Source organism: Neovison vison, chromosome 12 (genome assembly GCF_020171115.1).
Source record: "Neovison vison isolate M4711 chromosome 12, ASM_NN_V1, whole genome shotgun sequence".
NCBI lineage: Eukaryota > Metazoa > Chordata > Mammalia > Carnivora > Mustelidae > Neogale > Neogale vison.
This window is the reverse complement of record NC_058102.1, coordinates 4,806,722-4,928,617: the sequence shown is the minus strand read 5'-3', so window position 1 is coordinate 4,928,617 and position 121,896 is coordinate 4,806,722. Positions and strand designations below refer to the sequence as shown.

General features: G+C 57.2%; 1 protein-coding gene across 2 annotated transcripts; it reads right to left on the bottom strand.

Moving 5' to 3' along the window:
- Positions 1-957: 957 nt before the first annotated feature.
- SHISAL1 (shisa like 1) lies at positions 958-74,832 on the bottom strand. Of its 2 annotated transcripts, none has more exons than XM_044228108.1 (5): positions 74,794-74,832; positions 48,168-48,263; positions 44,658-44,871; positions 34,695-35,012; positions 958-6,565 (listed from the first exon to the last, which is right to left on the bottom strand). In XM_044228108.1, coding segments are annotated over exons 2-5 (600 nt in total). In that variant the 5' UTR covers positions 48,235-48,263; positions 74,794-74,832; the 3' UTR covers positions 958-6,564. The 2 variants fall into 2 exon arrangements, with proteins under 2 accessions (XP_044084043.1, XP_044084044.1); XM_044228109.1 differs by lacking the exon at positions 958-6,565 and adding an exon at positions 29,192-29,249.
- Positions 74,833-121,896: the final 47,064 nt, after the last annotated feature.

Below are 121,896 nucleotides of genomic sequence, written 5' to 3'. Positions count from 1 at the left end.
TGTGCACAGATGGCTACCTCCTGGCCTGGTCCGCCTTGCCTGGGAATAGGGGCATGGGGAGACCCCACATGGTTCTCCCAAGGAAGCCTCCGTGTGCCCCAAGGACAAGTCTGTAGAACTTGCCTACGGCAGCAAGAACAGCGGCACCAAACCAGCTCCTTCCTCCTGCCTTTCCTGGCCCTTTCCTCTGCTCCAGCCCAGATGCTGGCTGCCCCAGGGATGGGAAGGGTGCGCTGAGTCCTGCTCTGCCCCCTGGACCCTGGGATGGGACTCCAGTCTGGAGGGGTGGTGTGGGAGGCAGAGCTCAGAATGGTGTTTGAGACTGGAGCTTTGAATGGAACTGGATGCGGTCCCAGCCCTTGTGGGGCGACACTGCTGTGGCCAAATTGTTCATGGGCCTGAGACTTGGGAGGAAAGAGGGTCCAACGTGGCCCGCACGGGTGGCAGGTAGAGGAGGCGCAAAACCCCCGTTTGTCCAACAAGCGTGTCTGTCCCTCCTGGAGAGCAGAAGTCTGGTCCTCCTCTGAGAACCCACGGGATGGGGCTCAGTCATTTAGGGCCACCATCTGAGCCAGGGATGGGAATCCACCCATCCGGGAAGAGTGGCCCCCGCCTCACCAGCCCGGCGCAGTGTTTAAGGAGATGACAATGTGCAGCAACTGTCCCCAGCCCGCCCGCCTGCCCGCTCACAGCTCTTGCCATCCCCACAGTGGACCACACGACTCTGTCCCCTTTCCCACCTGCTCTTGTCCCTGGGGAGGTGGTCCCCGTCTGGTCTCTCCATCTGCCCTTGGGGCTGAAGTCAGCCTGGACCCCTAGTGCCACACTGGACAAGACCTCAGCTGAGACCTCGGGCCCTCCTCTCCCAGCCTCCGTGGCCAAAAGTGACACATCGTGAGGGCAGGATGCGGCCAGTGTGTTTGGAAACGTGAAAGTAAGTTTTAACGCTGGGAAGAGTTGACATGACACTCCTTTATTAAAACCTAAGGACATCTTTATAAAAACTACTGTATATAAAGACAAAAGCAGCGTAGAGCAGTGTAAAATACATTATTATTATTATTATTATTACATTATTATTATCAGGAATATTGTTGGTTTTTGGTTTTCCCGGTTATCAGCTCTCAGGGAGACACTGTGCCTGCTCATGGGAAGTCAGGGTGCACAGAAGAGGGGGACCACCCTAGCCCACCCTCACCTGTGTGCCCTAGCCTGGCGGACCCTGGGGTGGACGCACCAGTCGGGGGGGGTGATCCTGCCTTGTTGGGGCGACTGAGCCCTTCCCCTTCGGCACCCCACTAAGTTATTGCACCAGAACCCAGACTGACGGCTTGCCGATCTGCATCCCACCACCTTGAACATACAGAAGGGGAGAAACAGAAAGAACACACACGAGAACCCAGGAGGGGCTCCAAGAAGACATTCGCTCAGGTCACCAGTTTGGTCCCACTGGACGCCCGTGGTGGCGGCGCCATCTGCGACTTGCAACCATGTGCCCCGGTGATCCGCGTCCCCCGCCCCACCCCCCGGCCTGTTTATCAACTTCCATCGGCTCCTGCACATTTTGAAGAGCGGTGTAGGGCAATCCACGGGACCTCACTGCACCAGCCCGGGGGTGGCTGTTCCAATGTGGTCCATAGGAACGCTGTTCCTGGGGACCCAGGAACATTTTGGTGACAGCATTGTGAATGGTACCACTGGGGGGTGGGCCCTGCTGCAGTCCTGAATGTCACTCTGTCAAGGGCAAACGCATCAGGGTTTTGATGTAAACAAAGGAGTTTTAGGGACAGTGTGATGAAGGGTCAGAGCAGCTCACTCACCCAGCCTCTCTCGAGCACCAACTATCTGGCAGGGTCTGGTACTGAGAACTTGAGGGGTAAAGGACAATGCCACCTCCAGGGTCACTATCACAGAGGGGTAAGCTGTTTGCTTTGTGGATCTGGGCGCTCCTAAATGTTGGGGACAACCAATCACTTCTCGGGGGATCCCAGCCTCTCCCACGGACATGCACATGTCCCCCAACATCTCCATGTTCGGCAGGAACTGCTCCCAGGTGCGCGCTGGGTTCAGAGATGGACACATATTTGTTGAACAGATGAAGGAATGCATGCATGAGCGAATGGATTTTCTAGAATCTTCTATCTCTCGCGACTGACTGCTCAACGTCAACATCTGTTTTTCAGGCCACGGACCCCACGGTTGTATCCGTCCCCTTGACAGCCATGTGCGGCTGGGTGTGTTGCAAGGCAGGCTGGGAGCCTCGGGGGCGTCGGTCGCACGGCGGGTGTCCGTGTGCTGCAGGGTGAATGGCATCGCCCCAGCCTGGGCTGGTGATGGGCTCCGGGGCTGCAGGTGGCAGTGAGCCCGGTTTCACCACTCCCCGGGGGGGACTGGCTGCCCCCCCCGACCTTGAGTCGGTTTATGGGGAGCACCGAGACCCCATCTGATACTCACCAGGTAAGCGGCAAGGTCAAGAACGGAAAGTCCCTTCTAGGACTCCAACCTCAAGTTCCCACAGCAGACGACAGGGGTGGGGAGGCATAGCGGCGCCCTGCGATGACAAGGCTGCCCCTCGCCACGGACAGGAAGTGCCGCCAATGACATCACTGGGGGCTATCACGCGGATTTGGGTTGTTGAAGGATTGAGGAGACTCTAGTAAACACAGTGGACGGGGGCGGTCAGCTGAGCCAGTGGGCAGGGCCTGGGCTGGAGGAAAGGCAGAGGGTCAGGACACCGACCTGGAGCAGACGAGGGTCTGGGGGTCCGCGCGGGGGACGGTGCCAGGCACGGCCACTCCTACAGTGTTGCTGAAGCTGAAATGACCTAGAGAGAGCTTCGGATGTGACGGTGAGCCTGGAAGTGTCTCTTGGCAGAAGGCTGTTATCCCACATTCCTCACCGTGTTGTGCCTGATCCCATCCCCCACCCCCTTCCCAAGTCCTTTCCAGCCCTGGGGCCACATGTCCCTGATTGCTGTTCTGCACAATGAAGGGAAGGACCGCCCACCCTTGCTAGCCGCTGGCCTGTTTTTCTTAGGTATCAGAGACCACAAGGGGGCCTGGATGCCCCCCGCATGTGTGCGCGTGTGTAGGGGTGTGTGTGTGCGCATGCGTGTGCCTGTACGTGTGTTTTCGACGAAGGCTGCTTCCTACCAGTCCGGGTCAGTGTCAGACGTGCCCCTGGCACAGGCACCTCCGGGCCTGTCGGCAGGGGCGAGCCCCTCCCCGACTGAGGCTCAGTGTGACTTCAGAGGTTAAGGTGAGGGTCGAGGGCCTGGGTGTTGGTTCTGAATCGGTTCCAAAACACACAGATCACACCATACACAAGCGAGAGGAAAAGCAGACGCCGCGTGTCTACGACACACCGTTCCCAGCGGGAAGAGGCCTTGCGAGCAGGAGTCACGACACAGACCGGCGTCGGGCACAGATTCCCCGGGAAGGTATGTTGTCTTCTTCTTTCTCTGCTTTTTATTTCTCTTTTTGTACTAGGATTATTGTTACGGTTACAGATGACGTGGGGATAGCCAGAAGCTCACAGTAGAAAGTAAACAGAGGCAGCTTGAAAGACTGGGTGTGGAAGTCACTAAGAACACTAACTCTGAACATCTCTACTTGAACTTATCACTACCCTGTGTCTTATTCTCGGGGACACTACCGATTGGCACAGTGGCCTGCTGCAGTAGGGGGCGGGGGGGTGGGGTTTTGCTGGGACGACCCGGGCTCCTGTGGGATTTTGAGGAGCCCTGGACATTGTGGGGGGACAGCCCTGTTCTCACGTGCCTTCCCGGCAGCCGTGCCCTTCACTCGGGGCGCTCAGGCCCTGTGCCCCATCTCACCCCTCAGCCACTCAGAGAGGCGGTGACTGTTGTTTCCTCTCTCCCACGTCCCCAGCTGTGATGTGTGCCGAGCTACACGTGGGAAGCCTCCATTCCAAAAGAATGTTCCATCCCAAGCCCTAAAGGGTTACCGGTCACTCCCGAAAAGACTACGGGAGGGGGCCAGAAGCCAGCTGTAATTCTCGGGGCTGCGGACCAGGTGGGTCCTAGCCCCGGCTGGTCTAGGTGAGAGCAGCCCCTGGCTCAGGCCCCCAGGCAGGGGAGGCAGCCAGCTCTTTCCCAACCCAAGGAAGGAACTCTGTGTAAGCAGCTGCGTGAGAGTCGCCCAGGACCACAGGAGGCCAGAGATGCCAGCCCCCGAAGACCTGGTCTGACTCCTTCCTCTTACCGAGGGGAAAACTGAGGGCGGAGAAGGCACAGGCCTGGCCCGAGGTCACACTGCTCTGAGTGCAGAGCTGACTGACATCAGAATCGGGGTCTTGTACCCCCCCACCCGAACCTCGGTTTCCCCTGATTCCCGAGGCTCTGCACATCTGATGCAAGTGAGGGTTGATCCCCCTGGGCCGGAGGGAGCTGAGCCCCTCTCCAGGGCTGCCCATAGCGTCCAGGGAAAGGAAGATGTGCCCATCCCTACTGAACACCTCAAATGAAGTTTTCCCTCTGCTGCTGCCAAACCATACACTTGGGCCCCCGTGTCTGGGGAGATGTGGGGAAACCACGGGTTTGCTCTGCCCCAGCCTGCCTTGTGAACTTTGGGCAGGTCACGGACCTACCTGAGTCTCAGATTCCTAGTTCACGAAATGGGGAGAATCCTTTCCTTATGGAGCTAGAAAATGCTTTATCAAAGGATGGGGTGTTGTGTCTGTACGCCTTGCAGAGAGCCTGGACTCCCTCCCCCTCAACCTCTCTGCCCTCCTGCCGGTTCCGGCCATCCTGGATTTCTTTGGATCTTTTTGAAAGCATCAAGCACGCTGCTGCCTGAGGGCCTTTGTGCTGGGATGCTCTCCCCCCACCCCCCAACCCCGTCTTTAATGCCCGTGGCTGGCTCTCGAACAGACTGTTCCGACTCAATTGTCGGCCCAGCGCTCAGCGTCCTTATTCACGATTCCCTTCTCGCCGGCCCTCTCTCCCCAGCTCACCGACCAGCACCACGAGCATCACCGGCTCACCGGTGTGTCTGGAGGGCAGACAGCACGCGTGCAAGAGTCCGGCTGAGTGTGAACACGCCATCAGAGGGACACACGTTTGCTGAGCAGGGTCCACTGAGCTAAGAGCCTGGGGGAGATCTGGAAACTCCCCCAGTGGAATAGGTGTGTCTACACTGGCCTTGTGGTCCTTGGGGATTTATGTGAAGGTTTCCCGGGCAGTGCCCTTCCGTGTGTGTGCCCTCAGCCAGTGGGGTGGGTGGTGGTGGGGACCTCTGGGGATGGATGTTATAGGCATCCGGGTTTATGCAGAAATCTAAAGTGGAATGGTTTCTAGAAACTTCCCTTGGGGCTTCCACAGCCCTCGTCACTGTGTTCAGCTCAGATCTGTGTATCTATCCCACCAGATGGTGGCCTCCCTCCAGGGCAGGGACCCGGCCTGCCTGACTCATGGCCAGTTCCCATCACTGCCCAGCCTGGGGTCCGACACACAGCAGGTGCTTAACAGAATGTGCTGCGTGGATGAAGGTTTCAGGGCAGTGATGGTGGAGATCTTGGGGCAACAGTCAGTCCACTGAGAGGCAAGTGGGGAGATGTCCCAGGGATTGTGCTGGGGGTCCCCTGGGCTGGGGAGTGTGGACTTTTGGTTCCTACACCCCTAAGATCAAACAGAGTGGCTGGTCTCCTCTTGGCTGTGTGACCCTGGGCCTTCCCTGCTCAGAGCCATTTCTGCAGGGGGCTCACCACACCCCCCCTCCCGAGCAGTGAGAGAGGGAGTGCATGGAGACACGCGGCCCCGTGCCTGTCCCGTGGATGGCCCAAGATGCCTCATCACCTATTATTACATTGTTAGGGGAGTAAATTCCATAAGAACAAACCCTCACTAGCATGTTCAAATCCCCATGTCCTCTGAGACATAGCGGGACCATGCCTCATGCTTGGTGACTCCAGGGGGTTCACGGCTGCCCGCTACAGCAAGAAGCTTGAACGGGGACGCTGACCAGGGCCCCCACCACTGGTGACCTGTGCCCATTAGAGGACTCACGGGGATTCCAATAGAAACCAACACGCAACCAAACAAAAAGAACACCCCAAATCACACCTCCAAACACACACTTCTGCACACGCACACACACACACACACACACACACACACTCACATTCAGTATTCTGACACAGGCCCACAGGCCACAACTGGAGGGACTGGAGGTAAGGGGCCCACAGGTACGGTGCACAGGCCTAATCCCTGCAGCTTGAATTAGCCGCAGCAGCTTTGTGCTGGTCATCCTGAGTCCACAATGGCGTCCCCTCTCAGAAGCCACCAGCCCAGAATGGGACTATTGCTTGCAGACGGGTGGCTCAAGACCCCCCTCCCTTAGAACCCCTGGCCCCCACCCCTGAGTTTGCTCCTAGTCTTAGAAGTCCACGGAAGGGGGTTGTGGGCACAGGTGGCATTTCTTCCTCTGCCACCGCCGCAGCCACCTCGGCTCTCCCTGGGGTCTCTGTTGACGTTGGTCTCCTTGGAGGCTGTGCCGGGTGCTTCGGGTCTCACCTCCCCCATCCTGAGGCACGGCAAAAGGGTTTTCTGAGGAAGCAGAAGGAAACAAAATATCATGCAGTGTCTCCTCCATGGGGAATCACTGAGGACACTTCTCTCGGGACTCATGGCCCAGAGAAGTTGGGTTTTCTCTGACTGCATGACTTCTGGATACAGAGAACTATTTGATGTTAAGACTGGAAGCAAGACAAGCAAGCCTGCCTCTACTATGGCTTCATTCAGCACTGGTACTCGTGGCCCATGTAATAAGACAAGAAAAAAAAGCATAGCATCTTAGGAGTGGAATAAAAGAACTTGAGTTACAATTAATGGCAGATAATATGCACAGAAAATCCAAGAGAATCAACAGGCTAATTCCTAGAACACAGTGCAGATACAGTGATATGGTCTTCAATCCATGAGATTAGCAGTTTAATGTATAAAACCAACAATATTCATCTGTCTCAACAGTTACCAGAGTGATTATGTGTCTTAGCTTGGGTCATTCCAGTTAACACCTGTTGTTCTGATATAATTTTTAATATTGTTCCTCTTTCATGCCAATAAGTGTTTTGATTTGGATGATAAACTGTATGGTCACCCTTGGTATTAAAAACTAGAAAATATTGGGGCACCTGGGTGGCTCAGTTGGTTAAGCATCAAACTTCAGTTCAGGTCATGATCTCACAGTGCTGGGACTGAGCCCCACTACAGGCTGTGCTCAGCAGGGAGTCTGCTTGCCCCTTTCCCTCTGCCCCTTCCCTTTGCTCATGTGTGCCCACTCTCTCTGTCTCAAATAAATAAAATCTTTAAAAAAAACCTCTCAAAAATATTAAGAACAGATACAGATACCATTCATAATTATAATAAAAACCATTACAAATCTTGGAAACACATCACTGGATGTGACTGTATCCTACAAAGCCATGGAGAAGAAACCAGGATGCTCCTGGCACAGGAATAGACCAGGAGACCAATGGGCAGGGTCAGGAGGGTAAACACTGGCCCATGGGGCATGTACAGCTTTGACTGGCAGAGTCAAGATGACGCTATGAATTCCCCGTCTCCTATCCAATTATCAGGGCAACTGTCCAGTCACAAACACTTATCTTTCTAGGCATCCTTGCAGATGGGTGGTCTCATGACCTGTCCTGTGTAAGTGGAAGTCCTCAGGGAAAGGGACCTGAATCCAGATAAGAGTACAAGAAGGAGGGACACTCACTAATGCAGGTAAAGTGGAAAGCAGGAAGACGCTTGGTTCTGGTGGGGGCCCCTGATGCTCCCCTCCATATCAGTGCAGCTGGACTTCTGATTATAGCTCTTAACCAATAAACCATCTTCAACCAAGCTCCAGTGGATGTTGGGAGGGGGTGGGGGCAGGGGAGAGTTGAGGGAGTGGCTCTGACAAAGCCCGCACAGCCCTTCTTTCCAGAGTAGCCGAGAGTCCAAGAAGCAGAGCCAGTCTCCCGGCTCTCCATCAGCAGAAACGTGTGATGGGGTCAGGGTTGGGATGCCATAGAGCCTTCCCCGCGGCTTCCATGACAAAGCCAGGTCCAGGGATCCCCCACTACCTGCTTTATCTTCCTCCACAGCATCCAACCTATTCAGCACACCACAGATTTCACTGACTGTTCTAATTTATTTTTTGTCCCCCCCACCCAGAAAGTAAGCTACAGGAGGGCCACCGTGTCAGTGTGTCGTGTTCACATCTGTATTGCCAGGGTCTGGAACAGTAACACAGGCAGGTTCTGGAACATAGTTTCATGAATATTTGTTGAATGAATGAATGAACCAAGAATCTAAAACCCAGATGGACTATCTTTCAAGTTTAACATCCACAGAAACACTTTTTGAACCTATTTTTGGAATACAGTTTCTGGGAGTCCTTCTTACATAAATTACTAGAGGACACACTTGGGATAACCAAGGCCAAATGGGGTGAGTCTGGCAATGGTACCAACAGTGAGAATCCACTGAACTGTAGGACTGTCCGAAACAGATCCACGGATTAGGACTATTACAGGCAAGAATGAAAGAGAAAACAGAGAACTGGGGTAAATAACAAGAGATAGGAGGGTAGAGGTGAGAAGGGGGAGGGAATTTATGTAAACGATGTCTTCATCACTTACATTAGGCATCTCAAGAATCATTCAAAGGTTTAAGTAAAATTAGAGGTACAAGAGTAAACAGGGAAGAAAATCATAAAATATAATCAACTAAAGTCATTTGGTGGAAGTGAGAGAAGGGGAAGGAAAATAGAAATATTCTAATTTGGACATTCCTCATATGTAAGGAGAAAATAAACACTGTCTGAAGAAATAGAGAATTAAGGGTATCATATCACAGTAGAATTATAAAGATAACCACAGGATCAAAAACACAGCTTTGCAAATTGTCAGAAGACACATACACAAAAAATAAAACAAAGAAAACAGAGACCATATGGTAGAAATTGACAACCCCCACAAAAGCTATAAAAGCAAAAAGCATATCACAAACCATGACAAAAGTAACACCAAATGAATCTGCCGTGTCAGTAAATGTTAATGAACCACACACACTGGCTTTAAAAAAAAAAAAAAGATGCTCAGACCAGATTACAAATGAGATCTACTGAAGGTACAATGAGTCACACAGGTTTCCCATAAAAGGATGGATGGATGATGAAAAGGCACGGGAGATGGTTTTTCAACAACATCAGTGTACTTAATGTCACAATTAAAAAAAAAAAAAGGGTGGGCAGAAACATAACAAACAAACAAATAAAAACCAAGAGAAACCAGGGGTCTTGATCTGAATATTAGATAAAGCTGAAGTCAGGGCAAGAAATACTAAATGTGGAAAAGAAGGGTACCATGCAGGGATCAGGATGAAAGTCACCACGAGGGTCTCAAAGTAATGAACGTCTATGCACCAAAGAACATAGCCTTTACATTGCAGAGCAAGAACGGCTGGAAATGTGGAAAGAAAAAGACAGAGTGTCCTAGTATGCGTGCATTTTAATTAACCTCTCCGTCCATTACAGATTAAGTTGACAAAAACATAAATAAAAAGATAGGGGGCCAAATACCTAATTAGTAAGATAGTATGCGTGTGTGTGTTCACATGTGTGTATGCCTGTGTGCATGTACATGTACACGTGTGTTGTACACACATGTTGTGCATGTGTGTATGCATTAAACAGAATCTACCGTCTATTCAAAAGATCTTGAAAAAGGACACACAGAAAGTGACTATCACACCACAAAGAAAATACATTCCAAAACTGAAAAATCAGATAACATTCTCTGATCCTAATACACGAGAATCTGAAAATATTTATAATGAAAACCACAAAACAAAATGAACGCTACAACCAAGAAGTTTAAAAACTCTAAAAGAACTTGTGTGTCAAAGAGAGAGCCAAGAAATTAAAATTTTGGAATATAGAGATAATAAAAATAAAAATACCATATCTCAGAACTTCTGGGATGCTCAGGCAATGCTCAGGGGAAAATTTATAGCTTTAAATATTGATATTAATAAACAGAACATGAATTAATGATCCAACTCAAAAAGTTAGAAAAGGCCAAATAAGCTTAAGGAAGGCATAGGACAGTAACTGATAAATTAAAACTGAAATGAAGTTGAAAACAAAGCAAGGAAGGAATAAATAAACTGAATTTCTGGTTCTTTGAAAAACACTGAAATGTTAGCTGTTGGTAATCTAGAGGCGGAAGGAGGGAGGAACAGGCTTTTGCCCCCGGTATTCTGCAGAATTTGTCCTGGTCAAGGTCACCAAAGACTTCTGCGTTGCTAAATCCAGTGGTCAATTCTCAGACCTTTTCTTACTTGCCCCCTGGGCAGCGTTAACCTAAGGGATCACTCCTCCTGCTTCTGGGACACTCTGGACCCTCTCCTGCTTCTCCTCCTGCTTCTCTGGAATCTTCTCAGATTCCTCCCTGGGTCCCTCCCCACCTTCCAGTCTCCTCTCCTCCCCATCTCCGATCACTCCTAAGGAGCTCGTCTCCTTGAAGGGACTCCAACACTCAATACACTGATGGCTCTCTGGCCGCAAGCTCTCGAATTGTCTCCATAATGTCCACTTGATATCAACAGCTGGAGATTAGCATCTCAAACTTAACGTTTTCGGAGCTAAAATCCAGATCTAGTCAATTTTCCCACAGTTGTCCTGACCTCATTAAATAAAATTCTATCCTTCCAGTTGCTTGCACCAGAACCCCAGGGCTATCTCTGGCCCCGCCTTCCTCTCAAAGTCCCCTCTAATCCGTTAGCTGCTTCCTGCACCCCCTTTTCCCATCACAGGTCCAGCCCACTGGGTTCCTGCAGTGACTTCCTTGGCAGCCAGAGGGATCCTGTGAAAACCTGAGTCCGATCATGTCACCGCTCAGCTCAAAACTCTCAATGGCCTTCGTCCCACCAGAGTGGAAACCAAAACCTTCCTTTCCATCTTCTCTGACCAAGTCTCTATCTTCTCTTTTATTCACTCCACTCCATCCCTGATGGCTCCTTTTATGGGTCAGCTTGACTGGGCCCATAGGGTGGGGCCAGATACCCCGGTCAAATATGATTCTGAGTGTGTTCGGGAAAGTGTTTCTGGGAGAGACTCACATTTGAGTCAGCTGACTGTGTACGCCGACAGCCCTTCCCAGTCCACTGACAGCCCGAAGAGAAGGCACTGACTGACTGGGGAGAATTCCGTCTTCGCCTGGCTGTCTTCCGACTGGGACGTCGGTCTTCTCCTGCCTTCAGACTTGGACCCATACTGGCGCTCACACCAGCAGCTCTCCTGGGTCCCCAGCCTGCCAGCTACAGATTGTGGGACTGCTCAGCCTCCAAGATGGCACGAGCCAATTCCTTGTAGTAAATCTCCTTATACATTTATGCCTATATCTACAGGATGTCAATAGTTACATGGCGTATCTATATGGACAGGTGTCTATTTTGACAGTATCTATAGCATGCCTCCATTTATAGCATGTCAATATCTATGGTGCATCTATATCTAGAGCACGTCTGTAGCTATATCTACAGCCTTTCTATATATCTACAGTGTGTCTATATCTAAGGTGTGTCTATCTTTGTCTATATCTTCAGGGTATCTATTTCTATAGCAGGTCTGTATCTACGCGTCTCTCTATCTATGTATGTCTCTATCTATAACGACAATGTAGCTATATCTATGCGTGTTTCTATCTATAACTACAATGTATCTATGTCTATAGCAAGTCTGTGTCAATATCTACCTCCGGTCTATATCTATAGTGTGTCTATATCGGTATCTACAGTGTATCAGTATCTACTTCTACATCTGTCCATTGGTTCTGTGACTAACATACCCCCTGCACCCATCTCTTCTCCCAGATAAACACAAGATTCTTCCCTCATGGCCCTCAAGGCCCCTGTGCCTGAATCCCTCTGTGACTACCCGTCCAAGTTGCACTTTCTCAGACTCCTTCTCTGCTCTCAGACTGTTCTTCTCTAGCACTTACTACATTCTAACAGTCTGCGTATTTTACATAACTACTTTTTAAAAAAAAATCTGTACATCAAAGTAGTGCTTTTCATTGGTTTTCCTGCACAATCATGTCCCCAAGGCCAATAATGATGCTGGACGTGGAGCAGGTGCTCGGTAAAATGAGGCGACCAGACAAATATCGAGAGAACCGCCAGGGAGCCTACCCACTCAACTCTGTCCAACTAAACCAGAAAACCTTGACAAAATGAGTGAATTTCCAACAAAACAGAAATTACCCAAAGGATCCAGGAGGAGAGAATCTAAACAGACCAATTGCCAAGAAGAAAAACTGTCAGATCGCAAATCCAAAGTCTAAAATAAGAGCAATGCAAATTAAAGCCATAATGAGACAGCGTACTGGAGCACAAATGACAGGACACTGCCACGTCCTTGACTCGTCACACTGGCAATGATCAAGAAGGTTGAGACCTCCCTGTGTCTGCTGGATTATGGCGGGGTGGGGGGGTGGGCAGGGCGGACAGCCTCTGCTTCACCGCTGGTAGGAGGAACACCAAGGTCATTTCTGGAAAGCAGTTGATGTGCCGCAAAGATTACAGATGCACATGCCCCATGTCCCAGCAATTCCACTTAAAAGTTATCCTCCAAACATGTGCACAAGGGCAAAGTATGCATCAACTCGTGCATACCCAATAGCCCCAACAGCGGAGTTTAGGATCAATGAAATGCCCATCCGTAGGGCACTGGGTTCAAAGGGATGGCTCGCCATTTGTGAAGGACACAGATATCAGAAAGGCCCAAGCAGCTGTCCGGGAGGGCAGTCTGTCAGCTGATTCTAGCTCATCATGCTCACATGCCTCCCATTCTCCGGTCTCTGTCCCAGGTGTCATTGGGGTTTGTGACTTTCATGCCGTCTATGTGTGGAGGACTCTTTCCTGAACTGTAGTCTCGGACATCAACCACCTCCTGGATATCCCCCGCCCATGCCCAGCAGGTGTCATTCTGGACTTCTCGGTCCCGCACTCCGCTGACAGCTGCTCCATTCTTCCAGCAGCTCAGGTCCAAAGAATGGGAGCTGTCCTTGACTCCTTCTTTCTCATGCCCAGGTCCAACCCATCAACCAGTCTCATCAATTCAAAATACACGTAGAATCTCACCACTTCCACTGTTGCTGCCATGGTCCAAGCCACAGTCCTCAAGGATTTCAATAGTCTTAGCTGATTTCTCTGCCCTCACCTCCCTACAGTGTACTCTCAACACAGAAGCCAGAGTTTCCTGTGCTTTTGATATACACACACACACACACACACACACAATCTTTTCTGCTTCAAACTGTCTAATGGTTTCTTATTACCAAAGCTCGGGAGACTCTCTATGCTGTATGCTGTCTCCTTGTACTTTTCTAATGCGGCCTCCTATTCATGCCCTTTTGTCATCCTCTCCAGCCACAGGGATCTCTTTGTGGCTCCTCCAAGATTTCTGGGTGCTCCTGCCTCAGGGCCTTTGCACTTGCTGTTTCCTCTGCCTAGACTTCTGGGCAGAGCTCATTTTCTCAGCAACCTCAGGCCTTGGTGCACACGGCTCTTCAGGGAGGACTTCCTGACCCCCCTGCACCCCCAAGGCTCTGCTTACTGCTCACTGCCATGCTCTTCAAGGACTGATGTGCGGTTTCCTTCATTTGAGAACAGTCTTCCCCCCACCCCATCTGTTCCATGTGAGCAGGTCTTATCTGATGCTATGTTTTCTGCTCTATCTCAGCTGCAGGACCTCAGGGGGAGAAGCATGGAACAGATGATTCAGACTCTGGCCTTGGGGACCTCACCTGGAGGGGCAGATGGTGACATCAAGTAGGAAAATGCTGAGACAGAGGAAGTCCCAGGGGCCAAAGGAAGAGGTAAGTCACAGGAAGCTTGCTGAGGAAGTCCAGGTGGTGGTCTAGACATTGCTTGGCTTCCCCCAGGGACAGGGAGCTCACTACCTCACAACCCATTGTCCTCAGCCTGGTCCTCGCTGCCTCTAGTGGCCCTTCTGAGACACGGCGCCAGCAGCAATGTCCCTCCTCCTTCGTCTTTGCTCCTCCAGGCTGAGGTGGAAATGAGGCTCTCCTTTCTCTGAGGGGAGGCTGCCTCACTCCTGACCTTGGCCAAAGCCTCCATGAGGTTGTCCCTGCTTCTGGGCCCCACGGCCAGGCCAGCCTCTGTATTTCCCCAGAGTCCTTTCTCTGGAGAGCAAAATCTGCTCCAGTCACTGTCTAGAGGAAGATATGTGGGGATGGCAGGCACGAAATTCAGGCTGGTGGAACCATGCGTGCGTGCGTGATTGTGTGTTTGTATGTGTAGGTGGGGCGGGGTATGCCGAGGGTTTCTCGATATTGCTCTGTTTCACAGTGGGAACGTGGTATTGACTTTACTCTTTTTTATGCCTCATATATGAATTTTACATATATTCTTTTATATAGAATGAAATACTTCGAAATCAATAATGTTAAAAAAATCGGTCATGGTTTCTTCAAAGGGAAAGTTTTGATGCCTTAGCTGGGCACCTAAAGCCTCTTTCCGTGTGGTCTCCACTTCAAGGACTCCGCAGAAGGTCCCAGTGTGCCTACATGCTGGGAGCACCTCCCCTTTCTCCACTTGGCAAACTCCTACTCATCCTTCAAGATCCTGCTCACAGGGCATCCCTTCCACACAGCGTGACTCTGTAACAGTCAGGACCACGTGGCTCTGGCATCCCCTCCCATCGAGGGGCTGGGGGGCGGTAATGGCCACGGGTCTTGGGGCAGGCCTGGGTTTGAGTCTCTGCTCTACCCCTTGCCAACTGTGTGACTGTGGGCAATTCACTTCACCACTCTGGGCCTCAGAACCCACCTGATGTTGCTCCAGGCCTGTGGGGCCATCCTCCTCGCTGGCCAAGGGTGACTTTCACTGCTGTGGACACTTCCTGCCTGGCTGGCTCTCGGGCTTGGCCCATCAGCCCCTGCCCTAGGGGATACCATGCCTCAGAGCAAAACTTCAGCAAAGGTCAAGTTCAGTTCTGCTTTTGTGGCTACCATGCCTCGACCATGCAAGGAGTTCAGGGAGCACATGTCCCTGTCCCTGGGTCTGTCGGTTCTCCTGGGCACTTTGCAGGTGGATTGGCCCCTCATTGCCAAAGCCCGACAGAACCTGGGGACAAGTGGCTGCTGCTCCCCTCACTCAGTACCCAGGCCAATGCCTCCTACCAGGTCCTTCTGGAAGCCCTCATCGGTGGCATCTTCTGCCAGGCTTGCATTGGGTGCTGCGGGCGCAGACCTGAGTCAGGTGTGGGCTCTCCCCTTGAGGTTTCTGAGCTGGTGGGAGAGCCACACAGGGGCCCCCAAACAAGAGTGGGAGGTCCATGTGGCATCAGGGGTGAGGTCCTGGGGGCCCTGGGGCAGGCAGGGGGAAACCTCAGGGAAACCTCTCGGGGAGCCAGCGCCTGAGCAGGTCAGGAAGAGGAGGAAGGTGTGCAGGAGGAGGGGCACAGCCTCAGTCAAGGCCATTCAGAGGCTCAAAGTGGGCGGCCAGATGCTCCTGGCAGGGGTGCGTCTGGAGATGCAGCAGTCACCGAGCACTTCCCCTGCCAGGAGAAGGCATTTGGACATGATCCTGGGGCTCTAAGAGCAGGCACAGACACTGCTCCTTCCTGATTCTAACAAGGGCAGGAGTCCGGGCAGATGGGTGTTGGGTATTTCTTCTGTGCAAGCACTTTCCATGCACAGTCTCCCTCAGCTCTCCCTGCAAGGCAGCCACATCATTTCCCCCATGCACAGAGGGGGACTAAGGCTCAGGAAGGAAATGGAACTTGCCCAGGGTCAGGTGTCTAGTTGGCACAGTCTGGGCCGCTTGCCCCTGTGCACGGCCATCGCTCTGGTGCAGAGCAGTGGGCTGGCGGGCTGGGGGCAGGTCCCTGGCAGGGCCGTGGGCCACTGCTGGCCCCCTGGAGGGGAGAGGTGCAGAGCCTGGGCCCAGCGGTGTCAGGCCCACAGGAGGGAAGGGAGGAGGAGTGTCCCAGCTGGTGTCTGCCGCCTAACTGGGAAGATAAGACAGAGCACCTGGCAATTTGAATAACAATGAACGTTTCCAGAAGGCTGGGAGAGTCGGTGACAATAACCGTTAGCTGACAAAAGCAGAGGAGTCACGAGGCCCAACAGACTAATTGCCAGGTGAGCAGCAGACAATGTGGTCCTCTGAGCGATGATAGCTGGGTTTGCGCGGCCTGACTCTGTGCCAGGTGCAGGGCTAGGAGCTCCCGCAGCCTTCCACCGCAATCCCATGGCAACCCCAGCAGGTGGAGGTCTAGTGTCCCCATCTTACAGGGGGCCAATGGGGCAGGCATGCTGACGGCAGAGCTCTTGGCCACGAAAGAGGTGGTCTTGGGAGGCTGCCTGGAGGAGGTGTGTTTGCCTAAAATAAGCGTTGGGAAGATACAACATAAAGCCACCATGAGTCATCCCTCACAATTCAGGCCCCCAAAGAGGTCCCCGTCCCGGTCCCTAGAAGTCATGCATGTGGCTTCACACAGTGAAAAGGAGTCTGCCAGTGGGAGTACGTTAGGGACCCCTCAATGGGCAGTTCGTCCTGGGTTATGTAGGGGGGGCCCGGTGTCAAGAAAAGGGTCCTTCAAAGAGGGGTCCAGGGGGCCAGAGTCAGAGAAAGCAAGGTGAGGACAGAAACAGGTCAGAGCAGAGCCAAGATTGAAGGCACGAGCCACGGAACGTGGATGCCTCTGGGAGCTGGAGACGCAAGAGAGCAGAGTCTCCCCTAGAAAGAGGGGCCAGCTCGGCCGACAGCTGGACAGCAGGCGTTCCTAAGACTCATCTTGAACTTCTGGATCAGGGCTTCATGTCCTCCTTTCTCGCGTTCGGCGAGAGCTAGGAGGTGAGCCTGGATGGGCGCAGGTCCCAGCTCGGAGCACTCAGCGTGGACGCGGTTCATAGGAGGTGGGACAGCGGGCAGCCCTCCTCTCTGAAGTGCCCCGGGTACCCAATTCTTGCCTGCTCCCTGGGTCACCAGGAAAGATGAGAAGCTAACCCAACAAAGATCTTATTTGTGGACAAACTGGAATTACTTTGCATTTTATAGGACACTGTGTCATTTGAAAGACTCAAATGTGAAACCTCACTTTCTTTCCCTGAGAAAGAAGATGGCTGTCATCCCGGGGAACGGGAAGGCCAGACTGTCGGGGGAGGGAAGGGCGATGCTCTGGTGTCAGCTACTCCCCGCACATTCCACAGACAAGATGTTGTGTCTGTGTTTCTAGGAGCACACCCATTGCTCTGGGGGGTGGGGACAGGGACGACGCATCATGGGAGCAATGGGCAAAGGGCAGGGCATCTGGTCCTGGCATCTGAGGCCAGGGGGCCACATCCCTTAGGCTGACCCTGCTCCTCTGAGGACACGCCCCTTTAAGACTCTGGACACCATGCCTCCTGGTTTCCTCCTGCCTCACGGGCTGCTCCCCCATAACTGACTGCTTTCCCATTCCTCCCTCCACCCCAAGAGCTCCTAAACACTTCATCCTCCCCCCAGGCGACCTCCAGACCCTCGGATTCCACGCCAAGTCCCCTTGGCCAAGTTCAAGCTGGCTGCAGCCTAGATCTTGCTCTGAGATCCGGCTAGTCTGTGGCCCTAACATGACCCCCTGAGGCTCACAAGCATCTCAAACTTCAGACATCCCAAGTCGCTGGTACCCAAAGCCACACGCATCCCTGGGGTCCCATCTCAGAAAATGCCATCAGTGTATCCTCAGTGGCTCAGTCCAGGGTCCCAGCTACCCCCTTTGGAGCCCCCCCTTCCTTACCATTCCCCCTGTCCCCCAGCCAGCCTTGCAGGTGCTGCCCCCCGACTTTCCTTCCGAGGCACGAATGCACCAGTGTTCTCTGCCTCAGTACCAAGGACCTGGCTCATCGGGCAGGCTGCAGGGAGCCTGGAAGGACTGACCAGGTCGGCGCCCCGCAGACACGGGGCCCATGGGGAGCTGTGCCTGGCTCGGGGAGCTTCATTATCCGAGCCCTGTGCGCAGCCTTCCTCCCAGCCCTTCACCCTCCTGACTTCTGGATGTTTCTTGGGGGAGCTTGGGGGGTCTTTAAACATCTACATCCTGAAGGTTAATTTTTAATGCCACTTTGGTAAATATTTGATGCTACGGCTTTTGCAAGACAGCCGCGTTGCACATTCAATGCCACAAAGGGATGGAGACGGAGACGCTGTCCTCTTTGACCGCGGCCCCTGTCACCGCCCCCCCTCCTCCTGCTCTACAAAAATAAAAGACTCTCCCTTTGCTTCCTGTTATGAATTTTTCAAGGGCTTTCCACATCCATTCTGGTCCCCAATCGGCGTCTCCATTAGCCAGAGAGAAGGTCAGAGGGGTTTTAAGTTGAAAGACGCCGTGGAAGCATGCCGTCACATGGGGAAAGCGAAGCCTGGGGAGGGACGAGGCTGTCCAAGGTCAGACAGCGAGCCGGCGGCAGAAAGAGACCGACAAGCAGCCATGACTCCCAGCCCAGGGCTCTGCTCCAGGCACTGGGAACTGCAGGAGGACCCAGACTGTCCGTGGCCTCCCCCCTCCAGTGGGCACAGATGTGATAACAGAGTGCATGGGCCTGGCTGTGATGAGAGTGGGGAGCAGGGAGGGAAGACCTCGGTGCGAGGATGGGGGCCTCGGGGAGAAGAGCAGTCTGAGCAAGGTTTTGAGGGATGAGTAGGAGCTCGGTGCAGGGGAGCTGGCGTGGGGAACCCAGTGAGGTGACCAGGCTGGGAGGTGGGTCTCATGGGCAGAGACAGGGTCTGACATATTCTGTGTACCCAGCGCTGGACGGGAGGGGAGCCCGGGCTTTGGTCCCTATTTTGCAAATCTTTGTGCAATGAACGTGCCTCCCAGCTCCAGAGCTGTCTGTACTTCACCCTTGACCACGGCTCCTGGCGCCCTGGTCCTGGCTCTGTCCCAATCTCTGTGCTCCCTCACCGCTGACCTGAGGCTGTTTTTATGTTACTGCTCCCCTGGGCTGCCTCAAATACCCAGCCCATGCCCTCAGCCCTTTCTCTGTCCTCGGGTTGGGCCAGAGGTCGCGGGAGGGGCCGAGGCTGGAGCCAGGGGCATACCCAAGCATGAGAGGGTGCACACAACACACACACTTCTGCACACACACACACAGAATGCAGACATCCCACTACACACACACTAAGGCCAAACCACACACACATACACACACACACAACACACACACCCAGTCTCTGGCCTTCCTGGCTGGCCTCAGAACCAGAGAGAAGGCCGTATCTCCTGGGCAATATGTCCCAAGCCCACCGTCCCTCCTGGGGCCTCCGGCTGCCCGCATGGCACACACTTGTCTTTCCTGCCCACCTGGGACCCGCCCCTGGCCTCAGGATGCCCACTCAAGCCCCGCGCGTTGGCGCCGGTGGGGCACAGCTCAGGGCTCCGGCCGCAGCCAGCAACAGGCCCCATCACGCCCTGCCTGGGTGCCTGGCTCCATCCCTTCTCCAGCGGGGTCCTTCCTCACTGGTGACAGCACCGCATGCCCCTCGGGTCGGACGCTACAGCCGTCCGGGGTGCCCTCCTTCCTTGCGCCCAGGCTCCATCCCTCCGTCACCCTGCCTGCACCACCTCTGAAACATTTCCAAAGCAGCTCACCGGCCCCCAAAGTCTCCTCCCAGGGGCACACCAATGACCTCCCCACGGCCTCCTTGGCTCCACTCCTGCCTCCTTCCGCCGACCGCGCACATGGCGGGGGGGGGGGGGGGCTCTTGCCAAAGCTCCCATCTGACCACGTCACTCGCGGCTTGAAGTGCATGGCTGCCCCGTGGTTTCCTGAAACCAGCGGGCACGATCTCTGCCATCGAGACAGCCGCCTCACGGCGTCCTGCCTTTCCTCCCTCTGCTGATGCTGCCAACCACGACAGGCTCCATCCCCTGAGACGGATTTTCAGGGGAGAAGGAAGCAGCGGCGCTTCACTACTTGGAAACCTTGGCTGGGGACACATCTAGACGCCGAAGTGGATGAAGACGTACCCCATAGGGTCATGTGAGTGAAGGCATCAGGGCCCAGGCGGGGCCACAGCCGCTGGGCTGGCATGGAATAAGGCATTTATCGTAGGAGATCCTGTTGCCACACTCTGGGGCAGCGAAGGTCGAGAACGGGGAGTCAAAGGCTCAGAGAAGTGTCCCTCAGCGGCACTCCGCAGGGGACTGGGAGCTGAGAGGCAGCCAAGGGACCTGGGGTGCATGGGTGCATGGGCCCATGGAAGGGTCTTGCCTTCCGTGAGCTCTCTGGGGCATGTCTGTGGGATGTGCGGGCGAGGGTCAGCAGTCAGGAAGAGGAGCCGGCTGCAGATGGAAAATCTGTGACACACGGGGGCCTGGGGCACCTTTGTAGCTGTGTCTCTCTAGCTTTGAGACCTCTAGGGCCCAGTGATGCCGTCTGGGGCTTCCAGAAACTCAGACAACTCTGGCCGGCCTGGCCAGGGAGGTGGATTCCGGGATACGAAAAGCCCAGGCTAAACAATCTAGCGCAATCTATCCCTTTTTCTTGTCTGGCTGATGAGCTATGACATAAACTCTCAGCAACCTCACACTGGGGGAAGGGGTGGAGGCAGCTTTGGACAGGGACCCCTTTCCCTGCAGCAAAGTAGACAGAGACCAGGAAGGGGGGAGATTTTGGAGGTCCCAGCGCATCCGCAGATGGCTTCCCCATGACTGCCCTGCCAGGCACGGATTATTGGCTTCCCCACCAATGTCTCAGAGAGGTGAAGCAGTTTGCCCAAGGACACACAGCTGGGCAACACAGAGCTGGGTGCCAGCCCAGCCCAGGGGATCTCAGGAGACAACGGGGTCCCTGTGGCCACTCGGGGGGCTGCCCCACCCGGAGATTCCTGAAGCCACAGGTCCCAGGACTTGAGGCAGGTTGGAACCACACCCAGAGCCTGCAGCCCAAGCCATCGGGCAAGGAGCTCTCCCTGGAACCCTCCAGGGCGCCTCAGAAATAACAAGAAGACTATTCCAGAAGGCGTGGATGAGGAGCCGGCGTCCTCTCGGCCCGCAGGCGAGCGTTGGTTTCCATCATTCTGTCGGCAGCCGGATGCCCACGTGGGAGAGTCTCACTGCGCAACAAGCATTTATTCCTGGAAGCAAATATTTTCACAGCTAAGGCCAGAGTTTGAATGATGGATGGAATGAAGAAGGGAAGGTTCCCCAGTCTTCCCTGGTCTACACCGATGGAGATAAGTTCCTGCTTCTCTTGCCCTGGGTTGCCCGATCTCAGAGCCGGGCCCATCAAGAGCCCCTGAACTAAACGGTTCGGGGCACATTATGGCTGTGGGCCCAGCCTCGTGGCAATCTCGCAGCCTCCCCATTACCCTGCTGCAGCCCAGGGGGCAATCAGACGGAATTCCTGTCTAATTGATGTGAAGGAACGTGCTCTCTTCTTGCAGGCAGTGATCCCCCAGATTTGTCCAGGCCTCCGTGGAAACATCTCTTGATTAATTGCTCGCTCAAACTGGCATGTTTGTTTACGTAGGAGCCGGCCACAGTGACCGGGTTAGGGAATCTTAATTGATTTCAGACCGGTGTGCTGGTTGGGCAGCGTGGGTTCGCCCTGGGGCCGTGTTGCCGGGAGTCGGGACAAGGAGGAGGCATGTCTGACCACGTGGGTCACGTGGCAGTGTGCCGCTAGGAATGGGGCGCCCCTGCTCTGTGCCAGGTTCCTCGTGGGCTCCACCACTGTCCTCCTGATTTTCATATCCAGGCAAAGGGGCTTGGGAGGAACCAGTGACGAGCCCAAGGTCACAGGACGTATGGATCTGGTCGGCTGGACTCGTGGTCCTAACTCATCCCCTCGGCCCAGAGACAGTGAACCTATCTGGAGCTTAAGTCAGAAGAGGGCTTTGCAGACAGTCAAGCCTGGTTTAGTTCATTTTGGGCTTTTCCAGAACCTTCTGTAAGGTATACTCACCCTGTGACTGAGTACATTGATTTTCCAGATAAAATAAGTGGCCAGGATTGATTTTCCGCCCATCATTGGTTGGGGTTCCTTGCGGGAGGGGCTGTGGCTCTCCTATCTTTTAGTCCCTGCACTTGGCCCAGGCACCGCCAGCCCTCAGCCAGCACAGGTTGAAGGAGTGAACTAATGGCATCCGGCCGCATGCTCACCACAGTGTACTTTGGTGCTGAGAAGCTGAAGTGGACAGGGCTGGCAAGTTTGCAAAGGGGAGCGCAGGATGTTCCCTCCAGGGACCAAGAGCCAGATGGGTGACTGGAAGTTCTGACTGGTCCTCCTGCCTTCTCATCTCCCTTATTTTCTTTGCTCCAGGAAGGAGCAGCCGCTAGAAAGTGTGCACGAATCCCCTTTGCTTCTTGCCCCGGCTACAACCACCCGGGATTCCTGCCTAGGGGTGGTCCCGGAAGCACTGGGATCCAGTTTCACAAGCAAGGAAGGACACGCACACTGCTCCATACTAAGATTCACAGACACGGTCGGAGGTGCTGAACACGAGAGCCTTTGAAACACCAAGTGCAGTGGCATGCCGGCGGACACTTAAAGATTAGATCTCGAGAGGAAAAAGCCCTGATTTGTAACATTTGCTGCCCCTTGCCATGATGTAGATACCGGCAGTGGGATGTCAGAGCTGGGAAAAGATGCGATAACCAACATCACGTAAGTTGCACTACACACACGCAAGAGATATAAAAGCTCAAGAGCGTAGATGGTAGGAAATGTAGTAAAATCACGAGGAAGTGACAAGTATCGAATGTGTATTACTTTTGTGTTTCATATAATTTATTTAATTGTCGGCTTTTATCATTTCATTTTTATAGCAGCTGTATTCAACAACGGGCTCACAAAATTCCTAAAAAATTAACCACTCACGCTTGCGAGCCAGGGCAAGGAAGTTCCATCTGGGGCTATGTTTATACATTTGTTTTAACATTTTTTAAAAAGATTTTATTCATGTGTTTGTCATCAAGAGAGCCCAAGCAGGGGGAGTGGCAGGCAGAGGGAGAAGCAGCCTCCCCACTGAGCAGAGAGCCCAGGGCAGGACTCTATCCCAGGACCTGGGGATCGTGACCTGAGCCAAAGGCAGCGGCTTGACCAACTGCACCACCCAGCTGCCCTATACATTTGCTTTAATCTGTATTAGGAAAAATATAACTCTTAAACCAAAGATATGATTGCTTAGAGCAATTCCGAGTTTTTGTGTTTTTTTTTTTTTCAAAAAGCAACTTGAATTAAAGCCGATTGGAACTGTATTAAGTAAACAGTACAGGGGAAGGAGATACACAGACAAGAGCAACACCCAGGAGCAAGTTTGGAAAACAAAAGTTGCTTTATGGAAATGCCTTCAATTACCACCTGTCTTGGGGGCAGTAACATAGATGGGCAACCCACGAGAGAGGTAATATAGTTAATTAACAAGTGAAAAGAAAGGTGTTCAGTCTAGGCTAACAATGAAAGAAATGCAAACCACATAAAAAATGAGGGGGCCCCACCCTCATAAGCTGCTGCTGGTGACAGTCCCCATGGGGAGGAGCTCGGCACTGGTACAAAGAGCCATACAGCAGTCATGCCCCTCGACTCCATCATTTCCCTGCCTGAAATGTATCCAGAATATATACATCATAAAAGGGAAAACCATAAACACTTAAAGGTGTTTATTGTTGCCCCTAATCTTCTGGAGTGTGTTTGCCCCCCTGCAACATTATTTGTCGTAATAAAAACAATTGTAAGCGGTACAAAGGCCGTGTCACAGGGGAAAAGCACAGTAACGCTAGCACGTGGGTACTACTCCTGGGTAGCTACTAAAATGGTATTTAGAAAAATTAAGTAAAACCACAAGGTAATGGCTAATTTAATGCTAAGTGAATGTAATTAAAAAGCAAAACGCAAACATCATTATTAGGAAAGTATTAACCGACGTGCATAAGAAAGCAGAAAATGCAAAATACCCAGAGTCATATAGGGGGGTACTGTATGGCCTTCCTTCTCTATTCTACTCATCTCCAATAACCACAACAATAATTATAATTAGTGTGTCTTGAGGCACCTGTCACTTGTTGGGCCCCGTGATAACCCTCGCGATCATCCCACAAGGCAAATCTACCTGTGTCCATTTTACTGACAGGGAAAGTGAGGCCAGGAGAAGTTAGATAATTTCCACAGGCAGGAGGCAAATAGGGAGCTGCCAGGTAATGGACAAGGACACCTAGGTGGACAGACGGGGATGTATGGCTGCCTCAGCATCTCCTCGGGGCTCCAGAGAGATTCTGAGGGCCGGAAAAGACCTTCACAGATCTTCACAGCCAGAGGGAAGATGAAGCTGCTGCCTCCAGACCAAGCCAGACCAACCACATGCCCCCCGGAGGATGCTACAAAGCCAGTTCCAGGTCAGCACCCGCACCAAATTCCCAGTTGCTGCCGGGCCCCGGCCAGAGAGGGTTTGGTGTGCCAGTGCCTGGAGCTCCAGGCCTAATGTGCTTCAGGGGATCCTCGGGCTCTCGCCCCAAGGGAGGGACCAGACCAGCGTGGTCATGCCCAGCATGAGGCCACGTGCTTCGTGAGCGCCACTACACTGCTTCCCACTCAAAAAATGTGGGCTTTGGAGTCAGCTGGGCTTGGGTGTGAATCCCACCTGACTCCGCTGCTGTGCAGCTCAGGACAAGTTGGTAACCCTCTCTGAGCCTCATCTCCTGCATACATGGAGCTCAGGTGCCAAGCTGCTGTGTGGTTGGGGACATGCCATGACGCTGCTTGTGGCTGTTGCTCAGCTCAAAAGACCCTTGGGAAGTGGGAGGTACTGTAATTAACAACAATAATGAGATTCATTCATTGATCTGAGGCTTAATGAGTGCCTATTGCATGCTGGGCGCTGGACAGATTAGGACACATTCATTCAACACTTAGCATGGAGCACTAACTAATGGGAGTTGAGGTTACGGCTGAGCACAAGACAGATGAATCCCAACTCTCTTGGGGTCTCCTTACAGCAGAGGAGACAGAGACCAGATAAGAAAACCAACACACAAAAGGCGGTGAGCACCAGGAGAAGATGAAAGAGGATGAGGGGGTACAGAGGGATGGCAGTGGTGGGGGGCTGTGCTAATTCGTAGATCTTGGCCAGGGAAGGCCTCTCTGATCAGGTAACATCTGGGCACGTGCCTGGTGGAAGGGAGAGACTGAATGGAGCAGGAATCTGGAAAGGGAGAGTTTCAGGTGGAGGGAGTGGCAGGTGCAAAGGCCCTGCGGTGAGATTGAGCTTGGCAAGCTCCAGGAATGGCAGGGAGGCCAGTGTGGTTGGAGCCAATGGGGGAGATGAGGACAGAGGGACTGGGGAAGGGTATCAGGTCAGATGTTGACCACTAAAAGGATCTTGGATTTATCTTCTAGAGAGAGGGGAAACATCCACCGGCTTTGATTTATATATTAAAAAGGATTACTCTGCTGCTGTAGGGGACAAAGAAAGGAAGCAGGAGGAGATTCAGAAGGTACCACCTTGGTCCGGGCAAGAGGGTGGACCGGATGGTTGGTTTTGGTAGATGGGTACTGAGGGCAGATTCGGGGTCCATTTTCCTGGTGTCCCTGACCAGATGTGTGAAGCAGCAAAGAATCGGGATTGTGTTCTGAGGAGATGGCGGGAGGGCAGAGGACACTGGGTGTGATAGTTTGCGATGTCTACTGAACACCTGAAGGGGGCGCCTGTGAACACTCAGGGTTTGCATAGCTGAGTCTGGAATCGGGGTGAGGTAGGGGAGTGGGGACACGGCAGCGGAGACAGACCAGGAAGTCAGGGGCAGAGGGACAAGTCTGGAGCTGGCATGTCAGTGGAGGTCCCATGGGTGGGTAGAGATGGACAGCAGGGGTTCAAGGAAGGAGACCTGGGCCCTCTGTTGTCTAAGGCTGTGTTGATGAGGAGGGAGCAGTGAAGGGGACCAGTGAGGGGCTGGGAACCACAGGGGTACGAGGACCTGGACCTCCCTAGGGCTCTCCACTTCTTATTGGCCTTTCCCATCCTCTGGGACTTAGCTTGAGCAGCATTCTGCCTAGATGTCCATATTTCCACCTCCAGAAAACTCCTACTCATCCACTGAAACCCTTTCTGGGAGTTGGCTGCTCTCTGGCCAGCTAGTGCTCAGACCCATAGAGCTGTGGACCCTGGGACAGCTGACTACTGTCCTCAGCATTGCAGAAAGCCTGCCACACCCTGCCGTGGTGCCAGGGGGGCAGGAGGAACACTAGCCGAGCGGTTTCTGCCTGCCATGATCTTCTGCATCTCCTCTTGCTGAGCTGGACAGCACTGATTCTAGCAACCTGCTTCCAGGGGATGGGGGTGTGGCTATGTCACTGGCTGGAGATATGCCAGGAATCAAAAAATGGGGGAGCTAGAGATGAGCCCAGGTCTGTTTGCCTCTAACAGGTATTGCATCTAAATGCTCTGTTTCCTGCCCATAAAAAAAATATACATCTTTGTAGTAGGTCGGTCATTCCCTTGAGGCCGGTGCTGCTGGAGGGAGGCAACGCTCCACCACTGTCCGTGCTTGCCTGGGCAGGATGCCCGATGCCCGCATCTGGAAACCCGGGGCCCAGCATGAGATGGAGCAAAGCCCCAGGAGGTGGAAAGAGACCCACTGTGGGGGAGGGGGGCAGGGAGTCAGAAGCCCCCCATGGCCTGAGTCAGGGAAGTGGGTCACCGACCTACGGCCCATCATTTCTCAACGGACAATTAAGGCAGCCATTAAAACCGTGTTATGAAGACTTTTCGATAACGCGGGAAGCTCGCTGAGACAGAATGTTGAATTAAAAACCCAAGACACACAACCTGAGGTACAGACGGTGACAGCTAGAAGGTGGGGAGAGAGCTGCAGGGGACAATGGGCGGCGCAGGGGTGGGCGAGAGGGCACTGGTGTCTGTGCACCCCCGGTGCTGTCCCGCGAGCAGGGGCACTTTGATAACAGAAAATTAGGCGTAAAAGGGAAGGACACCGTGACCACTCCTCGGTGGAGGAAGTAGCCGAGCAGGGGAGTAACAACGAGGGCTGGCCATCAGGCCCCTGTGGTCGGGCTCGGGGCTGCTGGGATCCTCATCACCCTCTCCTAATGACCCCTGAGCTTCTGGGGGTCCGGAAGGGGTGAGAGGTTGCAGGATCTGTCCAGGTCCCACCGCTCAGGAGGTTAGACGGGTAGACAGGGGATTCGAACTCTGGGTTACCTGTGGCGTTCCCTCCAAACCGTTTCCCCCAGCCCCTCCCCGCTTCTCCAATAGCATAGCTTACTCGTTGTCACGAGGGAGAAAACCTACCAGCATAGACCCTAGTCACCGGGATGTGGTCTGGTCCTTTCTTCTGGACTCTGGGGCCCAGTCTGTCCTAAGCACCCTGACTGATCCCTTCTGGTTGATCTGGGGGTCTCCGTCTGCGTCTGCCGTGGTGCTTGGGGCAGGGACAGAGCAGAACTAGAGAAGGCAGTGAGGCCCAGAAGACTTTCAGGGGGCCTTTAGGGCCTCTTGTGGAATATATCAATAAAGAGAAATTATCAATTTTCTGAATATTATCAGAAAAAAAGAATCTGATTATTCCAACAGAGAAAAGAACCTTGAGATGATCTGTTTCAGGGTAGCTGTTCCCGGCGGAGACCACAAGGGTCCGGACTTCCCCAGACCTTTGCACCTGCTCTGCCTCCCACCGGCAACACCCTGTTCCCCCACTTTTTTTTTTTTTTGGTCTAATTATTACTCGTCCTTGAAGATCATTCCAGCTGTCACCTCCTCCTGGAAGCTCTCCCTGATGCCCCATCGGGGCAGTGTACCCTCTGGGCTCCCTCCTATCCCAGCTGATAGCTCATCGCCACTGTCTGCCCTGAGTCAGCCAGTCTGAATGTCCAGGCGCCCGGCTCAGTGCCTGGCCCAGGATGGGGGTGGGAAGATCAGCTCATGTCCCTGTTCTTCTCCGGATGGGAATCGGACCCCACACCCTGTCTTCCTCGCAGCGCCTGAACCTTCCCCCTGCCCCGGGGCCTGTCTGGCTGGTACCTGCAGCGGAGAGCCAGCTCCTGCCCAAGGCTTCCTGGGGCATCTGCAGCCCTCGAGCTCTGTCTCCTGCCTCCCTTGTCCTGTCTGGCTCCCTGGCCGAGGGGACGAGGCTAGAGATGTGGCCCTGACAGCCGAGTGGCCCTCTAGGCTGGCCCGAGCAGACTGCCTGTGCTCAGACGCTGGATCTGTCCGTAACCAGCTGGGCGACCCCAGACCAGGTACCTCACCTCTCTGTGCTTCGCGTTCCTCACCTGCAAAATGGGGACCCGTCAAATAGGAGCTTGAGAGCTGGGCACGCCGAGGCAGCAAGCCAAGCAGACGAAACCCTCCTTCTTACACCCGAGCGGGGTGGGCCAGGAATGGAGATCGCCCTGTTTGAGTGCTCTGCGCGACCCCTGCTTGCCTGTGATTTTAAATTTGCCCCCTAGCACCAAACCCAAGCATTTGTCCTTGGGCCAAGCCTCCCAGGGGGTCAGGAAGGACAGACTGACTGGTTGCTGGTGGAGGGTTGAGAACGTGGTTCTCAGAAAGGAATCAATGTTCCCTGCAGCCCTACTGTGTGCTCAGCTCTGGGCGAGGTCCCCTCCTTCACCTGCTGTCACCACTGTCCTGGAGAAGTGCTGCAACACAGAGAGGGCCAGCAACTTGTCTGAGGACACACAGCAGATGAGGCCTCTGGTGCGGAGCCTGGCACCCCACCCTCCCTGTCCTCCTGGATCGTGGAGCAGCGCTACTGAGCACACACCTTCCTGCATTTTCCCCAAAGCCATGAGCACATGGTGGACACAGGAGGTGCGGACGTGGGAGTGTGCCTTCCAGGGGCACAGGCTGGGGTGGGAGGAAGTTAGGGCCCCAGCCGGCAAAGACAGGGGTTCTGAGGGACAGGCCCAGGGTTTCCTCGCCCAGCTGAGAGCCCCAGGGTTTGAAACCACCCACTCGCAGACTTCCCGGTCTTCTGACTTCCAATCACCAACGCCTCCTTGGTATTTGATATGATGCCAAGGAAAGAAGATACTTGGTCTCCCTTTTTGTCTTCCGGCTTTCTGGAATTTCTTGCTGTTGGCTGGGGGCCTCCTGCAGAAACCACACATCAAGGATCTGGCCGCAGAGCCGGGAAGAAAGCGATGCCCGAGCTTTATCGGGAGGAAGGTTCCGGGGTCGGGTGAACTCCAGGGACCCTCCGTGGGGGGCCTATGAATGAGTTCTGTAAAGAGCCAGAGGGTGTTCTGGGTTAGGGAGGAAGGAGGTGAGAGCGGCTGCTGCTGCTGTGGGGGCTTTGCTGGCAGGCGGAGGCCTGTGGGCCGAGAGGGGCCGGGCACATCGCAGCCCAGAGTCTCATTCTGCCTGAGGCCATGTGACAGCTGTAAGCCTCTTGCAATTTCCAGGGTCACCGTGGTCTTGATTTGTGCTGTTTCCTCATCTCAAGTGGCTTTTCCATTTTGTTCTAACCTAGTGAACTCCCCCTCACTCCCTGGGACCTGCCTCCACCTTGCCTCCTCCTCCTCCAGGAAGCCCACCCTGACTCCTCCTTCCCCTGCAGTTCACCGTGGCCTTGCCCAGCTTCTCTGGACATTTTGTGTTAACGTGGTGGTCCTCTGCCCTGCCCCATCGACCCGGAGCCTCCCCTCGACCACTAAAGGCACCTCCAGGGCAGGTCAGAGTCTGATGTGATTTGGTCCAGCCTAACACCTCCCTTCCCCCCATGATATGCCACTTCCTGTGCACACCCGAGCCCCGCCCTGCCCTGGCCCAGCTTTCGGAGCTGCTCCTCTCCTGCCTGGGGGCCAGGTTAGTCAGGGTCCCCCACAGACTCCTGAGATAGCGCCCCAGGCTCCCAGGGCTCCTTCCTTCAATCTGGGCCCTGGAGTCTCAGAGACCACCGTGCGGAACCCCCAGGACCCCCAGCATGGCTCTCTCCCGACTCCTCAAGAGGCGGCCCCCAGACTTCTAGCCTCAGTGCCATCATCCCCAGGGAGATGTGAACTGGCAAGGGCCAGAGGGGGGCCAGGCCAACAGAGAAGGACTGAGGCGGGGACGAGGCGGGAAGAAGCTCGGACGTGGGCAGCGGCCCGTGGCCATCAGCTCAGAGTCCTGCCGGGTCCTGGGAGACCTGGGAGTGGGGAGATCTGGCCCATGGACTTACTGTGCAGCCTCGGCAAGCCACTTCCCCTCTCTGGGCCTGGGTTTGTTCGTCTGTGAAAGGGGATGATAACCTCACTGTGCCCGGTTCCCACTGCAGGAGCAGAAACGGTCCTGGCAGGCGGCGTCTTTGCGATGCGTGCCGCCCTGTCTCCCGGCGCTGCGCTGGCCCCGGCCAGGTCAGAGGGAGGTGAGCAGCAGCCTGAGCTTCAGGGAGAGCAGTGGAGTGGGGAGGACCTTGGGGACCAGGCTAGGGACTGAGGCTTGAGGGGGCAGGGAGGTAGAGAGGAGTGGGAGGGAGGCTAGGGCCCCAGGTGCGCAGCTGATGTGCACCATGGCAACTAGGGGGTCAGGCTGCGATTGTCCCCATTTTACAGCTGAGAAAATCAAGGCTCGAGGGGCCGAGCTGGGATTCGAGGCAGGTGTGTGTGTGTACATGCTGCTGCTGGTCCCCCCGGACCGGCCGCCGCAGCCAGGAGGGCACCGGTCCGGGACAGCCAGGAAGACAGCGCCACACGTCAGAGTCCTCCTGGCGGACGCAGGCTGACGGCGCGAGGTAGCGGCTAGCAGGCTGGACGAGGAGCCCCTAGCGGTGCTGGGCGGTGCCCTGGCCCTCACTCTTCTTCCTTTTAGGCCACAAGAGCCCTGAGTGGGCAGTGGCACAGGAAGCAGGCCTGAGGGCTGGCGTGAGGGGACGAAGGGACCGGAGACCCTCCAGCTCAATCAAGTAGCACCAGCCGTGCACCTGTGCCCTGAGCACCAGACCCAGAGCTCCCTGTGGTGGCCGGGCTGGGTTCTGGCTGAGGGAGAGCGCGGCCTAGCGTCAGTGATGGGATTCGTCAGCAGGTGCGGGGGGCAGGCCGAGGACAAACCTGGTAGGGGCCATGGGCTGTGGCTAGAAGGCAGCATTTCTGGACTGGAGCTGGGTGGAGTGTGTCTGGGGCCACAGAGCAGGGCTGGGTGGATGTGCGCCTCCTCCTTGAAGCCTCTAGGGTTGCTTTCCCTGGGGTCCCTGGGGGGCTGCTTCAGTCCTACACCTCGGCCCGGGTTCTGACAGGAGGCTCCCCCCGCCCCCTGCCATGGGCGAGACTGTGGCAGAGAGGACACGGCTGTAGGCTGCCCTGGGGTGGGGCCCCGCCTCCGTCTCCCCTTTGCTGGGTCACCCAGGCAGGACAGTGACCTCCTCCGAGCCCCCCAGTTCCCACATCTGAAGATGGGGTACAACATCCTTACCCCACTGGGCAGGTGGGAGATGACCCTGTGGAACGTGGCCGGCCTGTGCAGGGCGCCGGGTGACTGCCACATGCATTTCCCCGTCAATCCTGGGGGCAGGACCCCCACCACGTTTACCTGCCCACCTGAGAAATGACTGCAAAGATGACCAACATGGGGCCAGGCAGCGGGCCAAGCCTCTCCCTAAGAATCCTCCCTTGAAATTCTCAAGATGGTCATGACCCTTGGTATCTCATGGGGAAACTGAGGCACAGGTGGTAGAATGACTTGCTCAAGGTCGCAGGACCCCCTACAGGTGGCTCTTGGACCCAGGAGGTCAACTCCAGCCCCAAACAGATGTGCTGCTCACGCTCACACCCACTCCAGCCGTGCCAATGGTACCCAAACGACCCGCGTGCAGCCGCGTCACATGGGACTGGGGGGTCCAGTCACATCACAGAACAGGACAGGCAGCCTGGCCGGACTCGGACGGCTGCTCATGGTCTCGGCTGCGGGCAGGGGCAGGAAGGGCCAGAGCGGGCCACCAACCAGGGAGTTATGAACCAAAGGGCAAGGTGGCAAATGTCCCCAGGGAAGTCACCTCAGGCTGTGGGTGAGGAAGGGGAGAAGCAGGGCCGCTGGGTGGGCGGGTGGGTAGGAGAGAGAGCTGAGTGGTAGGGGTTCCTGGCTGGAAGGGGGCACAGGACCAGGGGAAGAGCAGGAGGGCAGCTGGAGGGGTCCGTGTCCGAGGCGGACACTGTTTGGATGACTCTGGGTGACAGTTTGGATATGAAGCAGCCCAGACTCTTGTTCTGGGGTAAGCACTGAGCACACCCCGCCCCTGCCCCAGCCTCAGCCCCGTGCTACCTGCTGACACACTGCTGGCCACACTTAGCCCACGGTGGGCCGCAGCCCTGGCTCTCTGCCCAGGACACCTGCTTGGATGTGCCCTGGCCGTGCCCCACACCCCATGCCACTGGCACCGCCCCTAGGCTGTGTCACAGCCTCCTGTGCTCCCATGAAGGTTCTCACACGTCTTCTGTATCACCTGTCCCCAATGCCCAGCACCTGGCACAGGGCCAGCAAGGGGTGGGGGCCGGTGGGGAAACGAGCCCCCGGGGACAGTGCCAAGGAAGACTCAGAGATGGCAAACATGGGGCCGAGGGGCCGAGGGGCACAGCGAGTGGTCCACAGATGTGGCTGGAACCATGGCCTCCATCAGGAGGCCAGCAGGTGACAGGCTCGCCAAGCCCACCCCTTCCCCCACGGTAGGTACAGTGGGAAGCCCAAGCAGGAAGCCCCTCGCCCAAGGTCACACCAGGGGTTGAGAGCAGACAGGAGCAGGAAGTCACCAAGCGAACCCGTATCCTGCGCCACATCCTTGCAGGCTTCTGATGATCTCTTTCACAAACGCTCATACGGTTGTGGGAGCCCCATCCTAAGTCCACAATATGGGAACCCGAGGGGGACGTGAAAGGCCTCTGAGCTCCGAAATTAAATGCCTCCCACTTAAACAGCAGGGCTCGGGGACTGCGAGCTTGGGCTCTGGTTTGGACCTGAAGCCCAGCGGCTGGGCAGGCCCGTTGCTCAGGGAGGCACGGCAGGGGGAGAGAGAAAACCATTGTGCGCGTGGGAGCCGCCCAGCCCTCAAACTGGGATTTGGCCTAATGGAACAACGTTTTCTGGGGGTTCTCAGACTCCGGTATCTCAGGCGCTACCTCCAGAGTTTCCTGGCCAGGGGACTCTGGAGGAGACCCAGGAATTTATTTCAATGAATGCCCCAGGTGTGTCTGCCACCGGAGACCCACGTTTCAGAAAGTCCCACGGCCGGAGCGGGTCTGTTTCATGCTCCGCAGCTTTGCGTGGGTTTGTGTCTCTCCTTCCCATGCCTCAAGGTTCTCTGCGCATCCCCTTGACATCACCAGGAGCCCCGCACAGGGGAAGGACCCAGGGGACCAGCTCCGTGGGCATTTGTCAAGCTGAGCTGAGCAGGGCTGTGTTTTTGTCTTCTGCGTGATAGATGGGGCAATTACTTGATCAATAAGCTGATTTAAGTGTATCCTGTGAATTATGTAAGTCATTCATTATTGAAAAGGTCGCTACCCGCTAGCTACTGAATGGTCATTAACTAGCTTGGTTGCATCTCCAGCAAGGAGGCACCAATCCTTAACCGGGCACCTACTAGGGGCCAGATAGTCCATTTAACCCTTCGAGGACCCTGGCAGGGGACCGTGCCTACTCTCCGCTGCTTCCTGAGGATGGGAGGGTCAGCAGGGCTGAGGTAACTCGCCTGCACGCAGAGCTGGAAAACGGCAGAGCTGGGATGCGAACCCAGGTCGGGTTTCCTGCAAAGGTCACAGACTCAGCAGTAATCCTGTGCTGAAAACTTGGGCACCTGCCGGCAGGTGGGCTCTGGGATGGCTCTCGCAGGCTGCGCTCAGTCTTAGGATGCTCCGGGATGATGTGCCCCATGTCCCACATGCCCGCGGCTGCAGCTCAGCCTCCATAGAGTGTCTGAACCCCACACCCGACCTCTTGCCTGGGGCATGTGCCTTCTGCCAGGCTCCTGTCTTCTGTGGGGGCCTCCCTCACAGCAGGCTCCTGCTTCAAAATGTATAGCCCTCCTCTGTCTGTCCGACTCTGCACTGCCTGGGGACGGTCGGTCCTCTGCTACCTCCCACTGGCCTGGGACTGGGCAGAAGTGAGAGTCACAGCAGGGAAAGTCGGGTTTGAACATGCAGCCAGGCTGCCAGGCTGACTCCCTGATCTCCCATCTCCCCGGCCACCTCTCTTCCCTTCCCCTGAGCCATCACGAAGCAGCCCGCCTGCATTGCCACCCACGTTCTTAATAGACCCCATGCATGTGAACACAAGGAACCAACCCAGTAATGTGCTTACTTCCAAACCCCAGGCTGACAAGCTTATCTCCCAGCCTCCAAAACCCATTTGCTTCATTTGACCATGAAAACATGGAAAGCCATCCGCTTTCCCTTTTTGCCTCGGCCTCCAGGAAACTCACAACTCCATGAATGGCTCAGTGGCAATCACTCCCGCACCAGTCTCTAAGTGCAATAACCTGGCAGGCTGGGCTCCCAAGCTCCGTTTCTGCCTCGCGTTTGACTCTCGCCTGGGCACACGTTATCCTGGGCAACTTCAAATCCTCTTGTCAAATGAGATAAGCAAACAATCAGGTAATCAAGGAGCCAGACACAGCAGCAATAATGACCCAATATTTTCCAAGCTTGGCAAAGACAAGTGATCCACCTCGGCGGCCAGGGCCTTGATCGCAACCACTCACCAGGCAGACGAACTCTGGAAGGTCATCAGTGGTGGGCTGTGGGCCTCTCCCTGAAGCGTGTGCACGGCCTGGGGGGCTTGCGGCAGCAGGCCTGGGGGAGGCTGGGGCTGCGGGGCGGGCTGCCCTGGCCGGGGGGGCCGGGCAGGATTGCCCCACCGCCGGGGGTCCTGTTTCATCCATCGTCCGTGGATGCCCCACCGTGCCAGGTAAACCTTGCAAATGTCGTAGTTCATTGCCGAGTAATACAAAAGATCCAGGACCAGCAGCATCAGCACGAAAAAGCCGTAGATCCACACCCCCAGCAAGGCGGTGTAATTGCTGGGGAAAAAGAGAGACAGATGCTGAGGGATCCCACTGACGGAGTTAACCCATGGGGCTACTTTGGGGTCCCAGAGAGGAGGGGTCACAACCCCCACTCCGGGGGGACAGGGAGTCCAGGCTTCCTCTCTTCACACTCACCCTCCAGTTCCTTCCCTCCACCTGCCTGATGGCCCCCGTGCCGGGGAGTAGATCCTTGGACTCTACTCCCTGGCACCCTTTCCGCCCCAGAGCATCTCCCCCAGGATCCTAGTATGGGCAGGGATCCCACTGGGACCCTCTCTGTTAGGGCTCTGGAAGGACCTTCACCCTCCTGTCTCTCCCAACATGCGAGCTGCTCCTGGAGCCAGCTGGCTCCTGCAGGTGCCCTCACCTGCCTGCCCCCTGGTTCCCTGCTTATGATGTTCTCCCATCCTGGGATGCTCTCTTCCATCCCTCACGGCCTCCTTTGCCCCTGGTCCCCCCGCGGCTCCTCCCTACCTTACCAGACCCAGGGCAAAGGCAGGACGTCTGTTGTCCTAGGACAAACCCACCCAACCTCCTGAGCCATCAACCTCTGGCCCCCAACATCCACTCAGGGCCATCTCACACTGCCACGTGCCATGGGAACTCAGCTGGTCGCAGAAGTCCAGGAAGCAGAGGTGGGCTCGGCCTCCCTCCCCACCCCCCACAGGGCAGTCATGGGTCCTGGCTGTTCCTCCAGCCTCTGCCTCCACTGTCCCCTCCTCCTGCTCACCCCTGGCGTGTTTGCAGCTCTCAGGGTCCCCTGGCATGGTTTCTCTTGATCATTTGCCCAGTGTGGCCCCGCTGAAGACTGCTCCACCCTCCAAAAGTGGAAGAGAGGGTGAGCTGTAGGCTGCTGGGGCTCACGGCTCCTTAGTGAAGCCTGGCTCCCTGTCCCTTCATGGAGTACGGCCCACTCGCTTTGACACCGGGCCTTTGCACAGGCTGTGCCTGTTACCTGGGCAGTTTTTTTCATTTCCCTGCCTCCTGCCTGATTCCCACGTGCCCCTCTCGGACACTGCTTCCCCCAGGAAGGCTTCCTGACACGCTGTCCCTCCAGTGCAGGCTGGGCCAGGCCCGTGCTCCAGGCTGAAGTCCAGAGTGCCTGTCCCATGGAGCTCCCACCTCCTGGGACTGGGCTGTCTGGGTCCATCCGTCCCCTTCCCAGGCCAGGGTCTGAGTGTCCCCTGGGTGCCCAGGGAGGCCTGTTTCCTGGGCTGGCCAGGGCAGCTGGGGCTTCTGTGCCCCAAACAGCACTCACCAGGGACAGTGGCTGTTTAAAGGGACTGATTTATTAATCGCTCAGATGCAGCCTCTCTCTGCACCCTGCGGCGGGCATCTGCGCAGGTGGGTATGTGCTGGCGGGGGCAGAGAGGAGGCACACTGCAGACAGGGAGAGCCAGTGTCCAGCCTCACTGGTCCTGCTCACGAGGAGGGATACCCCCCAACTCCTGCCCAGACAGGGCCCCCTCCTGGGTTCCCCACGGTGGATCCCTCTAGACCCTGAGGCTAGAGAGCACAGGTCTGGAGTCAGGGGGCTGGTCCAGGTGCCTCCTTGGCCCAGCTTTGCTGTGTGGCATGGGGAACTCCTATGTGTCTCTGGGCCTATAGGAGGTGACTGAGGCCCAGCTTCAGCCTCAGCAGTGAGGCAGGGGCCATTGCCCTCTGACTCCCAGGCCTGGGGGTCACTTTTGCTCACATGCTTTCTTTGCCTGGAACATCATCCCTCTCCTTACTTAGCCATATATGCCCCTCTCCGAAGACTTGGCTTGGGTGCACTAGTAAAGGCCTCAGTATCTGCTTGAGAAGCGAGACACAATTCTGTATCTAGGCCACCCCCTTTCCCTGGTGGGGTCCCCGCTCCAGCCGCCACCTTCATGTAGCCTGCCGCAGTCTCAGGGGCTTGTTCATGCTAAGGTGTGAATGACTACCAGCCACACCCCAAGCTGCCTTTCTTCCAGGGGGCACTGGCTTTGCCGGGCTACATTTGGGAGGGGAATTTCCGTCAGGGACAGAGGCTGGCAGCCCGGCCTGGCTTGCAGAGGCAGGGGTCCTGGGGTGGACGCCCATGTGGCTTGAAGAGGCAGGCTTGGATCTAGTCTCCACCCTCCTGCTTCCTCCAGCACCCGCTCTCCCAGGTCCCTGGAGCCCCCACGGCATGGCTGCCAGCAACAGGCCTCTTCCTGGTGGTTCCCATGGCAGCAGCCTCAGGGCTGAGGGAGGGGAGCAGGAGAGGGGAGGCAGAGCAGCGGTGTGCAGATGCTACCCCACAGAGAGGGAGACTGTGACGCCAGTCGGGGGTGGCGGCTGGGCCGCAGCTGGGCCTGGAGCCAGCAGGACTGAGAGATGATCAGAGTAAGGAAAGTGGCAGGCAACGCGCGCCCAGTACGTAGCCCACTTGACATCCAGAGCAAACAAAGAAGGCCCTGTCCCTGCTGTCACCACCAGTCCCGCTTGATAGATGGGAAACTGAGGCTCGGAGGAATTAAGAGACTCATCTAAGATCTCATAGCCATTTGGTGAAGAGCCAGGATTTGAACTCGGAAGCCTCGTTCCAGAGCTCACCTTCTTAACCACGGGGCCACGCTGTCCTGGGCAGCTGCACCCAGCCTCTCAGGACAGACAGGTCACCTCCGGACCTTGGTCCTCTGCCTGGAACTCACTCCCTACTATCTGGGCATCTAGCTCAGCTCTCACCTCCTCCAGGAAGCCTTCCTGGATGTCCTCTGTTAGATCCAACTCCTTCTTCGAGGTCCCAAAGTCACTAGGTTTCCTATAACACACAGTGTTTTCTCGGGTGCTTTGTAGGACTGTTGGCTCCTGGAGCCCAGAGCTCCCTGAGGCTAGGGCCAAGGTCCCACTTACCTTGGCGTGCCCGGCACTCAGCACTGGGCGGCTGCTGACATTCCCAAAACTGACACACACCGGGGGCCATGGTGAGCTAGTGATGATGTCAGCCTTGATAGAATTAGCTTCTTCACTAGATTTTACCTCCTCTCTACGCATTTCTAATAGTTAATAACCCTACTAGCAATGAGAACACGCCGGCACCCGGTGTTCCTTGGTCCTGCAGCAATACCGGGAGGGAGTAAATGGACCAGCCTGCCCCAAGCTCAGATGAGGAAATGAGGTCCAGAGAGGCCAAGTCACTGGCCGGGTGGGAAGGGGCCGCCCTGGGGTTCGGCCCCAGATCACCTAACCACAGAGTGTGTTGAATCTTGGGAAAACCTCAAGGTCATGTCTGGATGTCCAGGGAGAGATTTTGCACTGTTAAGCTGCGTGCCCACTTGTCCTGGGTCCCCCCGTCCCCGGACCTGAGGACCCCGCCCCCCAGATCATCCCACGTCTCGGCATGTCGCTGACTTTGCATGCGTGCGTGGGCGCTGCTGGGCCTGTGGGCCTCTGCCGCCGGCTGCTCCCACTGGCTTTCAGGGGGAGGCAGAGTGGTGGGCTGCCCTCCCTGCCCTCCCTGCCCTCCCCGCTCAGAGAAAGGAGGGGTGCACCTGCAGAAGACGCTGAGGGGAGCCCACACAGGAAGTGCAGCTGGCCGGAGAGCCCAGGCCGCCGACACCACGCCCAGGCAGCGCTCCTGTCTTTCTTGGCCTGTCCGCTGCATCGCTGGCCGGCTGGAAGCATTCCGGGTGTTTTAATTTAATTTTAAAAATGTGATCTGGAAATTAATTCCATCCAGATGCAGGGGTCTCTGTTGCGTGTAAGCATATATTTTGTAAAGGGCAGAAGATAAAACGGACGCTGCTTTATGGAGCAAGATGGGAAGCCAGCCAAAGCCACAGACAGCCAATTTTTGGTGTGTTTTGGGACATTTACGGATTCTAATTCTTTCTGTGTCCCCCAAGCGATAGACCAAAACCTCTGCTGGAGGAATCTTCCAGAATACCTACTGGTAGAGGACCAGGTACACCACCAGGAGGGGGCACCGTGGCCGGGAGGAAGTCCCCCCCCCTGCTCCTGGTGGATGGAGGTGAGCCGCTGAGGCCATCAGGCCAGAGGGGAACACGGCTGCGGGGCTCACGGCCAGGCCAGTGCTGGCTGGGAGGTGGCCACGGCCCCTTGGCCGACCTCACCTATGCTATCTGGGCCCTGAGCCTGCTCACGGGGTGGCCTGTGGGTCAGTGTAACAAACTGGTGACCCCGGTGGTGACATTCTGGGCCTGAGACATCAGGACTGCGTGAATTCAAAGCCCAGCTCGGCGCCTTTCTCTTCCCTGAGCTTTACTGTCCTCATCCGTGAGACAGAGGGAATACTCGTTCCACTTGATGGCGTCATTTGTGGGGCTTGATGAGCCAAGCATGGGGTAGGGGGCCGAGGGGGGAAAGGACGCGGGGAATGCCGGATCCTGAGACCCAGGGGCACAGGAATGCTCAGTCGATCCGGGTCCAGAGAGGGCAGGCCACATGCCTAAGATCACATAGCAGGATGTGTGTGATCCCCAGGCAGTGGAGGAGCACGGGCTCTGGGCCAGGGAAGCGGGGCACGACTAACAAGGCAGCTGCTGTCCCTCCCTGCATCGGGCCCGGCGCCCCTCCCCTCCCGGCTGGTAATAGCCTCGGCCAAACCATGAGCTTTGGCCCATGGAGTGTGACGAGAAGTACCGTAGCTGCTTCTGAGCAGAAATCAAGGGCCGCCTCATGGTTTCACCTGTGTTCTCTACCCTCTGCCGCGGGGACACCCAGCCCCAGGTGGGATGTGCTTCTCGGGCCTCAGTCCCAGAAGGCTCCACGCACAGAGCCACAGGTGACCCAGAAGGACACAGCATGGGAGCCCCAAATCAGCCTTCGGGTCTGGAGCGGCGGGGACAGGCGCGCTTGTCCCCAGCCCGGCTCTGTCCCAGGTGCTCGCGTGTGACGTCAGGCAACTCCTCACCGTCTCTGAGCCTCAGCCCTGGTGTACGGGGGCCGGGGCCCTTCTCCACAGATCACACCTCCACGTGGGTCAAAGGAGCTGGTGAGGCCCCTCGCGCTACAACAAGGGCTCACACGCGTTCCTATGTCTCCCTCCCCGTGGTCTGGCTCAGATGAGGAAACATCGTGATTCTAGAACCTCTTCAGTCTTCAGAAGGCTGCCGGTGTGTATGCAGGCTTTGGGCCTAACAGGGCTTGATGGGGTCGAACAATGGACAAGAACATCCAGAAGCTTCTGACCACACTCAGGGGCTCTATTCAGAGCCTGAAGCCTCCGGACGGGGCTATAGATCCTGCAGGACAGATCCCCGAGCGCTCGGTGCTCAGGCGCTGGGGAAAGGAAAGCTTTTGGGGGACAGAGCTTTCACGTGCAGCCAAGGGAAGAACGAGAATTCATCCACTCCATCCTCGAGGATGCTTCTGCCTTCCTAGAACATCTCCCACTCTCCGCCTCTTGCTGCCCACCTGCCCCTCACCGCGCAAGACCCTGCCCCGTGCTACCTTGGTCCCCAGGGAGAGCCGACCGGGGCCCCTGCTGGTTCCGGGCTCTGGCTCTGGGTCCGCCTGGCAAGGGACGGTGTGCAGCACCCTCTCCCAAACACCCAGGGCCTTGGCCCGCGTGGCAGGACGTGGCACCTTGCCGTGGCAGTGGGCCTGGCGAGGCTGCTTCCTTCGCTCTGCCTGCCTTTCTGCCAGGCAGCGAGAACCAAAACAAACCATTCTGTTCCTCCAGAAAAACACAAATAAATAAGTCATCAGAAGCGCGTTCCTTTTCCCTGTCACCAGCTCTGCCCCCTCACTGATTCATGGACTGGGTGGGGGAGGTGGGCGGGCGTCAGGCGCCCTGGCTGCCTGCGGACCCCGCCCATCTTGGAAGCCCAGGAAGGGTCGTGGTGGCCCTGGGCCCCCTAGGCGGGCAGGGCACACATGGGTCCCCTGCCCCTGCCTCTCCCCATGCATCTCCTTGTACTTCACACTCAGGCTGCAGGGACCCCGCCTGGAAACGCTCATTCCTCTGGACCACATGGCTCCCTGCGTCTTAACAAGTTCTGGATGCAGGGGAATCCGGCACCAGGCCTCCCTGCAGGAAACGCAAAGACAACAGGTGTGGTACAGCCTGGGTGAGGAGTGGAGCCCAGCTACCCCGGGGTAGGCGCAGCCCCTCTCTGGGCCTCCGTCCACCTCTGCGGGAAGGGAGGGGGCGGGGAGGCTCGGTGGGGAATCACAAGAAGGAATCCCTCCAGAGCAGCGACTCCCAACGGGGCGATCCTGACCCCACACTGGGCAACCCCGGGAGACGAGGCTGGTTGTCACAGCCACCTGGAGGGGAGGGGCGGCCCCCCTAGACTCGTGGGTGGCAACAAGGGAGGCCGCCACAACCAGCGCATGGGGCAGCCCTCCTCCCACCCCCTCCCCCGAGAACAAGCCAGCCCCTGGTGTCAGTGGTGCCGTGGGGGGGATCCCCACTCCAGGGCCTCCCCACTCAGATCTGCCTCCATTGGTGGAGGCCCCAGATTGATTAAAGCAGCCTCCAGACGCAGCTGTGCTCCTGGGACGGGCTGCCCCGATCCAGTGAGTCGCACAAGCTCCCCGGGCCCCACCTTCCCTGTGTGTGATGTGGGCTCAGGTTGGGCCACCAGGTGCCCTCCGGGACACGGCAAGGATGGAGCCCAGCTTCGAGCCGGCCCTGTGCCGCACGCTCTGTAAGCGCTTTCGGAGGTTAAAGAAGCAGAGCTAAGCTACCTTTCTTCAATATCTCCATTCCTCCCCAGGGGAATGGCTTTATTGTATGGCTGAACTCTTCCTCACAGCAGCCAGGCCCTGTGGTGCTGACATGATGGGAGTACTCTGTGTGAGATCCTGTGGAAATGTGCAGATTATAGAAACATGTGGGCTTCAAAACGAGGATCCCAGACACCAGTCGCCGGAGCCCTGGAGAAGTCGGCTCGCCTTGCCAAGCCTCTGTCTCCCGTCTGGCTTTCGGCCGGCAACGACAACGCTCCGGGGTCCTGACCCCAGGGCTGGCACCGCTCTCCAGCCTCAGGGAGTCCGTCTGTGGTCTTATAAAAGCCTTGGGTCAGATTCCAGGCCCGATTCCAGCCCCTGTGATGGACAGGACTTGCTGAACGACTTCACACACAGAATTATTCTAAGGCCTGAGCAGATGGCAAGATATTCAGGGGAAGCACCCATGCATTTGAGGAAGGAAGGCTGGGGATCGGCCTTGGTGGGGGGGCAGGGAGATTTGGATGATAGTCAAGGAGTCTGCATCTCCTGCCTGACCAAAAGGAAGGGAGATTTCCCCCGAGTGAGCACGGCACAGTGGCGAAGCATTCCAGCCCCGACATCGGACAGATGGAAGGGGGCCCTGACCTCCCAGTGGTGCCACCACCCCCTTCCACAGGCACTCAACAAACCCTCCTTCCAAGAGGACTTTTCCTTGCTATGAAAAAAATACAGCCACCCAAGAGCCAGCCTCAGGCTTACTGGGAAAATATCTGAGTTCTATCAGGACGAAGAGACGAATGCTTGATAATTCCAAAGATGGTTCTAGAGGTACTAGCCAACAAGACTGGACAAGAAAAAGAAATGAGGCATAAAAAGTGGAAAGCAGGTAAAATTACCATGGTTTGCCAGTTGCGGAATGGGAAATGTAAGAGATTATCAACTGAAAAAGTATAACAAAGATAAAAATTTCAGTAAGGTGGCTGGGTATAAAACTCACGTATAGAAGCTGTTAGATTTCGTCGTTCAAATGAGAGTGGGTTAGAAGACGCAGTGGGAGAAAGAAAAGACCCTATTTATAACAGCAATGTATAAAGAAATAAGTATGAACAGTGCAGAAGACGTGCCAACAAAATTCATGAAATTAATCCCAAAACACTATGAAAGAAAATTTGAATAATTGGAAAGACAAACAAATCTCCCTCAACTTACGATGCAGCTATGTCCCAGTAAGCCAATTGTAAGTTGAGAATACCGTAAGCACTTACTACACCCAACCCGCCAAATATCACAACGTAGCCCAGCTCACCTTAAATGTGCTCAGATCACCCACATTAGCCTACTGCAGGGGCAAAACCATCTACCACAAAGCCCATTTGATTATCCAGTGTGGACCATGCCATGTCATTTACTGAATACTGTACCGAAAGTGAAAACCGAAATGGTTGTCTGGGGACAGAATGCTTGCCACTGTGTCAGATGTCAAGCCTCACGATTGCCTGGTTGACGAGGAGCTTCAGCTCACAGCCCCCGCTGAGCATTACGAACGAGGGCTGTACTGTATTCTGCCAGCCTGGGATGAGATCAAAATTCAGTATGGATCCTACTGAATGCATGCCCGTTTCGTACTATTGTAAAGTTGGAAAGTCTTAAGTCAAAGCCTCATAAATCAGGGATTGTCTGTACTGTGTTCTTGGATTCAGTATCATGAAAAGTCCATTCTCTTTGAATTAATCTATGAATTCAATGTAATCTCAGTAAAAAAAATACTAAGTGGATTCTTGGAGGAGCAAGACTACACAAGCTGCTTCTAAAGTTCATGTAACAAAAGAGCTGGGGGAATAGATTAAGAAGGCATTAAAACATATCAAAAGCCACAGGAGTTAATCCAGTGGGATACTATTGTATGGGAAGACCAATGAAAGCCATGAAAACGTATCACGATCTATCCAGATCCTCAGATCTAGTATATTATAGTATGTAAGTTTGCAGTTTACATCAGTGGGGGAGAGAGGGATGATTCAGTGAATGGTATTGGGACAACTGGCTACCCATTTGGGAAAAACAATGATACAGTTGGATTCCTACCTCAAAACTTTCATCCAAATAAATTCCTAACAGATCAAAGAGTTGAAGGCAAAAAATTAACACATTAAAAAAAAAGTGAAGGAAAACATGAGGAGGATTTTTCATGATCTCTGAATAGGGAAAAACTTTCTCAATCTGATACAAAACCCAGAAGATATAAAAGAAAAGAAATGGATCCAATTTGGTAATATAACAACTAAAAATTAAGCATGAGATAAAAGCACCACAAATTTAAAGACACACTGAGAAAAGATTTGCAACTCATTGGATTTCCTTCATATATAAAGAGTCCCTGTGAATAAATAAGAAAAAAAGCCAACAATTCAATGGGAAAATGGCAAAGGACATAAACAGCTAGCTCACAGTAAAAGCAAGTGACTCCAAAGATGTGGAAAGGGGCTTAGTTTCTTTCACTCATGGTAAGAGAAATGCATGCTGTTTCAATCCTGCACGGCTTTCCTTAGCATATCCCCACTGCTTTTCTGCAGGGTAAATTTCTCTTTCTTTACACCCTTCCATCAGGGCTGTGATCTCTCCTGTTTTAATCACCTTAAGGAAAGAGGCTGCGTGGGATTGATCTCTGAGTCAGAACGACCAATCAAATAAATCCCGAAGGAAAGAACGTGGGTTCCTGGCCCCTGCACCTGCCGTGCTTCTAAGCCTTCCATTCCACATCCTCGACTTCACTCAACTTCTGCAGCAGCCCCGGGAGGTGGGTACTGTGCCCATTTCTCAGAAGAGAAGGCTAACATCAGAGGACAGACGGCCTGGAAAACCTGTCACCTGAAGATGTTCCCAGAATCCGTGCAGGCCCACCTGTCCTTTTCCGGTTACTCGGCAGCCACCCCAGGGGAGGGGGTGATGGAGCGGCCCCCGCCGCGGCAGGGGCCCCAGCCCGGTACTCACTTGTGCGCGTAGCCCTCGGAGCCGGCCGTGAGGTTCGCCTGCGTCACCGCCTGAAACTCCGTCTCGTTGCAGCAGTATTTGAAAACTGTGTTGTTATGGTGACAGCAGAGAATGAAGGTTTTGTTGTCCGAGAGCCGGGGGCAGTGGAAGCCAAAGTGATAGCGGCCTTTGTGGTCCGTGTATGGCTCACAGACCCGGAAATGCGCGGACAAGACTGGAAAACAGAGTCCCCAGGCTCAGCGGGGGGCTCCCCCAAGCCCACGGCCCCGGGAGTCCATGAATGCTGGGACGAGGAGCCTGGTCCGTCTGTCCTGGGGTGCTGCTAGCCTCTTCCCTCCCCAGGAAAGCTTTGTGGGCCAGTGCGTAGTCCAGGAAGCCAGCTCTGCGCGGCTGTCCCATCCCAGACCTCCCTTGACGCCAGCCCTGCTTACACTGGGTCCCCCGGATGCACGGCTGCCTCTTAAGCTTCCAGGGATCCCCTCTAGCGGCTCTGCACTTAGCAGGCACTCGACTGGGACACAATATTAACTGCGCTTCTACTGTGCTCGTCACACGCTACTTCCCATTTAACCCACTTGGCCAGCTTAGCCGGTAGGTCTGGGATCCCACTGTACAGATGGAAAACTGAGGCTCCGTGATCTGTCTGAGCGGGTCAGAGGTGACAGGGGGACTCCAACTCAAGCCTGCCTGGGTCTGAAATCTAGCCCTCTCTGCTCCTGTCACCAGCTTTAATTTCCGCGGCTACCGTGTGGACTGGGGATGGGCCCGACCACAAGCCCGGGACGCCTGGCTGGAGCAGCAATGGGACAGGAACCGGGTCCCGCTCTCAAAGGGAGCAGCAGCTCCTTGGTTCCAGGGCTTCTCCTACACTAGTGCTCTAGCCCCTGAAGTCCCCAAGGGCCGGCCTTGGCTATCTCCAACTCACGGCCACGGAGCTGGCCTGGCTTGGGGCCCTCCCTCCCCGGGCTCGAGGAGGGAGCCCGCTATTCAGCCACAGAGGCTGCTGCAAACCCAGGACAGTATTTACCAGGCGTGCGGATGGTGATAAATAGGAGGCAGAGCCTAAGCAAATATAACAATGGAAAAAACCTGGAGCCCACGGTCTCCGGCTTAATTAGTATCTTCATAAAAGGGATCGCTGTATCTAATTTGTATCGCTGAAAAGGGGCTTCGGTGGCTGAATACATTTCTCTAACCACAAAGGCTCTGGTTTTGCAAAAGCTCCTCTGCTCCCTCGTTGAAAGCTCTGTCTCTGCGGAGAGGTAATCAGACAGCAGCCCACACGGCTCCCTGTGCGCCCGGGGCTGCTGGAGGGGAGTCCCAGCTGGGCTGCGCTGGCCGGTGGGCGGACGGGCCTCACGAGTTAGAGTGCCGAGCCCGGCTTGGGTAGTCTCATGAAGTCCTGTGCCCAAAGTACAGCGCCCTCGTTCGTGGGGATAGACGTGACCAATTACAGGGTCTCAGAGTTTCAGGGGTCAGGGGAGCCCTGCAGGCCCCCGCGCTTGGCCTTGACCTTGGGAAACAGCAGATCCTTCTGCAGGGAGAAGGGAGACGGGTCACTAAGGACGCCCTATCCTCAGTGGGGCATAACCCATCTCCCTTAATCTCATGTATTCCCATTGTACAGAGGCGATAACTGAGGCTCAGAGCAGTGGTCCACAGTGTGGACCTGACCTGCCTCGTCCGATCTTCCCGGGACGGGCACCAATGCGGCTTCGTAGGCCCCTCAGCGCAGACCTCCCGAATGAGCCACGCTGACCTGGGAGGCCAAGCCCTGCAGGGGAGGTGGACAGGCTGGGCTTTGGGACCTGCCGGCCCAGAGGAAGGACGCACGGCGGGACTGGATGTGACTGACGATTGGAGGCAGGAAGCCCGGTGTGTGTTGGGACAGGTGAGGACGCCCTGCTGTGGGCTGGCTCACGGGGAGCTGGATGTCTCCGCCACAGGCAAGCAGCTAGTCAGAAAGACCGGCTCAGGCCCTGGGGCTGGACGGAGAGGACAGGGCCGGAGGCAGGAACCCGGGAGGGAAGGGACGGGGTAGGGAGGTGGCCTTTGAGCTGGGCATCAGGGAAGCCCACTGTGCAGGGCTGGGCTGGAGAGGGAGGCTGAGTAAGGCAGGGGACAGAAGTCCCACCGAGGGTCAGGCAATGGTGGCCACTGCCACTCCCGAGGGAGAACAAGTCGAAGTTGCCCAGAGCTAGGAGCTGCGACAGCGGGGTCCGAATCCTGGAGCACGCGGGTCACCTGCGCCATCACGACCTCTCTCGGCCTCTTTCCCCCCACAAATGGGAGACCCCTGGCAGCCTGGATGGCTGGGGCTCTGAGGAGAGTTTTGTAAACAGCAAAGCTTCGGCCTCGCTTTGAGCAGGGAGGGACAGGGCCGTTCCTGCCGGCTTCCGGGCTCAGTGTGGTTCTCAGCCTGCGCCTGGGGCCCCGAGGGCAGAGGGATGCTGTTAGGAAGCCAGTACTTATGAACCAGGAGAACCGGTCCAAGTGGAGAGGGGACACCAAGGAGAGGGCCTCTCACTTGGGTTCCAAGGGACGAACACAGTGTGTCAACATCTAACAGCCAGGTGACCGTGTGGCCTTGGGCAGCTCACAGCCCTCCTTTGAGCCCTGTTTCCTTATTTGTAAAAGGGGTGAGGACCTCCTCCTCTCTTCCAGGAGGCAGGGAGGACCAGATGCACTAATGTACAGAAACAGAGTCAGGGAGGAGTTTGGTAAACAGCACCCCCCCAGACCCCTGGCCTGGCTTTGGCTGTGCTGTCCTGGACACGGCCGTCCCCAGGGACCTTCATGGCCTCCCTCAGAGTCAGGACCTCAACAAAGGGGCAAGAGGGCATGAGGAGGTCTTGTGCACAGATGCATGAGCAAGAGATATAGAGATAAAGAGAGATAGAGACAGAGGCAGACACAGAACAGGTGCCTTGCTTAGCCTGGGGCTCAGACAGCCACTGCTGGTACCGGGAGGTAGGGCGGGCTTCTCCAGGCACCTACTTTCGTTTGGAACCATGGAAGGACTTGCTTCATGTCCACCTTTGTTAACAAGAGTGTGAGAACCCACCTGCTGTCTCAGGGGGATCCTAGGAGGTGGTCGGGTGCCGGCAGGCAGATTAGAACCCGGCACTAGCTGTGTTGCTTCCTGCTAGCAGGCTCGGCTCTAAGACTCAGTTTCCTCATCCATACAGTGGGATGACTGTGACGTTTTGGACCTGACTTTTAGGCGTAGGTGGAGAATTTGTGCAAAGTCTTCTCACAGGGCTGGCAGCCACCATTAACCCCACCGAGCCAGGGACGACACTCAGCGCGGCTCCCGCAGCACGCACGTGGGGCACGGCACACAGTAGGTTCTCCCCAAACGGCAGCAAATATTAACTCCTCACCAGCGGGAATGCCAGGGTCTAGGGGCACCCCCCGCCAGTACCCAGAACCCCAACTGGGCTCGTGCTGACCCTGGGAAGGGACCCACCCGTGTGCCCCCCTCCCCACCCAGACGGGCACCCATTCTACCTGCAGAAATCAGCAACGAGAGGACGGTGAGCACGTTCAAGCACTGCTGGCCACAACTGGTCATCATTTGGCTGGCATCGATCCGTGGGGAGCTGCCTGTTTAACGAGATCCGGCAGAGGCTGGGTGTGGGCTGCCTTGCCTGCGGGTGCAGACACGGGCTTTGCTGCCCACAGCGGGGGACGGGCAGGGAAGCGTGTTTGCTGGGAGCAGGGGCTGGGCCGCGGATGATGGAAACGCTGCCATCCAATTTCCTTTCTGGAATGAATGACATCCCCCACCAGTCAACTGTCACCTCCTTTTCTTTTCATGGCAAGATGAGACTTAATCAAAGGAGGACCGATGGCTCAGGAGGTGGAAACAACAACGGGTAGGCTGGGGCCAGTGGGCCGGCGTCCCGAGGGCAGGGGGCCAGAGCGCCTGCCACTCGCAGGGACCCGGGCTGGGGTGACTGGAGAGGAGCTCGCGCACCCCCCGGGGAGACTTGCAGGACCCACATCTCCATGCAGTGCCACTCACAGTGACCTCCATTAACCCCTCCACCACCCGCACGGAGCCGGGCACCTTCCGTGCATTACGGACACAGCAGTGGACAGAACAGACGGCAGGCAGCACGAAGAGGAGTGTGTCCCTGCCCAGCTCGCGCTCCAGGGAGCAAGGCCGACAGCGCACAGACAAGCAGAGGAATATTTAAGACGCTACGAGGCTCCCGGGGATACGCCCTGAAGAACTGAAAGCAGGAGCGCAGACAGATGCAGGCACACCCGTGTTCACAGCAGCGCAAGGCACAGCGGCAAGAAGTGCAAACAGCCCTGGGGTCTGAGGACGGGTACACGTGGGAGCAAAAGGGGCCGATTTGCACCGCGGAATAGGATACAGCCTCAAAAGGGAAAGCGGTGCTGACATGGGCCACGACACGGATGTCCCCTGAGGACGTGGTGTTTGGGTGATGTGAGCCTGACACAAAAGGACAAACCCTGTGTGACTCCACGCCCATGAGCTTCCCGGGGTCGTCACGTTCTAGGGACAGCGAGTAGGATGGTGGGTGCCGGGGGCTGGGGAGGGATGGGAGTTCGTGTTTCACGGGGACGGAGGATGGAGGCAATCCTGGAGACGGACGGTGGTGACGGCTGGGTGGATGGATGCCACTGAACTGTATGCTAAAATGGTTAAAACGTCAAATTTTATGTTATGTGTGTTTTACCACAATATGCAAAGCTATGAGGGGGAATAAAGCCAGGTCCGTGGGGGGGGTACAGAGAGTGGTCCTGGGGCGTCCTTCAGACAGGATGACTGGGGGGGGCCGCGGGTGGAGGTGACAGCGGGCAGACCTGAGTGAGGCAGGGGTGAGAAGCGTGGCTATCGGGAGGAGCAGTGCTGTGGACTAGAGAGCAGCAGGTGCAAAGGCCCTGTGGCAGGAGCAGCCTGGAGGCCAGTGGGGGGCACTAGAGGGTGCGGGTAGCAGGAGGCCACCCGACCAACCCAGGACAAACCTGAGAGCAGCTCGCCATTACCACCCCCTCCTTGCAGGGATGCAGGAATGGGGGCTGGGGAGAGGAGAAGGCCTATGTATGCTCTGTGTAAACTCAGAGGCCCAGCCTGAGTCTCTGGGCTGCAAGCTGCCAGCGGCTGCAGAGAAGTATAGACACTCAGGACGGGGATTAGTTTGTTGAGCACCTACTATGCACCAGGCTCGGGTCCTGCACACCATCCCGTCGCCTTGTGGCCCCCCATGATGGCATATAAATTGTGTCCACCCAAATCCTTATGTTGCAATCCTAACTCCCTTGTACCTCAGAATGGGACCTTATTTTGAAATAGGGTCACTGGAGATGTAGTTACGATGAGGTCACCGTGGAGTCCACTGGGCCCCAAGTCACCACAACTGGCGACCTTATAAGAAGAGGAAATTTGGACACAGAGACACGCGCAGAGAGGAGACCACGTGAAGACGGAAGCAGAGGCTGGGGTGATGCCGCAACAAGCCCGTGAACCCCAAAGATCTCCAGCAAACCTCCAGAAACTGGGGGAGAGCCTGGGCAGACCCCCTGGGAGCGCCCAGAAGGATCCATCCCTGCCCACCCCTTGATCCTGGACTCTGGCCTGCAGACAGGCAAAACACACACTTGTGTTGTGGGGAGCTTTGCTCCGGTGGCCCCAGGACACCGTCACACACTCTCCCATGGGATTGTCCCAGGACGGGTTGGGAGGGACACTGAGCTGTGGTGGGTGCTCACATGGGAGCAGAGCCTGGACAACCCCCTCACCACCACCCCGCCCCTGGTGGAAACCTGTGCACCCTCCCAGCCAGGCTGTACCCCCATCTACAGAGCAGATTTTTGGGGGTCCCTTGACCCCTCCAGTCCTGTCCCTTTTGGTGAAGGCCTCCGCCTCTCAGGGGAAGGCCTGAGAGCAGAACACACCCTGCAGGCCAGAGAGCACAGTTCTGGAAAAGCGCACTGGGAAGGGCGTGCCACAGTCCGCAGGAACCTCCCTCTGACCGCGCAGGCTGTCCCGGGGCACATGCTTCACCCTCAGGAGCTCGCACAGGGGTGACAGCTGGGGTCTGACGAGGCCCGGAGTCCTCCTGAGTGGGGGCAGGCAGGGCAGGGAGTCACCCTGGGTAACCCGGAGGCTCGAAACTTCTGAGGGAGGAGACAGGACTGAACCAGGCCAAACGCAGGGGGCGCCCCAAGGGTGACCCAGACCTCACTCTCCCCTGCAGCGCGGCCCGCGGGGTGGACCCAGGAGGCAGGTGCTGCTGGTCCCGGTCCCGTGTGTGAACCAGGAGAGGAGGGGGGAGCGGAGAGAGGGTCCGATGGAGCTGAGCGCCGTCATCCGGAGGTTATGCAAGTGGGGGAAGAGCCCTCCTATCTCTCGGGTAGGCCTCCCTGCACCCATCGGAGCCGACTGGCTGTAAGCTCCTTAATTGTTCTGAGCCTGGGCCTCCTTCCGGCCTCCTTCAGGGCCCTCCTGGGAGGATGGAGGAGATTAAAGCATTTCAAAGTGCTTAGCCAGGATTTGCACTGAGGAAACCCAAGGATCCGCCCTGGAAAACACGAGGGGTGGGGGGCAGAGTGGCAGGTGCTCTGAGAGGGAGGGGGCGCCCTCCGTGGTGGCTCCGCGGGGCAGGCAAAGGCCCGCTGAGGCTGACACGGGGCAGAGCAGGTGCCCCATGTCTGGAGCCAGGGCTCAAGTCCAAGGGCCGGTGGGTTTGTTGAATGAATACAGGGTAGGGGGCTGCTCCTCTGCCTTGTACCCAGGCCCCCCTCCTGCTGCTCTGGCCTCTCACCCCTGCGGGTCCTCCTCTTACTCCTGTGAGTCCGAATCCTGCAGCACCTGAGAAGGGGCTACAGGAGGCCCCCTGGATCCCGTCTGCTGGGAGAAGTCTGTCCCCCCATGAGATACTTCCCGTCCCTTCTCCTTCCATTCATGCTCTCACCCACCTCTTCTCCCGACATCCCCTCGTTAACCCCCACTCTGAACAGGGTCTGGGCTGGGTTCTAGGGACCGGAAGGAGGCGGTGTGCCGTGCCAGGACGCCCACCAAGCTCTCCCCTCCATGACTGGTCCCCAGGCTCTCCAGGAGGCCAGGAGGGTGCTGGGCCAGGGCCTGGCCAGCCGGGGGTCATGGCCACGGAGCACGGGTGCCAGAGTCCCACAGACTGGGAGGGGATCCCAGCCTGGCCAACTCTGGCCTCCGGCCTCCAGGCCTGTCTGGGGGGGACTGGAGACAGTGGCCTCAGGGGCCAGCCTCCGGCAGGTGTGTGAGAGCAAGACACACTACGGCCGCATCTGTCCCCGTCCAGTACCAGTCTGCTCAGACTCCACAGCTCGGCCGTGCTCCCCACCCGGACCTGGGGCTGCCTGGGCAGGACTCCATAGTGGGGGTGGAGGCCACAGAAGCCACAGCCCTGTTTGCTGGACAAAGGTCGGGGTACAGGGACTCTGGGTGGGGGGCACGGGGCCTGTGGAGGGGGGCAGCCCAGGCACCAGAACCGAATTCTGACTTTACAGTGGAAAAAAGCCCACCACGTGTCACAAGGGAAGTTCCGTAAAAATTCCATTTCTCATGAGACAGCAAAACTCGGAAGCCAGCCACTCCAGCCGGCAGGGTCAGAATGGCTTTTGGAAACTCAGTGGCAGCCATGATCCTTGGTCCGTCCTCAGGGGTCACACACCTGTAGCACCAACATGCACAAGGCCAAAGCCATGCCCTCCTGCCCTCTTGCAGAGGGGGACGTGGGCTCAGGGGCTACGAGCTCAGGCGTAAAGGGCAAGTCATGCTGTCGGGTATGGCCACCTGGGACCCCCACAGGTGACACCTGCAGGAAAGGGGGAGCCCCTTCCTCCCACCGGGCCCCAGCCGTCCCCCCCACCCGGAGTCCCACACTCTGACTTCGCTGCGTGGTCAGGGAATCTCGTCACCCAGCCCAGGCAGGTCATCAAATCCCAGCTCATGAAGAAGAAAACTGAGGCTCGAGGTCACACGGCTCCTCAGGGCTCAGTCGGGAGGCCAAGCCAGCCCAGATCCTGTCCTCCGCCTTGGCGCGGCAGGACTTTCCGGGGCCTCCCCGGCCCCCCGCCCCGAGCAAGCACATTTACGACAGACAGATCAGATTTATGGTCTTGGGTTCTAGCTCTTTGGAAATTGGTAAATGGCCCACGAGGGTAGCTCAGGGCCGACAATAAAACTCCAATAACTGGAAGAACATTCTGGACGAGTAGGACTCCCTGTGGGCTCCGTCCGCATCCAGAATCATGAGTCGGGCACGCATCTCTGCGGTCCACCCCTCGGGTCAGCCGGGGACTGCTGTTCCCAGATTTCAGGAGTATTTTTAAACACCGAATTTGGCGAGGCTGGAAAGGAGAGGGAGGGCATATGGAGACACAGAGCTGATGAATTACACCCCACCGGGAACAACAACAGATCTGTTTTCCCGTCAGTCCGGCCGGCCACAGGGCAGGGCCCCGGGGCCGGGCGGGGGGCTGCGAAAGATGGCCCGGCCCCGCACTAGCGATCCCGCACCCTCTCTGGGCTTCCGCCCCTTCTCTGGCCACCTGCACTTTCCCCCGGCCGGAGGCCCAGCACCCCCTCCAGCCCCAATCGGGTCAAGGACAACCATGGCCTGGAGGTTGGGTCCTTGAGCTTGGACTGCACTGTCTGGACTGCACTGTCACACACCCTGTGTGGCCTGGGACAAGTCTCCCCAGTCTCCTTGGACCTAGAATGGGGATAAAAATAGTATCGAATTCACAGGATCCTTGTGACCATTGAGTAAGGTGACGCGTCAAAGAGCCCGGAACAGAGCTGGCGGGCGGTGGGCGCTTGGAACGGGTCCGCGCCGATGCTCTGCAGGCTGCCTCTGCCCCGGCCCTCGCCCACCCATCCAGGTCCTCGTGGGCCCAGGGCCAGCTTGCTGAAGCGCCTGTGTGACCGGCCGCCCACTTTCTCAGGAGTCTCGGCAGCTCCGGGTTCAAGTCTCCACCCGGTCCTGAGGCCCTGTGTGGTCTGGCCCTGGCTCCCACCCGCTTACTCTCTCTGCTCCTCAAGGGTCAGCCCTCTCTCCTCTGGGCCTTGGCACATTCTGTTCCCGCACACCTGGGACACCCTTTCCCTATCCTGTAGCTGGGCAGCTTCAACCCAGATTTCAAGGCTCAGCTGGGGTGTCCATCTCTCAGGAGGCTTTTCTCCCCCTGACTTTCTCACTCCCCTGAAACTCTGGGCCAGCCTCTGTCCCCTGGTTGTCCTGGGCTGCTTGGGACTCACCTGCTGCCAGTGTGGGCAGGAGCATGGCAGGGCACTAAGCCTCGAGGGCAGAGGGGGGGGAGCGGCACTGAGTGGCAGACTTTCACACCTGGCCATGCACACCCTGGATTTCCTAGCATTGAGAACAAAGACAGACACGTGACTAGCGCCATGCCTGTCACCCCAACATGTTCCACCTTGCCCCTCCCCTACAGGGGTGCACGAGGGGCAGGAGAGGGGGCAGGCGCAGTTCCGTGACCAGCCCCACGGCAGAGCGAGGACAGGTCCTGCCCCAGCCTCCTGGGGGCCTGGTGGCCGAGAGCATAACACGAGAGTCAGGACTTGGGCTCAAGCTGGCCCTTCTGTGGGTCCGGCTTTCCCCAACTCCTACGTCCAAATCAGACCAATCTGCAAAGCCCCACTCCAAGGCCACCTGGTCGCCGTCCCCACCGCACTGTCCAGGGAGTGGACAGGGAGAGTCACTCAGTGACTCTCTAATGGGGCTATCCTAGGGGCTGAACCCAGTGCAGGGCAGGGCGGGGGGCGTTCAGACCCAAGCAAGAGGGACGCAGACCGGCCACCACCGTGGGCCTACGGTCTGGAGTCACGAAGCTACTGATTCCATGACGATTTAGTCACGAAGCTGGGATGCTCTTCTTCCCACTGCTAGGAGTAGTAGGAGCACTGGGAATTAGTAATGGAACAGGGGCGGGGCCCTCTGCGGGCAGCAGGTGCGCAGGAGACAGGTGTTGGCACGGATGGGAGGCAGCAGCTAACAGCTGTTGGGGACCCTCCCCAGGCCCTGGCGCTTTCCTCAGGAGCTCTCCGGCTGCTCGCCACCCCTGAGGCTGCTTTCTGTCCTCCCCAGGATGCAGGTGGGTGGGGAGTGGGGGGCAGAGCCGGGATTCAAAGTTCCCAGACCCCCCACCCCCCGAACGAGTGGCGCAGACCGAACCCGGAGTTCTCGAACTTTTGTTTTCAGGACAACACCCACTTCAAGGTTATGAAATCTCACTCTGAAATGTGAAGTCTGGGAATAAACACAGGAGTTGAGATGCCTGTGAGAGCCAAGATCAAAGTGGGTCCTTCTGACCCTGCAGGATGTGAGGGAGGGAGCCGGGAGGGAGGCAAGAGGGATGTGTTTCCTCTCCACACCGGCCTGGGGCCAGCAGCCAGCAGCGAAGGCTTGGAGGACAGACATGGGCCAGAGACCCACACGTGCACAGTCCCCCCGCACCAGCCCCCTCACCAATGCTTCCCACTGAACCTCGCGCTGCCCCCGGTTTCCCTATGGTTCCCACCTCCATGCCCACCTACGAGCCCATGGGGCAGCCCGGCCCCCTCCGGCTTCCACCACTTCCGCTCCCTTGCATCTGTCAAGCCCCATGAGGTTACCCCCCACCCCCGCGCCGCATGGCTGCTGTACCCCCAACCCATCCTCACCTCGAAGTCAGCTGGTTTTCAAATTGTAAGCCCCATCGCCCCAGGGTCCTGGCTCCTCCCTGGCCTGTGGGGCCCCCCTACAGCCACACAGGCCATCTCCATCCCTGCGCTGTGCCCCAGCCCTCTGTCCCTTCCCTGTACCTGGCAGTTCCAGACCATTCCCCCAGGACCTAGGGCCCCCAAGAGGCCTCCCCTGACCCCTGCCGCTGTGCTCACGGCCCGTCCCCCTTGCCTTCCAACGCAGATGGCGGTTCCAGTTACGCACTCAGCGCGGTGGCTCTGGGCACATCCGTCTCTTCAACTGGACTGTAGGATGGAGGAGTGCTGGGACCCAGGACCGGTGACATAATTTGCATGGCCCAGCGCAAAATGCAAAAATGCAGGCGTTTGCTTAAAAATGATTAGGCATTTCTAGACAGCAACGGCAGAGCATCAAGCCAAGCTTCGGGCTCTCCTGAGTGCCGGGCTCTGTGTGACTTCGCGGGTCACATGCCCGAGAAGCTGGCCCTGCGGAGACCGCATGGTGGCTGCTTGTCACCGTAAGCAGAATGGGGCCTGGCACGTAGTGGGCACTTTTTAAACACTTGATGCGTTGGTGAATGACTGTAGGCATCATGAGCTCCGTTTTTCAGATAAATAGCAACTAAGTGGTTTGCCTCGACCTGCAGGGTGTCAGGGCCATGACCGGAACTCAGGTCTGTCTGACCACAAACAGGTTCACAGTGGGTTGGGAGGAATGACAGCACCGAGCCCAGGATCCGCGCTCTGCCACTCATTAGCTGGGAATTCCAGGCAACTTGCTCCCCTGGCCTCAGGTTCCTCATCTGTAAGATGGGAACCGCGCCCCCACCTTGCTGGGGTACAAAGAGACAGAAAGGACCAGAAGCGCTAGCAGAGCCCCCAGCACACAGACCAAGGACTCCACAAATGGCTGCTATCTGGTGTTGCCCACGCTGTTTCCAAAGCCAATGGTTTAGGTACCGGAGAGTTTCCTGGGTGCCCATTAGCAAATGACAGTGTGTTTGAACACCGTGCCTACAGGTGACTTCCTCTTCCTGCTGTGTCTGTGCTGTACTTGGCCCTAATATCCTTCCACCCCTGCCTGCGGGCTAACTGCTTCCCTGCCGGGTGCAGGGCTAACTGCTTCCCTGCCGGGTGCAAGCTTCCAGGGCAGAGGAGACCTCTGTGCCTCTTATCTGCCCTACCTTGCTTTGCATACAGTAGGTGCTGAATGGATGTTTGCTGCCCAGAGAGTAGAAACTCCAACCACACTCACTGGCCTGGATGCCAGGTCTGCCTTCCTGCAAGGAGCAAGCTTTCAGAGGAAGCGGGTAGACCTAGACAGAGACCTTCCTGCAACATGCTCACTCCTCCCGCAGAGACTGGGCTGGACTCCTGCTGTCCCTGACAGTGACCGTGGGCCTCAGCCTCACTGTGGAGCCACTGGCCATCGCTGAGAAGCCCCAAACCCCAGCTCTGCGGCCAGGAAACCCAGGTGGGACAGCGCAGAGCCTTCGATCTATGCTCCCTGCCCCCCCCGCCGACCTCCGGTCACCCATATTAGGCAGCTCCCGCTCCATGGCGCCCCTGCAGGGCCAAAGGGATCTCTGCAAACTGTAGTGTGGGGTGTGGGACAGAGTCATAACGGGGACGGAGGGCAGGTTACCACTAACAGAAACCACTGCTGCCCCTCCCCGCTTCGAGAACACACTGCAATCTCACCTTATAGAGCTCTCTCCCCTCTCTGACCCCCTCCACCCAACCAGCTGGGCTTGGGGTTCAAGTTCTAACCTCGGCTTGCTTCCCTGACCCCCTTCCTTGACCTTCGCCCTGGGCCCGTTCTGCACATACCGAGTCCTTCCTGTATGTCCCGTTCTCGAATACTGGAGGTGGGCACTGCCGCTCTCCCTACGTCTCAGGAGAGGAGACTGAGGCCCAAGGAAGGTCACATGGCTGGCCATCCCCATCCCCGGAGGTTCTGCCCACCCCCATGGGGCCACGCTGTATCATAGGCCAAGTGGCTCCCTCGAATCCCCCTCGGTTTCCTCCCCAGGGAAGGGGAGGGCTCAGCTGAAGCCATCGAGGGACACTCCACGACCGACATCGCTCTGCCTCTGTCTGTTCCCCTGAATTATTTGGCGGCACCATGGAGATAAAACAACCCTTGGAAATCCCAGCGGCATTTTTTTTTTCCCCCACTGGAGCAACACAAAAATATCCCATGAAGAATGAATCACTGAAAGTGTCAGGGCAGGAAGAGGAAAGGCAGGCCCACAGAACGCCTGCGGGAGGGCGGCCTCGATTTCTTTCCCGACGCCCAGGCCTCCAGTCCAGCCTCCCTCGGGGTGGGGGGCCCTGGGCCCGGGAACCCTCCTCCTTGGGGAGAACAGAAGCCAGAGCCACGCCTCAGTTTCCCATCTGCAAATGGGGATCTCACACCCACCTTGAAGGGGTGCTGGGAGGGACCCAGGAGGCACGTGTGAATGTATTCATTCGTTCCTTCATACATTCATTCGTTCCCTACAAGGGGTCAGCTGGGCACTGGGCTGGGGACAGCAGATGGCACAGCAGGCAGAACCGACCCGTCCCAACCCTCACGAAGCCAATCAAATGCTTACACAGGGGCCAGCTCTGATCCTGTGGTGGGCCCCTACATCTGTCCACTAGGTCGTCTGTCTGGCCAGCTAGGTGTGCCCACAGGCCACCTGGGGAGCTGGGTGGGGAGGGGGCATGTTGAAAGGATTTAGACGTGGCCCAAAAAGAGGCCGGCTCCCTCACCCTCCACTCTGTCCCTGGAATCCTGCCTGCCCTGAGCTGGGCCAGACATAAACCGCCTTCCTCATCCTCTGAAGAACCCAGTGCTGCATTTATCCCCAACTTCAGACTGACATGGGTTTCCCTTATCCAGCCACGGCCCAGGGGGACAGGGACCCCCAGGGTGACCGTGCAGTCAAGGGGAAAAGGCGGCTGTGAGGCCCAGAGGAAGGGCCGACCCAGTCTGGTGGAGTATTTATTTAATCCTTGGGATTAGGAGAGGGGGAGATTACCTGTGATATACAAGTAAGGAAATAGGCACTTTCTCATCTCCTCGACTCCACGAGCTTCCTCACTCACCCTGGGCCACCAGCTCATCGGTGGCAGAGCTGGGACTCCATGAGGACCCGAGGGTCTCACAGTGGCATCTTGGGTCGGAGGAGGGGTGTTCAAGGAGCAAGAATTATAAACGGGAGGAGAAAGTGAGGGCTGCTTCAGTGTGATAAACACACACATGGGCTGGGGGCCCAGCTTGGCTTCAGCTCTGAGACCCTGGATGAACCCTTGCACCTCTCTGAGTCTGGGCCACCTCGATGATCTTCAGCTGCAATTCAAAGCGAACCTCCCGTGTGTCCGATCCTGAGAACCCATCACGTAGAAACATGTAGCTCTATCGTTACGTTACTCTTCGTGATTACCCGATGTTGCAGTTCCTGTATTTGCTTTTGCAAGGGCTGGTTCACAGCACAGACTAGCTGGCCTAGCGGGGGTACGAGCCCTCCACAAGTTCGGGGGGCCCAGGAGAAGCTCACTTCACTATATCCTCTTAGGCACGGTGGGTGTCCAGCCACTGCATGGTAAGTGCCTCCAACACCCCTCCCGGGCTCAGGGTTTTGGGCCCCCAGGCACCGGGTGCAAGAATGTTCCCAGCAGCACGGTTTAGAAGAGCCAAACCCTGGAGGCGACCCAGATGGAAAGATGGGAAAATGCACTGTGGTATGCCCAAACACTAGAACGCTCCCCGGCTGCCAAGGGAAACGCAGCCACACCAAACGTCTCGGGGCATTTTAGCCACACAGGACCAAGGGAGAGATTCAGGTCCCCAGATCAAACACAACATGGTCCGCTTGCTGAGACTAGAAGGAGCAGGAGAAACACGGGCTCTCGTAAGAGGCGTATGGCCATGACCTGGGCACGGAGGGAAGCCAACATGATGCCTGGGTCCAGCTGGGCGGAGGTGAGGGAGGGCACTCGGGGCCGATGTTCTAGCCCTCGCATTGGGGGGCGTGCTCGAGAAGCTCTATCATGTTATTAATAGACAAACTGGTAAGTAAGGCGGCTTTGCCAGGAACCGTGGCAGGAGAACACCAGGAGAGGGACTAACCTCATTCCCTCACTGGGAGTCCAGGCGGTAATGTACAAAATGCTTAAAAATATGGACAAAAATAAAGATAACTCCCCGTCCCCCTTTGACTGTCAAAAGTCCCAGTCCCCAGACTCTGGGGGGCTGAGGAGGGGCCTGGTGCGGGGTCTCAGGGAGCCAGCTTGGCCGAGTTCTCTGGAAACGCTGCCTGTGCTCAGCTATGCCTCCTGGCCCCCTGGCCCCGTGCTGGGATCGCCCCGCTCCAGTAAGGGTCTGTCTCCGCGTGGATCCCTGGCCTCGCGGTGACCACCTCACCCCTTCGAGTGCTTCCTGGTCATCAACTCTCCGGGCCGTAGGCTTCCGCGCCTATAAACAAGGGACGTGAACCATCCTCCTGCGCAGCCCTGCCGTGTGCCTGACCGGGTGGGCCCACATGACCTAACCCAGGCCCAGAAGCCCAGGGCTGCCTCCCACCTGCCCGGGCAGGTCACCTGCCTCCGGAAGGTGCGGTTTCTTCCTCTGCATGTCGTGGGTGCCTCGCCTCTCCCCTCTCTGGGTTTTGGGAAGATTAGGGAGCAAGCTGATCATTCACAGTGATGCCAAGGAACCCGGAGATGGCAGGACAGGCAGTCACTGCTGAGGGGAAAAATGACGCCAAACGGATGTTGGTAACGGAACACACCGCCAACCACCAGCCGCCCTGCAGATGTTGGCAGAGGACAAACCGAAAAGCCCCCACTGGGCACCAGGTGTGGTGGCTGTGCCCTCGATACCCTGACCTTGCACGATCACGCTTCCTAACCCGTGGAGGCTGACGGCGCTCTGTGCCCGGCTCAGGTGTTGCTGTTACTAATGGTAAAGCCCCAGTGTAGAACCAGATTTGAAACAGACCAAGCTAAGTAACCGGGGTGTGTGCACCCTGGGGAGAGGCACCTGTGTCAAGGGTGCAGTATGCGGTAGCAAAGAGTCAGCGCTTATCAGTTCAGGACCTTGGAGAGTCAAGGGACCTCTCTGACCCTCAGTTTCTTCTTCTAATGGGGGTGGAGTTCAGGGTAGGACAAGATGTGTACAGACCATTGGAGAGGTAGCTGGACCAGGGTGCCTGGAGTGTGGCCCTGCACTCGGGAGCTGACTAGAAATGCAGGATCTCAGAATCTGCGTCTTCATCCCGGCTTTTCCCGACAGATGCTTGAGTACGAGAACCACTGGGCTAGTCAGAGGTCAGGAGACGTTTTCTAGAAAGGGCCAGACGTACATGTCATTGGCTTTTGAGCCACTGGGCCTTGTGGGAACAACTTAACTATGCCATCGTAGCAAGAAAGTGGCCACATGTGATACTAAGCACATGGGTGAGGCTGTGTTCCGGTAGAACTTTATTAACAGAAAAAGGGCACCCCAGCTTGCGAACCCCTGCATTAGAGCCTTGATACCCACAGTGCAGTCCACAGACAGCATCCAGGGCATCTCCTTGGAGTTGGCCGGAGACACGGGCTCTCGGGCTGCCCCCCTCCGAACGCCGAGGATTCAGGGACGGCGCCTACTAAGCAGTCCTGGAGCCCGCTAACTGGTCCCAGCACCTGCGAACAGGTCCCACCATCTGCTAACCAGTGCCTGCTAACCAGTCCCGGACCCTGCTAACCAGTACCTGCTAACCAGTCCCGGACCCTGCTAACCAGTGCCTGCTAACCACTCCCGGACCCTGCTAACCAGTGCCTGCTAACCAGTCCCGGACCCTGCTAACCAGTGCCTGCTAACCAGTCCCGGACCCTGCTAACCAGTGCCTGCTAACCAGTCCCGGACCCTGCTAACCAGTGCCTGCTAACCAGTCCCGGACCCTGCTAGCCAGTACCTGCTAACGAGTCCCACCATCTGCTAACCAGTGCCGGCACCTGCTAACCAACGCCTGCGGACGCGTCCTGGCGCCTGCCCGTTTGAGAAGCCCCAGCTGCGGCGCACACCAGGGAGCGGGCAGCAGGACCCTGCCGGTTCCCTCGGGGTCTGATGCACAGGGGCCGGGAGGGGGGCGCAGGGGTAGGGGCTGCCAAGCGGAGGTTTAACAAACCGTGGCACCAACGCGGCTAATTGGCAGCAGCTGCTGCTGCAACCAGAGACTTGTCAGCTGTGATTAAGCGAAGTTGCCTTTAGGCCAACCAACTTCAAAATTATGCAAATAGGGCCATAAAGGAGACCACAGGGATGGTGCGTAGGAGCAGGCTCTCCCACCCCCCACCCCCGGACCGAGCACTCTTAACCCCCCTCTGCTGGCCTGGGGGGGCCACGTCCACCTAGAGCACCCCTGGACTCGCTGCACTTCTGGGGGTTAACGAGCCTCCCGCCCACACTCCCCATAATTGGCACGAAAGCTGCTGAGCGGGAGGCGAGCCAGAGGCTGCCAAAAGCCAAGCCAGGCCCCGCCGCCCCTCTCAAAAGCATCTGCCGCCCCCGGGTAGCTGGCCCGGTTCCCTATCCCACTCCGAACCCCGATGATCCAGGCCTGGCCTCCCTGGGACCCTCCACACCCAAGAGGGCTCCCTGGCGGCAATGGCCAGGCAGCCAGGGGGCACAGGACACTTTCAAAAGTGGCAGGAAGTGGCTCCTGGCCATCTTCCCCGAGGGCTGACGAGCCCTCACTCAGCCCTGAGGCCCAGACTTTTACAGACAGCAGCCCTCCTCTGGCTCACCCCCACTCCTGGGGCCACTGGTACCCCAACCTAATCTCCCCAGCCGACCCCAGCCCTGTGGTCCCCACCCTGGGCTTTGCGGCCCCCTATGCCAGCCGCTCTCATGACGGATCTCCCGAGAAAGACGGGGAGGGGTCGGCCACCAGATTGGTGTGAGAAGAGGAGGGCACAGGGGTTCCGGGACAGAGGGAAGACCCCCGTGTCACACACACTCCCCACGTCCCCATCCCGTCAAGAGAACGGCAGTATGACGTGGGTCGTAGGAGATCTGGAGGGAAGCCAGCTCTCGGGCCCGAGGTCCCCATGGCAGCCACTGGCAGGCATCTGGGGAGGAGCTGGGCTCTGGAATGGCAGGGAGCTGCTCTGAGCCCCTGGGGCATTTCTCAGGCCTCCTTCCCAGCCCAGTCGCACCAGCCAGCACTTCCTCCCTGAACCGGAGAGCCGTTCTCTAAGGAATCGCTAAGAAGCCCGTCTGCCTGCGTCCACCGAGCAGAGCCCCTGACCATCCCCCAGGTGGGCTCTGAGAGGGAGCGGGGAGCCAGGGCAGAGCACAGGCCCCCGCTGGAGGGGGAAGGCCCGGCCAATCAGACCTACACGCCCGCCCGCCGGGAGCCCGTCCCAGTCCACCCTGGTGACCGGGCAGAGCCTGGCCCTGGGAGGGCGGGCCTTCCTCACACGGGCTCCGTGGGCTGGAGAAGCCATCCCGGCCCACCACAGCAGGCTTCCTGCTTTTCAAAACGGAACGTGGCTCAGGGCGGGGAGAAAACTGCTCAATTTTTAGAGCATGGGTTGACATCCAGGTGAATGCTGGAGGTCTAATTAGTGTACTGCTACGGGAGAATGTGGGCCCCCAAATTTCTGGGGAATGGAGAGGTAACATCAAAAAGCATTTATGAAAGAGCTCGGTCAGCAAGAAAGCCGGTCAGAACTGGGGTGCGGAGGGCGGGAGTCCACCAGGAGGTGGGCTCCGGGCCGAGCCTGGCAGAGGGGGGGCCGCAGAGAGGACAGGGGCGCAGGCTGGCCCAGGGGAGGGGCCACGGTGGTCCTGTGGCCCCAGACACGTGGCCCAGCCTGTCTGGGCCTCCCTCTTGCCTACGAAGTGGGGTGCTGACCCAACCTCATGGGGGGACCTGCGGGATGACATGAGGTGCATCCGGGAGTCCAGGACCGAGCCGGGAGGTCAGCGGGTGGTCAGGAAACAGGGTTTCCCTTCTTGGCCTCTCCTTTGCTGGGTTCAGGGTTTGCTTCCGGCTGCTCCACGTTCTTTAAAGTGAGCCGCACGTGACCTGAGACGCGGTCCAGGGGAGATCATTAGCTCAGATGTGGACACGGAGGAACGGAAGACCGGAGAGGTTGTCATTCTGCAGGGATGGGGGTGTCACATAGGTCCTATGAAGCCGACCTGGGACCAGCACCCAGATTTCCAGATTCTCGGCACGGGGCTCCCTCCTCAGTGCCACACTGGCCCCAGCTGGCACAATCCACACATCCCCGGTATGGCTCGGCGGGAGGGCGCTGAGACATTTAGGGGTGCACAGGGCTCTCCACACTGCGGCATGCCCCTCCTCCCCGCCAGCCGGGCTGCGGGGCAGGGGGCACAGACCTTGGACCACAGCCTACAGGCTCCAGGCTATAGAGGAAGAAGCCCCACAAAAGTTAGCCTGTAGAGAAGACCTGGCCTTCTGTACAGTGGAAACAGCAGAAAGAGACTGTTTCTTGAGCACCGACCATGTGTCCAGCCCCGGGATGGGCATCTGACAAATATTGTCTCCTTTAACTCTCAAAAAAGGGGGCTACTGCTGCCCGTGTGCAGATAAGAAAAGTAACGGGGCCAAGGTCACAGAGCAGCTGCACTCCGCGCACTTGACCCCAAGCTGACCCCGTTTCCAAGTCAAGGTCCTTTCTGGACCTCCAGCTCTTGGCCTTGGGCAATCGGGGAGGAAGTGGGGGGGGGGCTGCTATTCTCCTGAAATGAAACCACCGAGAATTTCCCCCTCTCCCGAGGCCTGGGGGAAAGCAGAAGAGAGACCATTTTTGGAATAATCTGGTCCCATTTCCCACCGGCGCTGGAGGCCTGGCCCTCCGCCTACACGCAGGACTTCCCAGCAGACCTGGGCCCTGATTGAACTCCTCCAACCACAGCCCCCAGGGGCCCGTCCTCCTGGGGGACAGTCTTTCGGGGAAGCTGGGGAGGAGGACTCCGCTCTCCTACCCCTCCCCTCTACACTAGTCTGGCCTCACACTGAACAGGCTTATTTTAAAACAATCAGCATTTGGCTCAAGCTGTGAAAACGAAGCCTACATTTGGTTGTGTCAGGAAGAGAGGGACAGGCCATGCCTGGGAGAGAAGAGGTCGTTGGTGCCAGTTCTCCCCGAGTATCTCAGACCTAGCTCCCAGCCTCACGGACGGAGAGGGGGGATTGGGGACATGCAGGTACGAGGGTGACCGATCTAGTTCTAATGCCATCACCGCCGCTAACCAACATGGGACCGTGAGCAGGTCGCTTCATTCAAAACCTCGGTTTTCTTCTTGCTTGCCTCCTTCCCATCTATCATTCAGCCAGGAAATGTTCACTGAGCCCCTGCTGGGTACACTCCTGACTCATAGCCCTGAGGACGCAGGAGTGAACAAGACAGACACCTGCCCTCGCCATGTAGAGACTCCGGTCTGGGGCTGGGAGTGGCGCTTTCCATCCCTCTCCAGCTGGTGTCTGCCCAGGAGGCATCTAGCTCAGGGGGCCCTTCTTGGCTGAACCCATGCCGGAGGCCCCTGCGACTGCTGGCTCCCAGTGGAGGCTGGATCTATGTCTGATGTCCCTTGGAGACCCTGGGTGCCCAGCCCTGCCCTGGGCACAGAGGTGGGGAGTAGGAGAGCGGGAGACCGGGGCAGTCATGGAGGGGCAGCACCGAGCTAAGAGGCCCCGGCCAGGGCCTTGGACAGTCCACAAATAAACTGCTCATCCCTCTTCCCAACTGAGAGAGAGAGAAAATAGCTTTCACACTATATTTTCTGATTTTTTTCCCACTTCACTGCTTCTAAATCGATCCAGAACAGACTGTCCAATTGTTTGAATTTCAGGAGGAAAGTCTCCTAATCTCTCCCTCGCCCTGCCCAGAATTCTGCCAGGCCCTCGTTCTCTCCCGGACGTGCCCACCTGCTGGCCTGTGGCCCTGCAGGAAGACGGATGGGAGCCGGAGTCCCAGGGGTGATCCTGTCTGGACCCACCGGAAATATCCTGTCCCTGGAAGAGAAGGCTTTGCTTCCCCAGGTAGGACTGAACTCGGGGGTGCGGGCGGTGCTCTGCAGGCAGTGGGACCCCCCGGGAGCCTGGCACCTGGGTGGAGCTGAAGGCTGCCACATGCCTTCAGGTCTCCTCTCCCTTCAGGAAAGTACGCTGGGTGCTTCACGCGAGCAACCGGGAAGGGCTGTCACCATCCCCGCTGATCCGGATGGCGGAACAAACACTCCTTAACTTGCCAGCGTCCTTGGAGGTCAGGCCACTGCCGAATGCCAGAGCCTCACCTGCCCGGCCTCCAGCAACAGCGCGGGACAGCCATGGCCAAGCGCTGAACGTGCACCGACTCCTTTCCCTGGGCTCCGCGTGCCTTGTTCCTTTTCCCGTGATGTCCCTCCGCCCCTGGCTCGTTGACCACCTCATCTCATACTCTACCTCCTGGGGTGCCACCTCCCCTGGGAAGGCCTCCATGCTGCTCCAACCCCTTTCTCCAGGCAGAATTGCTCCTCTGACCTCCATCATCACCCACACTTGCTCAGTCCCTTACATGGGACCCAGACCCGTAGGATCCAGACATCCTGCAGACCACAAGCCCCGAGGGTAACTTCTGGAGTGAGTAAGCATGTCACAGGGGCCCAAGCGGATGGCTTACACACTCCTGACCCCCGGCCCCTTCGGAGGAGGCAACAGGTGGCAGCGGAATCCAAGGGTCAAATATTAAAGACCTCGCTGCCCTTGACTTCCAGGCCCATATGAGGCCGGGACAGCTCCAGAGCAACCCTACCCCCAACCCCATTCCTTCCCCAGGGTCTCGCTACGCTGCGTCCCCCTCCCCAGAGAGAAGGAGCTCCATGATGGTGACAGACCAGTGGAAGCGTGAGAAGGGCTTGCTTCTGGAGCATTCTGTCTGCCTCTCAGGTACACAGGCCCCCGGGGGTCCTGCTGGGGACCCCAGTTTACAGAGGATACTGAGACAGAGAGGAGGTGGCTTGGCAAGGCCACACACCAGTGAGGGGCAGGCGCAGGGCTCTGGTGCCCCCGGGCCAATGCCTCTCTGGGCCACGAAGCGTATCCGGCCTCCCACCGTGGAAAGAGTTGAAGCTGCCAGATCCAAATCCTTAGCAGCCGTGTGGTCACAGGGAGGTCACGACATGGGAGCAGTGGTCACCTGTCCTTGTGCACGGCATGGTTTCAGGATTCATGCTTACGAAGTGCCTGGGATGGGGGCTCCGTGGCGACTCAGGGGTCTCCCTAGCAGGTCGGGGCGCCCATGGGCCTGGGAGCAAGTGCTCCCACGCTGGGGGCTGGCAGGCCGAATTCTGCCATGGCTTGGCAGTGACCTCGTTTCTTGCCCCTCCCCTGACCCCGCGCTTTGGGCCCCTCTGGCAGAAATCAGATGGCTCGCAGGCCGCTGTTCCGTAGTCTGTGCGGGCAACGCGCCACCCCTGCTCCAAAGCCTCCCGTGCAACCTGTCCCCCACCGTATGGAGCCCAAACACCTCCCCCGACTTCCAGCGCAGCTTCACAGATTACAAACTACGCTCAGACACCTTATCTGTGCGCGTCACCATCCCCCAAAGGCAGGGACGCCTGGCCCGTACCATGGAGGAGGGAACGGAAGTTTGGAGCAGCACTGGGACTTCCCTATGTGAAAGGGGAGGAAGCCACAGCATGAACCAGCTCTGTCCAGCTCACAACCACACTGGCAGGGACACCGGTGGTCTGGGCCCCTGGACTCGGGCCACCATGCCCGGTCCCATGGAACGGGGACAACAGACGTCCGCACAGGGAGAGAGACGGCTACGCAGCCCATCAGACGTCCGCACAGGGAGAGAGACGGCTACGCAGCCCATCCGACCTCATCGCTCATGGACCTCAGAAGGAATCCCCTCCCTCGCTGCCCCGGTCCTGGCCTTGTGACGTTCCCTGACAGCTGTCCATCCGTCTGTCCTTCCTTCTCCCGTCCATTGCCTCACTCGCTCATTCATCCATCCGCCCATCCGCCCGCCCACCTGCCCATCTGCCCATCCTGCCCAGGCACCCTGGGCCAGGCTCCAGCCACAGAGCTAAAGCAGGAACAAAGCGGTGTCTACCCTTCGAGCACAGAGAGAAGCCCACTGCCTCCGGGCCTCCTGAGTGTTTCTGTTAGTAACCGGACCCCTGGCGGTAAGGACCGTAACGTATACTGAGCATTGAACTGCACATCAGGCTCTGCACCCGCACGGTCCTTGGATTGACTCATTTAATTCTTCAAAGAACCTTGTGAGGTGGGTGCTATCCCCATTTTTAGACGAGGACACTGAGGCTCAGAGAGGTCATGTAACTCGCCCAAGGTCACACAGCTAGCAAGGATGGAGACCGGGGTGTGAGCCGGGATGGTCCCTCCAGAGTTCTGGGATAATAAAATCACGGTTATCGTTGTGACGGACCCAGGGGCCTGGAATATTGCGATTCTCACCCGTAGCCCTCAAAACTGCCCTTGTAACGTGTTAGTGTCATTACCAATGTTACCAGCCTTATCTTGCAAACGGGCACATTGAGGCTCGGAGCGAGCCAAACAGCCGGCACTGGAGCTGGGGTGGGAACCCAGGAGGGCGCACGCTGGGCAGGCTCCCCCTGGCCTCAGGGCCCCCTTGGCTCTTCATCATTCAGTCGACAACTGACGCCACGGAGGCTCAGGGATGATCAGGTGCGGCTCCTGCCTGGCCGCTGCAGGAAGGGCTGAGGCCGTGTGAGCCACGCCACGGTAACACACCAGCTCGTCGAAATAGTCGTCAACGCACACTCTGGGCTCACTAATCTTCTCCGCAAACCTAATCTGGCTCTCACAATAAGCCCTTCGGCAGATGAGGAAACAGAGGCCCAGAGGCTACATAACCCACCCAGGGTCGCAGAGTTTGGAACAAGCAGAGGGAACACTTGTCCCGGCAGGAGCCCCGGGCACGGGCTCTCTAGCCATCTGTGCCTCTGGGCCAGGAGCCTCCCTCTGGCTCTGCCCGTTGCCCTGACGATGGGCCTCAGCTCAGAGGCTTGGTTCATTCCCCAAAGGCCTCAGGGCCCCGGGGATCAGATTCCAGGCAGTCACACCCAGAGGATGCCACACTGCCCACCTGCTTCCTGAAACACGGAAACGGCAGAGGCCTTGCAAACCAGCCCACGGCAGGGGCATGCTGGACTCGCGCAGAGAGGTCGGGCCTCTGGGGCTCAGTGGTGTGGCCAGGCTTCTTGCAAACGGGCACAGAGGCTCCCTGCCCCATTTCCTGGATGTAGACACTGAGGCTCAGGGCTAGCAGGCCTAGCACGGACACCCCAGGCCCCACGTCCTGAAGCCCAGCCTGGCGGGAGCCAAGGAGGTGGAGAGAGCTCAGACGGAAGAAGACAGGGGACTTTCTAGACTTTGGTATTAGTGTCTGTGGTTCCAGGCTTAATTTTTAGAATTTCCATTTTTAGTGTCTTATGCTTGTTCCCCCATCCCAAAGAGCCCGCAGGATCCAGAACCTGGGGTTTCAGAGCCCTGTCTGGCCATGACCCAGCGCCCGCTTCCTCTCTCTGGGCTCTGTTCTCCTTAGCAAAAGGGATACTCACAGGTTGGCCCTGGGGTTTCCCGAGGATGCTGGAAGGTAACGCATATGAAGGGGCTTGGTAACAAGGGAAACTGCCAGCGTGAAAATCACAAGATGCCACCGGGAGCCCAAGCCTCTGCCAGACTGCTTCAAGATTTTCTCAGGCTACTCCTCTTCCCGAAGTGCCCTCTGCCCTCTTCTGGGCCGGGCACCCTCCGACTCAGTCTTTACAACCCAAGCCAAAAGTCACCTCTTCCAGGGAGCCCTCCCTGCCCCCTCAGGCAGGGTGGGACCTTGCAGATGCCTGTTTTATTCTATTCTGCCCCCAACAGACACACAGCAAAACCCACCAGGTCCTATCTTCGTCGTCTCTGGTCTCCGGCTGGCACCGTGTCCTGGCACAGGGTAGGTGTGCCGGAAACGTGTAATGAATGCAAGCTAAATGCATTGGCCGTTAGTCTAGAAATCCAGCTGTGCATGGAAGAAAAGGAGCCCAAAGTGAAAGCAAATCACCATCCTTTCCGTAACCAGCTCGGGGAGCTGCGGAGGGAATTCTCGCACTGGATTATGGAAGGAATTTGTCTTTATTTTTAATTTGTGCCAATATCTAAGAAAGCAGCACTTTATTCTGAGCCCATCAAGTGCCGAAGAGCTTTGAATCTGGTGCAGGAGGCAAACTTTCCCGGCCCAATTTCCCCATGCAAATCTCTCGGCGACGGCCGGCTGAGCCATCTCCGCCCTCCGCCGGGCATCTCTGACGCTTGCCAGTGAGGAATAATCAGATTATGTAGCTGGGTTTTAAAAGATCACGGTTTGTCTCATTTTCCAGGGAAGTGTGAACAAAAATTTTTTTTTCCTCCCAGGGCTCTGTTAAGAGCTTCCAGAACTTAATTCAGTGTTAAATGGGTGTAATTTGGGAAACTCATGCATTATTTCTTAATTTCTCAAGGCGAGCCTGCACGCATCTGCTGAGGGACGTGTGCGTGCGGACAGACGGGCGGTAATCGGAGGGTGCACCCTAGTGCGGGGGGAGAGGGAAGAGGGCAGGCTGTCTAGAACACGCAAAGTAGACGCTCCATTCATCGCTGATGTCCGGAAATCTGGGATGGGAGGCATTTGCATTTCATCTGGCTTCTGCTTTTCCGCTTTGATGGCCAAGGGCCTGGAGGTGGTGGGGGTGACGGTGGGGGTGTCTGAAGCCTTTTCCAGAAGGGAGTGCCGTTCGACCGTCCGGCCCCCTGCCAATGCCCCATCCCCGGCAGCCTCGAGGGCCTCTGAAAAACACCTACCAAGTCTGCATCATAACCCTGAACACCCTTGGAGGTCCAGGATGTCCATTCACCGTGACCTTGAGCACAACCAGAACTGGCTCTGGACTCAGCATCCTCATCTGTATCTGGGTACGTGGACAAGTTTCCAGCTCTCTCTCAGGACCCACAGCAGAGGCTCCTGGGGCTTCCCTCTCTGGCTTAGCATGCACAGAGGCCCCAGACGTGCTGGAGTCCCCATCTCTGTCTGACTCCCCAACTTTAGGCTATGAAGAGTGGAACTCCCACACCCAAGACCCTACCAGGACCCCTTACCCCACAACCTTCATGTCCTGCACTGCTGAGTGGGAAAAGGGGCTCAGGGGGCCAGTGACTCGCCAGTGAGGGGCCAGGTCAGGATGCCCAGTGAAGATTCTCCAGAGAACTTCCTACCTGGTCACAGTCGAGGGGAAGAGGAAGGAGGAGCTTGTCACGAGGGGACCTAGCTGACCCAAGGGGGAGTAAGTACAGTAACAGGGTCAGTGGTCCCAAGACAGCCACTGTCCCAGCCAGAGAATTATCTATTCATTTACTCAGTCATGCACCAAGTTGAGCCCTGGTCATCTCTAGGCAGGGCTCCACGGGGACAGGTCTGAGAGGGCCTTGGGGTCTTCTCTATGTCCCCAGGTCACACACAGAGATGGGGTCAAGCAATGTGCTGGCTGCAGGAAGGAGGTCAGGAAGGACAAAAAGAGAGATGGAGAGACAAGGAGAAGGAACTTGCTTCCTGCCAGGCTTTGTGCAGAATGAGGCCCAAACCAACAGAGTGGGCGGCACCTGCCGTCTCCAGGAGGCCATGGCCCAGGCCTCTGGTCACCCTCCTTGCTTTTGCTGGCTCCGGATGTTCAGGACCCCACCTTACAGAGGAGTGTTTAGGACACAAGTTCCTCCTGTTCTTGGAGGTTGACTATTATTTCAGTAGCTTCTAGAAAGAGCAGCTGGGCTAGGAGAAGTCACTTTATTGAGGGAGCTGGGGCTGGGGTTTCTCTGTTCATCCTAGGACTGATGTGAATCTGTTGTGTGACTCGGCTGGGGAGAAGCAAACCAGCAGAGGCTGAGTTAATAGAGGCAGAGTGTCCCCAAGAAGGGAGGTGATACCCATCACCCCAACCGTAAGAAGGGACAGGCTCTGGCTCAGAACAGAGGTTCAGAACAGAGGAAACAGAACGAGGGCTCGGAAGTGAGACTCCAAGCAGCCTGACGGAGGGCAGCAGTGTGCGGAGCTACGGGGCTGCCTTGGGGCTAGGGCTGGGCTCCGGGCGGAGTCCTGAAGCAGTTAGGAGCCGCTGGGTTATTCGGAACCCCTCTGAGGCCGTTTTAGTGGCACCACAGCATCTATCTGTAAGGACAAGTTCACGCAGATGGCCTGCAGATTAAGGAGGTGTTGGGGCTCGGGGCTCGCTCCATACAACACCTGGCACGTAGTAGGCCTTCTGGCCTCTGCCATCAGATGCTAACCTAGTGCCACGGAGGCCCCATGCTGCATGCGTGTCCGCCAAGTCGCATGTCATTTGCAGACAGTGGTCGTGGCCCAATCTGGTGTCCGCTTCCTCCCTCCCTCTCTTAGAAGCCAAGGGCCTGGCTGTGAGACACCCGTCTACAGCAGTGTGGCCGGAAGCAGGGAGGGCTGGCAAGGGCTTGGCTGATTGTCCTAGAGGGTTGGAAACCAGACCCCTCTCCTTGTCTTCCAAATACCCCTCCCTCTGCCCACCCAACCATGGGCTCCCACTGGCAGGCCACGTAAGTGTCCAAGCTCCAAACCTACCCATCCTCCCCTCCTCGCCACCCCACCCCTGCTTCTGAACCCTCCCCCAGGCCGGGGGCGGAGGGGGGGGTTGTCCAGTTCCTGGCACCCGCCCGGGCTGCGTGGCGGTACCATCTGCTGCCTGTCTCCCTCGTCCTGCGGCCCCCCGCCCCCCCCAGCCAATCTGCATCACCATCCATCGAGGGGCTCTGCCCAGAACACCTTCTGCTCCTCCCTTCTGGCTGCTTCGGGCCTGCCTTCTGGACCAGGCCCCCCTGGCACCCCTCCTCGGGCTCTCAGGGGCAGACGTTCCCCCGTGCGCCCCCCCACCTCGGCTTCCCCCAGGCAGGCCTCCAACCCTGGCTGGCCCGATCAGGGGCTGTTTCCTCAAGAGCAGCCAAGGGCAGAGTGGACGCCCTTCGGCGGCAGCAGCCATGGGGGCTTGCTGGGCGGTGTGCCCAGAGGAAGGAATGGACGGGTGGCTAACAGGACCAGGGAGTGGCTCTCAGCTGCGGCTCCCTGGGGCAGGCCTCCCTCCCCCCTTTCTCTCCCCCACAGAAGTCTGAGCAGCGCTGGCCCTGCCCCCACCCCTCCCCACCCCTCCCCTCCCCTCCAGCGGGACAGGCTTCGGGGTGGGTGGGACACCCGCACAGACACGTTTACACACACATGCACACATTCGCACCCCACACACATTTACACGCACACCACGGCGGCTGCAAACTCACACCACACACTTGCATGTTCCCATACTCACACACGTACACACGCAGCTCCAAGCTGATCTGTTTCTCCTCCCAGACGCCTGAGACAGAGCCAGGAACTCCGTGGGTTGCTGACACGAAAGAAACGGCAGAACCCCCTGCCTGGGGCTTTTACCTTGAGCCCCGAGGTGCGAGGTGCGGGGGGCCATCTGGCTCCAGGGAACTTTCTGGACGCTAGCTCCACACTCAACCCCTGTCAGGGCTGGCACACGGCAAACAGCATCTCTGGAGAGATGGATGGCTGGCAGGCAGGGGTCCTGCCCGGAGCAGTCACAGAAGCAGGGGTTGGGGGACACCTCAATTCTGGACAACCCTGGCCAGCGTAGGGATTGTCCTCAGCTGGCACCAGGGACCCACGATTTATTCTGATTCTGCGTTGAAAGCCATTTCCAACCGTTCCCTGAAGACGCCTGTCAGTGAAAGGTCCCGCTGGGCCACATGCTTTTTGGTCACACTGAGACCATCTTACAGGCGAAGAAACCACGGAGGGTAGACAGACCCCCGCCCCTTATTCTGACTCTGAATGGGGCCTAACTTGCTAGCTAAAGGGCATTTCAATCACAGCCTGGTGCGGGATTCACAGGACATCAGTGACTGAAGACGGCTTAGACCCACAGGGGTCAAGGCCCTCATTCTATGACGAGGTAACTAAGGCCCAGAGAAGGACAGAAAGCTGCCTGGGGTCACACAGCCAAGAGCGCGCCATCAGACACCGGCAGGGCCTTCCCAGTGCAAACTCTATCAACCTTCAGAGGTGGCAAGGGTTCCGGGGCCACTTTACAGATGGGGAAACAAAGGCTCTGAGAGGTCAAGCACCTTGCTCAAGGTCACCCAGCCAGGAGAGAGAGGGCTAGAGGCCACCCACTGTGATTCCTGGTGCAAGGCACTTTCTGCTCCTGTCATCCAGCTCTGGGATTCCTTGGGCCGGAGCCGACACTAAGCGCAGGGATCACAGAGGCCGAGAGAGGCCGGGTAGACACAAAGAGGCATACAGACATACTCCCACGGAGTATTATGTAACTCCCCTTCCTTGGCCCCATCGCCCCGGGGGTGCCGCCGGCCACCAGCCGGGAACCCCGACCCACCGGGCCTGGCCCCACGGGCCCCTCACTGGCTCTCTCCAAAGAGAGAACAGTTGGAGGCGCCAGGACGCGCTGGCGTTTCTTCCTCCTTTCTTTTTTCCTCTGGCTGAGTAACAAATACTAATACTAATAATGATAATAATAATTAGAATAAATATAACCTGAAGACGCTTGGGGTCTCGTTGCCATGGCAACCGCTTGCGCTAATGAGCTTCGGAGGCCGCCGCCGGGCCACCGGGCTCCGGGCGCGAGATCAATATTGATTCGGCCCGGGGAAGCGGCGGCGGCTCCACTGGGGCCACGCGGCAGGCGGGGAGCCAGGGGCGCGCTCTTGGAGGGGGTCGTCCTGGTGGCCCGCGCCGCCCAGCCGGGGCCCCCGGAACCGGCTGGGTCCCCAGCGTGCCTCCGGAACTCTGTCCGGCGCGCACGGGGCTCCCCGCTTGCTGCGCTCCGGGACTCGGTCCTCGGACGCCGGTCCCCACCTCGGACGCGCATTCCGGTCCCAACTGCCGCGTACCGGCACGACGCGCTCCGGATTGCTCCTCGGTCCCCTCCCCTCCAAGGTTCAGCGACCCCGACCTTGATTAGTTCCGGCGCGGACCCCAACGCCAGAGCACGGGCTAACCACCACCCGGCTCCCGCCCCCAGACTCTCCGCCCGGCGTCCCCGACCCCTTTCCAAGGCACGCCGGACCCTCCGAAGCACCCACCGCGGCTCTCCCAGCGCGCCCACCCCTCCCAGCCCCGGGCGCCAGCACCCCTTTCTCCCGAGACCCGGCGCCGAAGACCCCGCCCCCCCCCGCCGGGACCCTCCCCCGCCAGGAGCCCCGCCCCCGGCCCTCTCTTCCCGGGGCGCTCCGACCACCCCCTCCGCCCCCCGCCTCCCGTCCGGGCGCGCCCCTCCCCCGCGCGGCCCCAGCCCGGCCCGCCCGGGGCGCCGCTCACCTCGTGCCCGCCGCCCGCTCGCTCCTCGCTCCGCCGCCGGGAGCCTGCGCCCGCGGGGCTGAGCCGCCTGCTGGGGCGCGGGGCCGCCCACGCCCCCGCGGTGCCCCCGCCGCTGCCGCCGCCGCCGCCGCAACAGTTGTCCCGGCCCCGGGGGCTGCGGGGGCTGGGGGGCGCCCGCGGGGCTCGGGGGCTGCTAGGCGCGCGGTGGGGGTGGGGGGTGGGGGGCGCGGCGCGGCGCTGGGGCTTCGGCTGGGACTCGGGTTCGCGCTCCGGCCGCCCGCCGCCCGCCCCGCCGGCGCCCCGCGCCGCCCGCCCGCGGCTACTGGGCGGCCCGCGCCTCCCGCCCGCCCGCCGGCCCCGCGCCCCGCGCCGCGCCCGCCGCCGCCGCCGCCGCCGCCGCGCTCATGCTCGCCGGCCCCGCGCCCGCCGCCGCCACTTCACTCTTTGGCGCTCGCCGCTCGCTCCGCGCCCTCTGCTGCCCCCTCGCCGTCCTCGCGGCTCCCCGCCGTCCTGCCCTCGCCGCCGCGCCGCGCTCCCCCTCTCCCAGCGCCGGCGTCCGCCGCTCCCGCCCGCCCTCCTCCTCCCTCGCGCTCTCCCTTTCTCGCGCTCGCCCGGCCGCTCTCCCTCTTTCTTTCTCTCTCCCTCCCTCTCTCCCCACCCTCCCTCCGTCCCTTCCTCCCGCTCGCGCGCTCTCCCTCTCGCTCGCGCTCTCCTCCTCCTCTGGCTTTTCCTCTCGCAGTCTTTCTCCTTCCTTCCTTTTGTGGCTCCGTCTTTCGGCTCACTATCGCCTTTTCTTCCCTCCCTCCTTCTGTCCTTCGTCCTTCCTTCCCACTTCTCCTTCCCCTTCTCTCCTCCCTTCTGTCCTTTCTCTCTGCCCCCCCGCCCACCCTGTCTCCGACTCCAGGCTCCCCCGGCGCCCAGCACTCACCTGCGTCCTGCCAGGTGGTGCTCGGGGCCCCGCCTAGGGGAGAACACACCGCCTTCTGCCAGGCAGACCCTGTCGTGGCAGATGTCCCGCCTCCTGCGCCGGGAGGCTCCCCGGGTCAGGTTTTCTCCCCAGGCCATTCTTGTCAAGGGAGGCATTCCTTCTTTCCAGACCAGGCCCTGGGTGCTGGGTGGCTGGGTCGGGGTACAGGATCCATCACATCCGAAAGGAGGCTGTGTTCGGTTTCCCACAGACAGAGCCCAACTTCCCTGACCACCGTGACCGCTGCTTGGGCTCCCCTCTCCCATTCCAGTTGGCATCTCTACCTGTGCTCCCCAGCAGCCCGTGTTTCCCGCGGGTCCTCCCGTCTGGGTGTGCTGGGTGCTCTGCATGGCCCTGAGTGCGAGAGCGAACCTCAGTAAGCCCCTCTTGTCACTTTCCTCTGTCGCAGGCCCCCTGACCTCCAGTGGTAGGGACTGTGGGGGGACATTGCAGGGACCCCACGGGGGGGTGGTGATGAGAGTGGCTGTCCCTTGGTCATTTGGGAGCGAGAGTGCGTTTGAGTGCCCTGGAACGCAGGTCGATTCCCTGAGGGCAACTCTCCCATCCTTGGATCTGGTTTCATGGTTAGGGACATGGATCGAACCTCACGAGAAACCGGGCTGGGCCCTTTATACATGGCATCTTATTTATACTTCTCCAAAGCACTGGGTGGTGTCCTCCCTTTTTTACAGACAAAGCAGGCACTGGGGCTCAGAGAGGTTAGGACACCTCCTGTGAGCCACACAGCCAGCAAGAGGCAGAAGTGGGGCTGCAGCCCAGCCTTTCCTCCTGGGGCAGTGCTCTTCTCTAAAAAGATCACAGCGTCACTTCCCTCCTGGGATCTTGTGAGGATTAAATGAGGCAGGACACGTGATGCACTTCCCTGGCTCCTGCCAACCCTCCCGAGAGGGGGTCTGTGGTCACCCCATGTTATGGTGGAAACCAAGGACAAGTAAGGTGAAGAAACAGGCTTAAGAGCTCATGGGGATGGTATTGAGGTTGAGAGGTGTCTGTCCTCTGTCACCAGAGGCTGTGTCCTGGGGGTCATCGAGGCTATATAGCATGGGCTGTGTGTGTGTTGGGGTGTGTGTGTGTATGCCTAGTGTGTGTGGTTTTTGTGTGTATGTGTGCACTTGTGTGTATGTACCTGGGTATGGCATGTTCAGGGTATATTGGAAAGCTTGTTATTCAGGACAGTCCCTTCCCCCGACCTTCATGTCACTGAGCAGGGCTCTGGGCCTGTCTCTTGTCTGATGCAAGTCACGCAGAGATGAGATGCGCTCACTGTGCCCAAGAGGTTCACAGCCCAGTTGGGTGATGACTTGGGGTGTTAGACCTCCATCCACCCTGATTATCTACCCCCTCAAACACAATCACCCCTTCCTGGCCCTGGGGTCCCAGCCTGCCTTCCCAGCCTGCTCTGCAGCCAGGTGCCCCATGCGGGGTGGGGGGGGTGGGGGGAGTTGCCGTAGTCAGCCTCAAACTGCCACTCTCCACCTGTTGTGTGCCATCGAGGCTGCCCTCCCTGTGCTCCTGCGCCTGCACCTTCTCCTTCCCCACAGTTGGCTTCCCTACCTTGGACAGAGCTAGGTTGGCTCCCTGAGCCTCAGTTTCCTCATCTGCAAAATGGGGATGCTTTTATCCCTCTCAAAGGGTCAACATAGGGATTAAAGGAGAGACTGTGTCATAGAGGAAAGGAGCTCCTGCCACTTAGTTGGTACTGGATCTGCCGGGTGTCCCTTCTGTTCTTCCGTTCGCAGGGTGGGGGGGGGGGTCCCAAGTGTGCAGGGAACAGCATGGGCCAGGGGACTGGTTAGACGGGGACCTGGAATCTCAGCGTGGCTCTTCCCCAGCGGAGTGACAGAGGGCAAACTCATTTACTTCTCCCAACTCCTTTGCGCTGTTTTCCGATGGCTGCTGTAACCAATGACCCCGAACTTGGTGACTTAAAACAACATATATTTATTCCCTTATAGGGTTGGAGGCCAGAAAACCAAAAATCAGCATCACTGGGCAGAAGTCAGGTGTCTGGGGGGCTGCCTCCCTCTGGGACTGAAAGCGAGGACCGCTCCAGCTCCGGGTGGCTGCCAACATCCTTGTCATATAGCCGTGTCACTGCAGCCTCCAAGGCCAACATCTGTCTGGCTCTCTGTGTGGCCTGCTCCTCTGTGTGCGTGTGCATCGGACCCCCCCTACCTGCTCCCTCCCAGAAGGTCCCCTGTGACTGCATTTGGGGTCCTCTGACAATCCAGGATCATTCCCCATCTCAAAGCCCTTAAGGTCTGCAAAGCTCATTTTTTTTTCTCTTTCTTGCCATATAAGGTAACATCCCCAGGTTTAGGGGCTAGGGGGCAAGGGACGGGAGCATTTTCAGGCTTTAGAGCTCCGGCCAGCAGACTGTGCATCTGCGGAAGCCGGAGGAGTGGGCTCTGAGGCCGCACGGACAGGGGCATCTGGGCATCACAGCCCACAAATCTCTGTGTCCCCTCTTGGGGGCCGGGCTGGGGGAGGGAGACGTGAAGCGGTGTGTGGGGGTAATTACACAGATGCCCCATTTCTGAGCCTACTGTGTGTCAAGCTCCACAGGCATGGTCGCCTTGAATACCATCCCTATTTACTATTTCTCTGCCTTCGGGAGGCCTGCTCCCCCGCAAAACGCCGCTGCTCACCAGGGCGGGAGGGAGGCCTGGCGATGACTCACGCTCTCTCTGCTCTCTCCGTGGAGAGCAGCCTTTTCAAAGGGCTGGCTGGGGAGGGAGCTAAATTTAAAGCCAGGCCTCCCGAGAAGATCACCTGCCCCGTCAAAATCACTGCCGTTTAATTAGAAGTTAGGGACGTGAGGCGCTGGCAGAGGTCTGTACAGGGAGCCCCCTTTGGGAGGGAGCGAGGTCCTTGGAAGCTGAGCCCCTGTGGTGGGCAGGGGGAGGGGCGCCAGGGTGAGCACCAGCAGCCGGCCCCCAGGCTCCACACGGACTCCCCTTACTACCCACCTTCCTCGGGGAGCAGCCTCTGCCCTCCCCAAGGCCCCTCAAGTCCCTCCTTCGTCTTCAAGATCTTAGGGTTCTAATCACAAGCTCCTATTTCCCGAATTCAAAACAAGGAACCAGGGCTCAGGCTTTGGAACCTCCGCCCCAGAGTCACCCATGGAGCATGTGGCCAAGCCAGGATTTGAACTGCGGGCCTGGCCTGGGGCTTAGGTTCCTGACCATCTGGCCACTCGGTCCCTGCTATGGAGCAGAGAGGGGGTGATGGTCAGGTTCACTCGCTTTCTGCAGCCTGTGACCTTCTCCATCTGGGGGTGCTGAAACACTCAGGGTGCCTCCACCTCTGGACAAAGCACTGTTCCGGGGGGTGGGGGGGCATCAAGTTCCTCCCCCCTTGTCTTCAGAGGATGCAAGGCCCTGGAGCGGGGCGAGCAGCCGGCCAGCAGCCAGGCCTCTGCCTCGCAGCCCTGACCACCTGGAGGCGGGAGGCCAGGCAGGTCCCATGCCGTCCTGGGAGCTCGGGGCTTATCCTCTCCCAATCGGCCAGGGCAGTTCCTTGTGGCAGAAAAGCCGCAGCCTCCCTGTGGTTCCAGGGACGGCCGGCAGGGGGCAGCGCAGGGACCAGGGACGTGACTCCGTGGGGAGCCTCCGCACAGCCTCCCGCTCCTCCCTCTCGGCCCGCAGGGGTGAGCCCGGTTTCTCTCCCCGCCCTGGCAGGGAGCCTGGCGGGACCCCTCGGGCTCCGGTCGGCTTCGGAAGCGCGCCCCCAGCAAGCCCGGTTCTACACCGGTCCCGCCGCCTCTCACCCCGGGTTACTCTGAGATTGCAGCAAGTGGCAAAAGGGGTTTTACAGCTGTAATGGAGGTTACTAATCAGCGACCTTAGATGCTGGAGATTATCCCGCGCCTAAGCTGATCACAGCAGCCCTTTACAGAAACGTGAGGGTCCCCCCTCCTGGTGTTAGAAGAGGAGGTCCAAGCCAAGTCAGGATGAAGAGAATCCCGGGGAGGGAGGCTCCTGCTGAGCTGGGGGCTCTCAGGGGGCAGCAGCCCCCCCCCAAAAACCATAGCCAGTGAGAAGCTGGACCTCAGTCCTGCAGCCACCTGCCAGCGTCCTGATGGGGCCCCCCAAAGACTCCCAGAGTCTCCCCACAAGGACCCAGCTTGGCCGATGCCTTGATTTCTACCTTGTGAGACCCCGAGCATTGCACTCGCTGAGCCCACCGGGCTTCCAACCTGCGGAGCTGTGGGATAATGAATGGTGCTGTTCTAAGCTAGGGCATTAATTAAGTGCTAATAGAAAAACCTGTCTGTCTATATATATGTAAAGAAAAACCAATGTACTCAGCCATCACTCATGTCATTACTTACTTAATTTTTACGGGGGGAAGACGCTTACAGCCCATCCCTCCCGCTGCAGACCCCCGGCGCCGTCTTTGCACAACATGACCGTGACCTCGCCGTGTCTCTGCCTGGGGCCCTGCTGTGGGTACACCTTTGGGATGAAGTTTGGGTCCCTAGCTTGGCACCCAAAGCCCTCTGTGTTCTGATTCCCGTCTTCCCACACCCCTGTCAGCGGCCCTGCTCCGCAGGTGCTGTGGGCCACAGTGTGTGTGCCAAGGGCAGCCTCGGTCCCTCGTGCGACCCAAGCCATGGTTCATGACAGCTCCCCGTTCTCGGGTATGGCACCGAGATGTTCCCGAGGGTTTCCCTTTCGTTCAGTCGACCCCCTGACAGCCGATTATGTGGCTATCAGGGAGAAGGAAGCAATAATGTCAGCACGAGTTGCAAATTCCACAATTCAGAAAATTCAACACAGGGATGAAAAGACATAGTCTCCGTCCGTCTGGAGAGAGCCGGCAGTGAAGCCCTGCCAGGCTCGTGGCCGCTGACTCCAGCGACGGCCTCGCTCCCAGGGCAACGGCAAGACTGGAGACGGTGGCCCTTGCAGACCGGCCTGCCCCGGATGCTAAGGCTTGGAGCCTGCGAGTGCCCAGCCATCAGGAGCTGCTGCAGGGGTGGGGGTGGGGGGCAGGAGCATGTGTGCTGCAAGGGGGCAGAGGGAGCCAGGCAGGGTTGGTGGGCGATCGCCAGCGGCGCCTTCCAAGCTGCAAAACAGGTCCCTGGAGACTCAGTTTACTCATCTGTCTACGTCACTGATAGTCTTCCTTCAGGTCACACGAGGCAGTGCTGGGCCACGGCGTGTATTAAGTCACGACAAGCCTGTGGCTTCAGAGCCCGTGTCCTCTGTCACTGTGACAGTCTCTCAGGTGGGGAACTTAGAATGGCAGGGACACGTGCCCTGGGACTGAATCCCGGCTGCCCTAGTGCCCGCTGGTGGCCTTGGGCAAGTTGGTTCACCTCCTGCAGGGGGACGCGGGGAGCTGAGGCCAGGCCTTGCCCCCAGAAGTCACGGCCCAGGCCCCCCAAGGAAGGCAGAGAGGCTGCGTTGGGGACAGTGAGGGATCTCCAGCTGGGCCTCAGACCCCCCGTGGGCCTGCCCCCAGCACGCACCTGGCTGATGGACAGGACGCCCGTGCGCGCGTCTGGCCTGGTTCCGGCTGTGCTGCAGCTGGTGGCCTCGGGCTCCCGTGTCTCATCGGCACCTCCACCCCGGAGCGCAGATGATGAAGATTAATATGTTGCAAATTGGTAGGTTGAGCCAAGCACCCCGAGCGGAGGCCTAATTTCCACGCCGCCCAGCCCTCCCCGTGGGCAGGCCCCCGAGTCCTCACAACAACAGTGATGATCCGGATAATTGGCGTGTGCGGGGCGGCCTGAGCTCCGGGCCCTCTGTGTGCCTTCGCACCTACACAAAACGCGGGGCGTGGGGGCAGGAGGCCACCGCTGTCTCAGGGCTGCGGGAGGGGGCCCGGCGAGGTCACACCGCATGTGAGGGGAGACTGGGGCAGAACCCTGAGGGCCTCACTGTCCCCCCCCCGGCCCCTTCTCAGAAGCTCTGTCTTGGGGAAGTGGGGTGAGGGCTTTGCTCCGTAGAGCTGTCGTTTGAAGGAGAGTCCACTGGGCAGCTGCTTGGCCCTGGTCAGGTCACCTGAGCTCTGGGAGCTGAAGAGCCACCTCTGCTCTTGAATTAAGTTGACAGCTGCTTGGGGCAGGAAGTGTGGCTTCTCTCCCCCCATTCCCAAGGGGGCCCAGGTATCAGCCCGGTACACATACACCGGACTGAAACAAGGCAGGGTTTCCATTTCCTGGGTGCTCCGTGCCCCCCGGTGTCATTTTGATGGCCTCCCTGCCTCCGTATTACCCTCCTAGGAGTTGCTTCTTTGCATGTCTATTTACAGTTGACAAAACAGCCCAGAGAGGTTAAGCGACAAGCACAGAATCACACAGCTAAGAAGTGGTCAAACTGGGATTTGAACGTGGCTCTGTCCTTTCCCAGAGAAGGGTAGGATTGGGGCCATGGACAGAGAGGCCAATCTGTGTAGGAACTCTCCCCTTGACAAGGCTCACGCCCTCACCAGTCCGTCCCCAGGGCGTTGGGTTCATCAGGCAGAGCCCTTTGGGTGCCTGACTTCAGCCTCTCGGCCATTCCTGCTGGTGCCCCCGGTGCCACCCAGTTCACACCTCACTCTCTCATGCCTGGACTCATGCAGTAGCCAGCAGCCTCCCTGACTCCATTCTCTGGCCCCCTGGGAGCCAAATAAATCTGTGTGAAACCAAATCTGACAGCTTCACTCTCCTGCTCAGGAGCCTTCTATGGCTCCCCGGTGCCTTCAGGACACACTGCCAAGCTCCGTCTCCTGCCACACAGTCATGCTAAGCTTGCTCTGTCTCTCATCGTTCCTGAACTGACTTCATAGCACCAGCCTCCAGCTCTTTGTTTTTTCTTCCTGGACTGTTGCCTCTTATTCTTTCCTATCCTTGATGAGCCGGTCACTTGTTTCCTCCTTCTGGCTTCTGGAAGCCTTCCCTGAGCCCAGGCTAGTTCCTCTGGCCTTTCTGACCATCACAACCCGGGTCACACTAAGTGACACTGCCCATCGGTGCTTCTGTCCCCACCAGGAGCTTCTGGAGGGCTGGCCTGGGTCTGACCTGACTCGATGTCCCCATCCATGGTCAACCAGCACAGGGCCCCAGCCCCGAGCAGGCCTCAGTTCAAGAAGTTGCACCCGTGCTTCTAGCCGGCCTGGAAGGCAGAGCGGGGTGGACGGCCCTCGCAGCTCCCCCGGGGCCCCCAGCCCATGGCCTGGCCGTGTCTGATATTTTATTAATAAGCACATTTGGCACTTGCCTTGCCCCTTTCATTCGCAGCTCTCCGAGGCGTCCCCAACCTTAATTAATTCTGCACGCACCCCAAACAAGCTGCTCATTCCGCTGCAGATAATGATGTGAGAAGTCCTTCCCGTAAAGGTGCTGTGATTAATCCCACCGTGTAATTAGGTTCCTCTCTCTCTGCCTCCCTCCCTCCAGTGTCCTCCTCCCTCTCCCAGCTGTCAGCGCGACCTGAGGCCATCTCCAGCCCTGTCATCAGACCCCACCCACCCGCTCTTGCTGGGCCAGGCCTGAGCAACCCTTAGCTGTCCTAGTCCCCCATACCCCCGTGCCCCCTCCCCAGGGCAGCCAAGGGGCTCTTGACAAAGTGTAGTCCTAATCCTGCTTCCTGCCTGCCCTGAGCCTCTGACACAGGGCCCCCAACACCCCCGGACACCCAGCCTTCCTGGCGCACCCAGCATCCCATAGGCAGCCACTGTGGACACACCAAAGGTCCCGGTTTTCTCCGCAACAGGTTCCCGGGTCGCTGTTTATGTACGCTGCCTCTTCTAGAACGCCAGTCCCCAGCCGTCCATCTCAGGGCATAGTGAGCTGGCCTTTCCCTCTGGAGCTCCCGTCCCAGTGTGCCGGCTGCAGGATGGTTTCCAGCCTGGGGTCCGGAGTCATGCCCAAGGACCCTTGGCTTCCCCACGCCAGCTCCTGCAGTGTAACGTGAGCATAAGAAAGACTCCTGATCTGTGTGGTTGTTGCAAGGACTGAGGAGGTCTGGCTGTCCTTCCTGTGGCCCATGACGTGTAGATGGCATTTTGTAGACGGTTGGCTACGATGACCCTTATGGAAACCACTGCCTTCCCCCACCAGGCAGTATGGTTCTCAAACAGGAGACGAGGCTTCTTTGTGGATTAATCCACCAAAACATTCCATGAGTACTGAGGGAGCCTCTGCTAGGTGCCAGGCGCTGTCCTGGGTGCCCCAGAACACATCAGTGAGCATAGGCGCCCCTGGGCTTGGGCCTTTGGCACCCACAGGCAAAAATCGCTGGGTGGAGGGGCGTGTCTGCCTCTGGGCTGGGTTTCCACCTGGCTGCCCACCCTGGCCCAGTCCCTGAACCAGGAGTGGCCCTGGCCTTCCAGAGCAGGGCAGCCCGGGGACCGGGCACTCTGCCAACTTGTCCAAATCTGAGTTGCTTCTCTCCCGGGACGGTAGGGTGACCTTGCTATGGGCCCCAGAGAGCTAAGAATAACTGGCAGCTGCCCCTTCCAGCCCCGTGAGCAGCAGGAGAGAAAGGACCCGGCTGCCCGCGGAGGGGACAGCTGCTCCGGGCATCTCTGGGCACAGGGCTGAGCCCTGCCAGCTGTTTAGAAGAGGAGAGGAGCCAGAGGAAGGGGGGACGTTTCAATTTTTGAGAAAGTGCCAAGGCCATGCTTGGCTGCTGTGCTGAGGTACTGCCAGGAGGATGGGGAGGTATTTGAACCCTGGCTCTGCCACTTCCTGTGGGTGACCTTCAGCAAGCCACCAGTCCCCCAGGCTAGGATCCTCAGGTGAGGAAATGGCCACACCCTCTCAAGGGCAGGTGGAGCTGGTCCACAACCCCTACCTTGACTCTGTCCCCCCTTGCGGGGAGGGCGGAGACCTTCCTTCCAGGCCACGCCTCCCACCTCCAGCCCCCTCCAAGGGCACACCCTTACTGGCTCTGTATCAGGGCCTAACAGCCCAGAACCTTGCTCTGGGACCTGACAACCCACGGCCAGACCCCAGATCAGCCACCCACAGGCTTTGTGATCTCAGACCCGTGGCTTTACCTCTCCCAGCCCATTTCCCCCTTTATAAAATGGGGATTGTGGCCCAACATGGGAACACGGTGCTGTGCTGTGCGGTATGCACAAAACATGGCGCACAGTAGGCACCTCTGATGCCCACAGTAGGTAACTCTGAAGCACACAGTGGGTGCTTGTGTTGGTATCATGCCTCCTCGGGTCATGGGCACAACGGATGACTTCCGCAGGGCCCAGCCCGCGAGGAGAGAAGTTGGCCATGCTCCGTGTCTCTGAGGGGCGGGGCTGGGACCTGCGGGGAGACCCCGTGGGAAGACTGGGAGAAATCGCCCCACTAGCGTCCTCTCGGGTAGAGAACTCCGCATTCCTAGGGGCTACCAAGTATAATTTTGTCCTCTACTTTTGGGGATAGCAAAACAGTGATTCACACATCCATGGGCCAGGGGCCCATCAGATATGAGCCTGGTAGGCTGCTGCCAGGGCCCCTTCCAGGTTTCCATTGTCCCGACAGGCCTGGGAGCGGAGGAGGCAAGATGACCGTGGCCCTGCGCCTTCCCGGTCCCTGCCTCCTGGAGCTGGGTGGGCGGATGGACTTAAAGTCAATGCTGCCGGCTGGGTGAACGTGGATGGGGTTTCCCGAGGGCTGGGGACTGATCTCAGAGGCCAGAGAGGACAAGGCAGAGGCCATGACTGGAGCAGACAAACGCATCCTATCCTGCACGGAGTTCTAGTCATGCAAGTCACTTGCCAAAGTTGCTGGGATCTCCCGGGACCCCGTCTCACAGCGGAGGAGCCTGGGGCTCAGAGCCGGTGGGTGGCTCCTACAGTCTCCCCAGCAGCGCTCAGCTAATCAGTGAGCACACAGATGTGCCCATCGGGGTGTGGGGGGCGGGGTGGGGGGCTTCTTTCTGCCTGGGCCTGCGTCCTGGGTCTTGGGGACCCAGAGGCACCTGTGTCGATGTGCAGCGTGGAGGCTTCAGATCAGAGCAGAGCCTGGCAGGGTCCTTTCCCAGCCCCAAGTCTGGCCTTGGGGGCCTAATGACGGACCCATTGTTTGCAGCTCAGTCCCTGTTTGTGGAGAACTCAAGCGGCCCCACCCCTCACCTCCACTCCCTGTGCCTCCAGACAGGAGCATAGCAGGTGCTTTTGGGTGTGGGACCATCCCATCCCCTTCCGAGGACTTGCCTGGGCCAGTCAGCGATGGCAGGACAGGGAGGGGTGCTTCTCGGAGTACAGAGAGCACCTATGTTTGACCTAGCACTGGGTCACCCACTCCCTCACCTACACTCACGGCAGCCAACGGGCCACGCAGTGATTACAGACAGAAGCCATCCACAGGCGGACAGACTTGTCCAAGAACGCCCAGCTGCAGAGCTGTTGGGAGAACCCCACTTTGTAAACCTCCGTGCACTGTTGTCTCCCTGACCCCGGGCCCGAGCCCCACGAAGCTTTCAGTTCGTTTGAGAACCACAGAATTACAGAGTTGAGATATTTGGAGCAGAGCTGTAACTCAAATACCCCTCGGGTCCCCAGTCTGCTCTCAGTCAGCAGCCCCAGAGACCCCTTGGTTCCCTCCAGGGTCCTATCCTGCCCAGAGCCAAGGCCGGCTCATGGCCTCCCTTCTCCACAACGCTCTTGCCCTAAGAGGCCCCCATAGCTAAGTGGCTCACTCCGTGGAAGCTTTTCCAGGACATCAGCTCACTCAGTGAGGCCTCTGCAGTTCCCGCTGCTCCTTCCCAGTAAGAGTCCCCTTCCGGTTCTGTCTATGCCGAAGCATCTCCTGCCCATGGGGACATTCTGCTCCTTTGTCATGTTGTTACAAATACTCCATTGATTTGGCTATTCTCCCCCACACGGCAAGGAAGAGGGAGGGTCTCCCGTATCTGCTTGCTCTCTGCTGTGCCCCTGGGGGCCTGGCACACAGTAGGCCCTCAGCAAAGATTTGCTGAGTGAGCAGAGACGTCTTGCAGAAATGTTAGGCAGAACACGGGCAGGGAGCGCGTCTGCTCCCAACGGTGCCAGTGTTCTTAATATTTTTGTTTCATTTATCAGAAATCGAGCCTGTGTCAAGCACGGTAATACATGTAAATTGGTTGATTAAAGCATCAGGAAGAAAGTGGTGCTCGGCGGCAATTAAGGCAAAGCCATGGGAAGATTTGGAAATATTGTGATCCCTTCTGTGGTTTTTGCAAATGGGGTGTCTATTCATAGCGCGTCCGTTGTCTTTATTTCATTATTTCTGGGGGTTTTCTTCCCGGCTCCTCCCCAGGGTTTCATGATATTGTTATATAAAGTGAATTCCATCATGAAAACCACGCACGGTTTGCTTTTGCTGATTTGGGAGCTGGGCTCGTGCCGGCAGGACAGGCCTGGGGGCCTGGGTGGGACTCGGGGCGGGGCGTTTGGACATTCTGGCTCCTCTCAGCCTCAGGTGTGGAGGTCGTGGGGAACCAGCCTGGGTCAGGGCCTGCGTCCTGGGCCAGGAGCACACGAGGTAACCCACCCACCTCCCAGACCTCCTTTCCTGCATCTTGCCCACCTGCTCCTTTCCTCTACTCCACCGTCCTCCTTGCTGCTCCCAGAACCTGCCTCAGGGCCTTTGTACTGGCTGGTCCTGCTCACCAGCTAGTTCTGCTGTCCTCTAATAATCCACCCCCACCCCGGCCTTCTCCTTCCTGCCTGCTTCGGCCAACGCACATGCCTCTCTGAAGCCCCTTCCCCTCCTGACACTTCCTACCCCTCTTCTCGGCCTTCCCCCCTTCGGGTGTTCACTGCCATCTGCTACAGCATGTAAGTACTTGCTTATTTGTGAGAAGTGAACAGGTTCAAGAGTTCTTGAGGCAATGGGGTCCAAATCTGAGGGCTGAGGGAGGGGCAAGGGCCCGCTCCTGGGTTTATGGTTTGACGATGGGGGCTGGGAGGTTGTGGAACCATTTGCTCTGATGGGGAACACTCCCCTGACCAGCTGCCAGTCTCCCCAGGCACACTGGTATTCCCAGTGTCCCCATCGTCCCCTCTTCCCGCTGGCCTGTCCCCAGTGCCCACCTGGCACTCATCCTGACCTCGCTGATTCCATGGTTGACCCTGTTTCCCGGAGCCCCGCCCAGAGTCACTGTTACGGGTTGAATTTGACTTCCAGCACTCATAGGTTGAAGTTCTAACACCCCGTACCTCAGAATGTGACACTTCACCTGGAAATAGGATGGATGCAGATATAATGAATCACGTTAAGATGAGGTCACCTGGAGTGTGCCCTAATTGATATGACCGATGTCCTTATAAAAAGGGGACACTTGGACACAGGCACGTGCACAGGGAGAAGTCCACGTGAAGGCAAGAGGCAGGGACCCCAGGATGCTTCTGCAAACCAGGAAACACCACGCGCTGCCAGCAAACCCCCAGAAAAGGGGAGAAGCCTGGGCAGGTTCTCCCTCACAGCCTCTGTAGGGACCAGCCTGCCAGCACCTTGATCTCAGACTTCCAGCTTCTAGAACTATGAGAGCATAAACTCTTGTTGTCTGAAGCCCCTTCCCCTTGCCCCCTCCGCGGTCCTCTCAGCAGCAGCCCTGGGGCCCTAACCACATGACCCAACACCCCCCCCCGCCCGCCCCCAAGCGCCCCTTCCTGCCCCACCCTGCCCACAGTCAGCTCCAGGGCCGCCCTCGCTTGCTCATCAAGGGAGTCAGCTCTCTGAGTCTCTGGTTCCTCATTTGAGAAATTAGGATAATAATATCCACCTCCCACGGCTGTCACCGTCACGAGCCTTCAGTAACACACACTGGGAAATGCACCTGGTTCGTAGTAGGGCTCGTCATAGGTGGTGGCATTAGCGTGGAGGTTATTTCTACTGTTGTTACATTAATAGTATTATTGTAATTCGCGGTCAGTTGCTGGGTCCGAGCTGGCCCTTATGGGGGATAAAAGCCCCTCGCGACTGCGTCTCTGCGTACCCCCGTGTGCAGGCAGACGACGCCCGATGGAGAGGGGAAAGCCTTCCACGCCTTCGCGCTCCCATTTATTCAGATGTACTGTTGCCACCTCTGTGCTCAGACACATCTGCCCCCAGAGAGGGAGCTGCACTGAATGCAACTGGGCATGATTTGGGCTCTAGTGAGGGACCCTGAGCCAGCCTGGGGTTGGGGGCGGATGCAAGGAAGGCTTCCCGGAGCAGGGGACTTTTGAAGTCAGCGTGAAAGCAAGGAAATCCATGCCTCTGGTCCCAGCTCCTGCACCGAGTCACCCTACGACCCAAGCTTGCTAGTGCCCTGGGAGAGCTCTGGTGTCACATGTGCTAAGACTGCTCTCAGGACCCCCCCACCCCAAGCCAATCAAGGTGAAGACACAGGTTGCCTGCAAGGCCCTCCTGTGGGTCCGATTCCAGCCAGTTCCAAGAGAGCTGTCTGCCTGGAATAAGAGAAAGAAAACTCTGGACGAACACCTAGAACATTTCATTGACTCCCCACCCTGCTCTTCTGGTGGAGGGGGAAACGAAATGCCAGGCCAATCTTGCTGAAGACCCGCACCCCACCGGGGCTAAGCCTGGACTGTCCAATACCTTCCCAGTTCTTTTATTCAATTTCGGCTCTGCAGCTGGCCACCTGCCTGTCCTTTTGAGCACCGAAATAGAGAGATAAATAGGGAAGCAGAGCTGGGCAGATGTCACCATTTCTGAGAGTCGCCGCTCCCTCGCCACCTGGGATTTTGTTCCCTCCTTCGGAAGACAGAATATCCCGGCAGCGTGGAGTCTCTCTTCAATGGCAGATTTAAGGCATCTTATAAACAGGAGCCCGAGAAGGACAAAGAAACACATGTTCGCTGAGCACCTGTTCTGCTCAGAGTCTGCTGTCTGTGCTGTGTGTGGTTTCTTCTCTCTTCTTTACCCATTTTATAGTCATGGATGAAGGTGTAGGAGCGCCGTCCCGGGAGGGGAGCCGGGAGGTGAAGTCGGGGCTCTGAACACCACGCTTGCCATAGACCAAGATACAGAGTAAGATTTCAGGGGTGAGCGGCTTTGGGGGAGGACAACTAAGCTGGCAGAGGCTAAGGGGGGGGTTGTTAAAGAGAAGAATTGCAACAGATGCTTGCTAAAAATGGCAAGGAAGACTTTGTTCAAGACTATTGCTATAAGGGTCAGGACTATTGCAACGAGATCAAGTTTTTGAAGTCAATTCCAAATACAGCAAAGACAGCTGGGGCTTTACAGCCATGAGCAGTGCGAGGGGTCAGTGGATGGAAAATTACTAAGAGGGGCTTGATTAGTCCTTGGGGTTTGGGGGATTCCTGCTAAACAGGCCTGTAGAATTCTTCCCAAGGGCAAGGACTTAGACATCAAGGATAGGGATGAGGAATTGGGGATCTTTGATAAAGCGGCTTAGCAGGATTCTCTGTGGGAGCTGGGCTCAGGTCAAGCCCTGGTCAAGGAGGAGAATGCTCAGAGGGTCCTCAGGAAAGTTTGGTCAAGACAGCACTCTGCCACGCGGAGGGGGAGGGGAGGGGGAGGTCAAAGGCCATAGTGTCTCTAGGGACTTGGTCAGGCTCAGAGGTGTCCCGGGATGTGGAGACTAGGAGGCCAGGAGGAATGTGGTGCCTTGCCGAGGTCACACTGAGGACCTAGCAGATGCCAGGGCCCAGAGTTTCAGGCGGGTCCAGTGTTCCTTGAAGGAGCCAAGATTTTTAGCCACAGTTTGGGTGGGCAGAGCAAGAGCCGCAAAAGCCTCATGGTGGGTATTGACAGGTTACCCATCCCGAACCCTCAGCCTCCAGAAACCGCAGGTTTTGATGGGGTGGCCTAGGACCCAGCCCCAGGGGAATCAGCCAGGGCAAGTGATCTTGGAGAGGGTGGCCCCAAGCTGCTGGGCAGGGCCAAGAATAAGGCACTCACGTGGCCTGGGGCAGCACCTGCTCCCCGGTGGGCCACACAGTGGTTGATGGCAACACTGTTGCCGCTACAGAGTGGAATCCCAGCTCAACTGCTTCCTGGCCTTGCCTAACTCAGCGTCCTCATCCCCCTGACAGGTAACCAGAACACACACTCCACTAGGAGGGCTACATGGGCTAAGCCTGACCCATCATGTGAATGACCATGATGGTGATGATGATGAAGAAGAAGGAGGAAGAGGAGAAGAGAAGGAGGAGAAAAACAATAATAAGAATTAGGTATCCCTACCCCAACCTACAGCTCTGGCTGTCCTGGCCACTGGGCTCTGCAAGGCTGGCTGAAGGGGAGAAACCCTCATCACCCTCCCATGGGCTGCAAAGGAGTATATGCAAAGGTCCTGGGGCAGACTGGTGATGACACCCTTGAAAGCTTTTTCCATTTTGAAAAGGCTTTTCTCGTCTACCTCTCACTGACCCTCTCACAGCTCTTAGAAGGATTCAAATCTATTCCCATTCTACGGACGCAGAAACTGAGGCAGGGAGGCTCAGAGAGGTGAAGGGGCCCACAGAGGTCTCAAGGGAGAGGCAAGCCTGGGCCTGGGGACCTTGTGCCCAGCTTCCTGGCGCTGAGTCCTCCCCTGGGGCTACAGTAGGGTGGGCCTGGGAAGGCATTTCAGGGAGTAGGGCCAACATAGGCCAAGGCGGGGAAGCAGAAGGGACCTGAACATGCGGGGGAGGGGGGGTAGCCGTGAATGTTGGGGGAGCACAGAGTAGAACGGGGAAAAACATCCCTAAGGGTGCAGCTGGGGCGACCCAGCCACGCAGGCATCAGAGCCCTAGGTGGAGTGGAAATTCCTGCCCTGCCCCTCCTGGCCGACGCTCCACAGTTTGGCCCTGACTCCGTTTTCCAGCCTGTGGACCGCTGGTTCTGATGACCCGAGTGCCTCCAGGGAGCGGCGACAGCACAGAGAAAGGCGCAAGTTCGCGGAGCCTGGGCCTGGCTGAGCACCACCCTGCAGCCTGGGGTGAAGGTCCTGGAGCTTCCAGCCACCACCTCCTCCCCTGTGATTTGGCGACACCACCCCCACCGGGACACAGACACCTGTTCTCTGCTGCTGCCGCTCCCTGCCCTGCAGGGCTGTGCGCTCCTGCGGCTTCCGGCCAGAATTCAGAGCTGGGGCTGGCAGCGGGGACGTGTGTCCACGGGCAACTTCGGGGTGTTGAGAGGGACGGGCTGGAGCCGCTGGCACGGAGGGAGGCAGGCGAGAACATGTGGGGGCCAGATGTGCCCCCGCCCCCCTTCCTGAGAAGCCTCCCAACCTCTGTCACGACTCACTTCCAGGACGGCTAGGGCTTGGGACATGGGAAAGGCCAGCCCCCCCCCGACCAGGCCCAAACCGGAGGGCAGGGGCCCGTCCGCAGCCCAGCTCTTGGCTGCGTGTCCTGCGTGTACAGACGTGTGGTGAGCTGCCTCGGTGTGTGGCGACCGTGTGGCTCCTGAGCCGCGACCCTGCTGTACGTCACCTGCAATTCATCCCATGGGTCCCAGACAATGGCGGTGGGCCCGGTGGGGGCCGGACACTGTGGGTGCCGGATATATCAGTCTCGAGCTCTGTGTCCTGGGGCAGGCTCCGGGGCTGGCTGGCTGGCCAGCATCTACAACCTGATGGAAAGCCATGGACCGTGTCATGCCCCTGCAGGCGGCTTCTGGGGAATCCAGAACTTTCCCAGACAATTTCAGGAAGCCGCTGTAGCAGGGCGGAAGGCCAGCGGGCTCTAGAATGAGCCAAGCCGGGGTCCAAGAGCTGCTTCAGCCCCTGGCTGGCCTTGCGACGGGTAAAGTCATGGTCTCTCCCAGCCTCAGTTTCCCCGGAGGAGGCAGAGCTCTCAGCGGCGCTGAGGGAGGCATTCTAACCGGGGTTCCCGGGGTCACGATCCTGAGGCTCCGGCCGATCCGTGCCCCTCAAATTCCAGATTTGGGAGAGTCGCCCCCATGCGGTGGGGTTCGCTGTGCACCCACCGTTCCTAGGTTGAGGTCCTCACCCCTCGCACCTCAGAATGTGACTGTATTTGGATACAGGGTCTTTAAAGAAATCATGACATTAAAGGAGGGCATTAAGGTGAGCCTTAATCCAATATGCCTTATATCCTTATGAAGAGTCGAGGACACAGACCCACGCAAGGGCAGGACGGCGGTCTGCCAGCCGAGGAGAAAGGGCCAGAAGGAGCCAGCGCTGCAGACACCTCGACCTTGGACTTCTGGCTTCACGACAGTGAGACGGCCGATGCCTGTTGGGAGTTCTTTCTCAAACGTTCCCTCCACCCCCTTTCCTCCCCACAGTAGAGAGAAAAAGGGTGCATCCCGTCTCAGGGCAAGGCTGGGTTCAGTGTCCCCGCCCGTGGAGGTCCCTCCTCTGGATGCCTGCTGGACGTGGCCTCGGGGCAGCCGTGGGTTATGCCTCGGGCATCTTGAAGGCAGGCATGTTCCCGCCCAGCTCCTCTACAGGGCTCAGCACAGAAGGTGACTATCACAGTGAACGTCAGCATCGTTGGCCATATGCCAGCCTGCACCACATGCCTTGTGCCCAGTACCAGCAGCAAATGCTGGGATTAGACCCATTGCACAGATGGGGAGACTGAGACTGAGGAGCAGAGAGGCTGAGCGCCCATCCACCGTGGCCCTGTGGCCCACGGATGTGGGGTGGTGACCGCAGGGCCCCCTGTCTTGCTGTGCGTGTTTGAGCAGCAATGTGGTGAGGGGTGTGGGCCCGCTGCCTCACCGGGCTTGTTTCCTCTGCTGATAGACGGGTGCCCTCCCCGCCATGTGCCCCCGGTGCCGTGGAGAGGCAGGGGGAGGGTCAGCCTGAGCTGGCCAGGCCCAGACACTCGGCTTCCTGTGGTGCGGAGCCCTCCGAGACGGAGCAGGCCTGTGTCCAGCGTGTCATACTCTCTGCCCGGGACAGCCCCAGCCCTCTGGAAGGGCCGGTCACTGGGTCAGGGACACTGGCCCGCTGGTAACGAGGGTTCCCTGCGCAGCGGGGTTGGCGGCGGCGCCTGGACGGCACCCAGCATTCTTCCAGGCTCTCCGGAATCCCAGTCTAGCTCCTGGAGTCTGACGCTGAGTCAGCGCTCACGCCAACTGCCGGCTCGGGGCTGGCCAAGAGGCAGCGACTGCAGGTGTCACAGGAGGGACGGAGTATCTGGGGATGCCCGGAGCCTCCGCATCCAGTAGGCGCTTCAGTTAGACCTGCTTCCCTGGACCCATTTCACAGATGCGGACACTGAGGCCCGGAAGAGGAGACCCGCCTCAGTCCCGCCCTCAATGCTATCTGTCAATCATCAGGGTAGATGAGCTCCTGCGGGGGCCCCGCCCCCACCCAGGCATCTCCCAGACCCTCCCCCAACCAGCAGCCGCCCACCTTGTCCTGCCCTCATTCAAGACCCCCCTCCTGCTGGGGGACTGACCCTGGCCTAAGGCAGGAGGGATGGGGCTGACCCTGCAGCCTTAGGCCTGGGGAATCGGGCCCTGTGCCCCCTCCCAGGTAGCAGGAGAGGTAGTAAGGGGACACTTCCTGCAGGGGAACGCGTCCATGGAGATCACACGCTGCCACCGTCCCCCTAGGTCGTGGTGGGCCCTGCCCCATTTCACAGGGAGCCTTGGCTCCTCCACAGCTCACTACTGTGCCGAGGGTTAGGGAGCGCCAGTGCGAGTGGGCTCCGAGCAAGGAAGCTTGTCTGTCTTCAGGACACTGTGCAGGGCGGTGGTCTCCAGGCTGGGGGCTGGGTGCTGAGATGGGGGCAGCACAAGGTGACGAGGGAGCTCGGGGTGGAGGTGTTGAGGGGCTCCCCCCCAAGCCAGCCTGGCCCTGGTCACATGGGGTACAAATGGGATTGGATTCCAGCCAAGCCTCTAAGCCAAGCTAAGCCAGGGGGTCAGCCTGGAGGAAGGCGTCTGACTGTAATTTGCACCAACCAGCTAGTCCTTGCTTGAGGAGGATGGGATGTGGGTACCAAACAAACCACTCCAAGAGCTTGACAAGTGTCCCCTGGCACCTCTCAGGGATGTAGGTGTGGGAACAAGGTGTGGGCCATGCAAAGGAGAAACCAAGGAAGCCCCTGGCCCCCAAACCAGCTCAGGGAGCTGGGGCAGGCAAGAGCTTAACTCCACGAGGCTCTCCTGGAAGGGTCCAGACGACCCAGACCTGTCTGGAAAAACCAGAGAAGTACCCGCTGTGCTCTTGCACACGTGGGAAGAGGGAGTCTGCCAGCGGGAGCAAGGGGCCAGAAGCCAGGATGAAGGAAGGTGGCCCTTCCCCCACGCCCCCAGCCCATGCTGGACCCACAGCGGGGGGCTCCAGGGAAGAGCAGCAGTGCGTGTGGGGAGCAGGGAAAGCCCCGCGGAGGGGGCAGGCTCCCCTGGGAGCGGCTGTGCTGCAGGGTGGCACAGGGGGCACGCGGGGCCGTGCGCTGACCTGGCTGAAAAGTCACATCACCAAAGAACCCAGTCCCTCCACAGGGAGATTCAGGACAGACTCTAACCGCGCCCTTGTTAGAAGCATCCTTCCCGATGTCAGCGAGGTCACCAGCCTGCTCCCGTCCTGTCGCAGGGGCACCTGCTTCCCTGTCCCCTCTCAGGGCGCTAAGTCCCCTGAAGCTGTGCCGTTATAACCTGAGTCACTGGTGTTGGAAAGGGCTCTTTTGTCTTCAGAAAGCTTCAGACTGTTGTTGATATGAAGTCTTTTTGTGGCATAAAGATGCTGGAAGAAGGTGGGGTTGGTTTTCTGCCTGTACTTTTGTACCTCAGTCTGTTGTCCGGTCACCAGCCACTGACGGAGACACACGTGCTCGCACACGCACTCACACTGACATGTGTGCACGCACACACGCGCCAACAATCACACGTGTGCACGCACGCACATACACAGACTCAGGTTTGCACATGTGCAGACTCGTGTTCACGGATGTGCACGCTCACATTCACACACGTACGCTCACACACTCACATTCACATGTGCACTCACACTCACAAACACATTCACATGCGTGCACACACACTCGCATTCATGCATGTGCACTCACTCATATTCACATGTGTGCTCACAGTCACATATGTGCACACACACACTCGCATTCGCACATGTGCATGCACACTCACATTCATATACTCACACACACTCATATTCATGGATGTGACACATTCACACACGTGCACACACACACTTATACTCACATACGTGCACACACATGCACACTCACACGTGCACACGCACACACAGACCCTCCCCAGATCGCCGTGGCCTGCTCTCTGCAGAGCCTCCTGCCTGGGCTCCATCGGCACCCGCGTGCCCCTACAGTCCCGTGGCTTTTAGAGAAGTTTAGCAGTTTGGCGCCAGGGGGGTCGTAAGCAGGACGGTCTCTGAAGATGGATCAAAGCCAGAGAGAAGTGCTCCTGTCTCAAGACTTTGCTCCTGCAGATGGCATGCGAGGGGTGCCCTCCCCAGCCCAGAGGCAGCCGGGCGTCTACACAGCTCCCAGCAGGTGTAGACTGAGCCTTCCCTGTGGTGCATACAGATGCGCAGGAAGGGACCTTGGAGTCTTGCTCTCATGTCTCCAGACTCGGCTCAAGGGTCTGAGCTTGCCCCATCCACCCCTGCAGGCTCTTCACGCTTCTGCTCCAGATCCCCGCCACGCACCCCACCCCTTGGCACGAGGTGCGAGCATCAGATAGAGGGACGCGGGAGTCCTACCTGTGGCATAGAAGGGAAACTGAGCCTCAGGAGAAGAAGCCACCCACACACGGTCACACATGGAGCTGACTCGTCTGGGCCCCTTCCTGCCCTGGGGTCCCCACGTCTTAGCCCTGGCATGGGGGCCCTGGGGACTCTCCGGGAACAGATGCTGGTCCACATGGGCTGCTGACCCTGTCATTTGGAAAACTCGCTCCTAACTGAATGAGGGCATGAAGGAAGCAACGGATGGTTTTTGAAGAGCAGTGATAATGATAAAAGGATAAAACGACTCCTTCCAGCATCCACCATGGGTTTTAAGGAGCAACCTGTGGGTCCTCATGGGAACTTCGAGTGGAGCCTATTCTCAGGCCCACTGTCCAGAGGCCACTGAAGCACCGAGAGGCTAAAGGACGCCCCAAGCGGAGCTGGGACGGGCCCCCATGTGGACGACACCCCCCTCTCCGTCACAACGACGCCAGCATCTAACGGGGACATGCTGGGAACCGCAGCATTCCGTGCCCCCGGTGTCAGCACACGGAAAGCCCGATGACGGGAATTTTCCCTGCCGCAGCCTCAACGCCGAGACTGCACCCCCAAGAGAGGCAGATGCGAGAGAGATTTTCCGAGAAAAGTCCCCGGGCCTGAAGCTGGGTGCCGCCGGGAGCGGTCCCCACAGCCACAGCCACAGCCACGGAAGCAGCTCGGGGCTGGGAGGTGGGAGGCTTGGGTTCGAGCACGGACAGCGACAGAGGAAGGGACAGAGAAGATGCGGGCTATCTACACAATGGAATATCACTCTGCCGTCCAAGAAATTGAGTCTTGCCATCGGCAGCCACGTGGATGGATCTGGAGGTCTTGGGCTGGGTGAAATGAGTCAGTCGGGGAAAGACCATTATTGTATGTGGGTGTAAGAGGATCCTGGGGGAAGGGAGGGCAGGGGAGGGAGGGAAAAATAAAGCAAGATGAAATCAGAGAGGGAGACAGCCCATAAGAGGCTCAATCACAGGAACTGAGGGTGGCTGGCGGGGAGGGGGAGTGGGGGGGTTACTGGGGGATGGGCATGGAGGAGGCACACGTCGGAATGAGCGCTGGGTGTTACAGAAGACCGGTGAACCACATGCCTGTGCCTCTGAAGCCAATAATACATGATATGTTACTTAATTGAATTTTTTTTTTTAAAGATTTTATTTATTTATTTGACAGAGAGAGATCACAAGTAGGCAGAGAGGCAGGCAGAGAGAGAGGAGGAAGCAGGCTCCCTGCTGAGCAGAGAGCCCGATGCGGGACTCGATCCCAGGACCCTGAGATCATGACCTGAGCCGAAGGCAGCGGCTTAACCCACTGAGCCACCCAGGCGCCCACTTAATTGAATTTAAAAGAAAAAAAAAAACACAAATGAAAAAAGGAACCGGTGTGCCCCCATATACGCTCTGCACGCCAGGCACGGTTGTTTCAGTGTTTTACACTAAATATCTCACAAATTATAAATCCCTCCCTCAACCCTGGAACGGAAGGACAGCGAACGGACCCACCTTACCGACGGATGCTCAGCCCCAGGAGGTCAAGGGCCCCACCCAAGGTCACAGAGAGTGAGGCCTCCAGAAGACGGCAGAGCCCACCCTCCTTCCCTCCCCTGGCTGTCCTGGGCCTCCGTGACTCAGTTTCCCCATTGTGAAGGGCCTGGAGGTCACACCGGGCCTCTGGGGTCTCAGGCATTCCGTGAGCCTGCCCCCAGCTCCTTCCTCCCTCCGAGTCATTGTCTGCTCACTGCTCACTTCCGACTGCCCGGCGGGGCCTCGTCACCTCACATCCGACGCCCTCTCAGAGTGCCACTGGCTGGGGTTTTGTTTTTTTGAAGAGACGTTAGTTTTTAGAGCATTTTGGGTTCACAGCGAATTAAGCAGAAGGTACAGAGATGTCCCGTATACCCTCAGCCCCCACGCAGGCATGGCCTCCCCCATGATGAAAACCCGGCACCTAGAGGGATGTTTGTTACGATAAAGCCACATCGACGCGTCACCCAAAGCCCATTAAATTAGGGTTCGTTCTTGGTGTTGCTCCTGCTGTGGAGACAAGACTACAACGACACACATCTGCCGGGGTAGTATCACAGTATCACATGGAGCAGTCTCACTGCCCTAAAAGTCCCCCTCGCTCTCCCAATTCACCCCCCCATGGGCAACCACTGGTCTTTTCAGTGTCTCCATAGGTTTGCCTTTTCCAGAATGTCCTAGAGCTGAACTCATACAGTACGCGGCCTTTTCACACTGCCCTTCACTTAGTAACATCGGCTGGGACGTTGCTAGCATGTGTCCCCCCCGACCCCCAACACCACCAATCGGTGACAGGATGCCCGTGGCCACTGGAGAAGATGGCCCATCTCCCACGTCCCCTACCTCCTCTCCTGACTCCTGCCTTCATTATAGAAATAACGACGGTCTTAGACGGCGAAAACAGCACCTGTCCCTCCCCTCCCTCTTCCCTTGGTCTGTATCGTCGCTGCCTCCCCAAGGCTGGGCTTGTCCACGGGGCTTGCTTTGGCCGAGGGGACGCTAGCCCGTGGGATGCAAGCAGGGGCTCGGAGAACACAAGCCCGCTGGGGCTGGTCGTGTTGCACCTGGAACGCTGTGAGCACCGAGCGAATTAGCCCCAGGTGGCCTCCCAGAGAGGCCATGCCAAGGGACTCGGGTGCCCCAGCCAGCCGCCCGCCGACCACCAGTCATGTGAGTGAGGACACTGGGTCGTTCTGTCACCAGCCAAGCTGCCCGCTGACCACGGCTGCACCAGAGCGCCCAGCAGCAGCGAGCTGAGCTGACCCAGACCCAGAACGTCGCAGGCCGCCTGCAGAGTCGTGAGCTAAGGAAATGGTGGTTATTTTAAGCCGCGAAGATTTGAGATGGTTTGTCGCACAGCAGGAACTAAGAGTTTGCCGTCGGTAACTCTCTGGCTGAGAATCGGGTTTTGGGTCCCGGCGTTCAAAACTTCTGTGCGTTGGGGAGTGGCTTTCAGTACGGACTTGCCTGGAAGCGGCCCCTCACACCCAAGGCTCCTGCGGCAAAGTGCCCGGTGCCCGGGTCATTCCTGATGACTTAGACGGGGCGGCCGGCGTCCTGCAGGCTCCGAGCCGTGCGGCGGGTGGACACCACGTGGCAGCCCAGGCTGACCGAGGGCCTGGACATCCTCTGCTGTGAAGAGTCAGGATCCTGACGGAGGACGCCACTGTTCCAGCGGGGAGGAGCTCCGGACGCAGAATAGCGTGGCCGCCCTTTTGACCTTCAAGTCACTGTCTTCGCCAAGGGGTTTCCCCAATGCCTAAGTGGGGAGGGAATACCGAAGCTGGAGATTTGTTCTTCCGTTTATTGTATGTATCTGTGCATAACTACAACCGGAGACAGGATGTGTTTACACAGATATTATAGTTAATGGCCTAATAAGCCATATCCATCGTTCTTGCTCGAGAGCAGACGTCTTCAACCCACTTTTCCTTTCCTTCGTAAAGTCCTAATGTGAGAGACACCCTCAGCCGCTGCTCCAGACCGGTCCCTGCTCCTGAAGTGACAGCTCAGGGCAAGGTCAGGAGTCGCTTCTCCAGATGAAGCCAGGAGATCCCCCTGGACTCTCAGACCATGCAGCCACGAAAGGCGGAGCCCATTGTACGGATGAGAACACTGAGGCTCAGGAAGAGGAGGCGGGCGGTTCAAGTCCTCGCTGGTACATGTCGGGGCCGGGATGACAATCAAGTCGGCACCTCGGACCGCACACGCCAGTGAGCCTTTCCCAGCGTCCCGTGTACCAGAACTGATGTCACTGCTCCGCGTGCTGCCGAGGGACAGACCCGCGCTCCAACCCCGGGCCCCACACCCAGCCCCGGGCTCTGGCTCTCTGAGCCAGGAGCCCTCTCAGGCAGGGTCCGCACCAAGCCAGCTGTGGCTACTTGTCAATAAGCACCTGACCTCGAATCGTTCCTCGGGCTGACGGCAGGGAGATGATGGGGTGCTGGCTGGGCCACGCCTTGGGAGTGACACGGGGTGGGAACGGCCCAATTCTCGAGGCCTGTGTCCCCGAGGTGTCCACGGGGTGGTGAGCTGGGTCGGTGTACACCGTGGGGCTGGGGCTGGGCCTTTCCAGGCCGTGCTTACATCGGGCTGCTGCTTCCAAACTGATGAATGCCCCTGGGTCTTGGAGGGACCCAGAGGCCCAGGCAGCAGCTGGGCCTTCCTTGTTTCTGAGCTGTGAGATGGGGAGACGGCCGGAAAGTGTGCGGGCGTGTGCGGGCACGCTGGGGGTCTGGAACAAGCTCCTTCCTCCTCCGCACGAGGAGGTCTGGGGGGCCGGGGACTGGGGTGGAGGTCTCCCGTGGGTCGCGTGGCACAGAGCTGCTCGCCGAGTCCGGCTGGACAAAGTCTCGGGGCTCGCCTCAGGGGGCCCAGCAGCCAGCAGGGCGTTTGGGCTTCTCTTCCCGCCGCAGCCGAGAGCATGGCCCAGCCTTGTGCCGCCACGCGAAGCTGCCTGCTATGGCGGTGGGAGGGGGGTTGCCTCAGTTAGCTTTAGGGTCCGTCCCAGGACAGCCGGCACCCGGCCGGGCACCCCTGCAGGTGCACAGCAGGTGACGCCAGCCCTTCTGCTCCCCCGCCGCCTGCGCACCTGTTAGCAGGTCTCCAGCCCTTCCCGTCACCTGTTCTCTGGTGACATTGTTAGCCTCGCCCCTGCCAGGCTATTAACTCCACAAGGACAAGGATTTTTGTCTATTTTGTTTCAGTGCTGGGTCTGCACGGCTTGGAAGAGTGCCTGGCCCTCCGTAGGGCTTCCGTAACTCTTGGGGAAGCGAATGAGTACAGTAAGATGGTTTTGAGCCTCACGCCACCTTCCAGAAAGGCAGACAGGCCAGGATTAATACCCCATTCTGCCAGTAGAAGAAACGGTGGCTTAAAGGGCGGGGGCGGTTTGTCTGAAGCCACAGACAAGGACGGGGCAGAGGCCAGCTGGCCAAGGTCAGGGACCCCTCCCCCAGCTGTTCAGCAAATGTTCCTGGAACTCCAGTGATGTGGCGGGCGCGGCGCTGGGCAGGGGGTGCAGGGGTAAACCAGCTCTCTGAGGAGACTGTAGTCCCACGGCGGATTGGGGACACCTAAAGGTCGTCACCAATAATGTATGATTGCGAGCTGAAGAGTGAGGAGCCGGCCCTGAGCTGAGGATGTTCAAGCTGAGACCCAGAGGAGAGTGGGGAGGGTCCACTGGCCACTCGGATGGGGCGAGGAAGAACATTCTCAGGCTGGGGAACAGCTCGGTGTAGAGCCACCGAGGCAGGACCTCAGGCAGTATTGGGGACAGTGAGAGACTTTCAGGGTGGCCTGAGCTGAGGGGAGGGGTGCTGGGTGTCCATGCACTGGACAAGGACCCATGGCGCCTTAGTGGCCAGGCTGAGACATTTGGTTTTTACTGAGTGCACCTGGGGCCCTTGAAAGTTTTACCTGCAGTGATGTCACCAGGCCTGGGGACCTCAAGATTGGACATTGGGGTCTCTGTCTGGCCACTAGCTCTGGTCCCCTGGCGGCCCAGGCCCCATCGGTATAGAAGCCCTTAGGGCACTTCTTAAGCATCGTCCAAACCTGACACTGTGGGCTTGCGCCGTGTTTGTGACCCGTCGGTGCCTCTGACATTGGGAATCGGTCTGCATAGCTCTGCGGCTGGAAACTGGCTGTGGGTGCCCTGAGTGAGGGCAGCACACACACAGTGTCTCGAAGGATGGCCTCGGGGGAAGTGACGGGCTCGGGGACACATTGCAGGTTCTCAGGGGGCAGCAGAAGGCTGGGACGCCCACCCCGTGCAGGGCCCTGAGAGGAAGGCACCGCAGCACGTTTCCTTTGGGTCAATCACAAATATTCACGAAGCTCTGGGGGAGACTCCTGTCTTCCCCAAATTCATGTCTACTTGGAACCTCAGAACGGGACCTTCTTTGAATGCAGGATCTTTGCAGATGGCCTTGGTTAAGATGAGGTCATATTGGAATAGAGTGGGCCCTAATCCAGTGACCAATGTCCTTATAAGAAGGCCCCATGAAAAAGACAGACAGACAGATGGGCAAGAAGCAGAGCCTGGAGGAATGTGGCCACTGGCCAAGGAACAAGGATGGCTGGTCGCCCACAAGCAGAGGCAGGACAAGGTGAGGCAGGACCCTCCTCTAGAGCCTTCACTGGGAGTGTGGCCCAGCCAACCCCTTGATTTTGGACTTCTAGTCTCCACCCGGTGAGGGAATAAATTTCTGTTGTTTGAAGCCCTCCGGTTCATTCTTTATTTGTACCAGCTTCAGGACACTGATATGGTTCCTGGCTCTAGTGCCAGCCCTGGCGGACACCTAGAGTCACCATGATACAGAGTCCTCTGAGGGGAACTTGATTTGGGTCTATCAGGCACCTGAGCCAAGCTTGGTGGCTGCCACTGGATTTCGGCTGACTCTGCCCCTTTGTTACTACTCTCCCTAGGAGGGGCCTGCAGGCCGCTGTGTCAGGTGACCAGGCTTGGCCAGTCAGAGGCTCACCTGGGACTCTGTATCTGGGACTTACTTGGTGAGCAGAAGCAGGGGTCATCAGGACATGTTCTTGGTGGAGACCATGCCGCCGGGCAGCAGTGCCCATGCTGAGCGCAGAGGGGGCCACCCCAGCAGGCTGTTCTTGGTTTCTAAGCCTTCTCCTTGCTGGGCTCTGTGTTTCTGATTCTTAGAAATCCCAGGTAGGCTTCCCATCAAGTGTTTCTGCTGTTTGCAACCAAACCCCCAGATGGTCACCTCCCATTGTGGGCTCTACTCAATTATGGCAGCTGGGAAAGTGGCACAACCCATTACCTAGGGGGGAGCATCTAAGCTGCAGAAAAGGAGAGGCATTTACCCAGGAATCCACAGCGGGAGACACAGAATGGGAAGAAGCCGGTGCTGGGGTTGGGGTGGGTCTTGCTGGCTGAGATGAAGAAGTCATGTGTCCAACGGCAGGCAGCACATTCTCCCCTTTCCCGACCTTCCTCCAGCCTCCCCCTTTCCACAAAGACTCCTGGGAGCAGCAGCTCTGAGTCCGACGGCATGCAGGGTGCTGGGAGCTGGGGGTGGGTCTGGCACAGGTGAATCAGACTGTCCCCACAATGCTCATCTCTGGGGTAGGGGGAGACAGTGGCAAGGACAGCCCACCCAGTGTGAAATTGAGTCAGAGAGTCAGTCTAGAGAAAAAATGGTCCCTTCTCAGGAGGAGTGGGATGGCTTCCCAAAGGAGGCAGCCTTATGTTTTTGAGGGGTGAGTAGGAGTCTTTTGGGTGGCCAGGGTCTGGGGGAGGCAGTGGGTAGTGGTTAGGAGCTTGGCTATAGAGCCAGAAACTGCTGGAGCTTTGGGAGAACCAGAATCTAGTGTCAGAGACCCCAGCACAATTACCTCCTTATACAACCCCATGTATCCCCCTCTCTGACCCCAGCTCTCTGCCTATATCCATCCACAGCACCTCAGAAGATCTCCAGCTGAGATCAACAAACAGCTCCTGGGAAGGCAGTTTCCCCACACTCTGCCACTAGCCGGCTCCCCTGGAGTGCCCCTGTCCCCTAGCTCCTGCCTTGCAGGGACTTTAGTCCCATAGTCAGAGGTGTGGGGCACCTGCTGGGCCCACACTTTCCCATGTGGTATGAAGAGAGGAGCACTGGGCAGCTGGGATGGGGTCAGCAAGGTGGGGGTGGGGTGCTCCAGTAGGGGGTGTCCCATTGTTGGCCTACATCCTACACCCACCCAAGGACCAAGGGAGGGCTGAGTCATAACAATCAGTGATTACTTTTCGTTTCCTCTGGGCTGCTGTTAACACCTGCTCTCCACAGCCTTCCCACTGCCTCAGAGAGGCCTACCTCTGGCACACACCTGCTCTGACCTGAGACAGGGGATGGGCAGTGAGAATGTGGCCTGGCCAGGACTGTGTGAGGGCCAGGGACAACCAGGAGCCTGAGGATCGGCCTTGGGAAGAGCCTTGGGGTACATCCAATGACCCAGTTACATCTGGGAGCAGGCTTGCCAGCTGTGGGGGAACAGATGGACGGGGGCCTAGGGAGCACCTCTTGTGGAAACCCAGCCTCACCACTTGACTCAAGCCCAGCTGGGGACAAAGCAGTAGGTCCCAGATGCCTTTGGATCCAGGAGGCGCCGGTTTTAGCATTGCTCGTTATTAGCCAAATTCACATTTCTTTTAGTTAATTTATCCACTCAGGGACCTGTGACCATCTCTGTGCTGGACAACACTGAGGGAACATGGAGACAATCAGGCAAAGCCCCTGCCTTTTCGGGAAGTGGACAAGGACACAAATGGTGGCCACGGAGTGGTCAGGGCTATAATGGCATTGGTGAGTATGTGCTCAGTATCCCGAGGGACAATCTGTGCTCACCATTGACTCCTTTCTCCTCAAATAAATCAGCATGTCTCTCTATTTCTTCCATCTCTGCTACTGTCAGCATTGCTTCTTACCTGTCCTCCTTCCTGCCCTAACAAGGAGAAAGGTGCAGGAACATCTTGCATAAAATGTAGGAAACATCAGCTTCAAGGTATGGAAGAGTGACAACAGGAGCAGCCAGGACTGAAGAACCCAGAGAGGAGGTAAGTTCATTTACGTGAGGCTGGTTGTCTACCTGCTTTTCCCCATGGAGTCACCTGCCCACTTGTAGGTGGTGGTTCCAAGAGGCTGAGTTCCTGAGCAGAAACCAGCATCTCTTGGAGCTTTTGGAAACCTCCAAGGTGCAGAGAGAGGAAACCTGGGGTTGATGGCTAACAGGGCATCTAGGACTTGAGGGTCCAGATTCCAAAAGAAAAGCACAGAAGAGTGATCTCTGTGCCCTCTCCATCTTCCCTTTAAAGAAACTTGCCATTTCCTTAGCAGAGTAAGCCCAACACAAAGTGGCTGCCAAGTGGAAAGTTCTGACTGAAAATCTTAGAACTTTCCACGGATTTGTGGTAATGAGAAAAAAAGTATTGGAGTTTGGGGACTGCCAAGGAGGGAGATGCCATAATCTCAGTTGGATGCTGAAGTTAGCTATCCCCGAGGAATTAAGGTAAGTCAGAGGTGAAGCAAGACTTACAGTTACCTTGATGTCATCTAAATGCCTTCAGAAGCTAAGCCCTCTTGAAAGGATTATAACACTATCTTTAGAGAGCTGAATGAAAATCACGACCAACCTAGAATTATATACCTATAATTTGTACCCAATCCTCAATATTAAAAAAAAAAAAATCCCCAAGCTTGAAGCAACAGGAAGAAGGGGGCGGGGGGAGGAAACAGACAAAATAGATGACCCACTTGCTATCCAAATATAGGAGTGACCAGATGTAGACATCAGCATTATTGTGAGTAGTATGTTCAAGAAACTAGAGGACAATGCAAAGAATTTCAGCCCAAAGCTGGAATACACAAAAAAGAAGCAAATGGAAAATACGGATCTGAAAAATCATTGGGGTTGAGAGCAATGTAGGCTAGGCTGGATAGAAAATGTGTTAACTGGAAAGTAAATGTTTGGGAAATATTTATAGTAAAGCACAGAGTGACAAAAGAGGGAATGATAAGGAATCCAGGGATGAGTAAAAAGATCCAACATGCACATAATTGGAGTCCCAGGAGAGGAAACTGGTGGTGAATCAGGCAGAAACACTATTTGGAAAAGTAATTTCCTGGGAGTTTCCAAATCTGATGAAAGACATCAAGCCAAGATTCAAGGAGCTTGATGAATGCCTCCAAACCACACCAGATACATCATAGAAAAAGGGCTGACAACCAAAGACAACAAGAAAGTCTTCTGAGCAGCCAGAGAAAGAAGACACATGACCTTCAGTAGAGCAATGTTAGGACTGGCAGGTGGCTTCTCAACAAGGATGATGTGATCCAGGAGATGGGTCTCTCCAAAGGGCTGGAGGGAAATAACCACCGACTTGGAGCTGTATCTCCTATCAAAACAGCCTTCAAAAATGAAAGGAAAGTAGATATTTTCAGACACATAGAGCTTACAGAATTTATGCCTAGTAGACCTTCAAGAAAGGAAGTGCTACAAGAGAAGCTCATCAGGTACAAGAAAGTGAATGCCAGGCATACTGATGAAGTCACATAATAACACGGGAAGAATGGAGAGCAGGAGTAAAGGTTAGCATGTAAATACATGGGTAGAGCAGAACAATGAGGAAAATCCACAGAGGGAGCAAGTCAATTTAAAATGCTCTGAGGCCCCTGCAATTTTGCATTTTCTAGGAAGGGTAAAAATCATACATATAGGCAAAGATGTATTAGGTAACCTCTGGAGAACCACCAAGAGACAATTTAGGTATGTAGAACTGACAAGCTAATAGAAAGGGGGAAAGGGGGGAAAATGTACTTTTCTAAAATAAAGTAAGGGTGGGGCACCTGGGTGGCTCAGTTGGTTAAGTCACTGACTCTTGATTTCGGCTCAAGTCATGATCTCAGAGTTGTGAGATCAAGCCCAGCATTGGGCTGTGTGCTCAGCACAGAGTCTGCTTGTCCCTTTTTCTCCTTCTGGGCATGTGTGCTTTCTCTCTCTCAAACAAACAAACAAATAAATAAACAAGGTGTTTTTTTTTTCTTTAAAGGAAAGGGAGTAAAAGAACACAGAATGTCCAGAATCAATAGAAAACACATACTTTTGTTAAAAGACTTCATCTCACAATTTTAACTGGTTTACTTTTAATCCAGCTGTATGCTGTTTAGAAGAGAGAGAGCTTAAATACAAGGACTTCTAAGATAGGCTGAAAGTGGAAATGTAGGAAAAGATCATGCAAAGTCTAATCAGAGGAGAGCAGGTTTAGCTACAATAATATCAGGCAAAGTAAACATTAGGGCAAAATTCTAAGTAGAGATAAAGAGGGACAGTAAACTAAAAAGATCGATGATATAGGTTCAACTAGCTAAGATGATGAAACAATTCTTTTTTTTAATTTTTCAAAATATTTTATTTATTTATTTGACAGAGAGAGAGAGAGAAAGAGAAAGAGAGATCACAGGTAGGCAGAGCAGCAGGCAGAGAAAGAGGGGGAAGCAGGCTCCCTGCTGAGCAGAGAGTCTGATGGGGGGGCTCAATTCCCAGGACCCTGAGATCATGACCTGAGCCGAAGGCAGAGGCTTTAACCCACTGAGCCACCCAGGCGCCCCCTTTGATGAAACAATTCTTAATGTGTATGGACTTCATAACACAATCTCAAGATAAATGAAGGAAAAAATGAGCAGAATGAAGAGGAGAGATGGACAAAGTCGTAATCCTTGAAGATGATCAATGTATTTCTTTCAGTAACTAATCAAACAAACAGACAAAGACATAGTCAGGATACAAAGAGTTTTATTTTGTTTTTTAGAAGATTTTTATTTAGTTATTTGAGAGAAAGAGAGAGAGAGAATAAGAGAGAGAGAGAGATCACAAGCAAGGGAGGAGGGTAGAGGTAAAAGCAGACTTCCCACTGAGCAGAGAGCCTGATAAGGGACTCAGTCCCAAGACCCTGGGATCATGACCCGAACTAAAGGCAGACACTTAACCAACTGAGCCACCCAGGTGCCCTGGATACAGAAAACTTTAGATGACAGGATTAATCAGTCTGATCTCGCTGATACACGGGAAGAATGTACAGACACTGTGAAAGTAAGTGGGAGGGTTGATGTTCTCATTGAGTGCTCCTGGAACATTTACCATAAGGGATTATACAATAGGCTGTAAAAAAGTCTCAACAAATTTCAAATCATTACAATTGTATGTTCTTTGGCATTAAATCAGTAAAATTAAACCAGAAACCATTAAGAAAAAAGCAACTAGAATATTGCTGGCCTTTATAAATTAATAAATACTCCTCTAAATACTGATGAGTTGGACAATGAAGATCAGAGAATAGTTTGAAATAAACAATGGTAGGAATGAATCCCCCAAAATAGGATGCAGCTAAAGCAGTGCTTAGAGGAAAAATTATAGTCTAAAAACTTGTCATTTGGGGGTGGAGGAAGACTGAAAAGAAATGATATAAGAACACATCCTAAGAGGCAAAAAACAAGCAAGCAAACAAAAACAAAATAAGCTCAAAGAAATTAAAAGGAAGGAATTAAGAGTGGGATCTTAAAATAGTAAAATGGAAAATAAACATATAATGGTGAAAAATCCACGAAGCATAAAAATTTTTCAAATGCATAATAGATCGCTAAATCCCTAACATGACCGATCAAGAAAATAAAAAAAAGTACCAAGAATAAAAAGAGGACATCTTTGCACACCATACCAACATTTTAAAGAAGGATAATATGAATGCCTCTTCATGCCAGTAAAGTAAAATTTCCAGTTAAAACAAACTGATTCCTAGAGAAACAAAACTGACCAAAACTGACCAAGAAGAAATAGGAAGTTCGAATGGCCCTATATCTGTTTTAAAAGTTTAATCTATAATTTAAACCCTCCTCCAAAGAAATCTCTAGGCCAGCTTGGGAGATGAATTCTCCCAAACACGTATGAGGTAAATAACACCAATCAGATACAAACTACACAGGGAATAAAAATTGGGAATACTATTCATTCCGAAGACAGAGCAGTAGTTCACACTTAAATCTGATAAGGACATTACAAGGAAAGGGGTAGAATGCATTTCCCAAAGATAACACATCCATAGGTTTACCCCATGCCACAGGCTCCTCTTACAAAGAGATGGACATTCTTCTCACTCCCCTTTCGAATCTGGGAGAGGCCAGGGGACCTCTCTGACCAACGGAGGGCTGCAGAAGGGATGTTACATGACTTCCCAGGCTGGCCTATAAAGGATAAGAGATTACAGTGTATGCCTCTCCCCTTCCTCTTCCCCTCTCTGCCTCTCTCTGTTTCTCTCCCCCATTCTCGCTCTTGGGACATAGCCACCATGTTGTGAGGAAGCCCAAGCTGGGTCCCCAGCCAGCAGTCAGCATCAACCACCGGGCTTGGAAGTGTCTGAGACCTCATGGGATTCCCGTCCTGTTCCAGCCTTTGGCTCTCCCAGCTATGGCCCCAGACATCACAGAGCAGACACAAGCGGTCCCCGCTATGCCCTGTCTGAATTCCTGACCCACCAACTCCATTAGAGGTAAGATTACTGCTTTAAGCCTGGATATTTGGGTACAATTTGTTATGCAGCAGTAAATAACTAATACACAAGAAAAGTGAGTGGCCGATTTAAGGCCAAAAGTTAAAGATGTAATGATCCTAAATAAAATATTAGGAAAGTAGAATCTGGCTCTATACACAAAGAACAATACATCATGATTGGGGGTGCTCTGGGAATTTGACATTTGACAGTCAGGGGAATTCACTGCCTTAGAGGAATATGATGATATGTTTGCCTAATGGATGTAGAAACCACATGTGATACAAGTCAACATTCATGATTTTTACAAAATGCTTAGCAGTTTATGAGCAGAAGCTTCTCTCATTTGATCCAAGTATCTACAAAACCTTCAGTGAACATCATACTCAATGATGAAGGATTGAAAATGTCCTCTCCCCCTCTGCGGTCAGGCACAAGTCAAGGGGACCCACTATCATGGCCTCTGTTCAACGTTAAGGGGTTTAGCCAGTGCAATAAGGCATGAAAAGGAAAAGTGCATGGACTGGAAGAAGAGAAATGACATAGTCAGCTTGTACAGGGGACATGCTTTGTGAGGACAGACCAGCTGGTAGAATGTACAGGTAGTCTGATAGATCTGATCAATTTAGCAAGATTGCTGGAAACAAAGTCAATATGCCCGAACCAACTGGATTTTTAAAAAATTTATTTGACAGAGAGAGAGATCACAAGTAGGCAAAGAGGCAAGCAGTGGGTGGAAGGAAGCAGGCTCCCCGCTGAGCAGAGGGCCCGATGCGGGGCTCGACCTCAAGACCCTGGGATCATGACCCGAGCCAAAGACAGAGGCTTTAACCCACTGAGCCACCCAGGCATCCCCAACTGGACTTCTATATGCCATCCACAAATAGTTAGGAAATCTTAATAAATCATTTGCAATAAGAACAAAAACAAAGCACCTAGGAATGAAGGATGAAAGATGAACAACTCCCAGAAGAAACAGAACATTGTTGAGGGAAACAAAGTAAAATCTGTTTTAGAACGCAGAGATACACCGTGTTCATGGATGGGAAGGCTCAACATTGTAAAGCTTTTCATTCTACCCACACTGATCTGTACAGTGGACTTTCAATGGCATCTGGTCAGGTTCCCAGCAGGTGTGCACGTGTGTGCATGTATGTGTGTAAATTGATGGGCTGGTCCTACTATTTATAAGAAAGTGAAAAGGACCTATAATATTTTTAAAAATCTCAAAAGAGAAGAACAAAATGGGAACCCACAGGAGCCGATTCAAGTGTTACCACAAAGTCCCTCACCAGATTTCCTTTGAGCATGGTGTGCGAAGGCAAGGAGGTTTGTGAAGGCATGAAAGATGGCAGCTTCTCTGAGGCAGGGCCCATATAACCCCTGGAAGAAAACGCGCTCAAGAAGTGGCAGGAGGGGACAGGTGCAGAGAGCTTCTCTGGGCAGAGCCCCATACTGAACACTTTGCAAGTTCTTCCTCTTGGAATCTTCAGCGCAGCTCCAAAGGAGTATGTCCCTACCCCATTTTACAGATAAGCAAACTGAGGCTCAGAGAAATGAAGCAACTTGCCCAAAGTCATGGAGGGCCACCATTCCAACATAGACCCAACCAACTCTGTGACCTCTGCTTCCAGGAGCAGAGACTGACCCCAGGATTGAGCCGGGGCCACACCGGCGGGTCTACGTTCTGGCAAAGCAGGGCACTCCCAGCCTGGTGTGCCTGGCATCTCCAGGGCAGGACGCCTGCTGTCTTCTTCCTCTGGGCAGGCCTGGGGCCCCCGCAGCCCCTGCAGCTGGATCGCACACAGCCCAGATGTTCTCTGCGTAAAAACAACACTGGTTCCAGGGTGGCCCCTTGGGGCAGGAAGCACAAAGTGAAGGGCGCGGCGGCTGTCTTACGTGTTGGTGAGTGAATCAAGTCTGCACTTGATGTGAAGATAAAGCTTGACCAACACTCAAGATGCAACATAAACATGATTCTCAACAATTTCTGGGGGTCCCTCTCCTCCCCCAGCCGGTTTCAGTCATGCCAGAAGAAAGCCAGCCTACTGGCTCCCAACAAGTTTCTCTCCTTCTGCAGGCCCCAGGGTCACCAGGGGGCCCGGGGAGGGATGGGCGAGGGAGCCCTGGGAATCAAAGCTTGGGGATGAATCTGGGAACAAGGGAGGGCTTGACCCCAGGACCCCAACTGGTGGCAGGAATTGGAGTCAGCAAAGTGAGGTCCAGGTCTGCCCCATCCTTGTTCGACCCTGGGCATGGCGGGGACGGGGGCCTCACTTCCTCCTCGGTGAGGGGATAGGGTCACCCCCTTGCTGGACTATTGGGAAGAATCCCGGGGGCACTGCTTCTCAGTGTCATAAGGTTCTCCCCAGGGGCCCAAAGGCCTCAGGGCTTCCTGGTCACAAGCCAGCGAGAGCAGCTTCTGCTCCCTCGACTAGGGAGCTGAGTGGCCTTGGGCTAGTAGCTCAAGCTCTCTGGGCCTCAGTATCCCAAGCAATAAAATGGTGTCCACACCGTGTGTTCCACAGGGGCTGTGGGAGGGTTCCCAGAGGTCACACATGTAAGCAGCCGAAGGCAGGCCGGACACCTGCAAATATTCCACTGTTGCTGCTGCTGTTACGGTGACTTCCTGGCAAGGAGTGTGGACGGGAGGTCTAGGGGGAGGGCGGGAGCTAGGGAGACACGGAACTCGGGGGCAGAGCCATCCAGTGGCCAAGTGGCCCCAGTATGTCACTTCTCAGCCCCCTTGGACAGGTGAGGGGGACCCAAGAGGACCTGGGGTGGGGGGAGGAGGGGCCCTCGGGGACGGCTGGTGTTATAAGGAACACGTGACTCTCAGCCCTCTGCTTGGCCCCCCCCCCAAGCCTCTGGGGTCAGGCAGGGAGTGATGCTGGCGTGGGAGCAGGGCAGAGACAAAGATGGGGAGAGGCCGCCATCAGATGTGATGTCCTGCACCCTCGTGGTGGATGGTCAGAGCAGTTGGGTCATAAGGACTCTGAAGAATGGTAGTGAGCAGCCTGTCACCATGGTAGTCACCAAGAATGGTAGTGAGCACCACCTGAGACAGCCATGCAAGTCTCAGTGGTAGATGCAGACGTGGAGCTCCCGGGCCAGGGGGTCCCCACCTCCTGAGAGGTGAGAGGCCATTTGATACAGTGGAGGAGCCCACGGGCATCAGTGCCTCAGTTTCTCCACCTGAGAAGGCTAGGGTGATGGCAGCCCCCGTGGGGCAGGGCTGCTGTGCGGACCGAGCGCGCGCCCGTTCACAGAGGCAGAATGCTGGCAGGTAGGGACACCAGCTAGGGTGACGGTCACGTGCTCGGAGGAGCAGGACAGACGGGGCTCCGGCGTCACACCTCGGAGCTCCGTCTCCATGGCTGGCGGCCCAGCCCGGAGGCTGAGGGGTGGGGGCAGGGAGCGGACGTCCCTCAGTGCATTAGTCTTGTTCCCGGATCTCAATTATCATTCCTAGACCACAGGGCGGCTTTATGGAGTGGAAAAAAATCCATTAAGGTTTTTAAAGCAAAGCTCAAGACGCAATTACCTCATTGTCAAGATCTTGACGTGGGGCCGGCAGCCCGCTCCCCCATCTCCCGCTGGCAGTGCTCAGGTGGGGGCCGCGCCTCGCGGGGGGTGGGTGACTCAGGTCCCTGCTGCCAGCCTCAGGCGGCTCTGGCCACCCTCCAAGCAGCCCAAATGACTTCAGGGTACCCTTTCCAGAGCCTTCTGCCACAAATCGATCTGGCCTCTCCTGGCTCATCCACCCTCCTCCAGAATAACCTTGAAAAAGTCGGAGTCTGACCTTGTCTTTCTTCTGGCTAGACTCTCCAATGGCTCCCCAGTGCCTGCGGATAATGTACAAACCCTCAATGGCGACCATCAGCGATCCACTGGCCGGCGTCTGCCCGACGGCCAGGCTGAGTGCAAGGCCCTGGTCAGTCAGCTTGGGCTGGCATCCCATTCTGGCCACTTGCCAGTGGGTCACCTGGCCTCCCCGAGCCCCAGAGTCCTCATGTGTAGACGGTATAAGCATAACAGCTGCCTGGAGGGCTGGCCAAGAAAATAATGCAATAACACAGCGAGAGTTTGCCACAGTGCCCGGCTGGCTCACTGTCCCTTGTTCCTGCACCTGCTCCCACCTACCCTGCCCCCCACTTTCTCTCTGCTCACCCTTGCAGTGCCCTGGTGGTGTCTCCTTCTGGGTCCATTCGGGGTGGAAGCCCTGTGATTACCTAGGAAGGACTTCCTCTTCCAGGAAGCCCTCCCCGATTACCTAGAGTAGCCCTGGGCTTTTTCCCATCACAGAAAGGAGCACACAAAGACATCAGTTTTCCTGCCTCAGTGACGACAAGTGCAATTACCTTGAATTAATGGGGAGGGAATCCACTTCCCCCCAAACTGCCCCAATTCCCGTGTTTACCAACCGCTGATCTCCCCAGTCTCCTGGATGGCTTGCCGGAAAGAGTGTTAAAACGCTTGGTTTCTGCCGAGTTCCCGTGAAGGGCAGCTTTTCTGAGGGGTCAGATGTGAAGCAGGCAGAAGGGTAAGTCAGTCAGCCGTGCGGAGAGCCAAGAAAGAACCTTCCGGGAACTTCCAGAAGCCTGGAGAAGGCCGAGAGCTGGATGAGGATGAGCCCGGAGTTCTGAGCGGCGGCGTCCTGGCTGGGGGGGCTGGAGAGTTTGTCCCATCTGGACTTGAGGCCACAGAGCCACCCAGGGATGAGACGTCACACGATGTGAATGACTTAAAGAGCCCCCTGGCAGGTGCAAAGTCCTGGACATCCAGGGTAGGCAGGCGGCCAACCAAGGCGTGGGGGTGCCCCCAGGAGCAGTGAGAGATGCGCGGCTCAACAGGTTGGCCGGACAGAGTGGGGGCCATGGGGAGACTTGGATGGGTTTGGGAAATGTCTGGAAGGCAGGGTGCGGGATTTGCGGACACATTGGGCACTAGAGTTTGAGAAAGGAGGGGAAGGTACCATCTGGGGGGAGGGAAAATGGGGGGAGGGATCAAGGAAGAGTTTGTATCTGTGAAATGTCATCCCTGCCTCTTGGAAGTCCTCCCCCCTCCCCCTGCCCCTGCCATGGGAGGCGGGCTGAGCCTGCCGGGGACACCTGCCGGCGACACCTGCTGAGCTCAGAGGCTGAGACCGTCCATCCACCTCCTGGATCTCAGTGGCACACAGGCACCCCTCCCAGAGGCTGGTAGCCCTCCTTGTTCGCGCTTTCTCCTCTAGGGGGCTGGTGTGGTTGCCCCCATCCCCGGACTTGCAGCAGAGGTTGGTGAAATCCCCCTGAAGGTCCCTATGCCCTGGGCCCCGCCTCCTCTGTCTTCTGTGTCTGCACCACCCCTGACCCCGTCACTGAGCCCCACCCTGGCTCCCCTGCTTCGAGGCCACGGGCGCCCACATAGGCACGCCCTGCCTGATGCCTCCCTGAGCTCCGGACCCACGCTCCCCGCTGCCCCGACCACTCCCTCGATGACCATGGGCCTCTCGGGGTAAATGTGTGACCTTCACGTCCACAGCAGCCACCTCCAAATCTCTTCTTGGTGCTTTTCTCTGTTTCCCAAGAGCGCTCTTCCCCAGCGATGGAACGTCAACGTGGCCGTGCCATCGGGCCCTCCCAACACCTCCCGCCACATCCTCCCCAGGAAGGTCTTCAGAGCGGAGCCGTGACTTTCCTAGGACCCTCAGCCAGCATCCTGTCCACTGGGCTGGTGCCCCCAGCACGCCCCGAGTATGGCCGGGGAGCCAGGGCGGATTTCGGGCTGGCTCTGGCCCTGGTCCCGGGCACCTCTGGCAAAGGGCCCGAGCTGCCCTGCCTTCTGGTCTGTTCCTCGCAGCTAGCATGCACAGGAGGGTTTTGCGGGACGTGAGGAAGACGGCCGTGTGAACGAGAACATGCTGCGCAAACATGCTCGGTCAGGGACTGACCATTTTTCAATATTGGGGATTTTTAGAGGCTCCTTCCCTTGGCTCAGATGCGGGAGATGACGGCGGGAACTCCCTGCGGGGTTCCAGAAACTCCCAGAAGCGCTGCGGGGGTTCTGGCTCACACACGTGTGTACGTGCATGCACACACCTGTGCCTACATGCGCTCTTTACCGGGGATGCCGGCTGATGTCAGGGCCCTGCGCAACACCTTCATTCGTCTGGAGCTGTGGGCTGCGTGGGCAAGCGCCCACGTGGTGGCTTCATGGCTGCCTGGGGCTCCCTCCCGCCCCACCCCAGGGCCGGGTCTCGGGCTGGCCTGGCAGAGGGAAGCGGATCTGCAGGCAGGACGCCTGGGCCTCACAGTGCAGGAGAGGGTGGGCTGCTCAGCCCGTGGGCAGCTCCTGGCCCTGCCCCGGCCTCCTCCCCCATGGCCTGCCTGCCCTCAGCCGCGGGGGCCGCGGGGGTGTTACGGGTGCTGCATGCAGCAATGAATTCAAACCCAACTGAGCCTCAGTGGCTCAGTGAGGAAGAGGCTCCGCCAGCGCCCGCCAGCCGGTTCCCACGGAGAGTCCCTCCCCAGGGAACTTTGTGGGAAAGAGCCACAGCAACGGAGTGGGTGCAGCCCCCACACATGCACCCGGGACACATGGGTCCCGATGATGCCGAAGGCAGGTGTGTGTGTAGTGTGTGTACGTGCGCGTGGAAAGTGTCCGCCCCGGGCAGAAGTGGGGAGAGGCCAAGTGTGGAGCCCGTGGCCTCCCTGCCTCCGGCCTGTCCTCACCCACCCGTCCACCTGTACAAGCCCCTCCCTCACCAGGGGTCATTTCACCCCTTCCTTCTCTTCATGGCCTTTTCCTGTCTTAACGTGTCGAATTGAGGTTGTACTATATGGCTGTATTCTGTTCCCCTCCCTGGAACATGAGGCCTGCTGGTCTCACATGTTGGTCTCGCCTCTTTACGGCTCACGGACGGACGCCAGGTAATAGCCCCCAGCAGCAGCCACACCCAAATCCTGGGACCCTATAACTGGATCACCTCCCACGGCAAAAGGGACTTTGCTGATGTTGTTAAAAGTACGAACCTTGGGGCGCCTGGGTGGCTCAGTGGGTTGAGCCTCTGCCTTCAGCTCAGGTCATGATCTCGGGGTCCTGAGATCGAGCCCCGCATCGGCTCTCTGCCTCAGCGTGGAGCCTGCTTCCCCCCTCTCTCTGCCTGCCTCTCTGCCTACTTGTGATCTCTCCCTCTGTCAAATAAATAAATAAAATCTTTAAAAGAAAAAAAAAGTACGAACCTTGAAATGGGGAGACTGGGGAGATTATCCTGGTTATCCAACTGGGCTCAATTTAATCCTAGGAGTCTTTTTTTTTTATTTTTAAGATTTTATTTATTTATTTGATAGACAAAGATCACAAGTAGGCAGAGAGGCAGGGAGAGAAAGAGGAGGAAGCAGGCTCTACACTGAGCAGAGAGCCTGATGCCGGGCTTGATCCCAGGACCCTGAGATCATGACCTGAGCTGAAGGCAGCGGCTTTAACCCACTGAGCCCCCCAGGCGCTCCAATCCTGAGAGTCTTTAAAGGCAGAGGCCCTGTTCTGGCTGGGTGAGAGACGGCAGGGGGAGAGGGCAGAAGTGTGAGAGGGCCTCCCCCTCCATGGCCGGCCTTGGGGAAGGAGGAAGGGCACAGGAGTCGGAACACAGCGCCCCTAAGAAGCTGGAACGGCCCTCAGCTGAGACAGCCAGCGAGGAGACGGGACCTCAGTCCTACAAACTCCAGGAACCAGGTTCCACCAGCCTCTGAGTGAGCCGGACACTGGTCCTCCCCTCGGACTTCCAGAAAGGAGCATGGCCCTGCCCACACCTTGATTTTTACACCGTGAGGTAAGTCAGACCCCTGACCTCCAGCACCAAGAGAGATTGTACCATTTTAGCCACCAAACGTGTGGTCATTGGTTACACAGCTCGAGTACATGGTGAGTCTTCCTGCCTAGAAAAGCACCAGGTGCAGAGCTGGGTCTCTAAGCCACCTGCTGGGGGAGCTCACAGCCCCTCTTCACCTCCTTCCCCCCCAGAGGATGTTGCCACCCTCCCAAGCTCAGAGAGCTTCCGGAACCCTCTGGAGGTCACACAGCCAGTCAGTGGCAGAGGCGGGACCCAAACTCATTTCCCCTGGAGGAGGGGTTCCACCAGGGAGTCGGAGAAGCCAGGCTGGGGAGGAGCTTAGCGTCAGCCTCCACCTGTGCAAAGCCTCGCGGCTGTCTCACACCTGCGCAGGGTGTGGATGGCGGGCGACCCTGCACCCCCAGCGGGCGTGTTTCAGAAGGAGAACAGTGCTCCCCACTGGGTGCCGATCGAGCCTTCCCATCGATAGTCGCCGTGTAGTCAGAGCTGTCCTGTGCTGGAGGACAGAGATGGCCCCACAGGAGGATGTCCATCTGAGGAGGAACTTTCTAGAAGGCAGAGCTGTCCTCCGTAAGAACCCCTTGCCTGGGTAGTTGGTGAGGCATGTGACCCTGGCTGGTGGGCTAAGCCTGGGATGCCCCTGGGGTGGTCCCAGAAGGGAGGGCAGGAGAGGGAGGCTCAGGCTAGTCTCGGATGCCCACAGCCTCGAGGTATCAGGAGCACAGGACCCGTGCTGGCCACGGGGGTGGGTGAACCAGGCATGTGCTTGGGGACTGGTGGCTGGAGGGGGCCAGACATGGAAGCACAGACGTGTGTAAGAGATTTGCCAAAGGAGCGCCTGAGGGCGGCAAGGGTGGAGCGGGCGACTAGGAGAGTCTTCCCATGGAAACGGAGGCGGGAGGTGAGTAGATCTGTAGGAGCTGATCGGGGGACGAGGAAGGGAAGGTGTGCGGGGCGAGGCACCACGGTGGACAAAGGCACAGACGTCCAGGTGTGTGGAGCAGAGGACTGAGGCCGGGCCGTAGGATTGCATCTGGGGAGGGCTGCAGGGCTGAGCGGGGGTGGCGGGGGGTGGCAGTGGCTCAGACAGGCCGTCACGGGCCCCTGGACTCTGGCCTGTGGAAGACGAGGGCCGCAGAGCAGAGAGTGACCTGGGCAGATCTGGGTCTCGGGAGGTTCTGCCCAGTGCCGGGGAGGAGACCTGCTGCCTGGCATCCGGTAGCTCTTGTCAGAGAGCCTGACCAGCCTTTCCAGGAAGGACAGATGGACGGGAAGCTACGGCCCCACGAATGTCCAGAGCGTGGCTGGGAGAGGCAGGCCACCCTGTCTTCCTCTCCTGCCTGTGGCATTCCGTGGAAGGGGCCGGCGTAGTTCAGAGAAACCAGCCTCGCCCAGAGGCAGCTCTCCCCCACAAGTCATTTGAAAGCGTTCCCGATTGGAAGCAGGACAGTAAAAAAATGGAATTCAAACCTAGTCAGTCCCTCCCTTTGCCCGGCTTAGCTGCCAGGAGCGTAATGATTTTCATTAATACCATCAGCTTTCCTCAAACTTGATTATAATTACTCTCAAGCCACATTCCCCTACACGGTGTGATGCTGAGTGGAATGTACATTAATCAAATCAACTGATGGCATCTGAATGCTGATGGCCTGAACTCACAGCCCGCGGCCCGTGGGAGAGGCCAGAAGGGGGTGGCGCGGTGCCGCTCTCCCTGGGGCGGTACATCCATATGGATGGAGGAATGAATGAATGCTAATGCCTTCCTGATGAGCCTCCTTCCCGAAGCTGCCTGTCTGCCTGCCTCCTTCAACAGGATCCGTTCCGTGTATCACCCACAGCTCCTGGTGGCAGGAATCTTGTTTGCCTTTTGCCAGGAATCTTGTTTGCAGAGCCTTGGCTCAGAGAGGTTGAGTGACTTCCTAAAGTTCACACAGCATGTTGGACAGAAGTCAGTTTTAAACCAGAGTCTGGTGATCTTTCCTAGATATCCTGATTGTGCCCCCAGGACCCGTGGTAGCTCTGCCACCTGCCTGACACCTCTAGGCCTCAGTTTACTCATCCATGAGGTGGGGTGAGAGCTCACCTTTGGGGGTGCAGAGTTGCTTTTGCTCCAGGCACTTGGCAATGTCTGCATAAGTGATTTTCCATGGGGACCTGCTTGCCCCCTGCAGACTTCCTAAATGGTGAGAAAATGCATTTCTCTCCGTTTGCTGAGGGCCGGGCCCTGCAGGTGCTCACAGACAGAGGAGGCCAGCTCCAACTGCATGCCTTGGGGGCCCTCACGATTCCGGGCTGGGGACACACCCAGGGCTGTGCGGCTGGGTCACAGGAACATCACCGTGCCGAAGGAGGGGCCTCAGGGGGCTCCCCAGACCCTGCTCGAGCGCAGAGAGCAGGGAGTCCCCCCCGCACGGGAGCCAAGGCCTCCCCGGTAACCACCCGACAGCACTGGATGAAAATAGATCGGTCAAGTCACGCCCCCAGCCCCAGCCCGGCTGCGCTGGGACTGCCAGGGAGCAGCTGAACCGCACGTGCCTGACGGATGATGGGGATGACGGGGCCTCCCTGCTTAAGCTGGGGAGAAAAGCAATGCCTTAATATTTACTTTAGGGGAAAGAAGCAAAAACATCTGATGCCGCTTGCCAGGAATAATGGTCGAGGCATCCCATGGAGGCGGCTTCCTGCCCAAGAGGGCACACGGCCCTCCGCCCTCCCCATGTCTGGACCTCCAAGTGCAGAAGGCCTGTGCGTAGAGAGGATTTCCGCCCAGCCGCGCCGGCAAGGGAGGAACAGGCTGCTGGTTGGCCCCCCAGGGTCTGGACAGCATTGGGCTGGAGCGGTTGGAGGTGAGGGGAAACGCGGTTCTCCCTGGTAGGGGTCTGACGAGTGCAAAGAGTGCCCCCGGGCAGGGTTTGGACGGGCGCCTTGTCCGCGTGCTTCTCTCTTGTTAACCAGAGTTGCTGGCGACCGTGACCTTTGACTCCCCACAACCTGGAACCCGTGGGGCGGGGCGGGTCCTGCCTGGGTGCCGACTGACAGAAGAGAGGCAAAGGCACACAGGAGAACCTCTGGGATGTTCAGGAGGCCGAGGGCTGCTGTAGAGATGAGGACAATCGTCCAGCAACTGGACTGATGAGTCCCACTGGCGCCCCCTGCCCCCACCGGAAGCAGAGTGTTCTGGAAGATGAAGAAGGACCTCTCGGAAGGCAGGACGGAATGACTCAGAGGCAGAAGTGAACCAAGGACCAGGGCCCTGGACCCAGGATCTTGGGATCCAGCAGCATCCGAGAGCAGCTCCCAAGACAGCGAGTGACAGATGCGGGGAAGAGAAATCAGAGCTGAATTAACAATGATGGAAGGAGGGTTTCCCCGAGCTGCAGCCGGACACGCTGACAGATCCGATGTGCCCGACACGCGTGCATGCAGCTGACGGTGGAGAAGACCCGCCCCTGGGGACCCTCAGAGGAGGCCAACAGCAGGAAACTGGGAAAACACCCCTGGGGAAGAAGCAGTCCGCGGACCAGGGAACGGGATCAGGCATGGATGGCGATTTTCCCCATCAGCCACGGAAACAGAAGACAGTGGAGCCAGGTTCCCAGAGTTCGAAGGAAGACGCTGTGAACAGAGTCGAAGGCCAAGGATGAAAGCCACACACAGACTTCTCCAGACGAGGGTGCTCACCCCTGCACGTGCTCGCACATCCAGACCGCAAAGACCCACGCTGCTTGCAGTCACAGAACAAGGAGAAGGCAAGGGGGCACGGGGCGAGGGCACCGCCAGGCCATGCTGAGCAGCAGGGAGGCCAGAGAGCAGGTCACAAGGAACCCAGCTATCCGTGGAGCCGGGCGCTAGCCAGGCTCTCCACCCAGGGGCGTGTTTTCAAGGGCTGGGATCGCACTTCCCAGTCTGTAGATTCAATCACACTTCATAGTTCCTCGGGGTGTCATATTTACAGAATGCTTAGAGCACAAGCCCTGTTTATGAATTTCCAACTCATAGATGTGGTGTACTGAGAAAACACAGCGATAAATGATTCCACCTGGAACGCAGCTACCTTCCACCTTGACGGGGAGGGGGGCGGTGGGGGGCTGGGGGGAGCAGCCCCAGGCGGGGGGAACAGCAGGCAAAGAGGGAAGGAGTCGGCAAGTAGAGAAGCCGAGATCCACGTCTCTGCTCACGCGCTCAGGGGACCCTCTGCCCGGTGCCTCCCGAGGGCCACGAGCACTGGGACCATAGCCATGGTCAAGAACAAAGCAGTTCTTCCCTCATGCAGGAGTCAGATGAGAGACCCAGCCACGCAGGAGAGAGACACCAAGAGTGGCCACGAATGGCTGGCGCCACGGGTGGAAAGATCCAGGAGGGGAGCGCCTCGCCCATCCAAGCAGGGACCAGCCTCTGGGGGAGGAGCCAGCGGGGAAGAGACTTCTTGCCAGGAACAGCCAGAGCAGGACCAGGTCTAGGGAAATTGAAAGAGGCAGCAGGGCTGGGCTGGAGGTGGGGATCATGGAAAATGGGGAGACCCCAGGGCCAGGCCACATAGGCTCCGGAGGCCCCGGTGGAGTCTGGACCGGACCCTCGGTGCCGTGGGTTTGTGCTGGGAGGTTTAAGCA

Coding starts and splice junctions, on each gene's coding strand:
- SHISAL1 (XM_044228108.1), bottom strand. CDS start 48,234: ATGATGACCAGTTGTGGCCAGCAGTGCTTGAACGTGCTCACCGTCCTC. Junction 44,872..48,167: donor CTCGTTGCTGATTTCTGCAG/GTAGAATGGGTG, acceptor TCTGTTTTCCAG/TCTTGTCCGCGCATTTCCGG. Junction 35,013..44,657: donor TCCGAGGGCTACGCGCACAA/GTGAGTACCGGG, acceptor CTTTTTCCCCAG/CAATTACACCGCCTTGCTGG.